This window comes from Myotis myotis, unplaced genomic scaffold (assembly GCF_014108235.1).
Source record: "Myotis myotis isolate mMyoMyo1 unplaced genomic scaffold, mMyoMyo1.p scaffold_m19_p_14, whole genome shotgun sequence".
NCBI lineage: Eukaryota > Metazoa > Chordata > Mammalia > Chiroptera > Vespertilionidae > Myotis > Myotis myotis.
In genome coordinates this window covers 35,470,758-35,614,936 of record NW_023416318.1, presented here as the reverse complement: position 1 = coordinate 35,614,936, position 144,179 = coordinate 35,470,758, and the positions used below count along the sequence as shown (strand labels likewise).

Genomic DNA, 144,179 nt, shown 5'->3' with positions numbered 1-144,179 from the left:
AAATAGGCAAAAACATTTCGACTGTTAGTCCTCTGATATCTTAGAACAATGAATGACCTCATTTTTTCCACAAGTCCTATTACTGAGCCTGGGTGTCTCACCTTTTTAGCCTTCCAAACACTGGCTTATCTTAGGGACCTTATGAAATACTGTGCCTAAGAATAACTTGGTGGTTTTAAAAACAAATAGACTAAGTCCTGCGTAAGCCTCCCGTGGAGGGCATTCCTAATTCCCTCTTGGAAGCTTGAGTTTGGATCAGAGTCAGGGGTCACCTGCTGAGTTTAGTTTTCCTTTCATCCCCTTTTGTCAGGATCGTGCTTCATCTGGGTCTTGGCAAGATGTGAACACCCTGATGAATCTGGCCTGAGACTGTTGCACTCCCTTCTGATGCAGATACCGAAGGCTCCTGACTGGGTGAGGAGAAAGATTAGTACGGCAACCGGAGGGGCCAGTGTTGCTCTTATTTCTCATAGAGCAAATCCAGACCTTGCTGGGCTCAGGGGTTAATGCATCAGCAGCCTCTTAACAGCTGCCCCCTCTCAGTAATTCCTTGTTCTGCTCTTTTTTAAAAAAAAATTCTTTATTGTTCAAAGTATTACACAAGTCTCCTTTTCCCCCCATTGACCTCTCTGCCCCCACATGTTCTACTGTTCTTCAGGACGCTGTCTCTGACTAGTCCTTGCTTATCTCATGGGGGAGAAAATATAAGGATTGGGGAAACTTACTTGGTCATAATTCTGCCACCAGATCAAAGCTTGTGTCTGTTCCCATCTATCAATTTAGTAGATATCTTGGTTCCTGGTGCTTGGCAGGGCCCATGCCCACTCATAGGGCACTTTCCATGAATGGTTCAACTTTAATCTAGAAGATTTACGGGTACATCTTATACCCCTCTTGAGCAGGTCTTACAAATTCCCTCTTGGTTATGCACTTTCTAAGGAAGTGGCACAGAGAGAAAAGAGCACAAGACAGAGTCAGGAAGTGGAGATTCAAGTCCCAACTCTACCTCTTGACCTGAGATATGCCCCTTAAATTCTGAGGTTATTACTTTTCTTGCTCATAAATTGAGATAAGCTCTAAAGGTCTGTCATCTATATATATAAAGAGGCAGGGGCTGTCACATCGGAAACAACCGAATGAACGACCAAACAGGCTGAGTGGGGTGACAAGGCCGGGAGCGGGGTTAGTGAGGGACAATCAAACAACTGAGTATCAGGCTGTGTGGGGCGACCAGGCCGGCAGGGGGGGACAATGAGCGGCAACCAGGCCAGCGGGGGGTCAGTTAGAGGAGACCAGGCCAGCAGGGGGGGCTGTGAGGGGTGACCAGGCAGATGGGGGGTGACCAGGTCGGCAGGGCGGGCATTTAGGGGCGACCAGGCTGGCAGAGAGGGGCAGTGAGGGGTGACCAGGCTGGCAGGGGGGCAGTTTGGGGTGACTAGACCCACAGCGGGGCCAGTGAGGGGTGACCAGGCTGGCAGGGAGGGTAGTTAGGGGCGATCAGGTTAGCAGGCAGAGGCAGTTAGGGGTGATCAGGCTGGCAGGGGGGCCAGTTAGGGGCGTTCAGGCAGGCAGGCAGGTGAGCAGTTAGGAGTCAGTGGTCCTGGATTGTGAGAGGGATGACCCACTGCTGGTTTAGGCCCGATCCTGGGGATCAGGCCTAAACCAGCAGTGGGACATCCCCCAAGGGGTCACAGATTAGAGAGGGTGCAGGCTGGGCTGAGGGGACACCCCCCCCCCATGCATGAATTTTGTGCACCGGTCCTCTAGTAATAAATATAAAATTGATTTGGTAAAAAAATTTAACAATATATAGCATTCTGGTAGTATGCCATACAGTGGAACCTCATTTCTTGAATGTCTCCCATCTGGAACAATTCGCTTCTCAATCTGACAATGCTTTCTGGCTGATACCTGTATGATGAGTTATGAATCTCTCAGGTGACAAACAAAGGAGAGAATGAGTGAATATAATTCAGTTTACCACTGTTAAAAAATCTCAGGTTATTGTGCTGTGAATACTTTCATGGTTTTGTTGTGTGTGTGTGTGTTTTTTTTTTTTTGCTTTTGTTGCTGCTTGTAATTGTAAAATTTTCATTTTTTTACTGTACATTTCCTTTCCTTTTTGTTAAATTTTCATTTACATTTAATGTCCTTTTTGTTTTTAAAGTGTTTATTTATAGATTAAATAGTACAATAGACATGTACTGTATATAAGAAAGGTTAAAACAGGGAATCAGCCTGGCTGGCATAGCTCAGTGGTTGAGCATGGACCTATGAACTAGGAGGTCACGGTTAAATTCCCAGTCAGGACATGCACCCAGGTTGTGAGCTCCGTCCCCAGTGTTGGGGTGCAGGAGGCAGCCAATCAACGATTCTCTCTCATCGTTGATGTTTCTATCTCTCTCTCCCTCTCCCTTCCTCTCTGAAATCAATTAATATATATATTTGAAAACAAACAAACAACCCCCACCCCCCAAACGAATATAGAATCATTTGGGGGTCTGGAACCGATTAATTCAATTTACATGATTTCTAATGAGGAAAAATGATTCGGTTTTTGAACAGTCTTCCGGAATGAATTAAGTTCAAGAAATGAAGTTCCACTGTATATTTATGCATATAAGTGCAGATAGGTTTGAAAAAAAATTGATAAAATAAACTTCTTATGTAACTATTCTCACCTCTGTTAAAGCACGGAAATCAATGATTCTAGTGGCGTTTTGCTACTTGGTATAGTATAAGGAAGAAAAACTCTTCCTGTCTAATAGTCTTCCCGTAGCCACAGTCTCACTTTCTGCAGTTTCAGCTACCTGTGGTCAACCACAGTCCAAAATATTAAATGGAAAATTTCAGAAATAAACAATTTGTGAGTTTTTAAAATTGCACACCATTATGAATAGTGTGATGAAATTTCATGATGTTTTGCCTGGGACATGAATCATCCCTTTGTCCAGTGTTCCCTGCCCATCTGTCACATAGCCATCTTGGTTAGTCACGTGATACCACCCTGGTATCATGGTGCTTGTGTCAAAATCACCCTTATTTAACTTAATGATGGCCACAAGGCACAAGAGTAGTGATCCTGGCAATTCAGATATACCAAAGAGAAGCCACAAAATGCTTCCATTAAGTGAAAAGGTGAGTACAGTATAATAAGAGATTTTGAGAGAGTTACCACATTCACATAACTTTAAGTACAGTGTATTGTTATAATTGTTCCATTTTATTATTAGTTACTGTTGTTAATCTCTTACTGTTCTTCATGTACAAATTAAATTTTCATAGGTATGTGTATATGTAGGAATAAAAGGGTTTGGTACTACATGTGGTTTCAGGCGTCCCCTAGGGGTTTGGAACGTGTCCCCTTTGGATAAGGGGGGGGGGGTAGCCTGTGGGGTTTAGGTTCTGAAGACCACCAGTGGCCATTTTATCACCTATTAGTGATACTGAGACTGAAAACTGAGTGCCCCAACAATAGTGATTTGTCAGGGGTCAGCTATTGTTAAACAACTAGAGGCCTGATGCACGAAATCCGTGCACAGGTGTGGTCCCTAGGCCTGGCTGGTGATTGAAGCGCAAGCATCTGATGTGGAAGGGCAGGTCCCAGATGACCTCTGGGCCCTGGGCAGCACCTGGGCCCCCACGCGCCTCCCTCCACCTGAGTCATTGGGCCCTGCCAGCTCCCTCAGCACCTGGTAACTGGGCAGGGGCCCCACCCCCCCACCACCAGTTGCTGTCCGGTCACTGTCTGTGGGGTTATCAGCAGGGTGATCGGGCCCTGCTCACACCCACCTTGGCCTGGCACCGCCCGCTCACCTATTCCATCATCCTGCCACAGTTCTGCTCCCATCGGGGGCTGGCAGCGCCTCCACTGCCACCCGCTGCCAGTGCTGTGTTGCCAATGCCCGCTATGTTTCATGCTTCCCCCTGGTTGTCAGTGCATGTCATAGTGAGTGGTTGAACTCCTGATGGAGGGGACAATTTGCATATTAGGCTTTTATTATATAGGACTAGAGGCCCGGTGCACAAAAATTTGTGCACTCGGGGGGAGGGGGTCCCTCAGCCCGGCCTGTGCCCTCTCGCAGTCTGGGACCCCTCGGGAGATAACGACCTGCTGGCTTAGGCCTGCTCCTGGGTGGCAGAGGGGAGGCCCAATCCCTAGGTGCAGCCCCTGGTCGGGCTCAGAGCAGCGCCGATTGGGGAGTTGGGACGCCACCCTCTGTCATGCACAGAGCAGGGAGATTGGAAGGTTGTGATGCCGCCCTCAGTCACGCTCAGGGTAGGGCTGATTGGGGGGTTGGGGCACCGTCCCCTGTCACACTCAAGGCAGGGTCGATGGGGAGGTTGCGGCGCCACCCCCTGTCACGCACAGAGCAGGGCCAATCAGGGGGTTGGGGTGCTGCCCCCTGTCACACACAGAGCAGGGCCCATCAGGGTGTTGGGGCGCCGCCCTCTATCACCCACAGAGCAGGGCCGATCAGGGGGTTGGGGTGCCGCCACTCTCACACTCAGGGCAGGGCCAATGGGGAGGTTATGGCTCTACCCCGTCACACACAGAGCAGGGCCTGTGGGGCGAGGGCGGGGGGATTGGGGCGCCGCACCCTGTCACACACAGAGCAGGGCCGATCAGGGGGTTGGGGCGCTGCACCCTGTCAGGCACAGAGCAGGGCTGATCAGGGGGTTGGGGCACCTTCCCCTGTCACGAACAGAGCAGGATGGATGGGGGGAGCACCCCCCTGTCATACACAGAGCCGCAGGGTGATCAGGGGGTTTGGGTGCTGCCCCCTGTCACGCTGATCCTGGTGCCAGGAGGCCTCGTGGCTCTGCTGATCCTGGTGCTGGGAGGCATATTACCCTTTTACTATATAGGATAGAGGCCTGGTGCACGGGTGGGTGCCGGCTGGTTTGCCCTGAAGGGTGTCCTGGATCAGGGTGGGGGTCCCCACTGGGGTGCCTGGCCAGTCTGGGTGAGGGGCTGAGGGCTGTTTTCAGGCTGGGGGTGACTGAAGCTCCCAACTGCTCCTTTTTTTCTTTTTTATTCTTGGCCAGCTTTAGCTTTGAGGCTTGGCTCCAGCTCTTAGGCCTCCGCTGCTGAAAGTAGGTTTCTGGCCTTTGCTTACAATGTTGCAATCCTGCTGGCTGAAGTCCGGCGGTATTTGTTACATAGTTGCTTAGAGTTGCAGCTCAGAGGCCTGCAGCGGCAGTCGGGGAACGTTGGAGTCCTCCATCACTGAAGCAAGCAAGCTTCATGTTAGTTTCAAGCTGCCTGGCTGCAGGCCGCCATCTTGGCTGGCAGTTAATTTGCATATCGCCCTGATTACCCAATGGGAAGGGTAGCGGTCGTACACCAATTACCATGTTTCTCTTTTATTAGATAGGATAGTGGCAATTTACCAAAATCTTTTCTTTCTGAAAATTAGTTACACAAAACTGTTATTTACTTATGAGTTTAAGTTAGAAAAAGAGGTGGAAATGTTGCCTTAAGCCAATGGAGTGTGGACAGAGGCTGGCCAAGATTTTCTTCCATCCATGGCCCCTTGCAGGCTAAGCATCTAGCCTCTGAGGCAAAGCAGGCAGTTATGTTAAATCAGGCAAAATGGAGTGGCAGTTTGCTGAGGCAGGCAAAATGTATTGAAAGCAGAGAACTACTTATTTGTCAGTAGTAATCCCACACCTGAAGGCTGCAATGATGAAGAGTAAGGATTTACTCATAATATGCTTCCCACCTTTAAAAAAAAGTTTTATAAAAAGCACAACACATTTTTAAGCTTTTTACAATTTCCTAATTAGTATTAACTCATTAGTTCAACATGAGTGAGTTTGCATTTCTCAGTCCTATACACATGTAGTTGCATGAGGATCTTTATAAATGTTCTGTAATCTCACCAAAATGTTCAAGATTACCCTCTTCTTTACTTTAATCAGAAAACTGGATTTTGCAAATCAGAACAAGGATATAAAATCGACTTTGTCTCTCATACCAATTTTGTCACCTGGAACAAGGAACTTAATCCACTTGGACCTCAGTTTTGCTGATGCCACTGTTTCAAGTTTACATCTGTAAAAATGTCTACACTACATTGTTAGGTAGAAAAAGTAGAGAATAAATAATTTATTGATGCCTTAGTCAGCTTTGCTATACTACCCACCCCCAAATCTCAGTGGCTTGTAACAATGATTTATTCCTCTTTCATATATTATTAATGGCTACAGTCAGCTGCATTTCAGCTCCTTGTCTCTTCTTATTCTGGGACCCAAGCTGAAGAAGCAGTTTCCTACTCATGGCCGAGGGAAAGAGTAAGACAGGTCACAGAAGCAGGCAGTGACTCTAAAACTTCTGCTCAGTTGTGGTGTACATTACGTCCAATCACAGACTATTGGCTAAACCAGGTAACATGCTGGACATGATGATGGGATGAGGTTATAAGTTCTTCCCACAGGAGGCAATGCATATCATTTGGCAACTGATTGAAAACAGTTGACTACAGGAATTATTTCTTTTATAGGAAAAGGGAATAAATGATGGGGAACAATATGTGATATATCAATATTTTTATCTGTAAATATAGGTATGCATAGACAAATGTCTGGAATGTCATTTATGAAAATATTTTTAGGTTAAGAGAACTGAAAACATACGTTCAAACAAAATCTTGTACATGACTGTTCATATCAGCATTGTTCATGACATCCCCAAAGTGGAAACAACCCAAATATTTATCAACAAATGATGAACGGATTAAAAAATGTAGTATGTCCATACAAGGGAATGTTGTTGGGCATTAAATGGACATAAAAAAGAATGAGCTTTGCCCTAGCGGGTTTGGCTCGATGGATAGAGCGTCAGCCTGTGGACTGAAGGGTCCCAGGTCTGATTCTGGTCAAGGGCACATGCCTGGGTTGCAGGCTCAATCCCCAGTGGGGGTGTGCAGGAGGCAGCCGATCAATGATTCTCTCTCATCATTGATATTTCTATCTCTCTCTCCCTTTTCCTTCCTCTCTGAAGTCAATAAAAATATATTTTAAAAAAACGAGCTTTTTTTTTTCAGTCTATTGAGATCTTGCTTCTAAGTGTATTTTTTTTTTCAGTCTATTGAGATCTTGCTTCGAAGTGTATGCTTTGTTTGGCTCAAATAAACTCTAATAAACTCAAAAAAAGAATGAAGTACTGTTACATGCTATAACATGGATGAACCTTTAAAATATTATGCTATGTGAAACAATTCAGTCACTAAAGACCACATATTGTATGGTTTCATTAAAATGAAATGTCCAGAACAGGAAAATCTACAGAGATGGAAAGTAGGTCAATAGTTGTCAGGACTGGAGGGATAGGAGATGGGATGAAACAAATAGGTACAGGAGTTTCTTTGGCACAACGAAAAAGGTCTGGAACTAGATGCTGATGATGATTGTACAACATTGTGAATATGCTAAAAACCTCTCAATTGCTCACCTTAAAAGGATAAATGTTATGGTGTATGAACCATATCTCAATTTAAAAAATTCACAGAAGTTATTGAGATTGTAGATAACTTTCACTTCTTCATGTACACATTCCTATACTGCTTGAGTTTTTAATAATGAGCAGGTATTATTTTTATAGTCAAAGAAAAAGAACGAAGATATTCTAAATGGGGAAAACACAAATATATCAGTTGCATAAGATAAAGTTCCCTTAAACATTCATTAGGATACAGTTCATGCATCCTAATCTCAAGTAGTTGCAAGTTTAAAATTATAACCACCCTTGATCCAAGCACTTAAAAAGTCATCACCTTCCTCTATAATTAACCTGGAGAGGTACAATAACAATGACAGAAATATCTAAAATCAGGAAAAAAGTAAAAATGGGATTAATAAGGGGCATTTGTAGTCAACATCAATCTACTTTATAGGGGAAAATGGTTTTCCAAAGGGTCAAAGTCAGTAGCACAATGGTCTCCATATTCTTATTTCTTCACATGGAGAAAAATCAAAACCACAGCTTCATTTCTTGGTTCTACCATCAGAAACTTTACAAGCTTAAGTAAGTTACTTTTGGATGAACATGAGAGGTAATATCCTAGTCAGGAAACAATTTGTTAGGACAGAAGTCTGGGGTTAAGGGGTTCCAGAGAAGTGAGATGGAGACCCAGTCCAGAGTGTTCAAGCGGACATCAGAGGGGCTGGAGAGTCTGAGAGTGAGCCACATTCAGTGCAGAGAGTTAGACCAAGCTGAAGGCTGTAGACGCGATGCAAGAATCTTGCTACACTTAACAGGACTTCCTCCCAGATCAGAGAAAGTGCCACTGATCCTCTGCATTCAAGGTTAACTGAGAATTGGTGGCTTGTGTTTCTTCCATAGTCTGTCCTTCTCAGTGTTCAGAGAGGTGAGTAAATAATAATCAAGGAGCCCCAACAAGTCCAGTAGCCCAGCAGGCATGAAATAGATCCTATCAAATAAGCAAAGCCTCTGCCCTCAAGAGACTTATAATAAAATATGGCAGGTGAGAGGAGCCAATGTGTAATCAGCAAAAAACGAGTGCTTGGGAGAGTTGTGTTTATGCGTAGGTGTGTACGTGCACCTGTTTCTAGAAAGGTCATGGCGTAGGTTCTTTACCAATAGCACATTGTAAATGTAATTGGCCCAAACAATGGTGTTAGTCATTTTTTTTTTTATCTGAAAGGTCAAAGGGAACTAAAATAAATAAATAAACCCTGTGACTTAACAGCATTTTGTTAAATTTTCTTTGGCCAGGAGCAGTCATACACTTGACGCAGTGATGTAGCCTATTACTCCTGATTTATTATTTGAAAAAGGGAAGAGCAAAGAAATTGTTCTCCCTTACAACTCTGGCAAGAAAATACAAGGTCTTGCTATGCCCTTCCTAAAGCAACTTCCTGAAGAACAAAAACGAAACCACAAACAGCACTGGGGCTCAGACCATTTTTGCTTGGCATTACCCGTAATGGTATGCTAATTCTAATCTGCAACGCAGATTACATTAGCAAGGGGTAACAAGAAGCAATCAATGTTTATAAAGTATGTTTTCTCTTTAGCCCTACCTGACACTGTGCCTTAGAGGTTGCCTAAACCTCTAGGTCTAACATTAGAGCTGGCAGGCAGGGACTTAATATGATGCCTGATTGCTGAAGATCTGCTAATGAGCACTGATACCAATCCGTATCTTTTTTATATATAAGGTACATGTCTTTGGATTTTGATATCATTCAAGGCTTCCATAGCTGGGAGAGTGAATGCTGCTTTTAGTCAATACCCTGAACTGTGCCTGGCACATAGTAGGCTCTCAATAAATACACATATTTTTAATGATGAATGAATGCATCAACTACTACTAGGACTCATTGTATTAGAGTTCTCCAAAAAAAAACAGAATCAATAGGGTGTGTGTGTGTGTCTGTGTGTGTGTGTGTGTCTGTGTGTGTATAAACACATACATATATACACATTATAAGTGCATTTGTAAATGTGCCGGGGTCCAACCCCAGCAGGTCCAGGGGTCCCCAAAGGTGTGGACGGAGTCAGCAAAGAAGGAATGACACGGAGACAGCGTTCAGTTGATCAGCAGCCTAGCCAGGATCTCTAGCCAAGTTCTGGTCAGGATCTCCAGCGAAGTCCTGGTTAGGATCTCCAGCCAGGCTCTGTGTCCATGTTCTCTTGCTAGGTTCTCCAGGTTCTCCAGCCAGGTTCTCCAGCCAGGTTCAGTCACCAGGTTCTAGTCAGGTTCTCTTGCCAATTTCTGTAGTCAGGTTCAGTCCAGGATCTTTTGCCATGTTCTCTCGCTAGGTTCTGTCTCTAGGTTCTGTTGCCAGTTTCTGTCCAGGATCTTTTGCCATGTTCTCTCCAGCGAAGTTCTTCTGTCTCTAGGTTCTGTGTAGGTTCTGTCTTCTAAGTTCTGTCTTGTTACATCTGTATTTATACCAGTTGATTCCAATCCTATCAATCTCTATTCCAAAGGTTAGGGCGTTTCTTATCTCCATTCCAGGGAGTAAAGATTATGTAGCTTAAGCATGATTGTTCGTAGTTAAAGTGATTACCCGCCTGGCACTTAGTTAAGAGGTTTTATTCCCTCCCTAACTTCAGGGGAAAATCCCTACCTGGGGAAACAACCTTTCTCAGAAAGGTGACCTTGGTTAAAACACATAGTGCCAAGAAGGTGAGCAAACATATCAAGAACAGTATGCCATATTTGCCTGGTCCCTTGAAACAGCAAGGATGGACCGGCTCCCGGCAAATGTGTATACATGTATATATTATACCATTGGTTCTCTTGGCCCTGGAATCCTTAGCCTTCATAATTGTGTGAAGTACAATTCACATTCACAATTCATTTGACTTGGCTTACATAATTGTGGGCACTGAGTCCAGGTGCAGGAGAACCGATGGTATAGGTTCAATCCAAGTCTGAAGGCCCTGAGAAGAAGGAGAGCTGATGGTGTAAATTCTAGTCTGAAGGCAGGAGATCAAAGTCCCAGATCAAGACAGTCAGGCAAAGAGAGAAAATGTGTTCTCACTCAGCCTTTTATTCTATTCAGTTCTTCAAAGGATTGGATGGGGCCCACCCACACTGGGGAGGGCAGTCTTCTTTACTCAGTCTACAGATTCGGATGTGCATCTCATATGGAAACATCCTCATAGACACGCCCAGAAATAATGTTTAACCAATATCTGGGCACCCTGTGGCCCAGTCAAGCTGGTACACACATTTAACCATCACACACATATTTCCCAAATCTCCTGCCTATCCCACCCCCGTAGTAGGACAAGTTGTATGAACCAAGCAGCCCTTTTCTGACTTCTTTTGTAATGAATGACATGCATTTTTGAGACTAAAGTAAACCATGTGGTTTGTGGCCACAGATCAACATTTTCTGGGCAGGGAGCTAATTGGCACAAAAGGAGTGAATCTGTGATTTCTGACAGCATTCAGTGCCTGCCGGATACACTTGATTAGTTGGTGCTGTGCCCCCTTAATCATCAGCCACCCTTTAGTACTTGGATAATCAAACTGACGTCAGAGTGTGGGGGTGCAGGACTAGCACAAGAGGACAGGTAGGGGACAGAGTCTGAGCATGCGGGCTGGATCAGAGTGGAGAGGCCGACTGAGCAGAAGGCCAGGGTTAATTTGTTGCATCTCAGCTAGGAATTTTCAATTAGAATGACCTGAGAAACTTAAAAAACTACCCATGCCCCAGCCTTTCTCCAGACTGATTAAATTAGAATCTCTTGAGGGTGGAAAATGGTGGAGCCAAAATGCAAATATTTTTAAATGCAACTCTGGTGATTCTCAAGTGCAACCTGGATTGAGACCCCTATTCTGGGCTGTCCAATCAGTTCTTTATCAGAACAGAGTAAGATGGAAGCCAAGAGAGTGCTACGTGAAAACCAATTCAGTGGAAAATAGTGGTTCCTGAACATGTCTACATGTAGGAATCACCTGGAGAGCTTCTTTGAGGGCCAGGAAAGGGCCAGTGAGCAGAGTAAGACAACATTTTTCTTTCACTGGGGTAGTAAGAGCATGGGAACTCTGATGTGTTAATGGCTGGCTTGCACATTTTTATCTCTACTGGACTGTGAATTCATCGAGGATCCCTTGTCTCACCCCATGTATATCTTCCATCATGGTCTGGTTTCTGATTCATGGTAAATGTTCAGATATGTGTGAAACTGCTTCTTGGTGACCTAATCTAGGTATAGGGGAGGAACAAAGTTTTTTCCCCCCCTGTAACCTCCTAGGTTCTCTGGCTGGGGCTGTACAAATTGTACTGACAAAAGACAGATTAACAAGAGAAAAAAAAACACAGAAATTTATTGACATTTGCATTGTGCATACACATGGCAGCACTCAGAAATGAGTAACTCAAAGATGTGGTCAAAGCTTGGGCTTATGTAGCATCTTAAATAAAGAACAATACATTTTACCCTTGACAAAACAAGAGTAAGGGACTTTGAGTTTCTAGGTTGGCAAATTGGGGAAGGTAATATATAGAAAAACTGTGGAAGATAAGGGCAAGTTAATAAATTGTATTATGTAGATTCCTTTGGTGCTGTCTCCATACTAAGGGTCTAGAGTTGTCTCCAATGATTAACTTTTTTTTTTTCCTGGAAGAGCAGGGAGCCAGGGACACCATTACAAATTTATATCCTGCTTTTAGACAAATAGGGGAAGGGCAGAGAACTTTTCTTATATCTGTTCTTCTCAATTGTCTTTAGCTCAAAATAACCAATGTGTCAAAGTGGCGTATTTTAGGGTGGCATATACTCTTCACAGATAACCTGGGTTCCAAGTGTTGCTTATGTTGCCAGCACTGTAAAAGGATTTCAAAATGGTCTGGTTACAACATCACCTAGGATTCACACTCTTCTTCCCTGATGCCTCAGAAATACAGCTTCTCAAGGGCCTCAGTTGCTCCTGTAGCCTCTGGTATATAGCTGACATTCTCAACAAGACTCCTTGATGGAAGTGATATTTTGAAAATCCAGAAACCAGCAGGTCTCTTTGGAAGCAATATCTCACTGTTGTCTTCTCATCTATAAAAAATCAGTGCTTGTTTGTGACCCAGAGCTGGGTACAGATCATCTCTCTTATTCATAAACAGTGTATTCAAATTGATTCATCACTCTACACTCCTGCTCCTAAAGACAGATGGCAGCTTATCCTTGTCTTTCCTGCTTTTGAACATTGACATTAATCTGTGGGCTAAACATTAAGGAAAGTGCACTGACTGTCTCCACAGCACATGTGTGACCTTCTCCTGTGGTCCTTCGAAAGCTGGACCTAGGAAAGAAGTTTAATATTCACCAACAATGTATGCTGTAAATATCACACTGTTTGCTTAACTTGTAACATTAATCTTTCTATGGCTTTGGGCATAAAATAATAAGGAAAATACCACAACTTACTGCAGTAAGTCAATAGGCTGATAAGACGGATGCTGTTATGTTTCAAAATTGTGCCAAGTTTATGTTGATAAAGTGACTTTCTTCTGGGAACCTGAAAAACATTGCCTATGGTTCTAATCCTGTGTGACTTTGACTTTGTCTTAGATTTACATAAAATGGGAAATTGGCCCAATGTGGCCTCATTCATCTTCATAACCTCTCTATTGATGGAATTTATAGTGAGGGTAGTGTTATTTTTCTTTCACTAGTGAGGTCTAGGGAGCTTAAGCCTTCAATCAAACTAGCAAATTCTGTGTTGGTTCCAGAACCAAGAGGAAAAGAATGGGTCTCTGGCTATATCTACATTAAAAAAGAAACTTAAAAATTGCTATTGTATGGTGGGAATGAGGACATTTTGTTAATCAAAGGCAGTTGAGTCTTACAGACTGAATCTATTCAGGGTATTAGTTAGAACTGACTTGTCAGTCCCATGGAACAACTGGTAAGTTCAACCTAACCACCACCTTGACAGATTTGAAAAAAAAAAATACAACTTAAAATATTTTTTTTAAATATGTTTTATTGATTTTCTACAGAGAGGAAGGGAGAGGGATAGAGAGTTAGAAATATCGATGAGAGAGAAACATTGATCAGCTGCCTCCTGCACGCCCCCCACTGGGGATGTGCCCGCAACCAAGGTACATGCCCCTGACCGGAATCGAACCCGGGACCCTTGAGTCCACAGGCCAACACTCTATCCATTGAGCAAAACCGGTTCTGGCACAACTTAAAATATTTGATTGATTTACCAAATTGACTGCATGTGGACCAACAGCATGTGAACTGTTATAATTAAGTTAGTTTTTCTAGTAGCCTTTTAAATTTTATAGATTTGATTTATTATGCTCTCTTCGTTATGATTTTCTTTTTTAAATTTTATTTTTATTGTTGACATTATTACAGAAGTCCCCACTTCCCCACTTTTGCCCACCTCCACCCAGCCCCTACCACCCCCTTCTGTCTTTCCCAAATAATACCCTGACTTGCATAGGAGATATCTACTTAGGATATGAATTCAACCTACTTTGAAATTCAGTAACTGCCCAGCTCTGGTTCTGCATTTGCTTTTTGTCCATGACAACCCTGTGACTATAAAATATTTTTTAAATTATTTAAAATATTGTGTCTCCTATGAACTCCCTGTTTCTCTAACAATACCTAGGTCTAAGAATTTAAATTCTCTAGTCTGTTTTTTTTTTCTTTTATTTTAAAAAAATGTTTGTATTGATTTTAGAGAGAGAAGGGAGAGAAAAGAGAAGCATTGACCTGTTGCCTCCTGCATGCCCCCTACTGGGGATCAAGCACACAACCCGGGATCAGGCCCACAACCCAGGCATGTGCCCTGGCCAGGAGTCAAACTTGGGGGCATGTGCCCTGACTAGGAATCAAACCCGTGACCTCTCAGTGCATGGGACGATGCTTAACCAATAGAGCCACACCAGCCAGGGCTGTTTTTCCCCCTCAACCCACACTTCTTGTATTCTTTAGCCCCAGTTAATGGTGTCTGTGGGGAAGCAATTAAAAGGGAAGCCAAAACTTTGGCTTCCGTAGACACTTTATTCTAAATGACAAAAGATAATAATTTAAGTTACAGTTTTGCCACCTTATATGCCAGGGGTTACTAGTGTCTCCTCATTTAATATACCAGCTACTCACTCACTTTGAGCCCAACCTGGTCAGATAGCCAATCCTTAAAAGACAAGGTTCCATGTCTTTGAAGTCTATTGTTTGCCATCACTTATTGTCCAGTTGTTATATTGATCATAATTCCTTAGTTGCAGTCAATGAATTTACTCTGGTTACTTTAAGCAGGAAGGAACTTATCCTATATAATAAAAGTGTAATATGCAAATTGATTGAACAGCGGAATGACTGGTCACTATGAGGCACACTGACCACCAGGGGGAAGACACTCAATGCAGGAGCTGCCCCCTGGTGGTCAGTGCGCTCTGACAGGGGGAGCGCCGCTCAGCCACAAGCTGGGCTGGCTGGTGAGCGAGCGCAGTGGCCTGCCTCTGCAGTAACGCTAAGGATGGGTGCAGGCTGGGCTGAGCAACCCCCCTCCCGAGTGCACTAATGTCATGCACTGGGCCTCTAGTTAGTTAAAGGATAAAGAACTTAAAGAATTAATACAAAGGCTGAAGAAACAGACTCAAGGTGAGTTTCTAAGAATAACCCCACTGTGCACTTCCACATTCCAAAATTACTTTCTAAGACAGCTACAGCATCTGCTGTGATCAGGGAGCCACCACACTACTGGTTCCAGTTCATGCTAGAAATATATGAGTGCCTCATATTCATACATCTGAATCAATCTAAAATGGGTGCTGATTGATGGAATCACAATCACCCTAGCACAAAGAGGACTGAAAAATATAATTAGTTATTTGTTGTCAAGAAGGCAGATCTACAGAGTAGGGAACTATCAAAATGTTAAGAAGGTGTTCAAAATGTTTTTGGAGATCTGGTAAAAAGATTGGAGGAGAAAAGATGAGAGCAATAGCAATTTACTATTGGGATTGGGTGGGAGGGCCACAATTGTGCATATCTTTTTGGTACTTTATATGTGTCTTAGTTTGGGTTCTTCACAGAAACAAAACAATAAGATCTTTTCTCCTCTCTTCCCTTTCCGTTCCTTCCCTTCCCTTCTCTCCTCCCTCCTCCTCCTCCGCCTTCTTCTTCTTCTTCTTCTTCTTATTCTTCTTCTTCTCCTTCTTCTTCTTCTTCTTCTTCTTCTTCTTCTTCTTCTCTCTCTCTCTCTCTCTCTCTCTCTCTCTCTCTCTCTCTCTCTCTCTCCCCCTCTCCTATAAGAAATTGTCTCATGTAATTTTGGATGCCAAGAGGTCTCAAAAATCTATACTCAGCAATCTGGAGATCCAGGAGGGCCAAAGGTATAGTTCAAATCCAAGTCCAAGTCTGAAGGCAGGAGAAGACCAAAGTCCCAGTTCAAGACAGTCAGGCAAAGAGAAAAAATTCTTTCTTATCCAGCCTTTTCTTCTAATCAGGTCTTTAAGGGATTGAGTGAGCCTCACCCACTTAGGGGATGGCAGTCCATAGTCTCTGTCTATGGACTCAAATGCTAACGAATCTCATCCAGAAGCACCCTCACAGAACCTAACTCAAAATGGCATTTAACCAAAAATATCTGTGTACCCCATCACCTAGGCAAATTAACACAAAATTAACACGAAACAATATGTTGCCTAGTTAAATATACATATATCAAATAATATATATTTTTTGGTATGAGATACAAAAAATATTTTGGGGCAACTATGAACAACTGATGTCTACTACAGAATGTAATCCCTTTAGTTAAGATTTTGATTGAGTCTAAGTGCAAATGCCTGTGAAAGGAGTAGTTGTTTAAGTTGCTATCAGTCATTTGTGTCTTGCTTTGCAGGAGAATGAGTAGGTTTTGAGTAGAGTTTGGAGAGAGAGTTTAATCTAGGTATTGAAGGGTGGAGGGGTTGAGAGCACCAATTAGGAATAAAAGAATAAGAGTTTGAGAGCTCTAAGACAGATTTTTGCTTCTTCACATTTTGGTTGGAACAGCTCTCTTAGCACTTGCTTAATATCTTTTTTCTTTTTCTTTTTTCATCTTAAGGGGTATTGAAATGTGCAGGTGCCTAGTAGATTAATTCCAATTTGTTAGGTATCTATCAATATGCCCAGTTTTTGTCTTTTTATATACATGGCAGGATGATGAATTAAAACCTACTCTTCCAACCTCTCTTTTTGGTTCTCTGGGCATTAGTTTACACCAGTGGTCGGCAAACTGCGGCTCGCGAGCCACATGCGGCTCTTTGGCCCCTTGAGTATGGCCACAAAGTTTCAATCGCACTGTATGTGCGCGCCCGCACGTGGTATTTTGTGGAAGAGCCACACTCAAGGGGCCGCAGTTTGCCCACCACTGGTTTACACAGTTTGAAAGCACAGGTTGGGCGATATACTTCATTATCTGCTGGTATTTATTTCAATCTTGGATTGGTGGAGCCAATGAGCAGAAATTGCACAGGGGAACTTTTTTCAAACCTAAAGTTCATGAATAATGCATAACTCTCTGTGACTCATCGAAAGCAATGGTAAACAAAACCCCAACATTTGGCCACCCCCTCCAATCCACAGAAAGTGGTCACACCCCTCACAAACTGTGAACAGTAATATTTGAAGGTAGCAATGGAAATAAGTGGTGCTGGTTTATCTTTAGCATCACCCATCTGCTTATTGGCACACAGTTAAGTCAGAAAAGTGAGCGCAAGCAAAGAGAAAAAGACGTCCCAACTCAACCGTACCTCGAGTCAGTGGAAATGGTAGGACCATTCCCCCACCCCCACCCCTGGGTTCAAATTCTGCCTCTGCTACTTATGAGCTGTATGTCCTTGGGCAAGTGACTTGACTTTTCTTTTTTTTTCATTTTAGTTCCTTGTGTTTCAGCTTTGGTTTCCATTCGGTAAGAAGGGATAGTTAGCAATATGTATCCCTATACACTCGGCGCCCTTAATTATAAGCAACAGCAGCTGATTTTAGCTGATTAAGCAAAAATGATATGAGGTAGCTCACAAAGCAGCGGGAGGGCCAGAGAGACAGGTTTGAGGTTGAGCTTCTGAGGTCGAGGCCTGAAATTATGCTGCAGGAGTGACCCAGTAAGGCGTCTGCTGGCCCTCCTTTCCCCCAGAGTATGGATTGGCTGCCAGGAGCTCACATTCCACTGCAACTCTACCAGCACTGATACGCTGAGCCAGGAACTGATCTTACAACTACTGGTACCTAGCAAAACGGATGCCTCTGTAACCACCCAGTCAGCAAACGGGTCCCAGGCATCTCCTCCTTCTGCCAGTTCATTATTTCTGATTAACCTGTTGCCTGAGGACATCTCTGCGGAAGCACATTTTCTGACTTTACTTTAGGGAGGCAGAACTTATCTGACAGGGAACTCCCCAAACACAGCAAAATGCACAAAAGGTGTGAGGCAACCAGAAAGCATGACAGCGATTATCTCTCCAAGAGTTGTGAAAACTGAGTACCTCAAATGTTTGGGGTGCTTCTGGACTTCAATAATTTTTTATTTCCTTTTCTTCTTCCTTTATCAAAAACATTCATGTGCGCATGGGTTTGCTCAGAGGATGGCTTCTACCTAGGCAGGAATTGAAAGTAAAGTGGATGAGACATTGCTTTCCCTGTTTTATATCTCCTATGTTTTACCAAGTGAAGGCCATAAAGTATAAATGTACCAGAGTCCCTTTCTAGCATATAAATTAACTAAGATTCATTAGTTTATTGGCCATAAAGGTCCTCAAAAAGGGGGGATGGGCAGAGAGAGGTAACTGCAAAGAAGGAACAGGGTTTTGGAAAGGTCTAGACTGTAATACCATGGAAGTGGCCATTCTAGCCGAGTGCCTAGGTTGTGACCAGGGGGCAGCAGGAGTTAATTGGCACAGCCAAAATCATGGTGGGGTGCTCAAAGATAAATGGTGGGAATCCCTCAGGCTAATTTCATTGACTATTACATCTTTTCCTACACTTTGCCCTGCTTAGCATAGTGGCAGATCAGAAAAAGTTCACTATTGATGGGAGTGGGAATGAACAAGTGTATTTCTAGCTAGTTCATTTTATGCTAAAGGTATCCATATCCATAGCCCTGTTGAGAAAGGCGATCCCCGCTGCAATATTAATTTGTGCATGAATTGGCAACAGAAGCAAGTAAAGCTATTGGATGAGGACCAGTTTGACAACAACCTCTCTGCCCCTTTATCCATGTCCGGTGTTTGGACAGTTGGTCTGGTTAATTTTGTCTGCTGGGCTCCTCAACCCAGCTTCTACGAGTTTCAGGAACCCATCCCATTAATCTTGTTCTGGGTTTGTTACTGATGACAAGTTCTAAGAACAGCCTAAGACTAGTCAGAGCCGCAGTGCTGTGTTGAGCGTGTAGGGGAACTATTTCCATTATTCCATTTTCATAGAACTGAATGAAAGAACAGGAACGAGCTCATTAACTCACAAGTCCAGGAGAAGCCTCAGGTCTAGAGAGGCGCTGTGATTTGCTGGAGATCACCTGAAAAGTGTTCAGTGGAAATAGTAACTTTCCAAAAAGGAATTAAAACTTACCAGCGGGCATGGTAATTTCCTCTTACCATCAGGCAGAGTTTGTGCAGAAAACTATTATTAAAAAGCAAATAAATGTCTTTCACATATTTCAGGGTTTAATCTACTGACTGAGCAAAGACCATATTGCTAATATGAAATTTTACATAAATTATAGACAGTTATTTTACTAGTTTAACACAGCACTAGATTTCAGGGAAATACCCTTTGGCTTTGGAGGGACAGCAATGGCTGTTTATGCACAGCAAATTCTTGGGCCCTAAAATATTGCTTTGTACTTCCTGTCTTTCTAGGCTGGCTGTGACTCACAGTGCAAGAATCCTTTAATCATTCTCCAAAGGGCTGGCTAGCTGTATTTTTTCTTGTGTCTTTGCATTTCTCTCTCCATACAGGGCTAGTTCTCAAGGTTTGAAGCTTCCCTTTCTCCCATCCCACGCAGCTGTGGGAGGTGCAGACATGGCGAGTCCCTCTGCCCCGAAACAGTGCAGGTTTCTCTCTGCAGGTCAGGGAGAGCCCCAGCCTCATTCCCAGGCCTCAGCGAAGACAGGGCCTCCGGGGACAGCGAACCAGGGCCAGCCTGCCCCCTGGCTGTGGCTGTGTTTTATTGGCCCATCCTTCGCTTTTCTCCCTTTGATAAAGTCCATCAAGTCCATCGTGGTTCATCTTTACTTGTCAGTTTTTCTTTTCTCACTTAGGATCCGTTTTGAGAGACTTTCCTTTTAGCCAAGAAGGTGTTGTTCTCTGGCAAATCAGGCTTCTCACTGTTGACAAAAGGGGCCGGACGCCCTTTCTTCCTCAGTGCCTCCCCTTCCCAGCAGGAGCCAGCCGCCTTTATGCAGAGGACTTGTTTGGTGCTCAGGAGACACTCACTCACTGACTCAATACAAGCGTACTGAGAAAGGACAACCGCCCAGTTTGCTGGGAGTGTCCAGCTTTTAGAACAAAAAGTGCTGCATCCCGGAACCCCCTCAGTTTTGAAAAGACTCAGATAGCAGGTGGCCCTAACCCTAAGCGGAGCTCTGTCTAGGAGCTGGGTATCTAGCCGACCACCAGCTTCTCAGGGGCTCAGCGCCTTTCTGTGGTTTCAGATTTTTCTTTTTCTTTCTCACAGAGCAAAGCCTATCGGTGATCAGGGTGCGTAGGTAGAAGCAAGAACCCATGGATCTGGTCCCAGTTTGCCCGCTGAAGAAGCAAAGGGCTCAAGGGCAGATCGCGGACCTTCAATTTTCTTCTCTAAAGAGTAAAGCAGTTGGATTTGGTGTTCTTTGACTCTTTTACAACTTGGATTCCATAACTCTATTTCTAAAACAATATAATAAACCACTTCACGCTAACTAGGGTTCCTAGATAAGCGGTAGTAAGTAGCCAGGTCTTGCTGACATTTTCTGATGATGCTAAACTAACATTTACGGGCCCTTATTTTGTGCTAGACACATCCATTATTTTACTTTTTCTTTACAACTCTTGAGGTAGCTGCTTTCTTTATCTCCATTTACAGATGAGGGACTTAAGACCTCATCTTAGAGAGGGAGCGTGAGTAATTTGTCCCAAATCACACAGAAAGTTGTGGATCAAAGATCGGAACCTGGGAGGTCTGACTTCCAAGTCCAAACTTGAACTGGCAAGAGATAAGTCAACAGTTAAAATGAACGGGCTAATTGTTCCCCTTCAAAGGACTGGAAAAGGGAAACTGGCTGTTTGGAACGAGATCTTTGCATTCTGGGCTGCTGAAGGTTATCGTGAAAAACAGCATGGTATTTGGGAAATTAGCGTTCTTAGCTCATGTCTCGCCCCCTCCCTGCTCTTTAGTACAAGCCTAAGGATGGCAGAACCCACTGACAATTAGAGCATCCTTCACCCCCACCCCCAACTTCCCCCTTCCCATTTCCCCCAACTTCCCCTTCCCATTTCCCCCCACCCCCAACTTCCCCTTCCCATTTCCCCCACCCCCAACTTCCCCCTTCCCATTTCCCCCACCCCCAACTCCCCCCTTCCCATTTCCCCCACCCCCAACTCCCCCCTTCCCATTTCCCCCACCCCCAACTTCCCCTTCCCATTTCCCCACCCCCCAACTTCCCCCTTCCCATTTCCCCCACCCCCAACTTCCCCCTTCCCATTTCCCCCCCACCCCAAATCCCCCCTTCCCATTTCCCCCCACCCCAACTTCCCCTTTCCCATTTCCCCCACCCCCCAACTTCCCCCTTCCCATTTCCCCCACCCCCCAACTTCCCCCTTCCCCATTTCCCCCACCCCCCAACTTCCCTTCCCATTTCCCCCACCCCCCAACTTCCCCTTCCCATTTCCCCCACCCCCCAACTCCCCCTTCCCATTTCCCCCACCCCCCAACTTCCCCTTCCCATTTCCCCCACCCCCCAACTTCCCCCTTCCCATTTCCCCCACCCCCAACTTCCCCCTTCCCATTTCCCCCACCCCCCAACTTCCCCCTTCCCATTTCCCCCAACTTCCCCTTCCCATTTCCCCCACCCCCCAACTTCCCCCTTCCCATTTCCCCCACCCCCAACTTCCCCCTTCCCATTTCCCCCACCCCAACTTCCCCCTTCCCATTTCCCCACACCCAACTCCCCCCTTCAATTTCCCCCACCCCCCAACTTCCCTTCCCATTTCCCCCACCCCCCAACTTCCCCCTTCCCATTTCCCCCACCCCCAACTTCCCCCTTCCCATTTCCCCAACCCCCCAACTTCCCCCTTCCCATTTCCCCCACCCCCCAACTTCCCCTTCCCATTTCCCCCACCCCCCAACTTCCCCTTCCCATTTCCCCCACCCCCAACTTCCCCCTTCCCATTTCCCCAACTTCCCCTTCCCATTTCCCCACCCCCCAACTTCCCCCTTCCCATTTCCCCCACCCCCAACTTCCCCCTTCCCATTTCCCCACCCCCAACTTCCCCCTTCCCATTTCCCCCACCCCCAACTCCCCCCTTCCCATTTCCCCCCACCCCCCAAACTTCCCCTTCCATTTCCCCCCCCCCCAACTTCCCCCTTCCCATTTCCCCCACCCCCAACTTCCCCTTCCCATTTCCCCCACCCCCAACTTCCCCCTTCCCATTTCCCCCACCCCCCAACTTCCCCCTTCCCATTTCCCCCACCCCCCAACTTCCCCCTTCCCATTTCCCCCACCCCCAACTTCCCCTTCCCATTTTTGGAAGCTTTAGGATTTCCCACTTCCTACAGCAGTGATCAGCAAACTGTGGCCCCTTGCGTGTGGCTGTTCCACAAAATACCACATTCGGGCGCGCATGTACAGTGCGATGGAAACTTCGTGGCCACACTCAAGGGGCCAAAGAGCCGCATGTGGCTCGCGAGCCAGTTTGCTGACCATTGCCCTTCAGGATCCATGAAGCACTTTGGGCGCTGGTAGCACGGATCAGAGGGTCACCACCAGCTCTCCCTTTGCCTTTGACTGTTGATCTGAAAAATGATGCCATGTCAATGCAGTTTGCCTAAACGTGTGAAAGCGAAGGAGTACAGAGAGATTCTTACTAGGCACATTTCTTCTCTTTCTTTACAAAGGATGATTTGAAATACAAACAAAATAAGGCTGTGGGTCACATCCACAACCGTTGGCAGAGTTTCACTTAATTAAACTACTCTGATTGCTTTATTCCTACAGTTCACTTGCTCCATTCCCTTCCTCTCTGACTCCTTATAAAGCAAATGCTATTTCGGGGGTGGGGGGGAGGGGGGAAATTAAATGCTGTTAGTCTTTAGGACCAACACTAATTAACAACCTTGATTTTACTGTGCTTGCCTACGTGAAAGTATGCAAAAGTAAATTTATATTCTGAGATGGTGCCTGGTTGTACTGAAGCATTAACAGGAATTAACGGTTCCTGGGCACTCACCATCATTTGCTCTAAATTTTCCAGAGTAGTGAAATACCAGTGCCACGGGCAGGAAATGACAGCAAGGGCCAAAAGCTATGGTCATTTGAGCTGCCAGCTGCCAGCATGACCATTCTAAAACCCAGGTCTGATCTACTTTCTCTCCTGCTGCAGAACCTGAGGCAGGTCTCCTGCCTGCTGGGTCAAGTTCAAGTTCCTTATCTGGCATTGAAAATATTTCACAGTCTGGCTTCTTCTCTTTCCAGCCTATCGCCCTACACTCACCACTACATGCCAAATGCTCCGATTTCATACACCACACCCCCAAACCATTATTTTTTCACACCTCTATGATTTTTTCCATAACCAAGTCTTTTTCCTTTTAATGCCTTCCACACCCACCACACAACCCTGACCCCTGGTGAAATCCTCTCAACCTTTAAGTTGAAGCTCAAGCTTGCTTCTTTTAGAAGCTTGTCTGGACTCCCTCTCTCTTCTGTGCTTTTATATTATTTTGAATATTTTTATCAAGGCATTTATCACAATGTGTTGTAATCTTATGGCCGTCTCCTTCTAGGCTAGTGATGGCGAACCTTTTGAGCTTGGCGTGTCAGCATTTTGAAAAACCCTGACTTAACTCTGGTGCCGTGTCACATATAGAAATTTTTTGATATTTGCAACCATAGTAAAACAAAGACTTATATTTTTGATATTTATTTTATATATTTAAAGGCCATTTAACAAAGAAAAATCAACCAAAAAAATGAGTTCGCGTGTCATAGGTTCGCCATCACTGTTCTAGGCTATCTTTTTTTTTTCTTATGATTTTATTTTTACATCTTTGGGTCTTTTTTAATATTAAATTTATTGGGGTGATGTTGGTTAATAAAATTATATAGGTTTCAAGTGTACAGTTCTAGGGTCTGTATATTGCATTGTGTACCCACAACCCTAAGTTCAATTCTTCTGTCACCATATATTTGACCCCTTTGACCCTTCACTACCCACCCAGCCCCTTCACTCTGATAAACACACTTTTGTCTGTGTCTATGAGTTTTTGTTTGTTTTCATTGTTTGTTCATTTGTTGCTTTCAGTTTTATATCCCACATACCAGTGAAATCATATGGTTTTTAACTTTTTCTATCTGACTTATTTTGTTTAGCATGATATTCTCAAGATTTATCCATGTTGTTGACCAGGGGTCCTCAGACTTTTTAAACAGGGGGCCAGTTCACTGTCCCTCAGACCGTTGGAGGGCCGGACTATAGTTTAAAAAAAACAACTATGAACAAATTCCTATGCACACTGCACATATCTTATTTTGAAGTAAAAAAACAAAATGGGAACAAATACAATATTTGTATTTGCATGTGGCCCGCGGGCTGTAGTTTGAGGACCCCTGTTGTTGGCAGTGGCAGTATTTCACCTTTTCTTATCACTGAGTAGTATTCCATTGTATATATTAGCATGTACCACATCTTCTTTATCCAATCATCCATTGATGGCCACTTAGGTAGCTTCCATTTCTTGGCTGTTGTAAATAATGCTGCAATGAACATGGGGTGCATATATCTTTGCAAATAAATGTTTTCAGGTTTTTCAGATAGCTACCCAGAAGAGGGGTTGCTGGGTCATATGGTAACTCTATTCTTCATTTTTTTGGGAGCCTCCATACTGTTTTCCATAGTGGCTGTACCAGTTTACATTCCTACCAGCAGGGAATGAGGGCTCCTTTTTCTCCACAACCTCTCACTTGTTACTGCTTGTCTTGTTGATAATGTCCATTCTAACAGGTGTGAGGTGGTATCTCATTGTAGTTTTGATTGGCATTTCCCTAATAGCTACTGCAGTTGAGTATCTTTTATATCTGCTGGCCATTTGTATGGCTGGACTGTGTCTTATTTATTTGTTATCCCCATTCCAATTCAGAGTCTGGCACAGCCTGTCACATAGGAAGTCCTTAATAGATGCTTATTGAGTGAGTACATCATGGCTCTTATGATCTGTCAATTGATATTTGTTGTGTGTTTACTATGTGCAAAGCATCATGTGGGTGCTATATATGCATTTGTATTGAGAGAGAGGAATAGAGAGAGAGAGGGAGAGGGGGAGAGATCTCAAAGACATGGGTCACAGTCCTTTAACAAACAAAATTCTGTGTGAGACAAAGAATTTAAAAGCAAAGGAGAATCAACATTATGCAGAGATACTGGTACTTGGTTATGAGAGCTTAGAAGAGAGGAATTGTGTTGGGATGGGAAGGAGGCATCCCAGAACAGGTAGCACATGAAAGGATTTAGACAGATGTGGAAACAGTGGAGGCGTGAGGGCATCCAGGCTTAGGAAACCGTCTGAACAAAGCAATGTAGATGAGGATAGCAATTTCCTTGGGGGGAAAAGGAAAGTTCTCACCATAACTGGAGAGGCTGCACACTTTTTAAAAAATTGGAAATAAATCCCATTAATATCAATAAATGCATTTTCCCTGGTTGCCTATATTTGTATCCTCTAAGCAGGAGTGATGGTTAATCATCTCCAAATTGCTCAGGGATAGGAAGCAGAGTGCTCATAAGTCCTTAGCAGCAGGACATGCTGTCGCAAAGAAACTATTTACTACTCACTTTGTGGGCATCATTTCTGATGTGACAGCACAGCAGGTCACAGTGACAGCAGGTGTGAGCTCAGTCTTAGCAGAAACACAAAAATGTTCATCAGTGGAAGCCATTTCCTGTTGCAAACGAAGTTTTAATGAGACTTTCAAAATATCTAGAGACTTTCACCCTGACCGGTTTGGCTCAGTGGATAGAGTGTCGGCCTGCGGACTGAAGGGTCCTAGGTTCAATTCCAGTCAAGGGCATGTACCTTGGTTGCGGGCACATCCCCAGTGGGAGGTGTGTAGGAGGCAGCTGATTGATGTTTCTCTCTCATCAATGTTTCTAGCTCTCTATCTCTCTCCCTTCCTCTCTGTAAAAAATCAATAAAATATATTTTAAAAAAATGTTTAGAGACTTTCAAAATATCTCCAGAAAACACAGTTGGTTAATACTTTATAAGTGTATTATTATTATTTTTGGTTAATCCTCACTGGAGGATATATATATATATATATATATGAAAGTGGATGTGGTGGGAGTGGGGAAGGGGAAGAGAGGAAAGAAAGAAACATTGATGTGAGAGAGCCACATCAATTGGTTGCCTCCCACACTCATCCAGACTGGGCAGGGAACCTGCAACCCAGGTACATGCTCTTGACTGGAATTGAACCTGAAACCCTTAGGTTTGCAGGCTGACACTCTAACCACTGAGCAATGCCACCCAGGGCTACAAGTATATTTTTATTTTTTTTTAAATATATCTTATTCATTTTTTTTTTTTTTTACAGAGAGGAAGGAAGAGGAATAGAGAGCTAGAAACATCAATGAGAGAGAAACATCGATCAGCTGCCTCCTGCACACCTCCTACTGGGGATGTGCCTGTAACCAAGGTACATGACCTTGACCGGAATTGAACCTGGGACCCTTCAGTCTGCAGGCTGACGCTCTAGCCACTGAGCCAAACCGGTTAGGGCTACAAGTATATTTTTTAAATAAAAAGAAACAAACTGAAAATTTATTCACCCCTTTGCATTCTTTTGTGGAAATAAAATACTTAAAATCAGATGCAAATGCTATAAAAGAGCCAACCAGAAACTGTGCATGGTCAGTTTCTAATTTTAGGAGAGAAGGCTTTTAATTTGCGAAGTTTATATAATATGTGGCAGCAATGAGCAGTTTAAAGATAGAAATTATAGTTTATATTGAAAAGTTTTAAACTTTACTCGGGGATCCGCCATTATCAACAATACTTATGAAGTCCCTTATTATTACAATATGGATTTTATAACACGAGGCCTGTTAAAGCAGTGTTATGTAGACGTACTTCCTGCATTCTGGGAGTTACCATGTTGGACGTTGCTGGCTTCATGCATTCAGGGACTTCAGCGTCAGAATAAAGATAATCAACCAACAATGGTCTCTTGCATTTCTTTTTCTCCTTACTCTTTGTAAGTCAACATTCATTTTTCAGTTTTCATAACCCAGGGATGTAAAGAGAGCATGAAAAATGATCCTCACTTTTCAGATGAGGAAACCACAAGGCAGAAATAGTAAACAAATTGTTCACACACACAGCTGGTTATTTCCAGAGAAAGAAACAAAACCCTTGCCTTCTGTCTTCTTGTCTATTGCTACAATATTGTGCTCAAGATTAAATTTACCTCCTGTAGCATGTAGAGATAGGGAGCAAGAATAAATATCTGATTGCCATGGAGATCAATATAGGGAAGAATGACAATTCTATGATAGATGGGAATGACTCGGAGGAAGAATGCCTCACCTTTAGGGCTAAAATTTTGATTTAAAATCTCCAAGTCCTTCATAGCAAACCGATTAGCATCACATAGCCAAGGCAGGAGACAGTAACAACCATAATCATAATGAACATCTGTAGAGTGCTTGATCTGTACCAGATACTGTGTTAAGAGCTTTATACGCATCATGTCCTTTAACAGCAACCCCATGAGGAAGGTGCCAGTACTGTTGTGTTACAGGTGAGGAAATGGAAGGTTAAGTAGTTTGTTACGGTCTTACAACTAATAAGCCACGGAGCTAAGAACTGAACCCAAGCAGCCTGCCTCCAAAACCTGTGTGTTTGTGCTACATTATTCCAACTCCTAGGTGCCAACTGTAATGTCTGTGGGGTGGGGGCATAGGGAGTGTGCAGGAGTGCAGTTGAATCTGACCCTGAAGACTGAGTTCAGTGTTAGATAACATCTGAGAAGGCACAACCCGCAGGGGAAGCTCTCAGTCACAGAAACCTGGAGCCAACCCCCAGTGCTGGGCCTCAACCATCAGTTCTGTAGGCAGGCAAGGGAAGGGCACCAGTATGTCAAGGACCAGACTGGTTCTACGATTTTTCCACCTCTGTTTCCCTCTTGTTATTCAGAAGTTTATTTCTGCTTTTTTTTTGGGGGGGGGGGGAGTTTCATTTCAGGGGTAATTTTCTAGATCTTGGTGTGACTGCCAGAAGAATTAAATTTTCAGCCTCTTGAATCTTTGGCATATTCTCTACCTCTCAAAAGATTCACTGCTTCTGATGAGACAAGAAAAAAATATTTCTTAAACATGGACTGAATGTTCGTGTTCCTCCAAAATGTATATGTTGAAACCCCAATCTCAACATGATGGTATTTGAAGGTGAGGCCTTTGGGAGGTAGTAATTAGGTCCTGGAAGTGGAGCCTTCAGAAGATGAGTGACCCTATTAGAAGAGGCAGCAGAGGTAGCTAGCTCTCTTTCCTGTCATGTGAGGACATGAGAAGTCAGCTGTCTGCAACCTGGACTCCATCCTAGTGGCACCCTAACCTCGGATTTCCAGCCTTCAGCACAGTGAGAAATTTCTGTGGTTGGTAAGCCATCCAGTCTGTAGTATTTTGAGTTAGCAGCCCGAACTGACTCAGACAATGGACTATGGAGAACCTTCCCTTTCCATGCCATGCCTTCTGTTCACCCCCCCCCCCCCCCACGTCCTGCCTCTGTTCTCAGAGCTTGTTGAGAAGCGAAGCTGAGCTGTGCCCCCCGAGAACCCATCATTTACTCTCTAGGGGCCTGACCCATTCCTAGTGAATCTCAAAAGAAATGCTATACAGCGGCCTTTGAAATGAAATGCTTTTCTATTGAACCAGAAAATAATTGCATCCTCCCATTTACTCTTTAGGGTACAAATTGATCTGACTTGATTTGTCAGAGAGCCAGACCTGCAGGCAAGTAGACGCAGGAGAAATCAACCAATCTTTTAAGCCAGCAGTAATTGTTCCTCCTGTCAGCTGGCTAAATGACTTGTATCTGGAGGAGATGCTCCGAATGAATCAGAATGCCCAAGGTGACAGAAACACAGAGCATTCCAAAGTGGGTTCTAGCAGAGTAAGTGTTTCTTCATGTTTTACAAGGGTTTGGTTTCATGTTTTCCACCTTTCTCTCTTATCTTGTCTCCTGGGGCTAGTGTCGTCGGGCAGAAACCAAAGGCGACGCATGTGTGTAATGGCGAGGAAAAATAGCTTGTGTGGGGATGAGGAGAGATGACTATTAGCATTTAATCTGAGGATGTGCTTACGTGTTCCTTGTCATTAATCAACCCAGGTAGTTCCTACAGAATAGGCACGACAGCAGAGGGAGTGAAGTCCCTTTGCTGGTGAGCTGTCCATAATTTTTAAATAATAATAAAAAAGTAAATAATTTAAACATAAAACTTTGAAAAGGAATATAATTGACACTCATGCACCAACCAAAATATTAAGAATTGCCATTTTGCCATATTAGCACTGGTTCCCTCCGTTGCCTTCTCCCTGCTTTCCTTAGAAATAAAATGTTGCAGTATAGCTAAATCTCCGTATTTCTACCCCACTATTTATTCCTTTCTCTTTCTGTCCAGAGAGAACTGCTATCATAGCATTAGAATTTATCTTCCTTATTCGTTAAAATTCCTTTTACTATGTAGACATATATTCAGAAAGAATATGTAGTACTTTTGGTGGGGGGAGGTGGGCTTTTAATTTTAACTCTTGTAGTATACTAGTATTCTACATGTATCCTTTTAAAACTTTATTACATTGGACATTATGTTATGACTTACCCATGTTGATACTAATAGATCTCATTCAGTTATTTTAACGGCATCATCATACTGCTTAGGATGAATAACTGAAAATGTATTTCACTCTACCCTATTGATAAACATGTTTTTCAAGGTTGTAAGTTATGCTGCAACACATATTCTTGTTGAGGTCTCCTTAGGTGCCTGTATGAGGTTTTCCTTTCTGAGTCTACACTTACTAGTAAGAGTAGAATTGTTGAGTTACAGGTAAACTTTCCTTCAATCTTGCTAGCTTTTGTCAAATTATTAAACTGTGCATTTAAAAATAGTTTATAGCATTCCCTTAACGGTTAGACTAAAAAGGAATAAGTTGTAGAAGACCAATAGCAACAAGATGTTATAAAAAATATCTAGTTGAATCAGGCAAATTGTGTCTATTTCCTGTAACCAGGCCCATGATACCCGTGGTTGTATTTCCCTTCTTGAAATAAGAATATAATGCAATCTCTAGACTACTTGAGGTGAAATAGTGCCTGGACCAGCATCTCTAGATTATTCCACTATACACCGACAAAAGGCGGGTAAGCTGGATGCGAGGTCTAACTTATCCCTCTGAGCTCCAAACGTTCATTCCATAGCTTTAGCTTCAAACTTAGTTGAAATATACACCCAAGTTGGGAAAGTAGCTTCATTTTTCAAATAACCTAAAACTCCGTGAGAAAACCAGCTCTTGAAAAACGAAGAATGTGCAAAGCAGCTGGATGCTATCTGAACATGTGGTGTGGGTCATGGGGATCTCTGCCACTAGAAAGAGAAACGGAAAAAGACAGTTCATGGTGTCACCAGTTTGTGCGTTCATGTTTGGACACATTCACGGCGATGCTTTAGACAGATGTCTTTCTGCTTAGGCTGAACCTCTGAAACCTTCCCCCTGGGCCTCCTTTAGTTATCTCAGAGTGTCCTTAAGGTGTTGGCATGTCACACGTGCTCAGAAACAGTTTGGCTCATGTTCTGGGCCTCCTTTGTCGGGGACTTTATCCCTATGTTGGATGACTGAGCCCTCAGTGATAATGGGACCCCATGAAGCACATCCACAGTCTTTTCTTCTTAGGAAGCGCAAGGTGCTTTGTGTGCCTGGCAGTGAGAAGGCTAAAAGGCGAATTCCAATGTAACCCTGATGTTTGGGGGGCTAGCGGTAACCTAATGTACATTCTTGATAACCTATAATTAAGTCACTGCTCCTTTCTTCACAATCTGGTCTTGCAAGACCTGTTACCCAAATGCTCACATTTTACAGAGGCCATAGCCATGAACAATACACAACCCCCAGGGGGGTTATCAGTGCTGGCCAGGCCCTTAGATATGGTCTCAAGGCCCCCACCCCAACATACGGGGCTTTTAGCAAAGCCCATGAAAGGTCCGGAAGTCCCATCCATATTTGGGGGACAAAGAAACCAAAGAGGATAAAAGAAGAGCTTCCACCATATTGGTTTGCTCAGACTTTGGAGGCAACTCCTCTGAGACCGCTGTAATAAAGCTGTGTAACTGCTTTTCTCTAAGCGTTGCTTGGGTTTCTTTGGTCTTCTACAATAGCAGAGCTGGCCAGGGTGAGGAAGGGAACCCTGTTGCCAGCTCTATCCCTGGGCTCCAAAGCAGCTGTGTGCCTAGATTTCCCCAGGGTCTTCCTTCAGCTTCTGGTGTAATTCCTGTTTTCTTTGAGATTCATAATTAGTCCTTTGTGATGGGTTGAGGTCAGGGGCGGGGGGGGGGAACATTACTCCATCCTCACCCATTGTCATCCTGTTTTCCCTTCTCTCCCTCTAGGCACCCCATATCAGGACTGCCCAACTTTGTCCAATCTAACTCCAAAGGCCTCAGACATAACACTTCATGCAGCGGGGAGATGTGACCTAACTCTAGTAGCTGCAAACATATCTAAGTCCGCCCCGCCCTGTATCCCATAGTTCAAGCAAGGCACCCTGTTACAATAGAGTCACTAAGGTGTGAAAGAGGCCCTTCATTGTTTTCCTCACATGGCAAACCAGCAACAAAAGCACACGCAGAAACCAGACTTATTATGAATGGAGTGCGGAGCTGTGATGTATAGAAGAAAAAGCTTGAGAGAGGCTTAATCAATTCCTCCCCTCCCCCGCCCCCTACTAACATTTCTTTTTTTAAAATATATTTTGTATTGATTTCAGAGAGGAAGGGAGAGAGAGAGATAGAAACATCAATGAAAGAAACATCAACGATGAGAGAGAATCATTGATAGGCTGCCTCCTGCACGCTCCCTACTGGAGATTGAGCCCACAACCCGGGCATGTCCCCTGACTGGGAAACGAACCGTGACCTTGGATTCCTAGGTTGATGCTCGACCCCTGAGCCACACCAGCCAGGCACTACTAACATTTCTTAAAACACAGAATCATGTTTGAAGAGTTTTTCGATGTTATGTAATTTGCCATCCTATCTACCTCTGTTATCTACTGTTGTGTAACAAACCACTCAGATTGTAGAGATAAAAAACAACAGAAATTTCTCACAATTATTTGGGTTGGCTGAGTGGTTCCTCTGCTATTTTATTTTTATTTTTAAAAAATATTTATTGAAAGTATTACATATGTCCCCCTCTTCCCCCATTGACCTCTTCTAGCCCTCTACCCACTCTTCCCCAGGCCTTCATCATCTGCTATTTTCATCTGGACTCACGTGTGTGTGTGTGTGTTTGTGTGTGTGTGTGTGTGTGTTGGCAGGGGTGGGGGGTGGGGTGGGGATCCAACATGGCCTCATTCATGGTCTGGTAGTGGTACTGACTGTCAGCAGGGGTGCCTTGTTCATCTCATGCAGCCTCTCATCCTAGTTGGCTAGACTGGGTTCCTTACATGGTGTTCTCAGGGCAGCATTTCAAGAGGGAAGAAGCTGCAAGGTCTCTTGGAACTGGGCTCTGGAACTTATACAACATTTCTGCCACATTTGACTGGTGAAGGCAAGTCACAGAGCCAGCCTAGATTCAAGGTGGAGAAGTGAACTCCACCCCTTGATGGGAGTTGTTGCAAAATACTGTGGCCATATTTTCAATCTACTATACCACTCAGTCCTTGCTACAGCATGTGTGATATTGTTCTACTTGAATAAGGCTGATGAAGGAGTCCTTACTCTTTTTTGAGGCAATCTGCTTTATATTGACCACCATCTCCCCTTAGAGGAATACTCCCTTGGTTCAAAATCAGCATCAAGGTGCCAACTTCCTTATCCAGTACCGGGGAAGTAAAATGTTTAGTGGGATGAGTAAAACATTTACATTTAGGACACATAGATGAAATAACTATTTTGCATGTGTCTAAGTTGTATTTGAGCTAGGTGTGCCTTTTATGGGATGCAACCTCATGCTGAAGGGCTAAACTGGGCCAGTGTGGGGCTGAGGGGAAATAAAACTAATGAACTGATTGGCCTGTTTCTGGCTTAGACTTTAAGGGAGAAGGATAAAGGGGGCATTTGAGGTTTACAAGCTGTTCAGCTTAGTTCATTATAGCAAGGGAGCAGAGAATTTAGCTGGGGAAAGAGCTCTAGACAGAAAGAGTGTATCCAGAGCTGTATATCTCAGGAAATTACGTTGGTATACGTAGCTGGGTGGCATGAAGATCCATGGGAGGTGAGAGGATGTGAACATAGTTTTGGTCTAGTGCCTTCTTACAGTGTTCCCAAGGAGAACCTTGTCCCGCCCTTTAACTATGAATCAGAAACTGAATTTTAAAAAGATCACTGAGTAACTCATATGCTTGTTAAAGTTTGAGAAGTATTGGCCTAGAGAGCCTTCCTGATACTATGGAACCATAGCCCTTGGGAGGCCCCACACAAAGCAGGCCTTTCTTCTAATAAGGACCTGTGTTTGGTACCACCCAAGGCTTTCTGAGAGGAAAGAGGTCCCAGCTTCACTGTCTGTGGGCACCCACAGTCTACAGCCCCCTTTTCAAAGCAGGGGTTCTTAGCCATTTTTAAAAACTGTCTTATCCTATATAATAAAGAGGTAATATGCAAATTGACCATCACTCCAACATACAAGATGGCCACCCCCATGTGGACACAAGATGGCTGGCAGGGGAGGGCAGTTGGGAGGGACCAGGCCTGCAGGGGAGGGCAGTTAGGGGTGACCAGGCTGGCAGGGGAGGGCAATTAGGGGCAATTGGGCCAGCAGGGGAGCAGTTAGGTGTCAATCAGGATGGCAGGGGAGTGGTTAGGGGGTGATCAGGCTGGCAGGCAGAAGTGGTTAGGGGCAATCAGGCAGGCAGGCAGGCAGGTGAGCGGTTGGGAGCCAGCAGTCCTGGATTGTGAGAGGGATGTCCGACTGCCACTGGGATCAGGCCTAAATGGGCAGTTGGCCATCCCTCGAGGGGTCCCAGATTGGATAGGGTGCAGGCTGGGCTGAGGGACACCTCCCCCGCCCCCGCCCATGCACAAATTTCATGCACCAGGCCTCTAGTTGAGATATAATTCGCATACCATGCAATTTACCCATGTGAAATTCAGTGTTTATTTTTGAGTATATTCACAGATATGGGTAACCATCAGAGCCAATTTTAGAACATTTGTACCACCTCAAGAAGAAACCTTGTATCCTTTAGCTATCACCCTCGTCCTCTTATTTGTACCCCCTATCCATCCCTGACATAAGTAACCACGAATCTACTTTCTATCTCTATAGATGTACCTATTCTCACCTTCATATAAATGGAAGCAGATAATGTTTCTTAATTATTTTTTGGATCATAGACAACCATTGAAACTCTAATGGAAGCCATGAACCTTCTCTCTAGAACATACATGCACAAGTATATTTACCCAGCATTTTATATAATTTCATGAATCCTCTAAAACCTTGATGTAGGAAACCAAGAGTAAGAACTCATGCTATGTGGCCAGTCAAAATGGGTAGTTGTTGCAGGCAAGTCCTAATCTGGTTTGAGTGCCATTGGCAGAAGGGATGGGACCGTGCAGGAATAGGTCACCCGGGGTCATCACCATCCTCAGGCAGAAAGTGACTAACGCAACAAGCAAAGGACCGGCACCAAGTGTTTACCAAGCTGAAGAAACGTTGTTTATAACACATACTTTGCCAAGGAGGGGGTGATGGTGAACAGATGTGTCATTTGCAATTACTCCTAAAGATGTTAATTATGGAAATGGAATCTCTGATTAGGGTTCTAAAAAAAGAACCCTATATATTATGGGGTGTTGGATGTGCACAATCAAGCATGTTTGCTTGACTGTTCCTCCAGGTAATCACGGTGAGTGCCAGACTCATCACCTGGGACTCTTGTTTTCAATGTGCCACCTTGAGAGCCAGAGCAGGTGGGGAACCTTAGAGCTGGAGTCCTTGAACAAAGGCAGAAACTGGGGCTCAGAGAAGTTATTGTCACTTGTCACAGCAGAGTGAGGAGAAGAGCTCATGTCTTTCATATTATTGATTCACTTTCCCTTGCCTTCTTGCATCAAAGAGGGCATAGTCAACTATCAATTTTGTAGTCAGGGTCTACTTTAACTTTACATGGAGTAAGGATCCCTAACCCACCCAGGGTGTGCATGTGAGTCTGTGTGTGGGGAAAGGAAAAGCAGGTAACTAGAATCACACAGGGGCTATGTTCTAAGTCATGCTGTTCAAGTAACCACTAGTCATCTGTGGCTATTTAAATAAAATAAATAAAAAAATGAAATCAAATGAAAACTTTAGTGGCAGTAGTCACATTTCAAATACTCAGTAGCTACTTAAAGCTAGTACCCACTATATTGGATGATGCAGAATATTTCCATGACTGCGGAAAGTCCTATGAAACAGAGCTTTTTGGAGTCCAGAGCCAAATGTTCCGAGTCTGAATCCCAGTTCTGCAACTTAGAGTAAAAGCTTGAGTGCATTATTTAATGTTTCCAAACCTCAGTTCCTTCATCTGTCAAATGGACAGAAGCACAGTATCGGGTTTACTGTGAAGATTATGAGCATAAACAAGATAACGGGTATCAGATGCTTAGTGAAAGGAGCCTACATTATTAAGCACTAAATAAATACTATTATTATCATGAAGCATCTCAGCATCCGGCTTTCAACGGTGTGGTCTCTTTTTATTGGGATGATGCAACTTGTTCCCTGGAGGAGTGAGGACTTGCTTGCCTGGAACTCCAGGAAGCCTAAGTCTTGGTTGGTTTATAGTGGAAGCAGGTCAGGAACATGGAGATGGAGGTTGAAAGAGGTTGGGGTGGGGGTGGGGGTGGGGGGTAGGGGGATGATCAAGGTTCTGGGAATCAGGAGAAGACAAAACGGTATGAGTTGTGAGAAGTGATGGAAGGCAGCGAAGACCACCCCTCTTCACTAATCTGTCACGGGCTGGCCTGGCAAGTGCTGTGTGTGGCAGAGACATCCATCTGTGAGGCTGTTTAAGGACTCTTCACCTGCTCATGTCCATTGCACTAACTGCTTGCCTGCTTGTCCACAAGAGGGAGGCAAGGGAAGGAGTGAAAGGAAGCCTACACGTCCAGCTGGTTCTCTGCTGGCAGCTCTAGTCAAAGGTTTGCCATGGAGGAAGCTGAAATTCCTGATTAAAATAAGGCTTCCTTTCATGCAAAAGCTCACAGGTCCCAGCTGTGTTTTCCTCGAACCCATTACCCCAATAGAAAGGATGCTTCCCAAAGGCGCTGTGTTATTCAGAAACTCATACCTCATGGCCTCTCAGGAGGGCTAGGACAATTTTCACACCTGGCTAGAGGCCGTGCCAACCTTCTAGCAACCGCCCCCAAAAAGGGTTTACAAAAATAGGACACAGAAGGTCTGAGTGAAGTGGAAAGACGTGGCAGTTATCCAGGTAATTCAGCCACATGGCCTGCCACTCCACAATATCGATTGTGCTGCCAGGGCTCATAAAGCATTGTGTTAGGCACTGGGAGAAAGTATTAAAAAATAATTCTCTTTGCCCTTAGGGAATTTTCATGTAATTTAGGAGCTAGGGAGCCAAGGGGAAGAAAGGGCTTAGGGAGGCAGAGAGGGAAGAACACCACAATAGAAAATGCAAATGTATTTTGTTCCTTGGTCTGCCATTAATAGTAGCATGACTATGGGCCCTGGCCGGCGGGCTCAGTGGTTAGAGCATTGGCCCTCAGACGGAAGCATCTTGGGTTTAATTCCCGCTCAAGGGCACAGACCTGGGTTGCAGGTTCCATCCCTGGCCCTTGTCAGATTACGTTCAGGAGGCAACCAATTGGTGTGTCTCTTTCACATGTTTGTTTCCCTCCCGCCCTCCTTCCCTCCCTCCCTCCCTCCCTCCCTCCCTCCCTCCCTCCCTCCCTCCCTCCCTCCCTCCCTTCCATTGTCTCTAAAAATCAATGGGAAACTAGCTAAGGGGTGAGTATTAACAACAAACAAATAAATAATAGCATGACTTTGGGCCAGTTATTGCAGTTGTCTGGGCTTCTTCATTTTCATCATGAGAGAATTTAAGCTGATGGACTGGATGATTTATAAGTTCTCCATTCTAGAAGTCAGATGTGGGGATGTGAGTATCTATGCCATGGGGGAAGATTCTTCCACTAATGATGTCAAATTTATCAAATAGAAGTGTAGGATGCTCAGTTTCATTTGGATTTCAAATAAGCAATGAATAATTTTTTAGTGCATATCCCATGCAATATTTTGGGCATACGTATACTACAAGATTATTTGTTGTTTACCTGAAATTCAACTCTTAACTGGGCATTCTGTACATCATTTGTCAACCTCTGCCTACTACCAAACACGTCTGTCCCTCTCCATGTGGGGAAGATGTTTCTGCCTCTCTTCATCCTCTTACTGGGACCTTCTGATCAGTCTGATTGGTCAGAATGAGCAACTGTTCCTTTGCCACGTTTGACTGACAGGGATGACTGGCTTCCACTTTGGCTTTCACTACCTGGACCCAAGAGCTAAGAGCTCTCTTCCTTTCCCTCTCCCCTGAGAAAGCCCCTGAGCAGGGCTGCTCATGGGACAGAGGCTAGGAACTCTCCCTTTGTCCTACTGCCCACTTCAGACCTCATCCATTCTGATGGCTGTGTGAGTGGGCTTGTAGTCGGTTCCGAGTGACCATTCATCAGAGGCATGTCTGAGCGCTCAGGCCTCAAGGTATAGATTTGTGATGGGAGCAGAAGCCACATTTATCCTTAAACTTAATCTTTTCCCCTCCAATCTAGCTTTTACCAGTGAACTCTGCATCTGGGGACTTATTGGACACTCACTGGCCTACTAACAAGTTGACACTTTTGTTCCCATTGGGCCAATGCATTTCTGTGTTTTCCTGTTTGACCTAGAAGGGAGGAGCTTTGAGTCTTAGGTCCCCAGCCTCTTACATCATTGTCATTTCTATGAATCAGACTTATTGGCCCATCTATATTCAGCCTCATTGATTGCAAAAAAAAATAGTAAGCAACATGTGATGTCATTAGGCTGGAGTAGGAGGAAAGGATCAGATATAGGTCATCCTAAGACATGTTTTGTTCTCATATAGAAATGATCTGGCAACTTTATGTTGTGAGTAACTGCTTGCTGTATGAAAGAAGATGGGGAGGGCTCTAGTCTGGTTATTCAGCTCTGACATTTCTCATTACAGACTTTTACAATGAGATGGTTATTGAAAGATACCTCTTGAGATCCTTTGGCAGTGGATGTTGTCATCATAGTCATTGAGATTTTCATAGCTCAGGGTCTTGTTTCTTACCTAGACCTTTGCCACACACAAAGGTCCTTGTAACTCCTTGACTCCTATACTTGGCTTTCCTAAACACAGATCTGATGATGTCACTATGCTGTTTCGAAGCTGCTCTTTCCTACAGAAGCAAGTCCAAACTCCTTAGCCTGGTACCCAAATCCTTGCCAGACTGATATGACACTCTGCATTTCAGCTCTTCTCCTGCTACCACCCTCCCTGCTCCCCAGCGCTCTAAGTTGTAGCCAAAATTAATTGTTAGTGGTCTCCTAAACATTCTCCTTCACATCTCCAAACCTTTGTATATATTGGTCCTGCTTCTAATGCCCGTCCTCTTTCCTCTCTAGGGAACGTTTTCTTGTGAGAATTAATTCAAGTGTCAGCTCTCCAAAACCTGCTTGAGTTCCCTGGCTGAATGACTGTTCCCTGCCTCTGTGCTCTCAGACTCTACCATATTGCATTGTGGCCACTGGGCCAGGTACCTATTCCTCCCCCTTGTCTAGGAACTCCATGAGGGCAAACATCTTATATTATTCACTGTTGTATCTCATCTTCAGTGTCACATGCTTCTCCTATTTCCTCTATTACAGTATAGAAATGACACATCGGGCATTTAAGAAATGATTTTTGTATGCATGAGGACAATAGAATGGGGCCGAGATAACTGATATTTAAGTTGATTTAATTGTGTGATGTGGGTGAACTTTCAGATGAAATAAATCTTCCGGGTGGAAGTGACTGCATTGAAATGTTAGTATAGGAACATACTGCAGCCCATAAAAACCCAGTATGTGGATACTGTCATTCAAATGAGGGATATGAAATCTTTATCTCAAGCCACAAATCAGAATAAAGTCACAGCATGAGACACTTGTAATAGGCTAACATTAGCATTAGTATTAGCACTTAGTAATTTTTTTCTTCTTTTGGATAGAGGTTGTCTATTTGGATACCAAACCAAATCTCAACATATGCGTTATGCATTATGACTTATGAAAGGGATGTTTTTCCCCCTTTGTTGGGTAAGATTCAATGCATCAGCAAAATATCTCTGTTGACAAGTACTCTGTGAGAGGCTGTGAGACTGATCACAGGGATAAAAGGTATTTATTTGGTACTTTGCCTAAATGAAATCTGGAGTGACACCTCTTCTAAACACTTTATTTTCTTCAATATACACTGAGCTGAAATTGAGCTCTCAGAGTCTAAAGATCTTAAGGGAAAAAACCACAAAGCTTGAAGCAATCTACAGAGCGCTGGAGTTAGTGCCACGGTTCCAGTCCCAGCTCTGTCACTAACCATATTTGTGACTATGGGGATGTCACACAACCTCCCAGGGCCTCAGTTTTCCCACTGTTGTGTACCAAGGGAGTTCTACTAATGATCCCTGAAGATGTTTCTCTGCTATATCATTTGGATCCTGTGTGCCCCTCTGCAGGGACAAATTGACTGTGAACTTATTGTAGCTTAAGCTTCATGAATCCTTGCTTGTACGGCTCTTTCCAAAAACCCTAGGAGGAGGCCCATCAATATCTTTTATTTTTACTTTGTAAAATATGTTTGTATTGATTTCAGAGTAGAAGGGAGAGGGAGATAGAAACATCAATGATGAGAATCATTGATCGGCTGCCTCCTGCACGCCCCCTACTGGGGATTGAGCCTGCAACCCCGGGCATGTGCCCTGACTAAAAATGTGCCCTGACCTCCTGGTTCATAGGTTGACGCTCAACCACTGAGCCACACTGACCAGGCAATATCTTTTATAGGTTCATATATTTTTGGAAAGATTGAAAGTAAGATTTTTTTTTAAAAAAAAAAAATCTGTTTTTATTGATTTAGTGAGAGAGGAAGGGAGAGGGAGAGGGAGGGAGGGAGGGAGGGAGGGAGGGAGAGAGAGAGAGAGAGAGAGAGAGAGAGAGAGAGAGAGACATCGATGATGAAAGAGAAAAACATCCATCAATCGGCTGCCTCCTGCAAGGCCCCCTACTGGGGATCGAACCTGCAATCCACCTGGGCATGTGCCTTAACTGGAAAATGGAACCAGTGACCTCTTGGTGTACAGGGTGATGCTCAACCAATTGAGCCAGCTGGGCCAAAGTAAGACCAAAAATTTTGACCAAAATTGTTAAGACAGCTGTCTCTTTCTATTCCCCCTTTCCCTTCATTACATTCCCCAAGTGTGGGGTGGCCTTAACGTAACTGCAGGCATTTTTGGGATCCAGATAAAAGGAAATTGAGTTGGGGATATGTTGACTTTGAGTTTAATGACATATCTTTATGTAGTTGATAAGGCCCCAAATAAAAGACTTTTAAACAGGCTATCAGAATTATTGCTTTTGCCTGCTGTGGATTCAGCACTAAACTGTCCGGATATTGTCCAGCAGGGGCTAATGCTGCTGTGTCACAAGTGAACACAGCAAAGGGGTTAACCAATAGTAAGAGGGATTAGCAGAAGCTTCATTTTCAGAAGTGCTGGCTGTCCTCGGGTGGGCACAGCAGGTGAGGACTCCAGCCATTCGCACCAATCTTCTGGCCTCCGTGTTTAAAAGCTCTCAGCTCTGGAAGCCTGCAGGTATGAATGTCAAGCTTTCACCCACAGACTTGAGCTTTCTCATCAGAGCCTCTGCCTGTCACCTTGGGGAAGAAACGCTGCAATAGTTGGCTTCACGTTTCTTAAGTTAGAGAAATAATCTGGCTTTTGGAAAATGATCTGATAGCACTTTCTGGAAATTGTGGGAGGTAGGCACACCCTGAGTGCACTAAGCACCATGCAGACACCAGCTCTTTCATTTTTTACTTGGTGTTTACTCACTTCCCCGCTATGTTCCCTGCACTCGCCAGAAAGCATAGATTCTTAGCTTCGTATAGATCAGATTGTATAAAGTTGGGCCTTATGAGGATCTGCCTTTATCTCTGGCCATACACTCCCTACATACCAGGGAACCCACTTAATCACTTCTGAAATATGCCTCATTTGCCGGCGTAAGGCAGCCCATCACCAAAGATAAGGATGGCAAATTTATTTCCGTGCATATTCCAGCTCTGATTAATTGCTGATGTATGCCTGAGAGATCTCTATGGCAAAGGATTTTGAGGCCTCAGAGGGGCTCAATAGGAAAGGGTGCTGTGATTCATTAGAGATGTCTGCAATGAGCATAGAAGGGAAGAATGAGGTAAATGGACGTCATAGTTGCCTTCCCTATCCTAGGATTTAACCGCATGTTCCATCAGAAGATAGGTAAGACAGTCTTGCCTAAGGTAGTTAGTGATTATCTTAATTTCAAAACTGTCTGACTGGCAGTATCTCATATCTGTTGTTCTTATGTATTCAAATAATATTCAGCACATATATGTTCCCTGACTAATGACAAGAAAACAAAGGAAAAATAATGAATACTTATTGAGCATCTACTAATTGCCAGTTTCTTTTATTAGGAGTTTTATTAAATATATCTCAAATATATTCAAGTCCTATAAATTCAGAATATTATTCCCCATTGTTAAAATAATAAAAAAGTTAAGACTCAGATAAATAAAATATTTGCCTAAACCATAATAGAAAATTTCAAATCCAAAAGTGATATTCATTCTGATATACTTGGGCAGTGGTTCTGAATCTTAGAAACATATTAGAATCTCTTGGGAGGGTCTTAAAGACATTTGAAAAATACTGATCACTGAATCTTGTCCCACATCAATTACATTTAGGATCTCTGGGGCGGGGGAGGCTCAGGCATAGTAGTGGTTTCAAAAATTCCCCGGCGATTTTGATCTGCAGCCAGGCGCAAGAACCACTGGGTCAAGGGAGCAGGGAGCAGGATAGTTAACATTTATAGAATGCCACTCTGAGCTTAGCTTTTTCTTTTTTTACCCCTCCCCATAGTCTTTCTAATTTAATTCTCATACAATTCCTTTAAAAAAAGCATTATTAGGCCCATTTCCTATGAGGAAAACAGAGGCCCAGAAAAGGCAAGGAAATTGCTGAAACTCTTGCAGTGGAACTAGAATTTGAATGCAAACCTGTTTGCTTCCAAAGCACTTGTTCTTCCAGGGCACCATGCTCCTTCCATTTGGTTTCGGAACCCAGGCCTCACCCCTTCACTTTTCTGTTAAGTAAATCTGGATGCCACCTTGTTCCCCCCAGATCTGACCCTCATCTGTCATTCCCTTACAGGACTTCAGTGGGAAGGGCCATTCATAGTCTTCGCATTTGGTTTCATGGCACTCCCGGTGCTTCTGATATCGCCTCCTGGCGGGGACACCTGACTCTTCAAGGATGCCTGCCCTACATCTCTGCCTTGGGGCTGCTGCCTGGTCTGATGATGCTCTCCACTCTGAACACTGGGAAGATGGGTTGAGGCATAGGGAGGTTTAGGGACCTGTGTTATTTGAGGCCTAAGTGCAATAGGAAGTAGCCAGTTGGCTAAAATTAAGGTCCTGTAAAATTTGAATAGCCACCCTGGTCTGCTTTATTTTATTTTATTTTTCTAAAATCTATTTTATTGATTTTTTACAGAGAGGAAAGGAGAGGGATAGAGAGTTAGAAACATCGATGAGAGAAACATCAATCAGCTGCCTGCTGTACACCCCCAACTGGGGATGTGCCCGCAACCAAGGTACATGCCTTTGACCGGAATCGAACCTGGAACCCTTCAGTCCAAGGGCCAATGCTCTGAGCCAAACTGGTTAGGGCCACCCTGGTCAGCTCTAATTCTCTTCTCAAAGACGCACCTCCAACAGTGCAGTCTCTGCTCCACCACTCCTGCTGCCAGAATAGGAGTCAGTGATCTCTTGGAGGAAGTTTTCCTCCGAGCAAATGGCTGTGTCTCCACGCAGGGCACAGGCATTCCTTGAAAGGCTTCCTCTTGGAAACAGGCAAGGTCCCAGCCCGCCTTCCTTTCAGAGATGAAAATATCACAGTTTGCAGTGGTTGAAGGCGTCCTGGAAATAAAAATCCTTAGCCCCGAGATACAGGAATGGGCGTGTGTGCTTTATTTATTATTTACTGAGAAACCTGTCCGAACACTGCATTTTCAGAACTGGTAGGAAACACTGATGAAAATATAAGCACCTGAGGCATAAAAGAGCCTTTGGAATGAGGACAGACTTTCATGGGCGCCTGCCTTGGTGTCTGTGGGCGAGGCAGTTTGCATGCACTACTGTCTCATCCTCATAAATCAATTTTTAAACTTGGTTTAGGCTCTAGAAAACAGTGAATTTGGGGATTTCAAATGAGCCTCTCAGTCCAGATGTGTCCATAATAGAAACCACTGGGCAGGAGGGCATAATTAACCATCTCTCCTTCCCTGGGACCGCAGAATAGCATTCATTTGCCAACTGGGCTTGGTGTGAATCGGCTAGAATGTCTGAGTAGATTTCCAGCTGCTGCTCCTGTAGCTCTGGCTTCCAGCAGAATTTGCATTCCAAATAAAACGAGGCCTGAAATAGATGTGTGGTACATGTTCAAAGCTATTTTTAATCAATGATCACTTGATTCGCTGTGAAAGATTACCAGCAGGTCACAATCCATTTCGGATTTTGCTATGTCCTGCAGAACTGATGTAAACGCACAGATTTCAGCCCCCCTTTGCTCCCCACACCCCGCCCCCCATTCCCCGGCCAGGTCCTTGTGCTTCGTCAGCTCTGTGGATAAAAGGGAGGAGGGCAGTTGAGTGGACAGGAGCAACACAGATGTGCTCATAGTCACAAGTACCAGAGCTGAAGGGTCACTTACTTGGGCTAAGTCCCTGTTTACGTTTGCCCGGGTTCCACAGAGAAACTTGAGCAATCTGAAGCTTGAGGATTCCGTCCATTGAATATTCATCCTGAAAGTCACCATGTTACTGTCCAGCAAGCCAATCAATTTCAATTCATGGGAGAACTCAGAGCGGAATGTTTAGTTCTCCTTTGCTGTCTCCCATCTAGCTGTGGGGATGCTGTGCGCAGTGCATGTTTCTTTATAGATAGCATCTTCCTGGAAGCCTGAGATTTCTGCAAGGATTGCTGCCAATATCATCCACTGGTTGTTGTTGTTGTTTTAAATAATAGCACCTTACCTTTATTTAGCATGCTTTCTGTTTGCAAGCAAATCTATAATCTCATTTGCAAAAGGCATTTACACAGTATGAATACTTAAATGCTTACAATTACATATTAACTTTGTTTAGCAGAATATGCTAATATTACTTCTCCCTTTTCTTTTTCTATAAGGTGTTTTCCTTCCTTTTTTTGGTTAATTCTCAATTAATGACCTCTCATTAGTGAAGATGATGATATTGTTTATATAACTCTGTCTTTGGGGGAAAGAAAAACTTTTAGTTAGTAATTTTTCCAGCCCCATAAATAGTTTAGACACTGGTAACAAAAGCCAGCATAGAACAACACCAACTATTGTTTTTAACTTTTTATTTTGAGATAAGCTTAGACTTACAGAAGAGTTACGAAAATAGTACAGAGACCTTCCATATGCCTTCCACTCAATTTCCTCTAATGTCTTACGTAACCACAATACAGTTATGAAAATTACACAGAACGATTACGCATACTGCAGACTTCATTCAGATTCCATCAGTTTTCCCCCCACTGCTGTCCCTTGTCTGGCCCAGGAGCCAGCCATGATCTCCTTGAGTTTAGTCCTCCCCAGTGTCACAGCACCTCAGCCTTTCCTTGTCTCCCATGACCTGGATGCTGTTGAAGAGTCTGATCAGGTATTTTATAGAATGCCCCTCTATTTGGGTTTTCCTGATGTTTTCTCATAATTAGATGTGACTATACATTTTTGGGAAGGATGCCATATACCCTTCTCAATGCATCATCTGGGTGGATACATGATTCAATATATTTTATTACTTGTGATGGTAACCTTGGTCACTTGGTTAAGGTGTGTCTGCCAGGTTTCTCCACCATACAGTTACTGTTTTCCTGTTGCAATTAATAAACTTTGTAGACAGTATTTTGAGACCATGAAAATATCCTATTTTTCTTCAAGTTTCCGTGAATTTGCACATTCATGTTGCAATTACTGTAGTGTTCTGGTGATTTTCTGTTTTCCTCATGCCTCTGTATTTATCAATTGGAATTCATCTGTAAGGAAGAGTTGTCCCTTCTTTGTTTACTTATTTGTTTATTTATATCAGAAGGACTTGTGGATATTTGTTTTATTCTTTGGATTATAACCCCATGCCATCATTATTTATTTGATATACAAGTCAATCCAACTTTGGCTACTAGGAACTCTTTTATTTTTTTAAAAAATATATTTTATTGATTTTCTACAGAGAGGAAGGGAGTTAGAAACATCGATGAGAGAGAAACATTGATCAGCTGCCTCCTACACACCCCCCACTGGGGATGTGCCCGCAACCAAGGTACATGCCCTTGACCGGAATTGAACCTGGGACCCCTCAGTCCACAGGTCGACGCTCCATCCACAGAGCCAAACCGGTTAGGGCAACTGGGAACTCTTTTAGATTGGCTCCTGTGTGCTTCTGACATACCCACATATTGTTTTTGAGCACTTCCTTATTTCTGGCACTAAAAGATGCTTCAGCCAACTATGTGGTGTGTTTTTTATTATTATTAGACTTTATTTATTTTTATTTAAATTTTTTGTTATTCTTCACCCGAGGATACTTTCCCATTGATTTGTAGAGAGAATGGAGGGGAGGGGGAGAGACAGAGAGAGAGAAACATCAATGTGAGAGAGACACATCAATTTGTTGCCTCCTGCATGCACACTGACCAGCGCTGGGGGTTGAGCCTGCAACCGAGGTACGTGCCCTTGACTGGAATCGAACCTGGGACCCTTCAGTTTGTGGGCCGACACTCTATTCACTGAGCCAAACTGGCTGTACTTTATTTTTAGAACAGTTTTAGGCTTACAAAAAGAGTGAGCAAAAAGTACCGAGAGTTCCCATATAACCCCCTCAGTTTCCCCTATTGTTAACATCTTGCATTCATATGGCTTATTTGATACAATTGATAAGCCAATATTGACATGTTATTATTAAAGTCCATAGTTTAAATTAGGGTTCACTCTTTCTGTTGTACAACTCTGTGGGTTTTGACAAATGAATAATGTCATGTATCCACAATTACAGTAGCATACAGAAAAATTTCATTGCCCTAAAAAATCTCCTATGCTATTCACCCTCCTTCCCCCCACACAAACTGCTGGTAACCACTGATCTTTTCACTGCCCTATAGAGTTGCCTTTTCCAGAATGTCATATAGTTGGAATCATACAATATGCTGCTTTTTTAGACTGGCTTCTTCCATTTTGCAACAAGCATTTAATGTTCTTCCATATGTTTTTATGGCCTTCATAACTCATTTCTTTCTTTCTCTTTTTTTTTTTGGCAATTAAGAAGTTTTATTTCATGAAATATATGGATTCCCACATGTCATACAACATTTACAAAAACTGCCCATATACTAGACTATAAAACAAGTCTCAATAAATTCAAGAATTGATCATCTACAGACCACATACACATACAACACAGTCAAAGAGTAAATCAATAACAAAGGGTAGCCAAAGGATAGCTAAAAGAAAGACAGGCTGGAAAGAGAAGGATTTGGAAAAATGAAATATCAAATGGCAGTGTTTCTGAGAAGCTGTATCTAAACAAGCTCAATATCGAGAGTGTACTTGTGGGATGGTCTTTATGTCTTGCCTGGTTCTTGGCCAGGAGTTCCCTTGAACTAGGCCAGTGGTCGGCAAACTCATTAGTCAACAGAGCCAAATATCAACAGTACAATGATTGAAATTTCTTTTGAGAGCCAAATTTTTTAAACTTAAACTAAATAAGTAGGTACATTGTTATTAACTTAATTAGGGTGCTCCTAAACTGGCCTTTACTAAAAACATCCTCAATCTGATTGAGGTACGTTCACTGAGGTTGACCCCTTCCAACTCTCCCATCCACACTTGTCTTGTATACTTGTTTCGTCTATCTCCTTTCCGAAAACCGACTTCTGCACATGGGCCACGAAGTTTCAATCGCATTGTCCGTGCACGCCCGCACATAGTATTTTGTGGAAGAGCCACACTCAAGGGGCCAAAGAGCTGCATGTGGCTCGCGAGCCGCGGTTTGCTGACCACTGAACTAGGCTAATTTTGGTCCTCTCTATGAACTTCTGAGAATTTCTTGTAACTTGGGCAAATTACCGAAGGGTGACTCTTTCTTTGGAATCAGTACATCTCAGCACTTTCTTTTTCTTTCTTCTTGTCCTAAAATCCACATCCTTTTAGCTTCCAGAAAGTAGCGATCGCCATTGGGCCTGCCAAGCTTGTTCTGGTCAGGACTGAATCTGGGTGGTCCTTAGGATGCTAGAACTGTCCTGAATTTAATGTTATGGCAGGAAACAGGGAGCCCCTTGCGTAGCCTGGTCTGGGTGTTAGTGACTTATACTTCTCTACTGTGGAGCTGGCTCACATGGTTGTGTTAGGGAACCAGAAATGGGCCCCTGAACTAAATTACACGTATGGATTGTGAACTGTATGGATGTAGGGGTGGGATGCCAATGGCCATGTTTCCTGTCATGTGAACACAGTCCATCTATGGCGAGAGGGAATGAGGCCAACATAAATAAAATGAAACAAACAAAACAGAAACAAGCAGGTCTGAGAGATGGAGGGAGAGTACAGAATGAGAAAATGAGAGTGGATCCAGGTGAATTGTTTGAGATATTTCATCCAGCTGTTATTGAATTCTCACTTTTGGACTTTCCAGTCATATAATTCAATAAATTTCCTTCATTTTTTTTCTTAAGATAGATTGGGTTGGTTTTCTATCCTTTACAACTGAAAAAAAGAAAAAAAGAAGCCTAGAATTGATGCTAGGAGCAGGCCATTGCTAGAGACAGACTCTACAATGAGGGTTTGGTTGAGGCTAAGCATGGAGGGGATGGAGACACCCCCATACCAAGGGCAGGAAAGTTGACAATCTTTGTTATGCTGTTCTGAGATGTATGACTGAAGGGTCACCTGTTGTTTCTTTTGACTCAGACCATGCACCTGCTGAGATTGGAGTATTAGAGAAATCATCAAAATTTTAGGATGTTTTCTGCTTCTTGATGTGTTTCAGGAGAAGAAAAAGTTTCAAGAATAAATTGGTCCCACTGAAAGCATGAAGGGAATAATATATAACTTAGTTAAGAGCTATCTTTTCCCCATTTGGATGTGAGCAGTAATTTAAGACTCTGTGGGTCAGAGAATCATATACCTCATGGAACTACAAAAACCAATATTGCTGCCCCAAGCTGAAATTAGTATTGGCACGGGTTGAGAGATGGAAGACACAGTAGGGGATATGATTTGGACTCAGAAAAAATATAAGAAATCTTTAAACCTTATCCTTTAAGCCCCTTCCCAAATTATCCTGCTTAGGATTTGCTGGTGTTGAGGATAACACTTCATTCTCTAGTAAATAGTCAACCAACGTGAGTTCAGCTAGGATACAGCACTGATTATTAGTTCTGCCTCAATACCTCAGCCTGAGTCATTTAGGAGGCATTTAGCTGAAGGCTATGACCTGCTGCTAAGGGACAGCAATGCAAAAGAGTCTGGTCTATAATCAAGGACACTGCTTTTCACTTCCAGATGTAGGCACAATCGGTAGATGACTAGGGGTTTCAAAGTATTAAATTGAGAAATGACAATCCAAAGGAACTAGTGATTGCCAGGTTTCTAAGGCAATCTCCAGATCCTTGTAACAACATCAAGTGTAAGAGGGATGCTAAGGGGCAGGGCCTCTAGAAAAATGTATGCACTGCATTTATTTTAAGCACAGCCTTGAAAAATGATGAATTAGGTCCATCTGTGCACAGGGAAAAGCTTGGGGCAGTCAGATTGGTTCTACTGCCAAGATGTACATCCGTGCTATGTTATTCTTTGGGGTATGCTGTATGTTATGGCATATGTGATGCCACCTTTTCTGAATTTAGTTTTAATTGAAGATATGTATCCTGTCTTCCTCCTCTACTGTGTAATGGAAGTATAGGTGATTATTACATTAATCATTTAATCTGCAGGTTTTTGGATCAAGAGGAGACATATGTGGATGTCAGAAATGTGTGCATCATCCAGAGATCCCAGACATGAAGATGGGTTGGTAACTGGATGTGATTCTGAGTTGTCTATCTTTGAAGTAAGTGTGATTTTAGTTATACGTTAGTTGGATAAACATTAGGTGGAGGCACTTATGGAATTATAAATGCAGAAATGCATATGAATATGTGCTTAATAGGCATGGAGGAAATGTAGTTGATATTTGCTCTTATTGTCTGTGCCTACCTCTTTTTCTGTGAAGGACCTGCTTCTCTCCCATTTCATTAGGTTCTTGTGAGACTGTTAATCACAGTGTAGCCTCTGGCTACAGGAGCAGCAAGTGACCCAGGCCTTCAAAATAATGGACCAATCTCTCATCCAGGGTGACTAGACATGGTCTGAGTACAAACAACCAAAGTATTTTTATAAAATTAAAAATCTCATGGATGTAGAGTCTATCTTTCATTTGCTAAGACAATGTGGGCCTGCAATTGTCTCCTTGGCCATGATTCCTGGGATAGGGAAAGAGTGTCTTTACTGTGGGATAAAATGAGGTCAATATTGAAACAAAGAAGAGTTAAGATGAAGCAGAAGATGGTGGGGTTGATGGTGGGGAGAAAGAGAGAGAGAAAGAATGACTTTATTTGAGCCCCTGGGTCCCGCTGTACCTAAAGTTACCTTGGAAGTTTTGCGAGCCAATAGATTCATTTATTTACCCCTTAAGCTAGGTTGAACTAGGCTTCCTCTCACTTGCAAGTAAAAGAGTCATAAAAACTGGGTATAAAATTTTGGATTGCAATGTTCTCCACAAAATTCTGTTTAATTTTCTTCCAACATCTAATAATACAAAGAAGAAGTCTAAGACCAGTATGATATTTCCCTCTTTAAATGCAATTTACTATTCCTGTCTGGATTCTTGAAGAATATTTTCTTCACATTTATATTAAAACCTCTTCCAAGAATGCACTTAGTTGTGGATTTGATACATATATGTATATTCCTCTGAAACATTGTGGGCTCCTTAAATCTGTATATTTAAGACATTTTTCCAATTTGTGACTTCCAATTATGTCATTGATTATAATTTCTATTCCACCTGCTTTAGTTTCTTTTACCTATAATTCATAAATTGAATCTTTATAAGTTGCAGGGGACGGGGGGCAGTGGGAAATAATATTTTGATAGCCTTAAAAAGCAGCAGCTAGTCAAAAAAGGTCAGTTATCTGGTTCTGGGTTGGGACAGATCTTGTATTCTTATTCCAAGGAACCAGACAATTTGGGAGAAATATACCTCTGTTTGTAACTTTTTCCAGGTGGGCAGTCTTTCTATTCAGGCAGCATAACACAAGGGCTTACCAATTGCAGTCTTCAGCACAGTTCCATTAGTATCATGGCTAATGAAAATGTCTTACTTTTCAGAGTGGGATATTTTAATCCTCCATATTCATGGCTATTTTTAAAGAAATTTTAGGGAGACTGTGTCAGATGCCATTTAAAGTTAGAAGTCTTTTCTCTTGACCTATGAACTAGCTTCTATGATGCACTTTGCATTTTCAATATTCAATTAATTAACTCAATTTACAAACTAGCATTATTGAACACATTTTATGGTTCAGACCCTGTGATTTGCCTGGCTATAAACTTGGATAAGACATTATTCTAATTCTTAAGTATCTAGCAATGTAGGGCGTAGGTAGATGTGAAAAATAACCAAGGATAAATGACTGGTAAGCCTACGATATACCCAGTGCTTGATGAGCAATTTGGGAAAGGGAGGTGACAGACTTCTGGATGGAGCTTTGTAGAATCATTAGGAGTTGACCAAATAAATGGAAAGGTGGCATTGCTATGTGATTCTGTTATTGGCATTTGACCTTTTAACGGGATGTGACGGGGCTCTGCCTACATATTAATCTTTATTTTCAAAATTTTACTATACTGCTTTTAAATCTTACAAGTGTTTTCTTACAACTGGTAAATCTGCGTGCTACACACAATGTATGGGATTGGATGGGCAGTTTTGCTCTCTCCTTGTCAGTTTAATTTCTCTTTCTCTCTACCCACTGGGTTTGGGGGTGGTATGTTCTTATGCATTTTAATTGCTTATCTGTTACAAAGTATACTTATGTACTTTTGAAGAGGAAATAATGATTTATATAAGCATAGACAGTGAGAGTTTAAAGGGGTCATCTGGTCTAACCTCCTCATCTCCCCTCTTCCATTTAAAGTCACACAACTTAAGTAGGACTAGAGCTGGAATAATAATGATGATGATAAAGATTGAATAATACTGACAATTTTCACAAACATCATTGCATTTAATGTTCACAAAGATCTTCTGAGTCTCAAAGTATTATTATACCTTGCTTATGAGTGAGGAAATAAAATTATAGCAATGCAAAGATATTTGTTTAGAAATACAGGGTGGGGTAAAAGTAGGTTTATAGTTCCTATGGAAAATAATACAATAATTAATAAACAATAATACAAGAATAAACTGTGTTTCACATATTCACAGCTGTAAACCTACTTTTCCAAACCCTGCATTCTATTAAATCTCTAGACTTCCAGTCAATATTTTCTCAATTACTCAATGAAACCTCACTGGTTTTTGTTTGTTTCATTGAATTATAATTAAAAATACTTTCCCAAGCTAAGATCTGGGATTTTTCTTTTTAAAGAATTAAGATAAAAGGCACACATGGTATCTAGCACTCATCTATGATTTTTCTATATTTCTTATAGTCTGTATTACAAGTAATATTTCCTATGCTCCTTGATCTTAAACTGCTTTGTATTGTTGTCTAGTCTGTGTATACATGATTGGTGTTGTCTGAGCAAAAAGCTTTTACCCTGCTCAAAACCTAGTAAATTTCTTTTGCACCCCTCTTTGTGACTTCTCTTAAGTTCATCAAACTGTCAGCTCTTTCCCGCCTTTCCATGGCAGACTGCCAGATCCATGCCTTTAACTGTTCTTGTCAGCTGTTGCAGCAGAATTTTTGCAAAAATCTTGTAAACAGTGTGTTGCAATGTCAGTGGCCTCTGCCTCTAATGCCGTCCTTCTCTTCCTTTTAAAGAAATGCTCAGGCCCACCCCGCATGGCTCAGTGGTTGAGCATCTTCCTGTGAACCAGGAGGTCACAGTTCAATTCCCAGTCAGGGCACATGCCCAGGTTGCAGGCTCAGTTCCCAGTGTGTGGCGTGCAGGAGGCAGCCAATCAATAATTCTCTCCCATCATTGATGTTTCTATCTCTCTCTCCCTTCTTCTCTGAAATCAATACAAATATGCTTTTAAAGGAGAAATGCTCAGTCCCTTGTTTTAGGGGGTGGACCATTTCACCTTTCTTCTATGTGCAGCCAGGCTTTTCTTGTGCATTTAGTTGAAGCTGACCCTGAACTTTCCACAGACAAAGGCACGTCTCCTCATGCTCCCTAAATCTCTTGCTTTCTTAGTTTCCATTAGGATCCCTAAAGGGAGTGGTTTAATGTTGACATGGATCATGGACCTCAGAGTCAAAGTCCTATCTTTGAATCCCGGTCGTGCCACTTTTTGGGTGGGTCATTTTGGGTAAAATTCTCTAGCCTCCTCTGTAAAATGGGATCACACTGCCTATCCAGTGGTCGGCAAACTCATTAGTCAACAGAGCCAAATATCAACAGTACAACGATTGAAATTTCTTTTGAGAGCCAGATTTTTTAAACTTAAACTATATAGGTAGGTACATTGTTATTAACTTAATTAGGGTACTCCTAAGGCTTAGGAAGAGCCACATTCAAGGGGCCAAAGAGCCACATGTGGCTCACGAGCCGCAGTTTGCTGACCATGGGCCTATACCTGCCTGGCAGAAGAGGGAAGATGAAATTAGATGAGAAAGTAATTAGAATAGCACCAGATATAGGTAGTTACTAAAAAAAAAAAAAAAAAAAGTTGATTTCCACTTTTATTATTCCGGTCAATTTTCTTTCTTTGGTTGATCTTTCTCTTTGTTGCCATATTAAACATCTAGTCACATGTCACAAATTCACCAGTGCCTTCTCTCTTTTGAAACAGTTTAAGTTAGCTGTGTTGTTTGTTTTTGTCTATACTAAGAGTTTTGGTATATACTACTCTTTGACTTCTTTAGGTTAGAGTAAATAGTCCCTCGGGTCATTCTGTTGACCTATTTAGTTACTTCATATTCTCATATAGTCTCACATATTCTAACTCCATATGTAACCTGATAAATCACTTCCAAAGAAGTTAATTTTAGTTAAGATAGTGGAAAAATTGGTATTATCACTTTGCAGAGATATGTTCTGGTAGTTCTATTGGCTCATTTCCCATTTTTTCTCAAGCTCTTAGAAAATACATCCACATAAATAATTCTCTCATTCTGTATTATTCATATTAACTTCATAGACTTTGATTGATTGTTTCCAATCCTATCCCCTTTAGTTGAAGGTTAGTCAAGATCCTTTTCCAATTCTAATGCTTCTTTTTATATTCAGGAAATTTGCCACTTAAAAAATATTTATTAATAACATCCACCATAAACAAATGCAAGGGACACAAAGGTATATAAAAGATTGTCTATCATTTAAGGAACTCAAATAAATAAGTTGTTCCTTTCTTATTCCTTTAAAATATATTTAACTCCTTATATTTTTATGATCATTAAACTTGGCTTCTTACATAAATGAACATATAGTCCTACGTTCTTGGAATAATTCTTACCATCAGGATTTTCACCTGCAGTAAGTTGGGAAAAAATTTTAGATGGTTTCCAAGAGAAGTGGTTTGTGGTTTGGGTATAATTTGCTTAATACTTACACATGCCCATTTTGAAAGTAGTTGTTTCAACTTAAAACACTGCGGCTATAAATGAGAGTGGACTACTTGCTTCATGCTTAGCTGCCATAATTGGTATAGAGAGCGCCTATTCCAGAAGCATACAGCCAGCAGGGAGTGAATAGTTAAATGGAACAGAGAGGGGGTGGGGGAAATGTCTCAAGAAATCTTTGAATACACTAATAGCCTTCACCTGGAATGTTCCCCTCTTCTACAAGAGCTTTTGCAGTTAGAGTGCAGTGGGACCAGTCTTCACAATGCGAGTGGATGGTTTCTCCATGACTGCCCCATGCTCAGCCATTTCCCTACTGGCCTTTGGAGTATGGAAAGGTCATTCAATTAGATTCAGCAGTGTTTTAAGAAGTTCAAGGCTGCTTACTTAGATGTTAGTATGTATGTCTATTGTCCATAGATAGAGAATCTATCCTATGAGCAAAGTTTGCTATCTCATCCCAACTACTGATTCAAAACTAAGAGTTTATAAGGAATCTTAGGGAGGATAGGGCCGAACATGAGCACATCCATTCCCAACACGGGAAGATGTAATCCACCCTGCCTTGTCTTTGGGGGACAACACATTTGAGTCTTAGAGAAGCAAGAGTAGATATAATTGATGTTGACAGAAAAGCTGTACAAACAAATCATGATTGATTAGGTAGTCCCCTACAGCTGAAGAGAATAAAACGGGGGCCCATGGAGTGTTGCTTTGCATCTGTGGTCTCCTACCCTCTCACACCCAAGACTCTCAGGCACCATAGGGAGGGAACCGTGTTTGCCATGAAGCATTATCTTTTCTCTTCCCATTAACTCTCCTGTTAGAGCTGCAGTGCTGGCAGTGGTCCTGAGCCCGGCTTTGGAAAGTGGGCTGGTTAGCAGGAGCATTTTCCCCGCAGGCAGATTCGGTTGCCTTGGTGAAGTCCCCATGAATCTGAAGAGTGGCTCATCTGTTTCCAGCTGGGGATCACTGGTGCTCACCCAGGCGTGGTCCCAGGAAACCAGAGGGTGGGGGGAACTGGTGGACTGACTGGTACCGGCAGAGCTGTGAACCCTTAAGAAAAAGCAAATAAGATAGATAATTTTATTCATTACAATTCCAGGAGAACATATTATTGGGGGGAAAAGGCATTCAGAAAGGGGTTTTCAGTGTCAGGGGCCTGGGGTAGAAATGGCAAGATGAGAGGGAGGAGGATAAAGGGAAAGTGAGACAGAGGGTAAAGGGACTGAAGGTAAGTGGGATAAGAGATTCTTAACAATTGCCTTGGGTGCAGAGAGCTGTTTAAAAAAGACTTTAAGGCCCAGCTGTCCTGTCTCATTGGTTGAGCACTGACCTTTGAACCAGGAGGTCACAATTAGGGCTGGGGAGGGACGAGGGAGGTTGGCCAGCCGGGGAGGGACTGTGGGAGGATTCCAGGTTTGATTCCTGGTCAGGGCACATGCTCGGATTGCAGGCTCAGTCCCCAGTGTGGGGCCTGCAGGAGGAAGCCAATCAATGATTCTCTCTCATCATTGATGTTTCTATCTCTCTCCCCCTCTCCCTTCCTCTCTGAAATCAATAATCTATCATATATAATGAAAACCTAATATGCTAAGTGTCAGGTCGTCCGTTCAACCAATCAAAGCATAATATCCTAATGATATGCTAAGGCTGCTCAACCGCTTGCTATGATGTGCACTGACCACCAGGGACAGATGCTCCAACTGGTAGGTTAGCTTGCTGCTGGGGTCTGGCCAATCGGGACTGAGCAACACAGGCTGGACATGCCCTGGAGCCCTCCTGCAGTCCCTCCCTGGCTGGCCAACCTCCCATGCCCCTCCCCGGCCCCAATTATGCACTGGTGAGGCACCTCATCCTGGCCTGCACTCTCTCGCAATCCGGGACTCCTCAGGGGATGTCGGAGAGCCAGTTTCGGCTGATCCTACACGCTAGTCCGAGGGACCCCACTGGTTCATAAATTCGTGCACCAGGCTTCTAGTATCCTATATAATAAAGAGGTAATATGCAAATTGACCATCACACACTCACACAAGATGGCCACCCCCATGTAGTCACAAGATGGCCACCACAAGATGGCCGGCAGGGGAGGACAGTTGTGTGTGATCAGGCCAGCAGGGGAGGGCAGTTAGGGGCAACTGGGCTGGCAGGGGAGGGCAGTTGGGGACAATCAGCTGGCAGGGGAGCAGTTAGGCATTGATCAGGCTGGCGGGGCAGTGGTTAGGGGGTGATCAGGCTGACAAGCAGAAGAGGTTAGGGGCAATCAGGCAGGCAGGCAGGCGAGCAGTTGGGAGCCAGCAGTGCCAGATTGTGAGAGGGATGTCCAACTGCCAGTTTAGGCCCGATCCCACATGGATCGGGCCTAAATTGGCAGTTGGACATCCCCCGAGGGGTCCCAGATTGGAGAGGGTGCAGACTGGGCTGAGGGACAACCCCCCCCACCCCCACCCCCACCCCCGTGCAGAATTTCATGCACCGGGCCTCTAGTATATATATAAAAGCCTAAGCAACTGTTATGACCGAATGACTGAAACAACCGGACAACCAGTTGGTAGCTATGATGCACACTGACCCAGACCTTACTGCTGGGGCCCTGACAGCCCCGACTGTGGTTCACCCATACCCCGGACCCAGACAGGAGGGAGAAGGGAGCCCAATTCCTCATGGGAAGGCCATTGGTTAGCTTGCTACTGGAGCCCTGACAGCCTTGAATCTAACTTACCTGCACCCCGGACCCAGACAGAAGGGAGGAGGGAGCCTGATTCCTTGTGGAATCGACTGTGGGTTAGCTGGCTCTGGGGCCAACCTCCCGTGGTTCCTCCCCTGGCCAGCTGGCACCCACATCGGCCCCAATCGCCGGCCTGGCCAAGGGACCCCACCCATGTACAAATTCATGCACCAGGCCTCTTTTTTCTTATTTTTGAAGACTTTATGCCTTTACAATTTGCTGTGTAAAACTTCTTGCCCTGCTACTTTAAATAAGAAATTCACAATAAAGATCTATATTCTGCTCTTTCCAGTGTGGGAGTCAGTAGCCATATGTGGCTGTTGAGCCCTTAAAGTGTGGCTTGTTCAAATTGAGATGTGTGGTAAGTTATCATACACACTGGATTGCAAAGACTTGGTATGCAAAGGAGAATGTAAAATAACTCACCGATGATTGTTTAAATTGAATACTCGTTGAAACAATAATATTTTAAATATATTGGGTTAAAGTATATTAAAATTAATTTTACCTGTTCCTTTTTATTTAAAAAAAAGTGTGGTTACCAGAAAACTTAAAATTGTCGGTGTGGCTCACATTATGTTTCTATTGAACAGCACTGATCTGTACCATTCTTCAGAGCTTCTGGAGTTAGGTTTCTGTCTACTGTGGATTGATATGGGGGTGCCACAGGGTTGTGCAAGCAGACACGGACACCCATGTCTATTGATGGCCAAAATGGAAGGGAGGGTCAGACTTGATATATCTCATGCCCCCAAAGGAGCACTTGCCAGCAGCCTTTGGTAAGTATGCGTGTGTGCTGAGACCTGCAGACATTCAGAAAGATTCAGAACCAGAGAAACATCTGGGAGAAATGGTGCCTGGCTTAAATATCTCAAAAGGAGACCAAGGCTTCCTATAAGAAACCTCAGAGGGCAAGGATTGGAAACGAACAGTGGGGATCCGAGGGAGACTGCGGCCTTCTGTTGGGCGTAACCAACCGGGTTATTATGCCTCCGTAAGAATGCCTGGGAGGGAGGAGCGAGAGGCAAAGAAGGCCAAAAGGAGGAGAAAGGAGAGGAAGAAGGAAACACAGAACTAAATTGAGAAAAACAGCTTGGCAAGGCTAGACACGGTTCACGTGGTTTCTAATCGGTCTTGTGAGTTTGAAACAGCCTGCGACACAACCACTCCATGGAAAGAAATCCTCTGCAAAAGCAACACAAGCTAAAGGAAAGCTCAGCTTTCGTGAGTGTCCAGGAGCAGCAGTCTTGAGTTTGCTTGTTTTGAAGCTGCCCTCATCTTGGTTAAGAAGGGATTGAGGAGAAAGGGACATTTGCATACGTGATGAGATAAAGTGGCTCAGGAGGTCCTCAAGGTCTGGGCATTGCCTTTCTCCCTCTTCATGGAAGGTCAGGGTGTCTGGTCTGAAGGCATCCCTGGCTACATCCCTGGAATGGTATTATCATATAGAATTGTAAGTAACTTAACTATCCAGAGCATAATTGGGCCCTTGCACTAGCCAGAATAGCATCCTTCATGTCACTTTAAGGCAAGAAAAGACACACATTCTAAAGTTAATAGAAACACGTAAGACCCAGAGCGGAGTTCTGAGCAAATTCAGTGCAGTTTCCTATCCTGTAACTCCTGTGTCTATGGAACTGGGCAACGAAACGGATGTTCTAAAAAATGACCCGAGGCAGCGCAAGGGTGTGAAGTGCCTCACAAATCATCAAAGAAAGATTAGATTATGCCCTGTCCTTCCCAAAGCCAAAAAGCGAACTACTCGTATCTTCTAGAATTACTGGTAGTTGCTCCGGGAGCTAAAACTAAAAACATGGCAGTTTAACCCCACATCCACGTAACCAAAAGGCCCCGCTCTTAAAGTTTTTCAGTTAAGTGAGGGTTCTTTTGCTCGTATGTGTTAGATATCCTCTGAGGAGAAAGTTAACTCACACCAGCGGCATTGGTCTACCTGGGACTAATTAGAAATACAAGTTCTCAGGTTCCACCCCAAACCTTCTGAAAGGAATTGCATTTTAGCGATATCTCCAGGAGATTCATAGGCACAGTGACGTCTGAAGCACTGGCCTAGGGGAGTGACAACCTCTTGGAAAGGGAGGAACACCTTTTCCCTGAACAAGACCTCTGGGCACCACAACAATTTCTTCCATATGTGTTTTATGTTCTAGGCACGGGGTGGGGATCGTGGGGCCTGCGGGTTGTACTAGTATAAGGCCCTCAGGCTGGATGTTCGCACCCCTGCAAGTACTTTACATTAACATCTCATTTAATAGTCCCGTCGAGGCAGAATAGAAATTAATCCCATTTTACAAATATGGAAACTGAGATACAAAACCATTAAGCAATTTGTCCAAACCCACAAACACTAAGTAGTTAAACTAGGATTCACATCTAGTGCCCTTTGTTACAGGACATTATTTAGCCTTTCATACTGAGGTGTTGAGCCATTTACAAGGTGAGTAGATATAAAGTTCTGTGGATCTTACCACCATGAGTTTTCTTTATCTTCTCTAGAAGGCCTGGAATTTCCTGAGAAATACAGGCTATTAACTGGTTCCTCACATCAATCAGCCAAAATCAAGTTGTAATTAATACAGCCAGAAAGTCCCCCTTTTTGGTAGTGATTATGGGTGGGGTAATTCCAAATAATGGATTGTGTACTAGGCAATGTCCAAATGTGTCTACTATAATTTTTTTTTATATTTTATTGATTTTTTACAGGGAGGAAGAGAGTTAGAAACATCGATGAGAGAGAAACATCGATCAGCTGCCTCCTGCACACCCCTTACTGGGGATGTGCCCGCAACCCAGGTACATGCCCTTGACCGGAATCGAACCTGGGACCCTTCAGTCCGCAGGCTGACGCTCTATCCACTGAGCCAAACTGGTTGCGGCTCTATAATTTTTAATATAAAAATGAGATCATCCCTCCTGTAACTATTTCCCCCCACTTAATATTTTGCCAATATACTTCCCTGTCTATAAACACTACTGTACCTCATCAGTGTAGTACCCATTGTATGCATCTGCCTGTTTGCTCAACCATTTATTATTGCTGGTTATTCTTTCCTCCGGGTATTAGACAATATGGTCAATGTTGTTATAAACAGCCTTGCCATAAATCTGTGTGCCCAGTCTTAATCATTTTTTTAGGATAGATTCTTAAAAAGCAAAATTGTTAGGTTAAGAAGTTTGAACATTTTAAAGCTTTAGAAATACATTCCTTCTGGAAAAGCTGTACCTGTTCATACTCCTACCAGCAATGTAGAGTGCTTGTCTTCCCACACCCGCCCCAGAACTGGGAGTTATTCTTTTTTATCTTTGTCCATTTGATAGGAAAAACCCAAGCTTATTGTCCTTTTAATTTCTATTCTTTTACTGAGGTAGAACAATTTTTCATGTTCATTGGCCTTCTGTATTTCTTCTTGTGCAACATACTTCTTTTTAAAAACTCAACTGTACTTTACACAGGAAAAATATTTCAGCAGTTGTCTACTTGATCCTTACTTTAGTTGCAACTTGTGACTTACTTTATTTGATTACCCCCACATAAAGATAAACCCCCATTACATTGTCTCCCTTAGGATAATATTATTTGAGTCTTTTGTCTGTTTTTTAAAATCTTTATTGTTGGAAGTATTACTAGTACATATGTCCCCCCCCCCCCCATTGACTCCTTATAGCCTGCCCCCTTCCCCTTCCCCAGGCCTTTACCACACTATTGTCTATGTCCATGGGTTATGCATACTAATATATGAATACAATTGTTTTGGTTAATTTCTTCCCACCCACTCATCTATCCCTACCTTCCCTCTGAGATTCGTCAATCTGTTCCATGCTTCTGTGTTATTTGAGTCTTAAAACAACACATAAGAATAAGCCTTTAGTTTGGTATACATCACTGTCCCATCAAACCTTTATAGGGATATTCTAGAAGTGGGGAACTGATCTTCCAAGTGATGTGATAAAATGCCTGGACACCTATGTACGTTGGATTGGTGGGGTTGGGGCGAGGAGAGAATGTGAGAGGTGTCAAGTTTATACACTCCCAAGGCAGTTGAAGTTCTTAAAGGAAGAGAGTTTTTCTTACCACCCTGGTCTCAGGGAAAGGGAGAGAAATCTGCATGGGAAGTTGACTGCTTCTTTTTAATCCTTGCTTTACATTTAGCATTGAGAGGATGGACCTCTATCTGCTATTAAAGTTGAAGTGTGGGTAATTTTGAGCCTCCTCACAATTATTTCCTGAAATTTTTAAATGATTCCGGATAGAAGACTCCCCAGATATCAGATTGAGGAGAGTTTAGGCTCACAGGGAATCACAGGCAAAAGCTTTTTGAGGAATGCACATGATACAGCCTGGCTGCACAGCGCAGATGTCCTCTGTGTAGGCAGTAGCCTCTGTGATTTGATTCAGTGGGGTTTCCCAAGCTCCTCTATGATAAAGACCATCTGATGCATTTACTAAAAATAGACATTCCCAGGCTCCACTTCATCTAAGACCCACTAATTTAGACTCTTTAGGGGAGGGTCTGATGATTCTACACCAGGGAAGTTGGGAAAATACCAATTTAAAAGGTCTGTGGGGAGACCTCTTGTAGGAGTCAGCTTTTAGGATGTCCATGCAGCCTATAAGATCCTCACCAACACAACTCCCACCCCTAGGTAGGACCCTAGCATTGATATGTGAACTATGTCACCTCTAAGTCCCTGGCCATGCTAGGAGCCAGGCTGTACCAGTCAGATGATCTCTCCACAAACTAAAAAACAAAACAAAAAACAAAAACCACACTTTACTAGACCCTTTAGTTTGAAGATCAATTGGCATTAGTAGGTCTTCTATTTTTAAAATGAAAATTCTTCTGGAAAGATTAAGGCTATCAAACATTTATAACAATATAAATTACTTCAACCAGATTGGTGCAAACTGAGGGGATAGGAGTGTTATTTGTAGGGAAAATTTGGTCAGTGGACTGAGTCACAGTAATGGTTTTAGAGACCAATCGGGGAGCGTGAAGATTGGATATTATTTCTGTGTGGTGTGTACACGTTTTCTCCTTGTGATAGTGAGTGTGCAAGTATTTTCTGTTTCAGCTGATCTGTCCACCGTCTGTGACATAGCGTGGATGTCAACATGGCATTTAGGATCTGCCGGATTGTTTTTGTTGCTGTAAATACTACCTGGTTAGGATTCTGGAATCAAGGTTTAAAAGCATGGATGGGTTATTTGAAGATAACTCCATGGTCTCAGTTGATAGACACAGTGTTCATTCACCTAGTTAATTCATTGCACATTGTATGTTCAGGCCTTGTTCATCACACAAGGACAAGACAAATTCCTCCACAGAGATTTGGCAACAGTTCCCTAACTCTTAGGGCGGCATGCACATCTCATCTGGGTATCTTGATCCTTTGTCCCTTTTTGTTCATGATTAAAGGGCTAATGGACTCTTCCAGGAGGTTGTCTCAGTGTTCCGGTATTATCACAATTTCTAGACTTCCCTACAGAGTCAAAAAGTTGCTAAAAGCTTACCTCTGGTTCCTGAAATTTCTCTTAAGCTTCCTGGACAGTTAGTCCTTTTTTACTTTACTATCTTTTTTTCTCCTCACTCTTCTCTTTATTATTTCACTAGAGGCCCCTTGCAAGAAATTCATGCAAGAGTAGGCCTTCCTTCCCCCGGCTGCCGGCGCCAGCTTCCCTCTGACACCCAGAACCTGGGCTTTCCTTGCAGCCTCAGCTTCGTCCGGAAGATCGTCTGGAAGGACTCCGGAAGGATGTCTGGTCTAATTAGTATATTATGCTTTTATTATTATAGATATGTGGAGCATGTGAGAGGGGAGATTTTATTATCTCCCAGGAAGGCTTGCTGTTGAACAGGGAAATACCCGACTTCCCAGGAAAAGGTTCTTCACATTGCTCTTCTTTAAAGAAAGCCTGAAAAACTTGGAAGGAGTTGAAACCACTGAACTTTGAAGATGTTGGCAAACCTTTTAGGATCTGATACATCTCTGCCTTTCACCTTTTGTTGCCATGTCAAGGATTCATTTCACCATTTTAAGGGCTTCCCTTCCTTTGCCAGGGAGATAATTTTGAATTTCACTCTAAAATCCCCAGAAAGCTAAAAGTATGAGCTTACTCTAGGTTGTTTGATACAATTACCATTTTGTTGGATGGTCTGTGTGATACATTTAGAAAAGGCATGTCTGAGGGCCGGTCTTGGAAGTCCACTCCTAGATCCCTGGCTGAGCTCACAGGGAAAACACACTCTAAGGAGGACATGACTAATCTCTTGGAGCCAAAAGGACCCCAAGGCTGCATTTGGCCTGAGAATGGCTGGCCGTGGGCCCCTGACATTGAGTGGTTCTTCTGCTGTGGCTTGGGAAGGCATGTGAAAATGAAACTTAGAAAATCTGTGCTTTATGATACCTTCTTGATGTGGGGTGAACGTGCGCAGAGATTTGCATGTATAATGAATTCCTGTTTAGTAACCCTAGGGAGATTTTCAGGATATTTTGCAGATGTGAACTCCCAATTCTCACTACATCTATGCATTTATTTTTCTAATAGATGGCTGGGAAAACATAAAGAGAGGCAATGACTTGTCTGAGATCACCAAGTTAGTGCAGTAGGCAGAGCTGACAGACTGCTTAACCCTGCCCCATCCCTTGCCCAGCCAGCCTACCCCCACACTTTGTCTTCCATGACAACGGCCATTCATCGTTCCTGAGGATAACGGAAATTCAAACGCAGATGAAGGAAAAAGAAATAGTTTCAATCCAGTGTTCTCTTAACATTTAATTCCAAACCTATGCTGTTGGATTAATAGCGTCATGATTAAATCCAGTCTAAAGACAAAAAGGATATGTACAGCATAGTAACACCAATGCATATTTGGGGAGAAAACTACCGACTCAAGTGCAATATACATTTATTTCAACTACATGAGCTATAGCGGCTGCTATTTGTTTCTTTCTGTTCACTCAGGGATTAAATTGAGTTTAAGCAGCTTGGAACAGTTTGATGACTCCTTCTTCAGCCACAGAAGGTGCCAGGTGTCCTGCCTTCAGAACCTGACAGCCTATCTGTGAGGATAACAATTCACAACTGAGGTCCTTTGGCTCTTTTTAGGCCAACCTACAGGCTGATTTATGCTAGACTTGGCAGTGACTTGAGAATCAGAATGATGCAGAGCTAAGAACATGAGCTTTGGAGTCAAATGGTCTCAGGTCCCAAAGCTGCCACTTCACAATGGTGTGATTGGGAACTTCCTGAGCAGTCTCTTTCAGGTGAGGATTAAACAGCATATGACATGTGGATAATAATAATGATAGTAGTAATGATGATAATTATTAAAGCAGCTACCATGAAGTGAGTGCCTATTACACACCAACCACTGTGCCAAGTGATTTGACTTAATCTTTGCAACAGGAGGAAGGAGGTGCTACTAATTGATGTATACCTAATCAACGTCAGTTGCTTTCTTCCTTGACTGAGCAAGGATTTACTGAGTGCAGGTTACATGCAGATACTAGGTGCTGGTGATTCACCGTCAGATAGGCCATAATCCTAGGGGGATGAGAGAAAGGACAAAGGAAATACAAGGACAATGGCTATCTGGGGCATGATGGCAGCAAATGGAGAGGAGACTATAAAACAGACGGGGAGTCAGGAAATGCTGAATCCCTGTGTAGCCAGGCTGTGTAGCCAGAGAGATTGCTGACTCCTAGAGGTCATGGGCTCTGAGTTCAAGTCCAGTGCCCTCTACTAACCCCTGCTTCCTGGAAGGGTATCGTCCTAAGACAAGGCTCTGTGAAGCTTCTTCCCAAGGAAAGGATTACTTTAAGAAGAAAAAAACAGAACATGCTGATGGTGAAAGTTTTCAAATTCATAAAAAAACTGAAAATAGAACAATAGACCCCTTTGCCAATCTCCCAGAGCTGACAGTTATCCACATTTTGCCACATAAGCTATGTGAAAAGGACACTGTCATTGGGGCGACGCATACACTGGATCCTCTCCCCTCCCTCTGTCATAGAGACACTCCCCGATTGTAACAGGGGTGTGAGTGTAGATCCTGTGATCCAACCTCCGGCACTGCTAGAGTAAAGCAGCCCATACATATGCTGGAGGAGCATCTCCTTTGAACCAAAAGAAAGCGTTCTTCATACTGTAATCAGATTTGCATTCTACATATATGGTGCCTTTTTTTTTTCATCATTCGTAATGCCTGGTTTGGTGAACAATGCCTGAAGTCATCATGTGGTCAGTGTAGTATGTACATCTTTAACAAATGTGTTGGACACAATGGGCATCTTAGTTAAGATGCTGGACCTCATAAGGTAACTGTTGTCACCCACATCTATTGCTTGACAACCATCTGGTGAATGCTAGATCTGATCGTGATATAGACTTTGTCTTTTTTCTTCTTCTCCTTTTTCTCCTTCAGTCTCCATCCCAGGAGAGGAGTCTGTGTCAGATAGCATGCCTTGAGTGGCGATTCTGAAGGCAGGGGGGTAAAAATAGTGCTTAGACTACTAAACCATGGAATTTATTTGTGATGCTTTTTTTTTGGATTACAAAAGAATTGATTGAGCTTACGAAACAAGAGTAAGTCATTTCTGGAAGGGAAATCCTTTTTAGCATTCAGTAAAGAGACCTACTGAAGTGTACTAAGGTTAGATAGAATAGGGCTGCTTTTGTTTAAAAAAAAAAAAAAAAAAAAAGAAGTAACAGGAGGAAGCATTTTGGATTGTCAGACAGGAGACAAGTCCCAGGCTATACTTTTGATGAGGTAGGCATTTGGCAAGGCACTTTACTTATACCTCTGAATCTTGGTTTACTTATAAAATATGCAAGATCTTTTAGTCTCTGATATTTTGTGATTTTTTTAAGAGGCTTTAATGCAATGCAGTGGTTAAAAGCAGAGTCTTTTAAAATCAGATAAAGCTGGGTGTTAGGCCTGTGTCAGCTGCTTGTTAGCTGTGTGATCTTGCAAAACTCGGACTTCCTTTTCTCCAATTTTGTCATCTGTAAAGCTAGTACAACAGTAATAGCTGCAGCCCAAACTTCTTATAAGATTAGCATAATGACTGGCACATTTATACTCTCAATAAACGGGATCTATTATAAGTATGTCTTCTTGTTACCCTTAATACCATATTCCACCTAACCAAATAGAGATACAGGCAGAAAAACAAAGCGTTTGACAAAATTTTATAGAAAAATGAAGCAAAATACTTATCCTCAGGTAACATTATTTTCAAAAGTACTTTGCTCTGATGTCATGCTAACATACATGAGGAAATGATGCATTAATAGCTCAGTGCCAAGACTATGGTTTATTTCTAATTTCATTCAGCATTCACTGAATGTCTTCTAGGTTCTGGACATTCTCCTGGCCTCAAAGATAACAAGGCAAATATGACATCTTTCTTGCTATTACAGGGCTTATAGTAGAAAGGGCAGAAGTGGACTTAAATGATATTGTCACATGACCGTGTTCACCAGGTCTTTCTTTCCTTGTGCTTTGTGGAAATCTACCCAAATTTGGAACTCAGAGGCTGGTGCCAGTTTTTAAGGTTGCCCCAAAGTCAGATTTCTCTATGATCGCCTTTGGTTCAGATGTGTCACTGCTTATATTGTCAGTCCACACAACTTCAGATCTCCTGTGTTGAAGTTTAAAATTGGTAGAATTCTTCTCTTTCAAAAAAGAATTAATTTGAAATAATATTTGGAACAAACCTGGGGAATGTGCAGATGTCTGTACAGTTTTTTGAAACAAGCATGCAAACAAACAAAAGGAGAGGGAGCCATTGGGTTTCACTTTTAAAAATAAAATGTAGTTAAGTCCACTTCCGCCCTCTCTACTATAAGCCCTGTAATAGCAAGAAAGATGTCATATTTGCCTTGTTATCTTTGAGGCCAGGAGAATGTCCAGAACCTGAGCACTCACTATGTGTAAAAATTCCTTAATCCTCACAACAGCCATAGTAAGTGGATTCTAGGATAATTTTCCTGGCGAGAAAAACCAAGGGACAGATAGGTTGAGTAATTTGCCAGTCAAACAACCAGTACATGGCTAAGTTGGGATTTAATCTCTTGCAATCTGACCAGAATCAGGCTCATATCCAGTAGTTTCTGAATGGCATGAGATACTTGTAGGCTCTTGCCGGGTAGTTCAGTTGATTAGAACATCATCCCGATACACCAAAGTTGCAGGTTCAATCCCCGGTCAAGGCACATACAAGAAGCAACCAATGAATGAATAAATAAGTTGAAGACAAATTATTGCTTCTCTCTTCTCTCTCTCTTTTTCACTTTCCCTTCCTCTCTCTCTCTCTCTTTAAAATCAATTAAAAAGAGATACTTGTAATAATTTTCTATTGTTTTATTAAATATTGAACTCAAGAAAATTAAATCACGGCAGACTGCAAATATAATTCAAACTTTTATTAAATGTCAGAATATTGGATCTTTGGAAGCATTTCACTGCTGGGCAATTATCCAGGTTTGAAGCATATATTTTCGTATTTGCTGCTATGATTATTGCATTGAGTTATAGTGACAAATCAGATTACACAGTGAGAAGAATCTCATTACTGACACTCACTCTGAGGAGGACACCTTTTGATCTTGGTTTGTGAGTTCAGATGTTGCCTTATAACCAGCAGGCCTTCTCCAAGCCTGAATATTTCTTTTGAACTACCTGCTCTGTTGAGAGAGCTGTCATTTCACTTGGAACTGGTGAGTTCTGAAGGGAAATTTATCCTTTTTTCCTTCACCGAGGTGCATGCCCACTGTAAATAAATGCTCTTGGTTTGTGAGTAAACCTGGAGATCCTATCTTAACAATTTTCTGTTTTGTTTGGAAAACCTACAATTGCTAACTATTCCACCATTTTTTCTTCTGGTCCTGGACTTAGGCTCAGGCAGAGGTCAGAGCTATCAGGGTCGACCAATTGGGGCGCCCACCAGGTGGGAACGTCGTAGCAAGGCCTTGACAAAGGTTGCCCAGGGTTGCAGGGAGTTCGGGAAATAAAAGCTCTTTTACTGTTGGTCTTACTATATTACAAAGAGTAATCTTTAAGTCTCTGTCTCCTCCAAGACATCCACATCACTTACTTCTTGTACCTATCTTTCTTCTTCTGATGTTGTCCCCCCTGACTCCTTTAAGCTGGATTTTAAATGGTACCAATTCCAACCTCGTGTTCACTTCAGTTCCAAAATCAATTCTGGCAGGAAGTGTATCAGCCTTGCTTTCAAATTAGTTCACATCTCCAGCCGGGATGTCCAGGGACAGGCCACAAAGGCTAGGCTCTGGTGTTGGCTCTGAATTCTTCCTCACCGCCCAGTACCAAGCAGCAACCTCCTGCCTGACCTCACTGCTGAGCCTGCCCTAGGAATCTCTTGCTACTGTGTTCCTCCCTTTGGGCTGAAGTTCCACATGGCCACAAACTCTGACCTGTGCCTGATTTCATTATGGCCTTGGATGATTATGCCTCAAGAATGACTCTCACTGCCGAGAGCCAAGGGCCAAGTGTAAGCTGGGAAGGTTGGGCTGAATGCTCTGCTGCCAATGGGGGAAGTTACAGGAGTGAGTTCTGAAGACAGGCTTGAGGGACCACGATGCTCACAATTCTAGAAAAGTAGTTGAAGCATCACCAAATGAGGGAGAAGAAATGCCATCAGCCTAGAGGTGAAGGGGTGGGTTGCTATACAAAAGAACAGGTGCCCGAGGTGCCCAGATTGAACCTGGGACTGAAATGAATGGCTTGCGAGCACAGAGGGCAGTGAGAGATCTGGCTAGAGGTGGGGTCGGGTGGGGTGGAGATGAGTGGGAAGAGTGAATCTTGCAGCTCTTTGACCCTTTACATGTGGGCAAGTGTGCACCTGTCAGACTGGACTCAGGATCATCACGTTTGCAGCTGGCCCTCCTTGTACTCTGGCTCATGATGCCCATTCCTGCCCGCCCTTTGCTGCCAAGGTCTCAGCGAGCCTCTTGCCTGCCAGAGTCTGGGCTCTGTCCCATTTTCAGTTTAATAGAATTGATGTTACCCAGTGCTCCCAGGACACATGGCATTGCTGTGTTTGGCTCTGGCCCTGATTACAACAGAAGGGAAAAAGAAAAGAGGACTGCCAACAAGGCCATTTCCTTCGACTTTAAGTCCCACTGAGCCTCCTGCTTCTTATGAGTGACAAGCCTGAAAAGATTCTGAGTAGGATCTTTGAATTAAAATATTTTATTTTATGTAGTCTATCAGAGAACATAGGTAGCAGAGGGATGAGATAATCTTTAATTGAATTCAGCAAGTGTTTATTAAATGTCTAGTATTTATCTGTATTACGTACATCTATAACCCTATTATAGAAGTCACAGAAGCAAAAATAATATAAAATGTGGCTCCAAACTTCAAAGGTATACCCAAAAGTCATTATAGCTTACAATCATCTGATGCATATGAAATGTAACTCATATTTCAATATGGTTCAAAGATGTTGGTATACTATGACTCCAAGGGAAGTCCTGCCTGACTTTATATATATATTAGGGATTTTTTTTCTTTCTTTATTGATTACGGTATTACATATGTGTCCTTATCCCCCCCATTGTGCGTCCCCCCACTCATGCCTTCACCCCCCTAGTGTCTGTGTGAGAACCTTTGTTTTAGTCTTACTTTCCAGTATCAGTCTTTACAAAAACTCTAACTTTATGCTCTAAAGTTCAATGAGTCCTTACACACACACACACACACACACACACACACACACACACACACACACTCTTCTAACAAGTCGGATCGGCCATAAAACTGGCCAATGAATAGCTACTGACTAGCTGGATGATCAGCCCATACATTGTTTGGCAAATTGGATCAAGTCACAGAAAAGTAGTCTCAGATAAAGCGAATGATTTAACATAATTTACTTTCTCATAGTGAGAGGCTCTATTTAACTTTCACACCCCTGTGTCTGATGTCTTTTCAGGAAATATTGTAGTCTACTTTTCAAAACTTCCCTGCTGGTGAAAGACATGCCTTTATTTTTTAATACATTCTTAATTTCCGATCTATTGGAGTAAACCAGGCCTGTGGGAAAGAAATGCATCGCATGAATACACTTTGTGAAGGTAAACACACAGAGGCATTCTGCTTTCTGTTAATTAATGACAGCCGTGCCAAGCTTTTATAGGAAACCAATTTTACTTTGAACACCAGGGAGATCTTTGAACATAAGGAACATTTCAATTTAGAAAAACTATAGCACAGCCAAAAGTCCAAATGTAACAGGTGAATTACAGTTGGTCTAGAAAACTGGATGCATCGGAATCGGTCCATGAATGTTCAGCAAATACAAATGGACTCCTGAAAATATTTTCTTGAAGCTGAAGACTACTCTAAAAGTTGGGAATTGTTCCAGCATTTTCCCAGGCATTAGAGTTCAGATAAATAGGCTTGGACTGTGGGAGCTGAGAGGCTGGAGTTGGAGCAGCCCACGGGGTAGAAGTGTGCTGTGGGCGGATGAGTGATCGATATTCTCTGCCTCCAAATAGACTGAGTTTGACATTTTTGCAGAATGGGAGTTTTGTCTTCCTCTTATTTTTATTCATTAGAGAGTTATTTATGAATGCGCTCTAACTGTGACATGACCTCCATGGTATATTTAAAGCAACTTAGGCTAGTGTTGTCAAAAGTTTCATTGTACACACAGATGCCACAAGTCAGCAGGAATGCGGAGTTGGGCAGGGTGAGAGGCAAATGATGTGAAGGTTGAGTCATTCTGCAGAGCCTGCTAGATAACCCCTGTTATGCAATGCGTTCTATTCTAGTGCCCTTACGGACTCTGCACCATCCAGACTGCATCTGCCTTGGGCTTGTGCGTAATTGTCTGCCTGGAGGTGCAGTGGGTGGGAAAAGACTGATAAAAGTCAGGCAGGACAGTTTCTTAAAATGAAAACAAATGTCTAGGTTCTCTGAGCCCTCCCAAAGGTGTCTACCCTCTGACTTCCAGGAATCAATTCTACAGAAATACCCAAACACGTGTCCACTAATACATAACAATGAAGTTAATTATCGCACCACATATAAGAATGATAAATTGGAAACAACTCTAAATGGGAGGGGGCCATAATGATGATTAATTCATGAAATGGAATATTATATAAATGGAAAAACAGCCAGACAGTTCTCTATAGATAAAGTTGTCCATCATAGATTGCTGAGGCAGAAACGTTAAATTACGTATATGAAATGTGATCCCATTCCTCTGTGTTAAAAACTGTATATGTAGCCCGGCTGGCATTGCTTAGTGGTTGAGCATTGACCTATAAACCAGGAGGTGATGGTTCAATTACTGGTCAGGGCACATGCCTGGGTTGTGGGCTCGATCCTCAGTGTGAGGTGTGCAGGAGGCAGCCAATCGATGATTCTCTCTCATCATTGATGTTTCTATCTCTCCCTCCCTCTCCCTTCCTCTCTGAAATCAATAAAATATATTTTTAAAAAACTGTGTATGTAACAGTGCTACCTTTGGGGTTTGGAGTTGGGGAAGCTGAGGGAAGGATCCGGCTTCCCATGTTTATGTTACTGGAAAGTTTACAATTAATATGTATTACTTCTGTAACTAAATATATATTTGCAAAAGGAGATAAAATAATTTAAATGCTTTCCATTCAAGATTCCCACAGTAATTCCGGGATTACACAGTAGCCAAAGGAATACTCCTTACAAACAGAGGTTCTCTAGTAGCTCTAGGCTACTGGATGAAACTTTTTTCCAAGTGTATTTCTAGGATATGTGTTCTGTCTCCTGAAAGAAAGTAGGACTATGAGTCTGCACTGTTTATTGGGGGCTCCTTTATTCTAGTGGCTTCATGATACTATTAATCATATACATTATTCATTTTCTATTTTGTAGTTTACAAAGCACTTTTTGCTTGAATCTTGAATAATACAACAAAGCTGTGAAGGGAACTATTATCCTCATTTTCAGGAAAAGTAATTGAGGTTTAGGGAAATTAGTCGATGTGCTCTAAATCACACAGCTCGTTGGGGCAGAACTGCAGTAGAAGGCAAACAGGGATTCCATCCCCAATTAGCCATTAATTCTAGATACATTACTGTTTTTCTAGGTCTCAGCATCCTCAACTATAAAACTGGGATGGGGGAAGTTTTCTAAGGATAAAAGTATGCAATTATTTAAATGAAACCTTTTAGGCACTTTCTATCCCCCACTGAACTTTGGGACAATTCCATGGACGTGTTTAAAAATACTTATGTTGTCACTAAAAAAAAAATGCTTATGTTGTAAAGACAGGGCAGACATTCTTTCTTTTAACACATTTATGTGTAAGGTAAAAGTCTGTATGTTTGTGGAGTGATTTAAAGGACAAATTATTGCAGATTGGTTGAAAGGAACCCAAGGTGATATGGTCACATCATTCCTGCTGTGGCACAGACAGGAACCTGGGAAGCTCCCCGACATTGTCCATCTGGACTAACTCAGGTGGTCATGGCCCACCAGAGGTGGATTGTGGTTCTTCTTTCTTGGCCTTGGTAGTTTCAGCTTGCTTATATGAAGATTCCATTTTAATTAGAGAGATGGCTTTACGCAGATCTAGTTGGTACATGGTAGCTCTACAACGTTTGCCAAACAGCTGAATTTGCAGTGTGAATATTTGGCAATGGGTAAATTGAGTTTTAAAAAAAAGCTTTTCTTATGACATCACATAGGCTTTCTTAGTACCATCTCCCAAACAACTAAATCCTAATCTTTAATCAACACAATTTTCTTGAACCTACACCCGCAGAGCTGTGTTTCAAGATGTTTAAGAGGTTTTGTTTTTATTCAGGTATGCTAAGGCCCATAGATCAAGACATGACTGTCATGGAAAAGATAGTTTGTTACTCACAGTTCCCAAGGGGAGGGCCTATGCCATGCCTTGGGGTGGATGTGGAGCATATAGCGCAGCACCAGGATCAGCCAGAAGGCAGAGGGAGCAAAGGGAAAGCTTGGGCAAGAGTCCTTGTTGTGGTTTCCAGGAAAGAAACAGGTGAGGCAGAGATACAAGTTTAGGATCAGCTAGTTTGAATAATACCAGTGGGTTCTGGGGAATAAGGGCTGTCTATTGGGTGATACATAGCCCTTAAAGCAGAGTGATAGTGGCTCAGGATGTGAAAGCTCAATAAAGGACCAGATTGGACTGGGATATGGATTGGTTGGTTTGCATATGAAAGGTGTGCTCCCTGGGGAGTTCTGTACCATCTCTAGGAATTGATTAGCCATGGGAAGGGCAGTCAGCCCCTCCAGAGTCAAAGGCCCTAGATGTCAAAGCATCAGAATAAAAAGACATGCTTAATACTGGCTGATATAAATGCAGTTAGACTTAAAAGAAAGCAAAGAATTGGCAAGCAGGAGAGTTCATAAAAATTGGATTGCCCTAAACCGGTTTGGCTCAGTGGATAGAGCGTCGGCCTGTGGACTGAAGGGTCCCAGGTTCGATTCCAGTCAAGGGCATGAACCTTGGTTGCAGGCACATCCCCAGTAGGGAGTGTGCAGGAGGCAGCTGATGGATGTTTCTCTCTCATTGATGTTTCTAATGCTCTATCCCTCTCCCTTCCTCTCTGTAAAAAGTCAATAAAATATATATTTTTAAAAATTGGATATATAACCTATTAGTCTGTATAATATTATGTGAACTAACGTATTACACTTACACTGCAGATCACTGGTTTGGCATTAATAAGTATGGGGACATTTATGTGTCTTTTTTTCCCTCCAAAATCACTAGATTATCATTTGAAACAGTTTATTTTTTTGGTTTTCCTGAAATTAAGCTATACAATTCCCAGGTGGCAGTGCGTTCCTAATGGTGGGATTTCCTAGCCCCTCCCATTATATATATATGACATATGTTTACATGTATAAACATATGTAACTCACTTGTCAAGTTGAGAAGCAGTATATATTTACAAATGTGTATAACTGAGTGCAAGTTGATATAAACACACAAGTTTCATTGCCTACCTTTCTTTAAGGGACAGAAAGGTACCATGGAATTTCAACAAAAACGCATCTTACAGTTGAAAAAGATATATCACATTATTGCCCCTCCAACCCCACCCCATGCCTGCCCCTTCCCTTGTTTAGTTAGAGAGAAAAGGTCCCTGAAAAATGTACAGATAAGCACACGTCTTTCATTTTTTTCAGGAGTGATTTATGTTGATATCATTGGGATCAATAGATTTGTTTGCTATACCTTATGGTACCCTTAAGCTAGTCTCCATCAAAAATTAGACAATTGAAAATTGGTTTTGTTTTTACAATGAATGATGATTGCCATTGACTCTGTTCTCTTCTATAGGCAAGTGCCTGGGTGGGGGCATCCTCCTGAACACCAGTGAGGCAGGGCAAGCCAGAGGCTGCCACCAATGCTTTGTTCCTGGGCTGGACTCTGCCAAGCACTAGGACATTGAACTGCTTCTTGGCCTGTGTGCCAAGGATTTCCTTCCATGAAGGATGGGCAAGACAAGGCTTATATACAAAAACATTTTTTAATATCTGCACCCATTTGCTTGTTCAACTTGAGAAGTAATCGGTCTCCAGGCCAGAAGCTCTCTCTGCTGGAAGATTCTGAATTAAACCTTTATTTATTTATAATATATTTTTATTGATTTCAGAGAGGAAGGGAGAGGGAGAGATAGATAGAAACATCAATGATAACAGAGAATCATTAATCAGCTGCCTCCTGCATGTGCCCCCTCATGACTTCCTGGTTCATAGGTCAATGCTCAACCATCTGAGCCACATATGCTGGCCCAAGTTAACCTTTAGATGTAACTGATTTCTTTCTCTCATGACCATATGCAATTCATCCCAAACCCTACTCAGATCTCCTCTCGGAATGGTGTTAGATACATGTAGCTCAACTTCTAAAAACGAATGTACTTTTTTCTTATCAGAACATCATTAACAAGGGGAATAAGACCCAATGCTGGGGCAACAGAGACTGGGGCAGGTGTAACTCAGCTTTAATTGAACCTCTATGTTCTATGCTTAAACCTCAGTGGTATTCTTGACACCTTTCACTTTTATGATGCTAAGAATATAAACATTCTTCAGTTTCTCCTTTTTGTGTGTGTGCGTGTTTTGGCTGTTTCTCTATAAAGCATTCATGACCTCTCCACATTCCCCTAAATGTATTAACTTAGGTCCTTTTATTTCTACTAGTTAACCTGGATGTCTTTTCTTCCTCCTGTACAATAAATTCCTCCTCTGATCAATACACTCACTCAGTATGTACCTGCCTTAAGTAACTCTCAGAGAACTTGGTGTTGGTTTTTTGTTGTTGTTGTTTTTTGTCAAAGTCCATCTTCAGAGTTTAAAGGCGATCTCTAGGGCCATGATAACTTGGGTTCAGGTTAGTAGGGCGACAGCCACATATGCTTCATTCTGTTAACTGCCAGGTGGAAAGTCATTCTGATTGAATTCAAAGTGAAGATGAAAGAAAAAAACACAATCTTCTCAGCTCATTGTTACAGGAAACAGCTCATGGTTCTGCACACATCTGAAGAACGCACCGAAGGCACCTTTCCTGTGACTGTAACAGACACAATCACTGCACTCAGGCTTCTCTGTGGCATCCTGGAGCATCCACCACAAGCATTTCTATTCCTGGATGGCAGATAGAGTAGCACCTTGGGCGAGGGAAGAGCGCTCGGCTGAACTAAATGCCTGAAAAAAGAGAAAGCCTGGAGATCAGGAGGATTGGCTCAGACATTCACTCTCCAGCTGTTAGGAATTTTAATTGTCCTATCTTTATGAACTCAGTAGACCCTTGGAGCATGATTAAAGAGGGAGGAGGGGAAGTAGTGGTGAGCTGTCTGGGAAAGGAAGCAGTTTAACCACTGTATTTGTTTCTGATTGCCGCTATAACAAATTACCACCACCTTAGGGACTTTCAAGACAATTTATTATCTTATAGTTCTGTAGGTCAGAAGTTCAAAATTAGTCTCACTGGGCTAAAGGCAAGATACTGGCAGGGTTGAATTCCTTTCTAAAAGCTCTAGGGGAGAATCTGTTTCCTTGCCTTTTCCAGTTTCTAGAGGCTTCTGTATTCCTCAGCTTACTTCCTCTACTTTCAAAGCCAGCAACAATGCATCTCTACCCGTTTTCCCATTGTACACCTCTCTCTGACTATAGCCAGGGAGGAGGTTCTCTATTTGATTTCTTTGTATGTAGAATCTAATGAACAAAATAATCTGATGAACAAAATAGAACCAGAGGCATGGATACATGGGACAGACTGACAGAGGTGGGGAGGTGGGGATGGGAGGGACTGAATAAAAGAACATATTAGCCAAAGAATATATATGCCTAGCCCATGGACACAGACAACAGTGTGGTGATGCCCAGAGGGAGGTGGGGATGGGGTCTGGGTGGAGGTAGGTAAAGGGTGTGGGATGAGAAACATCTGTAATAGTGTCAACAATAAAATAATACAAAACAAACAAACAAATAAATAAATTCTTGGGATTAGATTGGCCCTACCTGGATAATCCAATATAATCTCCTCATTTCAAAATTGTTAATCACATTTGCATAGTTCCTTTTGCCATCCTATATGATAAAATGCTAATATGCAAATCGACCAAACAGAGAAACGACTGGTCTCTATAATGTGCACTAACCACCAGGAAGTAGATGCTCAACCCAGGAGTTGCCCCCTGGTGGTCAGTGCGCTCCCACAGGGGGAGCACCACTCAGCCAGAAGCCGGGCTCACCACTAGCAAGCTCAGTGGCAGTGGTGGGAGCCTCTCCCGCCTCCACTGCAGCACTAAGGACTGTGAGAGGGCTGAGGGACACCCGCTCCTGCCCCTCCCCCCATGCACGAATGTCATGCACCAGGCCTCTAGTATAAGATAGCATTTCCACCAGTTGAGAGATGAGGGGAATTATTCTATCCTACCACTAGCACAAAGTTGATGTCCTTACTGAGATAGCAAATAGAAGCTTCTACATTTAGACCTATCTTTTTTGTTTCCCTCATATCTAATGAGATATCCATAGATTTTTTTTTAAATTATCTATTTGACAGCAAATCAGTCTGTGAAAATGAAATTTGATTAAAGGCAAATAATAACATTAATGATACCATACTTTCTCTTTATTCAAATTATTTAATTTCAGTTTTAGGGATAACTTTGGTCTTTCCTTCTCTGTGTCTCTTCTTCAAACATACATGACCTTTCTCTTAAAAATATTTTTTTTTTTATCTTCCTGACCTCTCTAGGTATAGAATGAGTCCTCTCCTTTCTTTGACTGCCAAAGTTCTCAATAAATTAATCAACATGTATTACCTTTTATCCCCCTCACCTTCTGGTCATCCCTTAAACACTAGAAGTTTGATGTGTCCTAATCTCTCTATTGGCACTGACCTGCTGAAGGTCCCAGGGGTCATGTCACTAAGACCCCGTCTCTCAATTCTGCTGTCAGTTGGATGTTCCTACAATTCTCAATACATTGACCAGGCCCATCTTGAAACTCCCCATTGCTGCCTTGTGTGGCTCTCCTGATTCACTCTCAAAATGCTGCCAGACCGTGGTTCCCCATCCTTCTCCTAGCCCTTGCCTCCACACATGGCCTCTGCTCTTCTCTTCTACACTAACTTTCACAGACTTCTCTACATAGCTGCCTCTATGTGGATATCTACCAAATCTACTTTTCTAACTATCTGGTGTTAGCTTAAATTTCCAAATTTGTTCTCTCTTCTGTTTTATTTACATACTTGCTTATATGAAGGTTATTTATTTATTTATTTTTGTCAACAAACCCGCCATCGTCTTAGTTGTCTTGTCTGAATCTCCAGCATTTGAGTCTGACTCTTTTTTCCCCCTTTAGTTGACCTATTCACTATTTTCATTCAAACTGTTTCTGGCAGCTTTTCCTTTCCTTGCAATGCTGCCATCATGACTCTCATCATCCAGGCCTGGTTGATCTCAAGTTCTCCTCCCCAATTACCTTATCACCACTGCTAGATTAATTCCCAATCTCTCTTCTTCTGTTATGTCATTCTTCTTTTCTTCATTGCCTAAGACCCAGTAATGTTTAAACTCTCTGCAGTCTGAATCTAATCAATATTTCCAAATTTACCCTAAACTTTTCAATTTCTCCAAACTCTCTGTGCTCACTGTCTTGTGAACATGCCTTGTTCATTACTATCTCTGGGTTCACATGGTTTTCCATTCCTGAAATACTTTCTTTCTCTCTACCAATTTACTTTCATAAATCTTTCAAAGCTTGAGTTCCAATTTCCCCAATCAATACTTTTTTGGCCATCTCTACTTATAAAATTTCTCCTTCCTTTGAACACATTAACATTTGCTGCACACATTATAGACTAGCAGAGAATTTCTAGAAGGTCTAGTCATCCACCCACCCATCTTCCTGCAACTGTCACGATGTCCTCAATTCTTTCCACTGCTACTACAGAGAAACTCTGCCTAAGACAACTTCTCCACTAGTCTACCAGATCCCTTCCTTCTTGCCCATTCACCAAAGACCTCCACCTTGCTGAATTCAATGCTTAATTCTCATTTCTTACTTTGTTTGACCAATCAGAAACTTTGAGACCTTGATGACTCTCTCCTATTTGAAACCCTTTCTTCACTTGGCTTCCAGGACTCCCATCTCTCTGGCCACTCACCCTCAACTTCTTTTGCTGGTTCCTACTCATCTCCTAGATCTCAACTAGTAGCAGTTCCATGTCTCAGTCCTTGGCCCTCTTCTCTTTTCTATAATCAGTTACTCCCTGGGTGACATCATCCAGTCTCAGGGTTTAGAGTACCATTTATATGTAGATTCTGTTGGCATTCAAATTTATGCCTTTAGCCTGATCTTCTACCCTGCTCACTCAGCATCTCCACTTAGATATACAATAGGCACCTCAAATCTAGTGCACCCCTACTGAGCTTCTGTACTTTATAGAGTCTTCCCCATGTCCACGGAAGATACTCTATCCAGTCCCCTTTTTTTCCTCTCTCACCATGCATTGTACATATCAGAAAATCTTGTTGGCTCTACTTTCAATATATATCCAGAATCCAAACCACTGTTGTCACTCCACTATTATCATCTGATCTCTGCCATCTCTGTATAAATGATGCAAATAACAGTAAGAGTGTAGGCCCTGGAGTCACATCTTGTAGGCTTCAATCCCCCATCTGACACTTCCTAAGGGTATAACCTTGGGCAAGTTATTTATCCTCTCTATGCTTCAGTTTCATCATTTGTAAAATAATAACAATAATAATAATAATAATACCACTATGGTTGTTACAAGTGTTAAATGAGAAAAACATAAAGTGCTTAATAGAGTGCCTGGCAAAAGTATGTGATCAGCAGTAGAGTGCCTGGCAAAAGTACTCAGCAAATGTGATCAGCAAATGTTAGCCACATGCTATTAGTCTATAAAGCTATAAAAACTCCATGACAATAGGTGGAAAGTAGTAGACAAGAAGATCAGAGTAATGTGAAATGGCCATTCTCCTAAGCATAAGCCATCCAAATCTTTCAATACCCAAACCCACACTGAACCAGGTATGGAATTATCTTTCCAACCCATTCTGATCTGTGCCTACTGCTTAGTTATGTTGCTTATTTTTCACAGCTTTTACTTATAGATTTAGAGAATAATACAGTTGACCCTTGAAGAACCCAAGAGTTAGGGGCACCAACCCCTGAGCAGTCAAAAATTCACATATAACTTTTGACTCCCCCAAAAGTTAACTACAGTTATCCCTTGATATGGTTCTAGTACTCCTGTAGATACCAAAATCCGCAGGTGCTCAAGTCCCTTATATAAAATGGCATAGAACAATGCATATAGTTTGACCCTCTTTATCCATAGACTCTTAACTATGGATTGAAAATACTATTTTCAAACTGTGATTGGTTGAACCTGCAGGTGCAAGAACCAGGGATAAGGAAGGCCATCTGTATATTTATTGAAAAAAAATCCCCATTGTTTTCCAACTTGTGCTGTTCAAGGGTCAACTGTAGTGTAGCTCACATTTCTTGATCATGTATTATTTGCTATTGTCACCTCTTTTTCCTTTGTCTTAGGAGTAATTTCTATAGCTTCTCTTCTCTAAACTTCCTTTCAAGTCCCAGGAACCTCAGACAATCTTCTTCCTGATTCTGGCTATCTTCTGAGCTGACCTCCCACTTTCAGGATTCCATATTGAGTTTGCTGTCATTGTTACAAATATATTATTTAAACGAGTGCTCTATAAACCTGGTTAACAATACTGGTGTGAGAGCTGTTTTAAGTTCTTACTTTATTGACACAAAGAAACTGGGTTTCTTGGCAAAAGTGGTTGATCTGGAATAGAAAAGGGTAAACTGCTGGGTGAGAATGGAAAAAGCAAGTAATTAAAATTATACCCTGCCCTGGCTGGTTTGGCTCAGTGGATAGAGTGTTAGCCCGTGGACTAAAGGGTTTTGGGTTCAATTCCTGGTCAAGGGCACATACCTAGGTTGCAGGTTCAATCCCTGGCCCTGGTCAGGGCACAAATGGGAGGCAACCAGTCAATGTTTCTCTCTCTCTCCCCTCCCTCCTCCCTTACACACCCTCTGAAAATCAATGGAAAAAATATCCTTACTCCTAAGGTGCGAAATTTAAAAAAAAAAAAAAAGCATAAAACCATGCCCACAAAATGTAGGACAAAAAAGAGTCAGACAGCTTCCAGAAAAGGAAATTGAGAAACTAAATAATTTCCCTAAATATCCAGAAAGTAACCTCTTGAAATTAGGATAAAACTTCAATGTTTAAAACTTTGGGGATTTATTTTGGCTAAATCCAAGGATCCTTAGGAGAAAATCCCTTTTTGTTGTACTTTTGTTTCAGCAGGATTCATAAGGGCATATGGTGATCTGGTTGGAAAACACTAAGAGACATCTCCCCCACTGCCAGCCCCTTCTCTGACTTGCCACTCAAATGATCTAAGGCTCTTGATCACATACAGATTGCAGACACCAGATAAATTAGGCAGATGAAACTCATACATCAAAGCCACCTACTTGGATTCCTTTTTGGCCATTGGTGCATTTCCTGTCTCTCTCTCTCTTTTAATTAGCCTCATAAATCTGACCCTGACAAGGTCCTACCTCTCCATACCAAAAGAGGAGGTGAGATGGTAATTTGTCCTCAAGCTTTCATTTACTTCTCCACTTGAGTGACTATCAATGCCCTGTGGCACCCATTCATTACAGGGGCTCAGGTGCAGCTGTGGGGATGTGTGTGCCAAGTCCTGCCAAACTGGATACTCCTTCCAAAAGAGCAGGATGGGGTCTCCAAGCACTGTGCACATCAGATGATCACACTCCACGGGGCCTGCTGAAACCCTGGCATGCTGAGAGCTGTAAACAACATAACACATTGTTATGTATTCTTCAGAGTATTTGACTTGCAATGGCTATTCACATACTGATGAATGATTACCTGGACTCAAGTAATTTTTCAAGAGGTTTATCCAAATCAAGCATTGAAGATAAAAACAGAGTTGTCCAGGTTGGGGGCCTGGCTGTGATGGGGGACCTGTGTTGAATTCATCATTTTTAGGGACATCTGACTCAATCTTTGTCTCCTGGTCTTGACAATGGGAATCTGGAATGTTGACCTAGCTCATGTGGGCCAAGTTTGAATTTCTCATTATTCCTGGAGAGCTGCCTTCTATGTTCTAGTAGCTGCATCTTGGCTGAGTCTTGGGTCATTCCTGAGTCTTTCCCTTTCTCCCTGCCCTTGTAAGAAGGAAGCTATCTCTTTTTCTTCTCTCAGGTGGATGCTATCTGCAGTTGGCTTGGTGCCTCCTTGTCCTCTCAGGGCTTCCCCAACCCCTTGCACTGGGAGGGGAAGGTCGGGCACTCCCTATATTCCCCTAACATGATTTGCATCCCCCAAAATGCAGTAACTATGAGCAGGCATTCTCTGCAGAGGCTTTTCTATCTAGTCCATTTAAAGTCCTTGAGAAATGGAGATACCTCATCGCACTCTGACAGCTTATTTCGGCTATTCACAAAGCAGTATTAAACCTCTTTTATGGGCTCATAACAGCCTATTGAGAGAGCGTAATGGTTTCTCATACTTTAGAATGCCCACCATTCCACCAATACTATAGACAATTTATGTTTTTGGGGGCCTTATGGTAGGCCTCCATGCTTTTCATTAGGGCATAATTCTTGGGAGAATAATGTTCTATACTGCACCTGAGATCATGGCTGGCACATGTGAGCAGTCACCAGATATTGTTGGTGATGACAAATGACAGCAATGACAACAGCTGCCATTTATATATGGAGCACTTATATGTCAGCCTTTATGGTCACTCTGTGCTAAGTGCTCTATATTGATTCTCACAGAAACTTTAAGAAGGATATTATTACTCTTATCCCCATTTCACAGACAAGAAAACAGAGGCTTGGAGAGGCTAAGTAAATCCCTCCCCCCACACTAAAATTTGAACTAAACTCTCTATGACTCCACATCCCAGACTTTACAGTGTCTTGTCGCTGTCATTATTGTATATCCTTAGACTCCCCTGTCTTGGCTTTGGGTACATGCATTTTCTTGGTTTTCTTCCTACCTTTCTTCCCAATCTCCTCTTGCGATAGAGCTCTAAGTGCCTCAGAGCCAGCCTTGACCTGAACCTCTTCGTTTTCTAGCTACACTTTCCCCTAAGCCAGTGGTCGGCAAACTCATTAGTCAACAGAGCCAAATATCAACAGTACAATGATTGAAATTTCTTTTGAGAGCCAAATTTTTTAAACTTAAACTCTATAGGTAGGTACATTGTTATTAACTTAATCAGGGTACTCCTAAGGCTTAGGAAGAGCCACACTCAAGGGGCCAAAAAGCCGCATGTAGCTCGAGAGCCGAGAGCCGCAGTTTGCCGACCACGGCCCTAAGCAATCTCATCTAGTCCCATGAATTTAAATATCAAGATACATATAACACCTTTACGCTGACATCTCTAAAATCTAATCTTCATTCCAGACTGCTTCCCTCACTCTCAGTTTCATAATTCCAATTGAGATTTCTAAATGGCATCTCAAACTTAAATTCAAAACAGATTTTCTTTTTTACTTCTCCTCCAAGCATGTTCCACTTCTCAGTGCATGATACCACCATGCAAGCACTCAAACCTGAGGTGTAGGCATGGTTCTTCATTTCTCCTTTCCCTTATGTGGAGTCACAGTAATTCTTATTTCGATCTCTACACCTCTCTGTTTCTGATGAAGGCTCTTTAGTCTAAACAATTAATACCCCTGTCTGGACTATTACAGTAGCCTCCTGACTGGTGTTCCTGCTTTCTACCCCTAGTCCCAATCCATTTTTCACATACTCTTCTGAGTGACATTTAAAACATGACTCAACTCATTCCCTTCCCCTGCTTAAAATTCTTCAAAGATTTTCTTTTGACTAAAGTCCAACTCTATCAGATGGCCTTCAAGACCTTGTATGATCTGGCCATTGGCTGACTCTGCAACGGAATCTCATACCACTTGCTGCCTCGCTCACTGCTCTCTGCCTATGGTGGTCTCTTTTCAGTTCCCAGTGGCACAGAGCTCCATGCCTCAGGACCTTTGTATTGGAGGTTTTCTCTGCCTGGAGTAGAACTCCCTGGCCCATGAGTGCTCAAATGTTAGTTGAACAATTGAGAATAGTAGATTGCCTCTCCTTATATGAATAATATAAATAATAAGCACATTAAAATGTTATTATCAACTTATTTAGCCATTTGTATTTATGATATTTAAATTATATGGGCTTGACATAATTAAGCAATGAGTTTTCTAAAGCATGTTTATATGTTTACATGAATGGAGTAGGGACAGGAAGGGAGCAGGAGTGGGAATGGGAGGAAACGTTAATTAGCCTGTGATAATCATGAATCATTAATCCTGTGAGACAGATGTTAATATCCATGTTTTAAGAACCAAGGTGATTAGAAGAGGTTAGGTAAGTAACTGACTAAGGGTGAGCAGGTCGGCAGCAGTGGGTCTGGAATTTACAGGTGGTCTGACTCCAGCAAACACGTGTGGTCCCCAGGTCCTGGAGCCTTGGAGCAGACACAGCTGAGAGCTGAGGTTTGAGGGTGAGAAAAAGGACACATACCTGGAAACACTGGCTTTTTTGTTCACATGGGAAGCATCACTGGCTGCGGTGAGTTGGAGAGACTGGACATCTTAGTTATATCCAATTCTGTCTTGGTTGTCAAACATGGCCTCCATGAGCTGAATCAGGCCGCACCTTCAAGACACGGTATCCATACACACAGATAAGGTGGGAATACAGTTAGGTATGACAATTAATAAGCCACCATCTGCTAAACATCACACTCTGAGTGGGACTTAACATGGTTATGGGTTTCTTTGAACATTTTTTTTTTCACCATATGTGCTTAAAGTCTCTAAAAAGGAAACAGCTTAATCCAGGAATGTGAAAAAGAATGGTGACATTCTGTAGTGTGTCAGTGAAATGAGAAACTTATCAGGCACTGTCTATTTCGGGGGGGGGGGGGGGGGGAGTTGTGGTATTTTACGGTTCCAGGCTTCCAGTTAGTGACAAAATGGCACTGCCAAGATGACTTAGCACAAGTGTGGGGTGGAGAAGGGCACTGCGGTAGGTGCTACTTCTAAAAGTTACTTTTGGCTTTGTCCTGGACTAATTTTGACACAAGTACAGAAAATAGCCCTTTTCCTCCAAAGCCTAACTGAAATAACATCTAATCGGCTTGCCTTACACATATTCTTCCTGATGGATAGTATCTCTCTGTTGCATTGTGTTTGCACCTCTGTGCTAGCACTCATCCCAGGCCATCTCTCTTTTAGCCACTTGCATTTCTATCTTCTTCCTTCTCCACTAACCCACAGCTCCTGAGGGCACAAACCATGTTTTTTTCATCTTTGCATACGTCAGTGGGACTTAGCACAATCACTTACACTGGAGGTACTCAATATGCTTTGTTGAATTAAAAAATAAAATTATTTTAGGAAAAACAATTTAGAATCATGACTGCAACACAACATGCCTCAATTATTTACAGATATGACACACTGTAGATCAGGAACATAATGGGCTATATCCTTACATTAAATGCTAAAACAATTTTACCAAGAAAAAAAAAATCTCCACTCATTATGAAAGCCGGTGTGTGGTTTAGGTTAAGTTGCATTGAGTAAATTTTGTGGAATCCAAATGTTTGAAATAAAGAGTGATGTTGCTTTTGGTCTTGGCCCTGGGGCAAAGGGTGAAAGCCTTTTAGAATATTCATGGTTAGCTTAGCATAGGTATGTCAATAAATCATGGCCATAGCTCTCTGATAATCAGGTCTCCCTCTCTCTCTCTCTCTCTCTCTCTCTCTCTCTCTCTCTCTCTCTCTCTCTCTCTCGACATTTTTATAGAGAAATTATTTTAAAACTTCCTGACTGTAAAGAGAAATACAATGAATGTCATAAAGCACCTATATATTATGATAAGTGTGTTTAGAGCAGGCAAAGTATTTTGTTTTCTAAATATTTAAACATAGCCAACACATCAGTTGGGATGTTAAAATGCCATGGGAATACTGACAGCAACAAAGAAGGACTTTAGAGCAAGATAGCAGATAATTCTCTCTAACCTAGAAAGGAGAGTGGAAGATGAGGGATTACATAATCAAAGTCACATCTGAAGAAGATGCATTTGGCAACAGTATACAGGATAACTGCAGGCAGGGTTGCTCCTGGAAGGGTGGGGACCAGGAGGAAGCTGTAATAAGAATGCAGATATGAGGTGAGAGGGGCATAATGACAGCAAGTAGTAGATACGTAGAGGAAAATTTGGCTATAAAAGACTTGTGAAAGAAAAAATCCCCACGATTTTGTGAATGTGATAGATATTTCTAAAATAGTGAGCCTGAGTGACTTGAAGGATTTGTCAATATAGGAAGTAGGGAGGGGTAGCTGAACCATAGGGAAATATGAGTTTACTTTTGGACATGTTGAGTTCAATCGTACAGTGAGACACCCAGATGGAAAGTCTCTGGCTCTATCCTGTCATTTTAGGACATTGTTGTTCTCAGAGGGATGCATGGGGGATATCAGATCTGCAGACAGCAAAGAGATATTTAGGGCAAGTGAAGAACAAACTAAGTTTGAAAACGTTGAGGTCACAGCACAGCCACGGCTGAGACATGCTACAGTGGTCTGGCTGGATATTTGATGTCACAGCATGCTGCCTCCCTGCCAGGCTAAATGCCCTCATACATTGACTGTATTCTGGGCTAGACTTCTGTTTCTACTCGTCTATAAGTACTTAGCTTGTAGTCAGGCATTAGAACATGACAACTTTAGAATTTTTTAAATGTAGGAAAATAATCCTTATTTTACGGTGGCCCGAAATATTGAAGCCTCCAAATTTGCAAGGTAGACATGTAAATCAGAGAGTTAATATTCTGACTGTAATGACAAGATGCCTGATCTAATCCTCCTGGTAAAGTTTAATTCATCCTTCAAGAACTAACTCAAAGGTTACTGTCTCTAAGCAGTTTCTTGACTCCCCAACAGTTAATTTTTTTCCTTGTCCATAGTCCCACAGCTCTTGGTTCTTATCTCTACTAGAGCACATAGAACAGTCTATGTCTATGGGTTGCCACTAGACTGGTTGCATCTTGAAGATGGGAACTATTTATCTGTGTATTTCCCACTTCCCTAACAGAGTGGGGTTAGTGGGTGGCATTTCATTGTTGGAAATACCCAAAAGAGAAATTTTAAGGACACGGATGGAGCCATGTGCAGCTGCCGTAGCAAAGCCTGTGTACGCATCATATGTCACATCCCTGCTGATGGCGTTAATGCTGCACCAGCAGAGGCAGTGCGCTCATTACATGCTGCTGGCCCATATTTGTAATGTGTGACATTTTTTAATGAAATACTGTCAAGGGTAATTCATCATATAGTAACTTTTGGATTATATGCTGAGACGGGTCTTACACATAGACACATTGCACTTGGAGGATAATGCTGTTTTCAAAGGAGGGTATGATCCTAAGGGTCTGGCTAGGAAAATGCGGCTGAATATTAGGCTCTTTTAAGTTCATCAGATGTGCCTGAAAAAGAGGTTTCCTTTTGTCTACTCCAGTTCAGGACGGTCATTGTGTAAAGAGAATCAGGTGACTCTGAAATGGGGCAGACTATTTCTTTCCTGCAGAACATCAGTGTTTGAAAGGGAGTGAAGGCTTGCTACAGGTTTGTAATCACTTTATCTCAAGAGGCATTTTAAAAAAATAAAAGGACTCATGACAACTTGAGTGAATTTCAGATGTCAACCGTTGAAGGTGTTCTCTCTGCGTATCCACACAGATCTAGGATTTTACGCCTATTACAGAGAATAAATAAAAGGAAGTTTCTAAGTCTCATCATTTTTGTGTAAGTCCAGATAAGACGCCTTTGATGAGCTTAGCATTTCCTTTTAAGGGAGAGCTTATAGGTGAGAGGAACACTAAAATTATAATTCTTTGTCTTCCTTAATTAGACTGGAGCTTACCATAGATCTTGCTGAAGCTGTGAGAAAATCCAAGCAATAATTCACATTGTCAGGCCAGCAGAAATGGGCACGGGGGTCCAATATGACTGAAAGATTTGCTTAAGTGATCTGTCGGTTAACTGAATAGCTCAGAAGGGGTACAAGTCTTCATTGGAAATATACCCTCTGAAGATAGTACAAAGAGCAATGAAAAAAATCTGAGCAAGATTCTTATACCACCTTTACAAATGTCATTCCAGAGGAACTGTGTAAATCACATTAATGCCAATTGATGTGGGGGCACTAATTAATAAGTCCCATTAAATGGTGGAGTAATGACATTTAGCATCTAATGACTGCCTCATAATCTTTTGATCATTAATATTTCATAGCATAAGAACACAAGAACTGGCATCCCTGGGTTCATGCAGCATGGCTCTCCAATCTCTGACATGGCCCCAAGAGGACTAAGTGGCACAAGGACTAAGGGTATTGCACCTCTGATGTAAGGATGCACAACACAAGCAATTAACTCTTTCAGTTCCGTGGGTCCTAACATTTCCTCATGTGAGAAAACTATGCATCTGCCTGCCATTCTCAGAATTAACATCTGTGACTACTGGGTGCCCTGAAGAACAGCAGGGAGCTGACATGTGGACTTTGGGGTGTAGCATTGCTCTGTTGCTGACCCTCCCAGCTCATGCAAGACACTGCACAGGAGAAAAAGGCATTACTTTGATTTATTACCAGGGCTTTCCTTATTCAAAGGCAATGATCACCTCACAGAGCAGGTGCCATAGCAAGGGTTTATTGATCCGATGCCCTCCTAGAAATTCCAGGAGGATGCCACTCTGGCAAGAGATGGAGATGGTTAAGGAAAAGGAAGCCCTTCTCGGAGCAGGCTGCAGTGAAGTGGAAGAAACTCTCTGGCCATGGGTCTACCGCTCCAGGGACACCCGGGGGCTCTTTTCTTTCACAAGAGGGGCTGGAGCAGAGAGAACTCAGAGCTTGCAGTGGGCAGGTGAGAGGGAAGGAGGAAGGCGACAGAGCTGCCAGGGGCGGGAGAAAGGGTCTTCAGCTCCAGATCAAGATCCCAAAGAGTTAAATGCTGCCAAGCAGCGCGACCTGGGTGGGATTTGCTTCTGGGTATAAAACAGGACGCTGATCGAAATCAAGTGGGACAAGTGACAAGGCTGAGTCTGATGTTGGTGGATGTCTTTTCACGTCGTTGGAGGGCAGAGGACCGGAGGCAGGCAGTGGGCTCAGCCAGTCCAGGGCAGGGACCAAAAGGGACGCGGAGCCGGTGAAAAGAGGGACACATGGGAGGAGAGAAGAGGGAAAGAGTTGAAGAAAAGTAAGGGGAAAGTGGGAACCAGGGTAGGGGGGGGGGGCGGGGGGGGGAGGGGAGAGAGAAGAGAGAGGGCGGCGAGGAGGCATTAAGAAGGGAAGGGGGGTCGCTGGAGAGAAGGGCCGACAGTTCGATCTGGAGGAGGGGAGAGGGGCGAGGGGCGTGAGCGCGGGGTGGGCGCAGAGAGAGAGCAGAGGGGCTGGAGGAGGAGGGTGAGAAAGTGCGATCGGCAAGGCGCGGGGAGAGGGGTGGGGGCGAAGATTCTGGGCGGGGAAGGGGACAGGAGGGTGGTGGGGAGGAGAGATAAGAAGGGGAAGAGGGAGAGCGCGGGGCCAGCAGCCGGGTGGGCGGGGAGGCCGCGGGAGGGAGCGCGGAGGAGAGCCGAGGCCAAGTGCATTGTGTCTGGCGGCGGCGCGCGAGCCCACCGGCGGCGGCGGGGCTGCGGCGGGGCGGGGAGCCATGGAGCCGCGGGCGCTCGTCACGGCGCTCAGCCTCGGCCTCAGCCTCTGCTCCCTGGGGCTGCTGGTCACGGCCATCTTCACCGACCACTGGTACGAGACGGACCCCCGGCGCCACAAGGAGAGCTGCGAGCGCAGCCGCGCCGGCGCCGACCCCCCGGACCAGAAGAACCGCCTGATGCCGCTGTCGCACCTGCCGCTCCGGGACGCGCCCCCGCTCGGGCGCCGGCTGCTCCCCGGCCGCCCCGGGCACGCGGACCCCGAGTCCTGGCGCTCGCTGCTGGGGCTCGGGGGGCCGGACGCCGAGTGCGGCCGGCCGCTCTTCGCCACCTACTCCGGCCTCTGGAGGAAGTGCTACTTCCTGGGCATCGACCGGGACATCGACACCCTCATCCTCAAAGGTGAGCGGCGGGCGCGCCTCGCTCCCCGGGCGCCCACCCGCGCGCGCGCGTGCTGTGCAGCCGCGCCTCCCGGGGTCACCTCCCCACCGCGTCCCGGTGCCCGGGCTCCCTCCGGCACATTCTGTCCTCCTCCCCAGCCGCCTCCACTCTAGATCCTTTCCCCCTTCTTCCCCGTTCTCCTTCCTTCTCCCACTCCCGCACTTGATTCCTCCAGAACTCTCTTCTTTCCTCCCCATCCTGTTCTTCCTTTTCCCCTTCCCTCGGGTCCGTGCTTTAGCGCCCCCCCCCCCCCCCCCCGCCTTTCTCTGCCGCTTTCCTCCTTTGCCCTCTGAGTTCCCTCTGCTTTCCCTCTCCTCCGCCTCCCTGTCTTGTGCACCTGCCGCACTTGGAACGCGTGTCCATTTTCTTGAAGCGGCTCCCCACTGGGCTCCCAGCAGGCTCCTTCCCTCAAGTTGTGCTTTCCTTTTTGAAATAACGGTTGGAAGAAAAGTGGTGCAAACCTGGGGAGGCGGGGAGAGGGGCTTTTTCCATACGGAGCTGATGCTGGTGGCAGAAGGAACTGATGTGGTAGCTGCCAGGCTAGTGGGGAGCTCAGGAGGCCCGAGGAACCGGCCCCCAAACCTCCTAAACTGCCGGGTTCTTAGGGATTAGACCTCAACGATAGCCTCAAGGCGTTGGTGGAACTCAGCCGAACACAGATCGGACATCTACTAGTGCTTTGTTCCACCTCGGTGAGGACGCTGCACACCATCCTCAGTGTCCACTCTAGACACACCTGGGTGAGGAGAAGAGAGAACCTGCCCAAACCCTTGCAAGTAGAGCTTTCCGGATTCGCGCGTGGAATCTCTGCATGATCACTCTCTGTTACTTTTGTGCCAGCTTGTAAGGCTGCTTCGGTCGTTGTTTTGTCATTTGGCACTGAGTTGTAGAGCATCAGTTTGCTCTTCTGAAATCTATGCATCACCTGGGTCCTATGTATGGAATCACATAGTTTAAAAAAATAATCTCGTTTATTCAATGTGACAATCCTATTGGGGAAGCTCATTTCTAATTTTCAGAGCTCCGGCCTTAATACAACATTTTTGGAGATGCAATAAATAAATAAATAAACCTTTCTCTTGGACTAGCAAAAAAAAAAAAAAAAAAAAAAAGAAAGAAAAGAAAAAGTCTAAAATCAGTACATGTTTATATTTAGTAGCCATTCAGGAAAACAAATGAACAGACTTGTGTTGAATTCCACTTTGGAATGGAATTGCTTAGAAAGGAGGAGGTTAATAATATTTTGGCCTTCAGAACCTTGTTAGTTGGCATATTCTTCATTTCTCAAATGTGTTGACTTCCAGCTTCCCATGGCTCGCTCAGCTGGGGTCTGCCATCTGAAACCTGTCTGTTCATGGAGGGACTCCAGAGCTTTGGGGGACCAGACACAGGAGCCTTCCCTTGGAGAGTGCACCTTTTTCTTTCCTCTCCTAACTTGCATCTAAATCTGATTTCTCCTCATGACGATGCTGCATAATTAATTCTGATAGTAGCACAGCACATGAACAAACTGTAAACGCTGGATTTGGAGGCTCAGTTATGGAATGCTCATTTAGGCAAGGCAATTTAGAAAGATAAGCGGTGTAGTCTGTCTTTGGAAATGACAGAGCTGCATTTCCTTGCACTCTTTCTATGCCTAGAGTATCTGGTTGCAAGTAGATTGCATATAGAGTAATGCCTGTACCGTCAGGCAGAGGCCAACCCAACTGCAGCAGAGGGACCCCTCCAGGACACTGCACATTTCCGCCTCTGCAGGTGCCCTGGCTCGCTGAGGTGCTTAGCTCCTGGGTAGTCCAGAATCAATAATCCTAGAGACAGAGGGACTTTAGAGGTCATTGAATTCTACCTCCCATCCATTGTTCAAACTCCCTTCTTCAGCCATCTTTCTGACAAATAGTTGTCTAGCCTAGTGCTTTCATAAGACAGAATTTATGTACTTTAAAGAATTTTATTGTTCTTGGTATGATTGTTTTAGGTTAAAACAATCTCGGGTTTACAGTATTGCTGGGGTGTAGCTAATCCTTTATGCAGAACCCTAAAAAGTCCTAGTTTGTAATCGAAGACATGGGCCCAATTGCTGACTCTGCTGTTAAATTGCAGGATAGCCTCCAACAGGTGGCCTGGCCTCCTTGGTCTTCAGTTTCTCGTCTATAGTATTAGGAAGGCTGTCTATTCTTTAGGTCACTTTCTAGTTCTGAAAGCTATCACTGATGTAATAATAACAATGTAAATTTAGCTTCCTGGGAAATTAATGAGCTGACATTATTAAGACATGAGGAGTTTGGAGAAAATGACAAGACATCAGTACATTATAGAATCGTAATTTGTTGTTTGGGAGATGGCCAGAAATGCCTCAAGGACTTTGAACATTGCTACTAACCTACCTTAGGCTACCTAAGTCTAAGACTTAGGTAACCTAAATCTTAGACTTACTAGTAGGTAACCTAAGTCTTCTGGATCTCAGGCTCATCTGTGAAGTGAATGGGTAAAATGAGCGGCTTTAACATTATATGAATATTTTGAGAAAGGAAAATGTTGCTGACATTTTCCTTTCTCAAACAGATGATTTTGGCACCTGTATTAGGTAAACAGTATTACCTTTGTTTTGACATCTGACATTAGTGGCTGTGGTATGAATTTCTTTAAATGAGTCATATATAATTAGAAATTGACATCACATCCAATTAAAAAGTTGGATAAGTAGGGTCTCAAGTTCCATTCTTATTTTCTTCTCTGAAGTACCTTGTTTATGAGTTCTAATATTTAAACATTTTAATAATAAGAATTCAAAAGAAATAGACTCAGATGGCAGAGTGGGGAGGGGTGGGAAAGGGCTTCAAGAACCACCTGGAATATTTAGTGAGCTTTTGAGATAAAAGGAGATCAGCCTTTCCTCATTTGGACTCAGAGGGCAATGCCAGGAGGTGAGTGAACATTGCAGAGGAAAATGCTGAGTTGATACTTTGGAAAACATTCTCACAATTGGAATTGGTTGCATTTCCTGTTACTGGAGGCAAGTATTTTTGAGAGATGTATAGTAGAGTAGATACAAATAGTCAATATGGACAGTGAGAGGTTAGTTTAGAAAGGAAATGTGGAGCCTCTATAGCAGCGGTTCTCAACCTGTGGGTCGCGACCCCTTTGGGGGTCACACGACCCTTTCACAGGGTTCGCCTAAATACATCCTGCATATCAGATATTTACATTATGATTCATAACAGTAGCAACATTACAGTTGTGAAGTAGCAACGAAAATAATTTTATGGTTGGGGGTCACCACAACATGAGGAACTGTATTTAAGGGCCGCGGCATTAGGAAGGTTGAGAACCACGGCTCTATAGTCTTAATCCACCTACGAGAAATCACATGAGCCAGAAAAGCATTGATCTTAATGGGACAAATACAGTAGTTGGGAAAAGTCATCAAATCCTGATTGTTAGCCTTTCATTATGATTCCTGTTCACCTCTAGCCCAGAGTGACCCTCGAAGGTCTAGATTGGGCCTTCACCCAGGACCTTCAATAAGAATAGAGGTGAAGTTATTGATAAACCCATAAAGAACCAAGACTAGAACCCTATGTTATTCTACCAGGCTGACTTTTGGTGCTAAGGAAGTTTTGCTGGTCAAAGTAAGGACTGTCTCTGATAAGTACGCAAATGAAGTTATCCTCTACTCAGCAAGAAAAGGGTAGAAAAGTTGAGGGAGCCTAGTGGTAGGAACTTGAGAGAATGGACTTTGGAGCCACAGGCCCCTCAGTGCTTCTGGGGCTGTCAGGGGTTTGAAAGAAGCCTTTACATATAAAAGCTCAGAAAGGCAGACAAGTAGGAAGGTGGTATGGGTTGTATAAGGAGCCTAGGATATGAGAAGAGGTGACCTAAAATTAGGTTCTTTATTCCACATCACTTCCCTATCCTGGAGGTCGGGTTAACATTAAATTATGGCCTTCCCTTTATGAAATTCCTTGAGTCTTTGTTAATCTATAAACTGGGACTGATAATACTTATTTTATTTCATTCATTCACTCACTCAATTTAGTTACTCAACAAATATATATTGAGTGTCAGGAATTGTTCTAGGCATAAAAGATACAGGAGTGAACAAAATGGATAAAAATCCCTGCCCTCATAGAGTTTATGTCAGGTAGTGGAGTTATTATACTGTAACTACTCTTAGTAGGTTATTGGATGAGCACTTTGGGAAGGATGCTAGCACTGGTAGGCAAATGACAGAAAATACAGTGCAAAATGATGGAGTGCTTTGAGGGACGCTCAGTCATTCTGTTCCAAGTGCAATTCTTATGTTTAAACTACTGGATAAACAGTAAAATAAGAGGACAGATGGAAAGAGACTCAAATGGAAACATTATATAATGCTTCTTTCAGTTACTGAAAACACTGACTTTAATAAATAAACATCGATGAGACTAGTGAGTAAAGAAATTAATTTTGAATAGGAATTTGTCATTGAAATTATATCAAAAGTTCCAACTGTTCTTGCTAGCCTTAATATTAGACTTTAAAAATTTTTTAATTAAAATTTTTCATTAAAACAATTAACATTACTTTTCAAATATATGTACCTTATTTATGTAATTCAAATTATAATATTACATATTGCCTGCAATAAACAAGAGGAAAATTAATGCTGTAGTATTTTGTTTTTATGAAGTTTAAAATGAAAGCATTCCAGAAATGTGAAAATTGTAATTCTGTATGCCTCATGTTAGCTTGTATAAATCATTTGGGATTGAATTCTTGAAACTTGAAATAAAACATGTCCTTGTAGTTTCCGAAGCATTTTTCCTCTAATGAGATAAACAGAGATGTCAAAGACAGTGGGACATGAATACTTTGTCATTTTGCTCTCTGCAAGAAAAGGAAAGGGAAATTCGTAGGAATTCACTGGGTCTGCTCTTCACTCTGCTAATGATTTATCTGTTTCTCCTGTTGCTTATTTTCCATGAAATTAATAGTCTGTACAGGACCCACCAAGTTCTACCTGACATGGAAATAGATTGATGATTTTCTTCAACTCATCTGTAGACCAAAGTCTCATTTGTGTTGGAATAATTATCTTCTAAGAGCAGATCTATCTGAGAGGCGAGGCACTGTTTCTCCTTTCTGATCCCCTCATTCATGTACTGTTCTCTAACCTTCCCCTGGACCAGAAGATGCTGCTGACAACGGTGCTGGGAATACCATTCAGACTTCCTTTTTATTTCTTTACTTCTTAAGGCAAGTGGTCTCTGAAATTATTATTATTTTTAATCTATATAGTTAATTGATTTCAGAGAGGAAGGGAGAGGGAGAGAGAGATAGAAACATCAACGATGAGAGAGAATCACTGATCGGCTGCCTCCCACACACCGCCTATTGGGGATCGAGCCTGCAACCCAGGCATATTCCCTGACTGGGAATCGAACCGTGACCTCCTGGTTCATAGGTAGATACTCAACCACTGAGCCATACCAGAAGGGCTCTCTGAAATAATTTTGAATATCATTTCTTATGTTTAATTTATATTTATTCATTTTTAAATCATGTGTATAGACTGTGCTAACAGAGACATCATTAAACAGAAACAAAAGCAAATTTTGAAGGGATGTGGTCATAAATAGGTATAAGTGGCAGTTCAACTGTCTCACCCCCATTCCAAAGGATTGCTGTGTACTCTCGGGCAGGCACACGCTTTGGAGATGGCTTCTCTCACTGCTTATTAGAAGAGCCAAGTTCTCATCTGAGCAGAGGAAGGAGTGATTGTTCCCATCATGGCTGAAATTTATAGTGGGTCCCCCAGTGCAATGTCACATCATACACATTTATCTTCACAGGGGAGAGAAGAAGATGCATTTTATTTCTGTATCCTTTCTGACGTTAGACACAGGATTAAATGAACCCTTTTCATTTAAACAACTGCCAGCTCATAGTACAAATGATTAGATTTGTAGCTTTGTCCCGCAGTGTTTTGAGGCTCACTGTACCCATGTGTGATACTCTGTGTTTCAACACATTCTATTGTTACCACTCCTGAAGGTTATGTTGAACAGAAATTAAATTCTTACTTGCCATTCTGTGCTCAGAAGACAATACTTGCTCCCATTCTTTCCATCTGAATGCAAGAATTGTCTTTTAAAAGTAATTCATAAACACAAAAGTGAGTGGTGCTTTAAGTGGTTTGTGATCTCAATTGCCAGAATAAATGACAGTTGTATCCTGCATGGATAACACTCAACCATGGCCTTGAGGGGAAAAGAAGAAGAGTTTTTGCTATGTCATAGAAAGTTCACATCCAATTATACCCAAGTTGCTATGTGTTTTTTTTTCCCCTAGCTACTGATTTTTCTTCTTCAAAGCTCAAAAAAGAGCCCTCAAACTCCATCAGGCAGACTGCTCATAATTGCAAGTGTTCTTGATTGCCATAGAAGATACGCTTTTGTTGGGGGAGCATCTGGATGTTACATTCCATTGAAGGAATGACCCAGACTCCCAATGTCTGTGCAAAGTGGGAGACCGTGAGGAGTGGGAATGTTGAACGAATTTAGGCTGGTCATAGGGTTTTCACACTAGTGACCAAGAGTCTTTGAGTGCACCTGCAGTATACCCCAGATTACTGATCTGTGACCTCTGCCAAGAAAGCCTTGCTTGACGTCAGATGGACTGTCTCCTTATTTCATGAGCTCGTCTTTCTGTGCCCACCTATGTTTCAGAGACAATCCACTCTCCTTTTTTAATACTCAATTGTGTGAACATCTGGGGCTCTTTTTCTTGTATTTTTTGCTGGTTAAAAAGAATAAAAATAATCAGATTTGGCCATCCTCCTCAATTCCCACCCTCTTGCAAAAACAACTGGTGAAATGGAAGGAAATAGTTGAAGACAACCAAACTGGAGGATTGGCAAATATACCTATGTTGGAGTAAATCATTAGCTCACTGTTGTGGAGGAAATTCAGATGAAATCATTTTAACCATGTAGACGTGCTTTAAGCTAAAAAAAAAATTTGTTTTCCTACAGTTATTATTTTTTAAAACCATCACACCATTGATATACAGCTTTGCACAACTGGTTGTAAAGATTGTTATCAAAATAAAGAGATTTGTAAATAGAAAATGGTCTTTATCTTCAAAACCTGGTAAAATTCGTGACAGTTCATTTTTCACCCCCCGCTCTTTTATAGTGTTTCCCTGTGGTTAAAAGTGATTGCAGTGATTAATCTGTTTTACAGCGAGTTTTAACTAAAAGGAAGTAACTGAACTTGGAGCATGAGCGAGCCAGCATGAAGCTGACAGCCTTTGTTTGCTGCAGAGTACTGGGAAACTGCATGCTGCACTCCATCTTTCTTGTGACTCAGCCAGATAAGCTGATTGCAGACCAAACAATAATGTCATGGGGACACCCATCAGGGAATTCATTAGCAAGTGAAAAAAGGGGAACACTGCAAACCAGATTTTAGTTCCCATTATTTGAATTACTGACAACACACTGAATTATTTTCTATAACTTGCAGGATGTCCCCCAGTGTTTAGACTTCTTATTATTTTGTTCATTGGTATAAAAATCAATCAATTCATTCCTCCTCCAAGGACCTAAAGGATGTAATATGTTCCCTTTGGGTTCTCCAAGTTATTTGACACTATGCAGGTAGACAGGGAAGAGATTCCAGAAATACACGTGTATCGGTAATTCCAGAAGGCTTAACTGTCCCTTTAGAACAGGTCGCTCAACTACAAATTAACTCTGATGCTTCCATCTGCCTTGCCAATAAGCATTGATTTGCAGACTAGGGTGCATAACATCTGAACCGGTAGGGTAAAGGGAACTGGGGGGAAGGAGAGGCTATACTTGATTTGGATCTCTTTGGGCTGCATTTTAAAGAATTTTTGTTTGGTATAGGGCAGTGGTTGGCAAACTGTGGCTTGCGAGCCACATGCGGCTCTTTGGCCCCTTGAGTGTGGCTCTTCCACAAAATACCACGTGCGGGTGAGCACGTACAATGCGATTGAAACTTTGTGGCCCATGCGCAGAAGTCGGTATTTTGTGGAAGAGCCACACTCAAGGGGCCAAAGAGCCGCATGTGGCTCACGAGCCGCAGTTTGCCGACCACTGGAGGGGATGCAAGCCTTTGTTTCACTCAGCAATCAGCCAACCAGTGTTACTGCTGGGTGTTGGAAAAGAAATGTTTTTGAAAATAAAAGGCTGTGTAGTGAAAAACGTGAGTGCTCTGTCCTTCCCCTGACCATACACAGAGCAGTGAGGAAGGGGGTCTGAGTAGGTGGCAGAGGGCTGTTGGTCAATTTGAGTTTGAATGCCATTTCTTAACTTCTCACAATTTTAAAAGCTGCTTACAGTAATGGGTACAGTTCTCATGGAATTTTAAGTATGTGCATCCTGTTAAAAGGTACTCAATAAAATTATCCTGAAAAACAACAGATCATTTTCCATGTGATTGAAAAATTATGGAGCAGATCATCAGAGTGACAATTTGACATAGAAGATAAACTGTCGGGGGGAAGAAACAAAAAATATAATGGCCAATGGGAATAATTGAATCTAGGCCAATTGAAGTGCAGTATTTGTTTTATGGCATTGGTATTTAAATATCACTTATCTCAGGTGATTTAATCCTTAGCATCTAACATATTCTAGGAAAAACTTTTGTTTGGTGTTCAGAGAGTCAGGGTAGGCCTGACCAGGTAACTCAGGTAGTTAGAGCATTGTCCAAATATGCCAAGGATGTGGGTTTGATCCCTGGTCAGGGCACATATAAGAAACAACCAATGAATGCATAAATAAGTGGAACAACAAATCAATGTGCCCCGCCCCTACCCTCTAAAAAATATATATATAGACAGCAGGGGTATTGATTGAAGGAATCTAAAACTAACATGTACTAGCAAATAAAAGCTAAGCTGAACTAAAGAGTGACAGGAAAAACAATAACTACTCACATGAACATTTCTGGAAAAAAAACATTTCTTTTTGTTCAGGTGTTTGAAATAAACCAAAAGACACAAGGAAACTGTTTACTATTCAGCAATAAAAGATAAAATACAGCCAGAAGATGTCCACCAAAGAAGCACCGAAGTCATGCTATATTTCTTTCCTCTATTTTCTCAAGGATTACCTTTTCTTCCTGAAACTTAAATTGGTAGGAGGAAAATGGGTAAGCATATATAAAATCAAAGATATATGCAGTGATCCCTACCTGATTTTAATTTATAAAACAGAGTCTATCATTTGGACAGGGGTGGCCCTTGAATCTTGCACAGAAGGAGCTGAGAGACAGCAGTCTGATTGGCAGTGTGGATGGGACTTTATCCAGGCTGTGTCTTTTTTAGGGGTAGGGGTTGTAAGGGGGGTTGATGGGTATTGTGAGTATGGGTGCTTCACAGCCCAAAGTCATCCTCAGGTACCATTGATTTGGGAAATTGGAAGCTATACAAATAACTTATTACCTATTAGACTTCTGATCCCAACATAACTGATTTGGGGGCGGGGGATAGGAGAAATCATAAAAGGTCACAATTCTGTATGCCCTCCAAACATGACAGAGTTATTGAACTAACTGTGTGTGAGAGGCATTAAACAGAGTAGTTCAGTCATATTTTGATTATGCCATGAGGGAAATTGCTTCTTACTAATAGGCTCCAGATTTTAATCTTGGAAATTTGTGACATGGGTGTTCTTTAAGAGCATGTTTTTATTTCTAAATTATCACAGAGTCCTTGTTTTAGCGCTCTTCTAGTTCTGTTTGCAGGTATTCTGTATATGTAGTTTTCTGGAGTTGTTATTATTTCTGGAAAAGTCAGGTACAGCAGCATTTCTGATTAGGTATGAAACATTATAATTTGGGTTGTGGGTCTAACTTTTTAAATGCAATTAATAGAGTGCTTGACAAACACTTATCCACTCATGTGGGTGAGTTTATCAGTGAAGGATCTTTTAATGCCAAATAACAGAAAACCCAAATAAAAATGGGCTTACAAGGAAAATGTATTATCTCTCATAGCAAGAAGTCTGGAGGAAGCCTGCTCTCAGGCTGATTAAAGATGCAATGCTGTTGGGCTTCAGTAGTCCTAACATGGGTGATTTGCCTTCAGGCTTGTCTCTTCCTGTTCATAGCAGTGCCATGAGCCACTGCCTCACGCAGCAACAGTGCAAAGGCTAGGAAGCCAGCGAGGCCATGCCCCCTTTTTTGTGAACCTGTTTTATAGCGAATCTAATTTCCCAGAAGTCTCCCAGCAAACATCCCATTGGTCAGAATTATGTCACATGACCACTCCTAAACCAATTCCTGATGAGTGGAATGGAATCATCATAATTCCCTCATACCCATCAAGCTTCCCTCCTAGTGCTGGGGAAGGGCCCTGCCTCCCCAGGAAGCACTTGGCTGGCTGCCTGACACCTGAACAAAGTCTGGTTTCTGTTGGCTAAGGAAGGGAAACATGCCTGTTGTGTACAGAACCCTGGTGCTGCCTCCACAGGGAAGCCCTCATGGCAGTCCTGTCCTTCCTGTGTGAGTCCACAGGTAAAACAGAACTGAGAGGAGAACCCAGATTTCCTGCCACCTATTCCAGATTTACTATGTTCTCTCTCCACATCCTGCCCTGATACAGGGGAGAAAAAACATATTTTCCCTCCATACTCCCAGGTTCCCTGGCTGGAACCCTAGACTTTATAGACTGACCAAAAGCAGATTAACAAGAGGAAAACAGGACACGTGTATAGGGGAGCGGTCAGAGATGAGTACCTCAAAGAGGTGGTTAAAGTGTGGGCTTTTGTAGCATCTTAACAAAAGACCAATACATTTTTAGAGAAGTGACAAGGCAAAGGAAAAGGACTTTGAGTGCCTAGGGCTGGCCAGTTTGGGAAGGTAAATCTATGGGGGAACTAATAGTATAGGTAAGGGTGAATTTTAGCAATGTTTTTATGTGGATTCCTCTGGTACTCTCTCTGGGCTGATAAGGGTCTAGAGTTGTCTCCAATGATTAACTTCTATCTTTACTGTAGAGAGAGGAGGTGGGGCACCTTTTCAAATTTATGTCCTGCTTTTAGCCAAGTAGGAGTGGGGCAGAGAGCTTTTGTACCTACTTCTTCTCAGTCGCTTTCAGCTCACAATAACACTTATGTCAAATTGGCCTATTTTGGGGTGGCATATTCTGCTACCCTTCGTGGGTACATGGACGTTCCCTGAAAGTCCTGTGCTTTGCTTTTGTGACTCTGTAATCTCTAGTGACCAGAGGCTGCATGGCTGTTTCTAAGGAGGCTTATTTATAACTGTACTTTTAAATTTAAATGGAATGTAAACTGTTCTAAATTGTGCATTTTAAAGGATATCAATGTACTCTACGATTTGGTAGTGCAGCTACTGTAAATTTAATACACCCTGGTTTGGTGAGCTCACATCCAGTGCGCCCTGGTTTGGTGAGCTCACTTCCCAGCTGCACATCCAGTGTCCCCCAACCTTCAGGGGCAGGGCAGTGCACTCCAGGGACAGCTTCGTGGAAATGATTATTCTAAACATGTCCCCCCCACCCCCCCCCCCAGCCTCAAGCCAGCTTATAAAATCTGTTTACCCCACAATAAGACTTGTTTTAGTTTTTTTGTAGGAAAACAACAGTGACAATACCATATTCATTCCCATCCCTTCACTGGTAACTGAGTGACCATCATTATGACTTCCAAGTGCACCTATAACTGTAACAACTTTGAGATAGAGCATTAGCAAATCACTCTTTGCTATTGCCTGATGTGTGGACAGAGGCACATATTCAAAATCTGAGAAACTAACCAATTCTGGTTGGAAGGAAAGCCACGTCACTTGTGTCTGTGTTGGGCTTGAACAATACTTGAAATTTCTATAAAGAACTGTTTGCTTTCGAAATTACAAACCTGGAAGGCCACCTGAGAAAGTGGTTGTTTAGCAGTGTCTGATTCTGTGTTTGGAGCAGTGGGATGGAGGGGGAAGGCATTAAGATGAAGCCCAGACAGCTCAGCAGGAATGCTCATGTTAGACCAGTCCAGGGCGCCTCACTTTCCCTGATGGGACCTCCATTTGAAACTGAGAGGCCTATTTATTAAAGCTTGATGCCTCTTTAGAGCAGGGCTATCAAAGCAAGAAAACAATCTGAACGGCTGCAGATGGGCTGAGCAAGCAGGACGTTAGCACAGAAGCCTCAGAAGATGGTGTAGAGCCACAAGGTATGTGGGTGGACATATATTTGGGCCACCAGATTGCATGCCAATTCGAAGGTTCAAATAGAAAAAAAACACACCAAGAAGAAAACAAGAGAGCAGGCAGGAAAGAAAGGAAAGCAGGAAGGAGCAAACGAGCAACTATTTGGTGGATATTTGGGGCACCATTTCTAATGGGATCTTATTTCTTTAACATCTATTCAGTACATTTATATTTCTAAAATACAATCAAATCTTTCCTTCCATTATAAATCTATCTGATGGTTTCCTCAGTAAGTTAAACAGAGGATTACCAAGTGATCGAGCAATTCCATCCCTAGGAATATACCTAAAAGAATTGAAAACAGAAACTCAAACAATATCTACATAAATGTTCATAGCAGCACTGTTCACATTTGCCAAAAGGTGGATACAACCCAAATGTCCAGCAACAGATGAATGGATAAACCGAGTGTGGTATATCTATAGAATGGAACATTATTCACCCATGAAAAGGAATGGTGTGCTGACACAGGCTACAACATGCATGCACCTTGAAAACATTATAGTAAGTGAAAGAAGCCAGACACAAAAGGCAATGTGTTATAAGATTCCATTTATAGGAATATCCAGAATAGACCAATCCATAGAGGCAGAAAACAAGGCGGGAGGAATGGGAAGTGACTGCTTAATGGGTACAAGGTTTTCTTTTGGGTTGATAAAAAATGTTCCGAAAATAGATAGTGGGAATGGCTGCACAGTGCACTAAATAAATTTGGATCGTACACTTTAAAATGGCTAAAAGGGTAAAAATAAAAAAATAAATCTGTAATGATTTTCCACTGCCTACAGCTACAAGTGTAAATTTCTCAACAGGTCATAAAATAGCCTTCACTGTGTGGCTATAGCTACCTTCCTGGTTATATACACCAGTCACTTTTCCATGACATCTAGGATCAGGCTACACCAGCCCATTTGCCATTCCCTCAGAGCATATGCCCTTCACTCTCTATGCCTGGAATTACCCTCCCCCCTCCCCCGGCCCTTGTCCATCTGGGCACTCTTCCTTGAAAGCTTAGTTCTATTGTTATTTTCTCTCTAAATTTCCTTGACTCTCTCCTTAGCCCCTCATTCCCTGCAGAATTAATTGCTTTATTAGCTGGGATCCCAGTGTGCCTTATATATACTTCTATTACAGTATTTTCTACATTGTACTGTGGTTTGTTTTCTTGTCCATTTTCCTCCTTTAAGGCCAGGGACAGATGCCAGTATCAGACACATGGCTATCTTTCTATAGATTGGCTGCTGAAAAAATTACATTGGATTGATTCAAATCACAGTCATACCTGGTCCATTTTCTTCTCACTCACTTCAGTTTTTGGTTCAATTCCAGAGCAAGGAGAAGATAGAATTATTCTGTTTTCAAAGAGTAGGCCATTAATAATTAATTCAAAAAAGATAAAGTGCTTGGCATTTGAAAAAAAAAGTAGCAATAATAGTAGAAATAAAAAAAACACAGTTGGGTATACTTTTAGTTTTGAAGTATTAAAAAAAATTGGTGTAAAATTAACAGAGTGCTTCTTAATGGGGGATTTTCCTCATACAATGTTCTGAATCCTTAACTAAAGGATTACATTCTTACTGAGGTTTTCTTGTCTTCCTGCTTATCTCCATAGGAAGTCCCTGCCTTAAAGGAACTGCTCCTTTGTCTCTGTTCTCTCACAAGCCCTAGTGGGGTGGTTTTTCAAATATTGGTAATTCAATACATAGGTGGTGTTTTGTCAGGTTCATGCTAAGTATTTTCATGTGCAGTTTTGGCATATTAAATAGTCTCTATTTTCAATAAAATTGTTGCACTTCCAATGGCAACCTTTGGCCAGAGAGCAGCATCGCTGGGAGGAATGCCGGAAGCCTCCGGTAGCTGCCTTCCTCGGGCTCTTCCCTGAGCTGTTCTGCGGGGTCAGCCTTGTTTCTGGGGAGCCTCTCCTACGCTGAGAAGGCCTGGAGAGTCCCGTGGGGAGCCAGAGTGCTCTTCAGCCTCTTCCAACAGAGCCAGCTCTCCAAGAGACCGTGACTTTGCTGGCCTTCTGAAGTGACCTCCCTCCCAGCACGTTTATTTTGCAGTTTATTGAAGTGACAGAAATCAGCAGACTTGGGGCATCTTCATCCCTCCGCTATTAACTAGCTCTGTGACCTTGGGCATGTCCCCTCCCCTCTCCAGATCTTCGTTTTCTCATTTGTAAATATAGAGGTTGGATCCGAGTAACCTGTTGGGTCTCTGGCAGCATTAACCAGCTGTAATTATAGGATGCCCAGAAAACAGCAGCTTAATTAACTCTGCAAAATGTAAGGAGAGAAAAAGGTCAGTTCTCGGTCGGAGCAGGTAAGCATTAGCACAGTCCAAGTTTGAGAGTCCTTTCCTGTTTTCAAATTGTTCACCCCCATGCCTTTCCTTTGCCCTTTCAAATGTGACATGATTTCTTATTGCTAATTTTCTTTTTCATTTCCTGAGGGTGTCCAAGGAGAAAGCAGGACTCTCTACATTATTCCAGCAATTCTCTTCTGTGGGAGCAAGGTTTGCCATTTAGTTGGAAGGACTCAACTGTATAATTTTTTTTTCTTCTTAGATGATTTCATAGGGAATCAGTAATAGTAAGTTATGTCTGGTTTTAGGAACTGGAGTTTGAGTTTATAATAGAGAGCAAAAAGGAGTATCCTTTAGAAAATTGCATAGTATAATTTACATTTTGCCTTACTTGCTCATTTTAAATTTCTTTGAAGAAGTTTTGAAAAGATCTTGATGAAAGAAAGAAATCATACACTTTTTTTGTTACTACAGGAAAAAAAATTCTAGGTTTACTTCTTTCCTTCATCAGAGTATTTAATACGCACAATCTACGTGAGGTAAATGTGAAGTCTACAATTATGTGTTAGGCTTCATTTTGTTCAAAAGTTTCGGAGATGTGCCTTCTGAAGGTAATAATCCATTAGAAGTTATATTTGATCACTTTCCATTTAATTCGTATTGTGAATCTGGATTATTCATCTTAGTTTCTTCTTTGTTTCCTTAAATGGTATTTTAGGTGGCTTGCCCCATAGTGTAATTGGCATAATCGTTAATTTTATTGAAAGCCCTATTTAAAAATTTTGAACATGCTATATCTTTCTTGACCCCAAATTTCCTCCTTTATGCAGAGGGAAGGATTTAACCCAGGTAGCCTCTTCAGTCATCGCTGGTGATGATTATCATGTTAGGTCTTTTGCTCAACTTCTGATTCTTGAGAGGACCAGCTGTTTTCACTTTAATCCCTCCACACAAAGCAGAGATTCAGTAGACAAGTCAGTCATCTGCATCATCCCCATCAGGGCTGGGCTGGTTCTTACTGAGAGAGCAAGAGTGTGACTCTCAGAAGATAGACTGAATAGGGTCAAGGTTTTGAGTCTTTGCCTGTCATAAGCATTTTGGTCATTTGGAAAACTTATTTAGAAAACTATCGAAGAGAAGGAAATAAACACGTTTAAAGAAGATTAACTAACCTACACTGAAAAATGATGGGAAAGATGGGGAGAGGCAACTCCATGGAGAATGAGAGGAGAACATCACATAATGGTCTTAACTTTGGTCTCTCGATATGGAATATTTCTTACAAAGTTTCTTCATTCTCGAGGGATTTTGTTTGTTTGCTTCCTTTTACAAACAGTAATAATAGGGACGGGCCTCACAAAATCCATGGGAGATTATGAACTAGGGAAGTGAAATTGTTCTGGAGTGGCCATATGACCAGGAGTGCAATACTCATGGAATATAAGAAGAGCACCTTAAATGTACACAGCACATTCTTCCGCACAACTCAACCCAGTTTTTACAAAGAGGAAAAGGAGCCCTGCTCCCTGACTAAGCCTGTGTGATGGAGAAGAATAACAAGGAAACTGCTAGTAATTACCATTTTTATACAGAGGGTCATGTGTCCATGTGGTAGGGTGGGGGGACATGAGGCAACCTGGGCACCAGGAGCTACAGGCCTGGTCCTGGCTCTTCGTGCTTGGCAAATCATTTAAACCTCTCTAGATCTCAGTTTCTCATTGTAAAAGTGGAAGGTCCGACTTCATGATTTCTAAGAATTTTCCAAATGATTACAGTGATGATTTATGTAGAGCATCAGGAAGTAAAGGGTGAGTTTTCCAGATAGCTAAAACCTACCTTTCTCTGTGTCAAAACTTGTCATTGCCTGAGGCCTTTGGGGTGTTCTTCTGTGTTGCAATAAGTTGTATCAAGGAATATGGCACTTCCGATTTACCGAATGATGTCAAGTTTGTGACCATCTTTACTAAAGGAAAAAATGAGAGAGCAGGGTTAAGAATGACTTTGCCTAAGGGACTACAAGGAGGCTCAGAAGTAGAGAGGGGTCACCAGGAGGGCAGATGGGTGTGTCTGTGAGAGTGCCCGGGTGATTGACAGGCACAGCCAGGTCTCATTTGCAGGGCATCCCACTCAGTCATCCTGTTCATGGCCTTGGCAGACTGTCCCATAACAGCCTATTACTCCCTCCTTTAGAAAAAGCAAATATGGGGGATTGGCTGTAGCCCGGTTGAATTAGAACCCATGGACGCTGAACTTCTAGTTAATTGTTATCCTATTGATCCTCAGGGCCACTTGCAGTAGATTAAGAACATGTAAATTGGTTATTCATTTTCTGTGTATTTACATGTAAATGCCACTTTATTGACTTGCAAAATACAGTATTGTCCATTTCAGCATAAATTTGGACACTGACTAATTTGCACTTGTTTAATCTGCAAGCTTGGCAATTTGGGGAAGCCTCCTACCTCCTCCTTTCTTCCTCCCCATAGTCTCACCTCACCCATGCAACAAAGCCAAGAGTGGTATTTTAGGCTATAAAAATACCACTAGATTCCTCTCTAAGCTTTTCTGAAGTTTTAAAATAAGTAAATAAAAATAAGTATTACATAGTCCAGTCTCCCAGGGGGGCCATCTTTGCTGTGTTTTCTGGGTACACATGGAAGAAAAGCCTTGTGCTCTCCTGGGACCACAGCTTCCTTGTCCAGGAGGGAGACAGAGCTCATCCGGACAGGAGGGAGCCAGGAGGGTCTAATATCTGTGACTGCGGCCTCATCTGGGATTGTGTTTATGCAGCTCTTGAGGGTGGTGGCAAGATGTGGGGAAATGGCCAGGAAGTAAAGAAGCAGGGCTGTGTGTACTACGGCTTTTGGCATGGGAATGAAGTGTGCCACGACTTTCCTCTCTTTGCACACGATCACCATGGGTGAGGATGGGCAGGCACAGGTGGAAGCAACTTCTGCTTTCTTCCCTTCTCATGCTGGCCGCTCTTCGCGCCTATAAAAATGCTGTCATAATTGAGCTGGGGATTCTGGAATTACAGTCCCCAGTGTAGCAGTGTAGCCTGCGGCCTTATTTATCCAAGGCTGTGGATTGACTTCTTTTTTATTGATCTAGGCCGATAATCAGGCAGTCTGTTGGGCTGTCTCTAATTATTTTGGCTCTCTTAATTATGGGATTGTACATGATCTGTTCTGTTCAAATAATTTCTCAGCAAAAAGAATTGACCTAGCTGAGGAGTGCATGCATCCGCCCAGTTCCTATCTGCTCTGCCTTAGCCCTTCGTGTCATGTTAAATGAATCATTTTGCTTCCCTGTTTTTCATTTTCCTCTCTGTGAACACAGAGAGGATGATATTTATCTTGTGGCTTAAGATTTAGGGTCACTAAATATCAGGCACTAGCAAAATGTGAAATTGTTGCTATCAGTTCGATAGGGCCATTCATGCTGACTTCATGTAGTTCAAATCTTTATTTTTTCTAATTATGAACTTCCATAAACACATGCTCATTGTAGAAAAATGCAGAAAACTGCAGAGAAGAAAACAAAAATCATCTAAAACCCTGCAAATTAGTTATATAACTCCGTTAAAAGTTTGATTTATTTTCATCCAGTCTTTATGCAAATATATACACAAACACTTATTTGAGACAATACGATATATGCTGCTTTGAATCTAGGATTGCTCCAAAAAAATTTTCCGTTTTAATCATGTAACCACTTGCATAATATTTTAACTGTGGATGCATAGCCTTCTAGTTAACAAATCTTTCCTGCTTCCATATCTCCTCATAGGCCTTTTTTTTGCCCAACTGACAGAACATCTATCTGAAATGAAACTTGATCTTATCACTTCTCTGCTAAACCCTTCTGTGGCTCCTGATAACTTCCTGGATGAGGCCTTGTAGTGTAGGGGAAGGGGCTCTTCCTGCCTGGTCTCTGCCTGTCTTCCCTCTTAGAGCTTTAGTTCTTGCCACTTTCCCTCTAATACTTTATGTACCTGCACCAGCCATACCAAACCTCCTGCCCGCCAGTCCCTGTAAACACTCCTACACCTTCCCTTTTGCTGTTCTGTCTGGAATGCCCTTCCTTTCCCCAACACCTCCCACCTCCTGCTCCAGACCTGGCTAATGACTCAAATTTCAAATTCAGAGGCCTTCCCTGACCTCCCCTCACTGGGAACCCTGCTCTCAGGGATTGCTGTTCAGGAGGTGGTGGTCTGCTTGGATCCCCATCACTTAAATGACTTCCAGCCCTCTCCAATCTGTTCTCCATGCTGGGGCAAGAACGAAGTGTCTTATATGTGTGTGTGTGTGTGTGTGTGTGTGTTTCTAAAAATCAATTTTGATCATGTCTTCTCCTTGCTAACAATCTGTGGTGACCTCCATTGAGGCTCACAAGAGAGACTAAGTCTCACCCTACCTTCAGGCCCTCTGTGGTCTAGCCCTCATTTCCCTCTCTAGCACACATCTTCCCTGACACCCCCTCATTCTCTGTCCCCCAGTTCTGCAGGCCTTCCTCTTCAAAGCCCTGTACCTGCCCTTCCTCCTGCCCCTCAAGGATAATCCTGTACATCCGAGGGACCTCTGCCTTCTTGCATTGACTCCTGTTCTGTGGTCTGCTTCCCATGAGAGCTGTAATTTTACATCTAATATTGCTATTATTTCAATAATGCCACTATCCTTCACTAGACTACGCTCTCTGAGGGCAGAGAGTTCCTTTTTCATTCGACTTGTAGGTGGGACTGGATGGGGGGAAAATCACAAGATCCTATAACTGCGGTTAGACAAGCGCTTCAACCAATCAGGCTGGAGAAGACCGGTTAGTTCAAGTGCGGTGATACAGGAAGCCTGACTAAAGGTGATCACGCATAAAGAGTGCCTGGTCTCTCATGGTCCCCGGAGTATCATTTGAAATTAATATCGCCAGCCCCATTTTACAGATTAACTAAGAGAGAGTTTCATAAAGGTAGCAGTGGTCGGGCCACAGTTTAATGTTAAACCAACCTCCAGGATAGGGAGGTGATGTGGAATGAACAACAAGCTGGTCCAGACTGTTTGTTAGGAGGTGGTGGGCCTCCTGGTGCGGGGCTTGTAGAGTCCCACATGTTCATTTTTGTGTCTCGGGATGTATTTTGGCAGCTGGTTGGCTCATTGCATGGCCTTAAACCAGCCAGGCAGCCACGTGGTGCAGCCAGAAGCAGAGAGCACTGCGGAGGCTGACTTCATCTCTGCACATTTGTGCTCTTGCTAATTAATGGCGCTTCCTGAGACCTTTGGCGTTGCTCTGCACCAGTGGGGACAGCTGCTGGCCGGAGTGCCAGGGTCCTCAGAGGGCACTGTGCTCAGTCCCCAGCGGTCACCAGGTGCTCAGACGTCAGAAACCCTGGGAACTTGAGCTCTGCAAGGAAATGGAGGTGCCCTTTGCCTTCCAGTCCAGGGCTTTTTAAGTTACTCCCAGAGTTGGCCCAGGACTGTGGGATGCCCTGGAACATCAGATATCTAGCCCCAGGCTTTGAAAACCAAACAAAGCAAAACAAAAGTCGCTGGTGAAAGAGAATAATCCATAAAGGATGTTGCCAGAGAGCTTAAAAGAATTTCTTCAGAAGTTTCTTAAATTAGATTTTTTCTTTTAATTACCTAGTTATCCTTCGGAAACTTGGAACAGTCCCATTTCTTATCAACATATTCCTTGTCAATTATGCACAGGCTCAGGCTTATGGTGCCGAGGGTGATGCTTAAGTACAAGGCAGCTGGAAGTTTTTCCCCTTGGGCTGAGGGGAGTGATAAGAATGCTAATGGGCTATGCTGGGCTGAGCTGGTGGCACAGAGCCTGGGGGCCGGGTGGGGAGCAGATGGGGGGCACCTGAGGGGCCGCTGGGGCAGGGCTGCTACCCCACAAGATGAATGGGTGCTGGGTGAATCTTAAATTTTTGTGATTTTGTCTGCCCTCAGTTCTTTGCCCTGTATCCCCAAATAGCTGATTTACTACTAAGTGATGCTGAGTAAAACTGCTTATTGGCACTTTCTCTTCTTTCTGCTCAGTTGCCTATATCATTTGTGCTGCTTGATATAAAATTAGGGCTGGAAAATATTTTGTGGGCACTTTCTGATGAGATATGGGCTGAAATGTGGTGGTGGTGGTGGTGGTGGTGTGTGTGTTATAACATGCAATGAGCGGTAGACAGTATAGCTCTGAACTATATGCATGTTATATCGTGCTCTCTTTGTCCTCCAGCAAGGATGTGATAAGCACAGGAGGTAAACAGAAAGAGGATTACAGCTCCCCTTCATGCTGTCATTGGAACCGGACCAGGGGTACATTTGTATTTCAGGCTCCAGCACCTGATGGTTATTTTGACTGTTTGAACGATGTGGTTAGGTTAGTACGAAGAATGGGGACTTCAGTTCAGAGTATGCAGTTGGGTGGGTGGGTGGGGGAGGTTCTTTCCCCACGCATGGTGAGATCTCCACCAGAGATGGCAGCTCCACTTGGTCAATGGTGAGGTTTCCCCTTCCTGTCCTCACTTCAGGGTTAACCACTTACCCATCCCACCCCTCCCCCAGCCTGCCATCTGGGGCTCATGTGTGTCCAAGGGCTCTGGGGTTACAGAGAGGTGGAATCTCTTCCCCTTGTGTCCCTCTCCCCGCTCCATTCTTCCACCTTCTTCTCTTTCCAGAGCCTTTCCTCTGCCCCTTGTGGTTTTCCTTGGCCTCAGTCAGGGATTTAGGCACCTGAAAACCTGTTCAGCCAGCAGGAAAGGAAATCTGCTTTCCTGGAGTCTGTTTCTGCTTCCTGGTGGGTGGAGGGCAGTGTGAGCACTGGAAATCCACAGACTGATATGATAGAAGCAATGCCACATGTCAATCCACGCCTGCCTGCTCTGTCCTTGTCCATTTAAAGGGACTAATTAGGCATGATCAGATACAGTCATAGTGATTCTCATCTGACAAAGTCTGATAAGATAGCTGCGAATTGGTTTTTGGAGGCAGATGCAAGTTCAGTGCCAGCTCAGTCACTTGTTAGCCGTGAAAGCTCAGGCAGATTATTTGACCTCTCTGAGCCTGTTTCCTCCTCTGCAAAACAGAGGTAATGACAGAACCTGTCTCAGGGGGAAATGGGAGTAAAGCTTTCGGTACAGAGTCCGGCATGTGGCACACCCTCAGTGGATTATCATTACTATTCAGATCAGCGCTCGCCTACCGGTGGTCCTCGGACCACTGGTGGTCCCTGAGGTCCGAAAGGTTGGTGCCCGCTGATTTAATAACTTTTTAAAAATATATATATATTATTGATTTTTACAGAGAAGAAGGGAGAAGGATAGAGAGAAACATCGATCAGCTGCCTCCTGCACACTCCCTACTGGGGATGTGTCCGCAACCAAGGTACATGCCCTTGATCGGAATCGAACATGGGACCCTTCAGTCTGCAGGTCAGTGCTCTATCCACTGAGCCAAACCCGTTAGGGCGGCGCCCACTGATTTAGAACACTCAAGAGGTCTGTACCTTGTTTTCCTTCTATGTAAAAAGGGAAGAATGTCTGCCTTTTGTAACTCACAGAATGTGTGAGAAGGCACTTTGAATACAACCTACGAGGCTATGTAATAAATTAAAGTGTGATTATCCTTTTCCTAGAACTACACTAATGCAATTCTGGTGGTCTCCAAAGTGTGCTTATCTGCTGCAGATTTCTGTCATGATTTAGCGATGCCCGTGGATCAGTTGGAGGACGCAGAGCACATGGGAAATAGTGATAAAGGCTGCCAAAGACAGAGGGCCCTGCCCCGGAATCTTTTGCAGCTGCTACAAATGGCTTTGGGATCTGGCTTCCTCCTGCCATAAGGTTCTTGCCATGGGAAGGTGGTGAGTGCCGTCCTCTGCTCTTGTTGGAGTGAATTCTTGGTCAGCCATCCAATTTGGCAGTTTTACTTCTTGTCTCTGGAACCTGTCAGACCACCTAATCATGAGAGAATAAGCTGAAGAAGCTAAAGAAAATGAAATTCGGACTTGTCAGTTTTGCTTGATGATGGCTTAGCCTTTATCATGACTTAGAAAAAGTAGAGAATATTGTTTAAAATCCGTTTATATTTTTTTAAATGGATTTCCATAACCTGTCAAAGCCCAGGGGTACGACTCTATCAATTATGGAGCCAACTACCACACAGGCTCTCTCCTTAGATCCTGCAGACTGCCTTAAAGGGCTCCCAGTTTCCATTTATCTTGATATGTATCTGTGACACGTCCCCTCATAAATCCAGCAGCCCATCTGGTGAAGGGGACATGAGAACATTGTTCACAGGAGCAAATGTGTTTACGTTTTTTTCCCAGTCTGAGCAGAGCCATTGCCCTTGCCTCTATTTTCATGCATTAGCTCTACCAAACATTGCTTTCCCAATCTCTCTATACAGGAGTAATTAGTCAATTCAACTTGATCCAGGGCTCATTCTCATAAAGGGAACAAACTTCTGAAAGGGAAGCTCAATTAGAAGGATTCTATCAAGATAACCTGGAAGGGGCTAACAGTGCATTGTTTTTAAGGATAATTGGCCCGGGACACTGCCAGCCCATTCTGAAAGGGGCAGCCTTTCTCCACTAAGTTGCTCTTTTTGAGTGTTTGGGAAATTGCTAACTCCCTCAGTGTTTATAGGTCATCAAGGCGCAGGTGGGACATCCCTCTCCATCTCTCTCCCTCCCTTCTTCCCATTTCAGAGTTAGTTTTTGTTTTGTTTTGTTTTTGTGGTGTCATAGTCTAGATGTGGAAAATATGTCCTCTGTCTAAAAGGCACTTGCTAAATAAATGTTTGTTGAACAAATGAATAAATGAATGCGTGAAAGAGAATAAATGATTGATTTTTGATGGCAAAGAGTAGTGGTTGAGACCTGGCAACTTACTTCCTCCCAAATGCTGGAGATGAGGATGAAATTACAAGTACAGTTGACCCATGAACAACTCAGATTTGAACCGCTCGGGTCCACTTATATGTGGGTCCCCCCCCCCCCATATGTACATTTGGCCCTGCGACCCATGGGTTTCCCATCTGCAAATTCAACCAGCCTTAGATCGAAAACAATATTTTCACATTCTCAAACGTGGGTTCCCAACTGCAGGTGGAAAATCCTATTTTCCCTTGGGTCCGAGGTTGTTTGACTCAGGGATTTTAAAGGCCCATGGAGAGTCAACAGTTAAAAGAGGATTTTCAAATGGGAGGGGATCAGAGCCCTAACCCCCACCCCCCCACCCCCCCACAACATTGTTCAAAGGTCGACTGTACATTCGATCCTCATGACAACTCTGTGAGCTTGTATTACCCTTATTTTACAAATGTGGAAATGCAGGCTCAGAGTGGTTGAGTTTAGTGCTCTAAGTGTTTCAAAGCCAATATTGTAGTTTATACCTTTGCCTGCTGCTTCTTATACACACATATTACATGCAGGAGAAAAAAAAAACATATCGCCAAGTTTCTTCTAGTGTTGGAGGGTATACAGGCTTAATTTTTTTATTCAAAAAACAGCCTATATTCACTGATGGTCACATTCATTGAAAAAGTCATGCTGGAGAGAGAGGACAGCTTAGATTTGTTTCCCACGCTGACTAGATGCCTCCCTGAATCCAGGAGATTTGAACATCAGGTGTGTATTAACAGCAGCTTTAGACCCGTGTACGATTAAGACAGCTTTTGTTCAGACTGTATCGATCTCTCTGAGGTCAGCATGTTGTGACCAGACCTAGAGTAACCAACAGCCACTGTGGGTCTGTCCCTGTAACTTGGTATCCCCTATGGGAGGGAAATACCACAATGTGTTGTGGTTGAGCATCCACCGAGTCGATGACTGTATTCGATTTCACGTGGGTTGGGGCTGAGGGAACAAGGTATGGGGTGGGGTGTCTGTCTGTTCCTGCCTGTGTCTGCCTCCCACAGAAGGAATGACATTATCCAATGCCATAATTATATCCCCTTCCCCACATTGGCAACCTTGAGATGGAGAAAAAGAATAGGAATTGTCTCCACACTGTGGTTCTCCCATCTCCAGCTAGAGAGGGAAGGTAAAAGGAAGGAGAAAAAAATAATGGGGAGGGAGGAAGAAGCAGAGAGCAATCTGCAGAGCTGAAATCCCCCACATAAAATCACATCCTCTCCAGTGAAGAATACCCATCCCATCAGCTACGTCACCAACTGTATGTGCCGTGATGGTTCTGAGAAGCGGAGAATCTCTGGTTTTAAATTTTTTATTATGTTTTAGTAGATACAAAAAAAGTACATTAAAGGAAATGTGTAAAACTTAATTCAGGGAAACCAGTAGTCATCCAGAGAAGAGAGAGTGAATGTAGATACTAAAGCTCCACATTACTAAGAAGCTGGTTCTGCGTTAGTAATACGAGACAATTATTGACAATTCTTGAACAAGATAATATATTGTGGAGAATCTAAATAAAGAATAACTTTCACGCCGGGACCGGTTTGGCTCAGTGGATAGAGCGTCGGCCTGCGGACTGAGGGGTCCCGGGTTCGATTCCGGTCAGGGGCATGTACCTGGGTTGCGGGCATATCCCCAGTGGGAGATGTGCAGAAGGCAGCTGATCGATGTTTCTCTCTCATCGATGTTTCTGACTCTCTATCTCTCTCCCTTTCTCTCTGTAAAAAATCAATAAAATATATTTTAAAAAAAAAAAAAAAAAAAAAAAAAAAAAGAATAACTTTCACATTTTTCAGGTACTTCTATACCAAACATTCTTGCTTCTCATTGCTTTTACTTGAACACCTTCTCCTGGAAATCTCTCCTTTTGTACAATAGCCACCAGCCACATGAGACTACTGGGCACCTGAAATGTGACTTATCCAAGAGATGCACTATAATTGGAAAACACACACTCAATTTCGAAGGCCTCGTATGAAAAAGGGACATAGAATATCTCAACAATTTTCAAAATATTGATTGCATGTCAAATGAAAATATATGAAACTTAATCTCACTTGGCTTTTTTTAGTGTGACATTTAGAATATCTAAATGTGACTTGCACTGTATTTCTACTGGACAGCGCCATCCTAGAGTTACTCATTTTGTACCTCTCCCCTTTCATTTTTGGAAACTTGATGATGGGTTTGCCCTTAGGGGTCTTCACCTTCAGGACTCATTTCAGTCACTTGAGGCTTAAAAGACAGCACTAAGGCAAATACACTGACTGCACTTGGTTTGTTTAAGTGTGGGCTGTTCATACCCATGAAAGGAGATGATGAGGAAAACATTTTGTTTTGCCTGCTTAGCACTGGATTCCTCTGAAATCAAATCTTTCTGACCAGAGCATGGCAGCTACTTTGCCCTGTGACCCCCACGACTAATCTTTCCTTTTAAACTGGGGGGTTTACAGACAGAGCTGGTGGGAAAAGCGTACTTTACTCTTCTGCCCATGGGTCAGTTCTGGAGTTCCTAGTAGCCTTTGAAATGTTTAGGAAACTGTTCACTGACCCTTCCATCTGCCGAAGAACCCGGAGCCTCGGTTACCCTGCTGTTGTCAGCAACTGTTGTTGACATGTCTCTGAACTATCACGAACCCAGGAAAAGGTCATGGTCTCAACTCTTAAGGAATCTGGGAACTCCAAAGGGAGGCCGACTTTCTGATCTATGAGGAAATGACCCACCCTGAGTGCCCAAGCCAGAAGGTGTGGCTCAGCCTCTAACAGCAAACTCAAGCCAGAGAAGGGAGAAGCCGCATGGGCTGCTGTGTTTGGGGAAGGCTTTTTGAAAGTAGACAGTGGGCTTGGAGGGACAGTGGGTTTTGGATTGTTCTAAGGTGTGGGTGTAGGTAGAGGAAGAAATGGGCACCACCTGGCCAGGGCAGGGGTCTGGGAGGTGTGGGGTAGCCCCTGGGGATCAGTCACAAGTAAGTGTAAGTAAAGGGGGGTGCAGGGCAGGGACAGATGCTAGGTACCTGCAGCCTGGGTTTGATTCAGGGGAAAGCCAATGGTGTGTTCTTGAACAGGGGTGAGGCAGAGCTGGACGATGCAAACCCAGGCTTACTGCTCCCCGGGGCCAGCAGAGAAGTCCTCATCTTCTCTTTGCCTAAGTGTGGAAACTGGCACATTGGCAGGACATTAAACTATTCAATGAACCATTATGTCGCACTTACTTGGTGGCACTTTATTTTTTAAAAAAATACATAATTCTAAAATAAATACATAATCACATATGGCGAGAAAACTATTTCCCACTTGTAGTAACCAATTTAAAGAAACATGGGAAGTTAATGATACTGGACAAGGCGGGTGGATATTGTAAAGCCTAACGGTGCTCCCGCTGCACATAGCAGACGAGTGACGGAGGCTCCGGAGACCCCAAGTCTGCACACAGCAGGTTTATGAAGCAGAGGCACTGCAGGGTGGCCGGAGGGCGGGGAGAACAGTGGCAAGGAGGCCAGTTAGCCAACTTCCAGGAGTGAGGATGGAGAGGAAACAGGAGAGGGAGGCATTGGTTGGGCCATTGTTCAGGCGGCGGTTGCATGTGTCTGCCTGGGTTCATCTGTGATGCCCATTTCAGGTACAGACGCCTAGTGTGTGGCAATGGCTCTGTACAGTGAACATGGGCAGGTCCCACGAGCTAACTCCTGACTGAAAGCTGACACTTATTTGACGGTGGACCACACCCTATATACTAAGTCCTTGCATTACCTCTTTCATTCCTCACAATAACCCTGTATTCCCGCTCTTTTACAGATGAGGGCACTGAGGCTCCGAGAGGTGAAATGTGCCCAAAGCCACACAGGTGGGACTCAAACCCAAGTGTGTCTGACGGCAAGGCCTTTCGCTAGCACATATACCGCCTCCTTCTTGATGGGCACTAACGACGTTTTAGGGCATGCCCCGTTTCTCACATTTCTCCCTCACTTAACCTAGAATATGGGTTCCTATGACTAAGCTTGGAATTGGATTCATATCTCTAAGCACCAGAAACAACAGAAATTCTCCAGCCCATAAACCCCGTTCCTAACCCCTGTGCAGCATATTAATAGATCTGATTCTATGGTTAATGTCGTCATTAAAGTGGCTCTCCTTGGCCCTTTAAGAAGCTCATTAATCACTAAATCTAGACCACAACTCGTTCTTTTCCACCCTCCGCATGCTGCTTCCCCCCATTGTGTGATGCCATCTGGTGCTATGAGATCATGCTTTTTGTGTTCCTTTTCAGAGAGCCAGATTCATTGCTCTCTACTCCCGGAAAGCCAGTTAATTCCAACTGCACGCATGGCTTTGAAAAAATTTGAATCTAATGCCTCCTTGTGGATTTTCACAGTATCACTCTTGACCGTAACATCACATGGAACTTCTGTCTTTACCACCATCCATGTACACGTGTATGCTCGTCTTTTTATCAAAAGGACCTAATTTGTCTTGGGTAAGCCATCAAGAAACTACAGGTCTTTTCCTGTGTGATTGGTGTCAAGCTTCATGTGTCAGTTGTGCGTGTGTGCTGGAGGAGGCCAGACCTTAATCATACGCTTTCCTCTTGTAATCTGTTAGACTTTCAGCTATGACAGTGGAACAAGCTTTTCAGAACAAGGAACTAAAACAGCGAATGGCAGGCCTCTGGCGCTGCTGATCTGTCCTTCACTCCCACTTTCTCTTCTAATTCTGCCCGAAGTCTCTAATCGTCTCCAAGGGAGGGGAGCATTGGAGCTGTAGAAGATTTTCTTGCAAACTCAGCTGAGGAGCCCTGGGCTCGCCACCAGACTCCCAGTCTTAGGGGTCTTTGAGGACTGCTTGTTACTTCTGTCCAGGGCAGACCTTGCCACTCTCCCCACCTCCTTTCTCTTCTCACTTCAGGGGATCCTGGCAGTTTAAATTTAGCCTGGGAGCCTGGTGGGGAAGGAACGGGAATGGTAACGTGATGATATGTGCACTGCTTACCTCATTCCTGGCACCGGCTGGACACCCCTGGGGGAGTGGAGGCTGCTCCCTTCGTTTCTGCTACTCTCCCTGCCCACTGGGATCGTGCCTGTTCCCAGCAAGGGTCAGAGGAGAAGATGGGCCCTGAGGATATTTGCAATGATGTAAAAGGGACCCACTCATTTCCTTCCCTAGTACAGGAGTTGTTCCAGAGCCAGCCCCACTGAGTTTAGAACAATTTCTCCCCAGTCCACACCCCATCGCCAGCATTAAGTATTATACTTACTGAAATTCCACTGATTATTTTGTATTTATAAGGATTTTTTTTTTTTTTAAAACAGCTGCCAGGATTAAAGGATGAACATTCATTCACATCTCTTTTAAGGTTAATCTAATTGGATTGCATTTATCCCAATGACTGATCAAGATGATTTACAATGGAAAAAGGAAGTTCTGTTGTGTTTTAATTTGAAGGGAGGGTAGATACTTTTATAGGATTCAGAAGACTTTAGGGGGGAAAATAGGCCCATATTATTTTATGCAGTGAAAGTATGGGTTGGAAGGGAGGATAGTAGAAGGTTCTAGATAAAGTAATGGATACGCTTGCCCATTTCAAAATATTGTGCCTCAGGCAGGGAATTTTTCAATATCACCCTTTCTCCCAGGACCCAGAGCTCAGGTCAGTGAAATTCATGTGTAGGAATTACATCAGGTGGCCTGGGGTTAAATAGGCTCTTGTGGTTGCCTGGAGACCTAATCACCACCTCCACCGCCTCACAGAAGGTTGTCTTTATGGAAAAATGTCTTCTGGTTTCCAAAAAACACACTTCCTAATGAACTCTTCGATGCAACCCATTTGAGAGTCAGAGGTTGGACCAGATTCAGACCTATGCAGTTTATCTGTGTTAACTTACTATTTCATGCTGATTTCTCCCAACCATCTGTATACTTTTAGGCCATTTCCCCTGGAGGAGTTTTGCATTTAGTCAACACAAACTCAGTGTTGAAATGCAATAAACGGAGTTTAGATCTTTATCCAATTGAATACATTCAAAAGTGAAACGTGGATTTTTTTTTTCAAAGGTAGCACACTGTAAAAAAAAATAAAAAGAAACATGATTTTTAAAAATTATTTCATGTTTTAGGTTTTTACTGCTCTGACTGGCCTCTATTAATGGAAATAATCCAGACATTCCTACGCCCTCCCCCATCCCACTCAGTTTGGAAGACGTTATCCGGCCTCGGGCCTCCTGAACTCTATTATAGATGCAACCAGTAAATCACATCTCTTGTTTGCCTCAAGGTATTGCGCAGCGGTGCACGGCGATCAAGTACCACTTTTCTCAGCCAATCCGCTTACGAAACATTCCTTTCAATTTAACGAAGACAATACAGCAAGATGAATGGCATCTGCTTCGTGAGTATTTCTGGGAAAGGGCCAGAGAGGAAATGGTGTCTTTCTGAACAACAAGTATTCGTAGGGTTGGACTGAAAGATGCTGTGTGGATCCTACATGGGCCTCGGGGCCCAACTCAACTTGGTCAGAGACTCAGGGAGTCATTTCCCTGTGCCGTGGTCACAACTCGTTGACACATCAAATGTGTGAAAACCAGGCACAAGGCTTCGTAAGACAGTGCGGCCTGCGTGGTGCCCGGGTGGCTTCCCGAGTCCTTTCCTTCCCGAGTCATCAGGTATAAGGACCTGCAGGTAGAAGGCCACTTGTCTTGGTAAACCAAGGCGGTTACACCTTAGGTCCTATTTTTGTTTTGCTTATACGCTGTGCATTGTAGCTACTGTGTCTATCTTAGACCTTGGTGTTTCTGCTGCACCATTTTTATGAGCGTATGTCATCATCTTCTCAGAGGGTGCCTGTTACCTCTACATTTCAATGGCAGATGCTACCGCTTTTCACTGTTAGGGAAATGTGGAACTCTAGAAAGGATCATGCAATGTGATGCTTCAGAGGGCGGATGTTTACCTGAAAACTGTTGATTTATGCTGCCTGGTGATAGTTAACCTGGGAAAGCAAAAACCAACATATCTAACAGTGGGATGTGCCCCTCATCCGGGCTCCATATGTGCACAGGTGTGCAGACCTGTTGCCTGGCCCCAAGGGCTGCAGATCTATCTTTGGGACCTATTCTTTTAAGAAGCTAACAATTTTAAAAACTGGCTTTGTTATTTTTTTTTTAAAAAAAAGCAGAGGGAAGGAAGGAAGAAAACAGAAAGAAGCAAAGCTAGCAGGACAATCCGAGTGCTGCTTTAGGGTAGCAACCAGAGTGGAAAGGGGTCCAGGTACATGTAGACAGTCCGTCCCTTGGTTTTGCCCAGAAGGTGGGGGAGGGGCTGTGTTCCTGGCCCAGTGATCTCAATTGTGTTTTTGTGAGAGACCAAACCTGACAGTTGTGGATACAGTGGGAATAGTCCCTCCTTAACCTGGGGCAGTGGGTGCTTGGGTTGCAGGGCCTGTGTTTAAGGGGGGGAGGGTGGCTATGAGCAGATGTCTCCTATGCGCACTTTGGGCCCTATTTCAGTCACCACAATGGCCTTCCCTTTCTCCAGTCCTTTTTGAAAACAGGCAGGAATCGATATAAATGAAAAAGAAAACAGCTGGCACGCGTGGTGCTCGGGTGAAACCGTATTTCACTGTAACTCGCTTTTTAGGCTCTTTCTCCAAAGTCAGATTAATCACAGCCATGGCCATGGTGGTAACCTGCATTCCTGTCGCCCTTGTAAAGATAATGAAGATATTTTGCACACCTGCCTTGCTCTCAGTGTACTAAGTGACTTGCTAACTGTTATCCAAGTTGACCCTGGCGCTGTCCTCTGGCCCGTTCTCTAGTTGGTATGGACTTCTCCACAGCCTCTCAGAGGGTAACGCCGAGCCCTCTCCGAGCCCTCGGGGTGTTACACCCCATCTGTCCTCTTATGAAATAGGAAGGAAGTGCCCTAAACCTTGATCTTGTAGGCCCTAAGCCTGTCTGTGCAACTTACTAATTTTCATAACATATACAAAGCTCTTCTTTCTCTAATTTTCAAGGACTCTTCCTTCTGCTTATTATGTTGATGTCTGTTTGTGTTTTGAGATTAGATTTGAGAAGAATCACGGCCGGCTTCCTGGGCATGGCCGTGGCCGTCCTGCTCTGCGGCTGCATCGTGGCCACGGTCAGCTTCTTCTGGGAGGAGAGCCTGACCCAGCACGTGGCCGGCCTCCTGTTCCTCATGACAGGTACGTGAGCCCCTCAGACGCCTCTCCCGGCCAAGGTGAGGGCTGCCCTGGAAGCAGCTGGCTTCCCTTTGTTATCTCTTCATTTGTTCTGTTTTCACTTGTGAGACAAGTGGCCAGAAGAAGGTTCGTTTGGCATTGGTGGGTCATACGGAATTTAAAGAAACAACAGTGTTCAAAAGGCACCCCGGTTTCTTCATTGTGGCCCATTAGAAGGTTGGATGGAAATATCTTGGGTTTTAACTCCATATCAGTCAGCTCTGATTTTTCTATCCCGTTTTTGCATACTGCACCCCAGCCCTGGCCGGACTCAGCAAACAGGGAGCCCTGAGAAGAGAGAGCGTCATAGAGCGGCACAGCCCATCCCCCAGGCTCAAAGTCAACTCCAGTGACATACATCCCTTAGTGATGGGGTCATCGGCGTCATGTTTCACATAAATCCGTCATTCATTGCATCCCACGCATGGTCTTTAGGACTCACTACGTACCACACACTGCTCTAGGTGCTAGAGGCACACAGTGAACTAGGCAGACAAAATCCTTCTCCATTGTTGTGGTGGGGAGACAGGAACTATTTGTGAGAGTGATGAAAGCTAGGAGGAAAGTAAACAGGGTGGAAGCGGGGAACCCGGAAGGCCTTGCCGAGGCAGCGATTTCTGAGCTGAATTGTGAGGAGCACCCTTGGTCAGGAGGGTGCTGCCGCTGAGGAGAGCGGGGTGGGCGGGTGTATTTTGTGCTACGGAAAGCACACTGGTGTCGCTGGGGGCAGGGAAAGAAAGGGGAGGATCGCATGAAAAGCAGGCGGTGGCTTGGAATTTAATTTACCGGCGATGGAAGACACCAGAAGGTTTTAGGCAGAGGAGTGGCTTGATCTTAAAGCAGGAGATTGGATCCGGTGGGGTGGAGGGTGGAGGGTATCAAATGACTGTGGCCTTTTTGATAAGCAAGGGAGGACATTTTTGTCTAAAAAGGAGTCAGGATGTAAGTTGATGGCGAACACTGAGTGTAGGGAAGAAATCTTTCCTTCTGTTCCTTATCCTCTATAATAAAGAGCTAATATGCTAATTAGACCAAACAGCAGAACCACCATCCCGACGACTGTCCAGACGCTGTTCCAGACGAAGCTGGGGCTGCGAGGGCCAAGGCAGCCAGGGCTGAGAGGGCCAAGGCAGCCGGGGCTGTGAGGGCCAAGCCCCTTGCACAAATTTCATGCATTGGGCCTCTAGTTATAGAATAAGTGGGCTAGGACAGCAAAGATGCACAAAAAAATTAGTGTATGCATGATTCATGAATGCCAAATTAACAGTTTCACAAAGGATGCTCAGTCTTAGAACCAGTATTACTCTAGATAAGTGGCCATCTATAATAATAAAAGCATAATATGCAAATCGACTGAACAGCCAAACAGTGGAACGACCGTCCGGATGTCCTTCCAGATGACCTTCCATACAAAGCTGGGGCTGTAGCCACAGGATTGAGGCAGCTGCTGCGGCTGTGAGGGAGGGATTAAGGCAGCCACCCCTACTGCAAAGGCCTACTCTTACACAAATTTCGTGCATCGGGCCTCTAGTTTCAAATAAGCTTATTTCTGTTAACCTGGAGTTCTGTTATTCAAGTGACCACAACTGGGTTTTCTAGCACTTCTCAGGGTAGTGGTCACCCACCCAAGCCTTGTTAACTGGAGGCAGCAGCGCCCCTCTGTGGCTGACACTGGTTTCTTTCTGTCCGTCCTCCAGGGCTGACAGGTAGGTGGCACTTTGCTTTCTGGTGTGCTCTACCAATCAGCCTAGGAACCTCCCACCTACCCCTTTTCCCGCCCTGTCAGTAATGGGGGTCATCATTCAACATCCTGACAGAGCATTCAGAAGTCACTTGGCCCCTGAGTAGCTGTGAGCAGAAGACCAACTTAGGTTTTCCCGATTTTGTTGAATACGCAGCAGAGCACAGGAGGCTAAAATTCTAGTTCCTGCGGTTTTGGAGGAGGATTTGAACCCTCAAGACTAGTCATCGGGTGCCTGCCTGAGGGATTCATTTAAAATCCAAATTATAGAATAAGATTCAGGGGCCCGTGCTACCCAGAGAATTCCTTTATGCCTCTGCTGCGGCTCACTGGTCGTAAAAAAATCTTCCCCATTTTCTTCCTTCCCTTTATTAGTTGAGCCCCCATTTTCCTGACTCTAGCCCCCATATACATGAAATAAATGCAAATTACCTCCCCCCTCTCCCCAACCCTGGGAAGGCCCACATCACATACCCTGGTCAGGAAAATGAGAGATGCCTGAGTAGTAGTCCAGGCATACCTCGTTTTATTGTCTGTCACTTTATTATACTTCATGGATGTTGCTTTTCTTATAAATTGAAGGCAAGACCCTCCACTAGCAAAGATGATTCACTTTATTGTGGCACTCACTTCATTGTGATGCTCACTTTATTGCGGTGGTCTGGAACTAACCTGCAATATCTCAGAGGTATGCTTGCAGTTTTTAAAGGACACTTTTAATATGGATGATACAGGGATAATTTAGCATATAAAACAACTATTAGCAATAAGATAAATCACAGGGACATAAAAGCCAGGCCTAGTGGATTTTCCTTGGGAGACTGAGGGGCTGGTTTGGTATTACATGAAAGAAAGGCAGGAGTTCAGTATTGGGTTGACTCAGAGGAGAGCTAGGAGCCAAGTTTCCTGAGCCGGCTCCCCCTGTCCCTGCTCCGCCCTTATTTCTGATCCACATGTGGACTGTAACTTGGGGCCAGACTAGCTCAGGGATCCTCTGGCTTTGTTATGGAAAGCCCCTGTGCAATTGTTAAATAAAAACAAAACAACAGCCACAATAATAAAAAGCCATAACAACCAAAACAACAACAACAAACGTATAAACTTGAAGTTTGATTGCCATTCCTGAAGGACAGAGAGACACAACACAACACAACATTGTTTTCCTCCTTGTGCTTTGGGTTGCCCAAACAACATTTTTGGAATAAAGGGAAAATTCACTTATAGATCCCATCCCCTCAAAAATTAGATTGTTTAATTATTTTTCTTGCTCATGAGTTTGCCTCATTAGAGAGAGAGGGAGAGGGAGGGAGGGAGGGAGGGAGGGGGAGAGAGAGAGAGACAGAGAGAGAGAGAGAGAGAGAGAGAGAGAGAGAGAGAGAGAGAAACGTTTGTGACCATCATCACATGGAAAGTATTTAGTCCTCTGGGGCTACCACTTAACATCATACCCTCACCATTCCCCATGTCGCTACATCGTCCTCTACTCAGTGTTTAATAGCTGCATGTTCTTCCATGGAGTGGCTATGCTGTATTGTAGTCATCTGCTTCTTTACTGTGGGATTCCTGGAGGTTTGTTTTATTTTTCTACTACAAATGCCTCTTTGTTATCTTTGTGAACACCCAGATAACTATGTGAATCCACTGCAGAAGATACATTAGTCACAGCAGGACAGGAGAGCCCTAAGGGTTAAAAGAAAAAATTGATTTTAATTAAGCAGAAGTGTCTTCAGCAGCCCTTGTCAGAATCACCCCCACAGATTTTTGATGCTAAACTTAGCCCCTTCTAATGTGCTGGCGTCTTCATTTTCCACCTGAACTTATTAGCCAAGCCTTCAATGAAGAACATCAGCCATGTGACAGTTTGAGATCTTTCTCCTTCTGCCTATTGCATACAGACAGTCCTTGATTCCCCACAAATGGAACAGCAGTGCTGCCAGCTGTCAGCTCTCCCCGGGGAGCCAGTTCTCCCCCTTCCTCTTTCCTGGGGCCTCTCAGCGGGTGCTGCAGAAGGACCAGGGCCAGGCCTCACTCTCCCAAGGGCTTCAAATGTAGCCCTTTGACTTCATGTCCTGTGAGGCGACACACGTGGTCACAGAGGCATCGAGGATGGAGGGAATAAGACACACGCCTTCTAGCTGTAAATCGCTGCCCATTATTAGAACACACTGCTTCCAGGGCGCTGGGAAGCAATATTTCCCTAAACATTAAAGGATGCCTTCCATTCGGTAGCCATAGTCAAATTAGTTGTTATAAATATTTTAAAGGCTTCATTTGTTCAATGCAAACATTTCTTAATTTTTCAATTACAGTTATATTCCAGATTATTTTGTATTGGCTTCAGGTGTACGATATAGTGCTTAGAGTAGTAGACAGCCATATGCTTTACAAAGTGTTTCCCCCAATACGTCCAGTATCCACCTGGCACCACACATAGTTATTACAATATTAGTGACTATATTTCCTATGTTGTACTTTATATCCCCAAGACTATTTTGTTATTACCAGTTTGTACTTCTTAATACCTTCACCTTTTTCACCCATTTCCCAACCCTCCTCCCTTTTGGCAACATCAGGTTGTTCTCTGTATCTATGAGTGTTTCCATGTCAATGCCAACATTTTTAAATACAATTTTTTAAAAATACGTTTTTATTGATTTTTAGAAAGAGAGGAAGGGAGAGGGATAGAGAGAAACATCATCGATAGGGTGCCTCCTGCACACTCTCTACTGGGGATCAAGCCCCAAATCCCATCATGTGTCCTGACTGGGAATCACCGGTGACCTCTTGGTTCATGGGTTGATGCTCAACCATTGAGCCACACTGGCCAGGCTCAGTTCAATTTTTGTGTCTTGTTGTTGGGTCCTTATTATCTTCTAGTGTACTGGTCCTCCCTTGATGGGGGTCTCATTGCCCCACTGGGTCTATTTTATGCCCTGAGTGACCACAGTAACAGCAGATAAAGGGGAGACAGAGCCCAGGCTGCCCCAGCAAAGCTCAGGAACAATTAAAACCCCCATTAAGCTATTCATTGCTTTGCTTCAATGTATTGAAATAATAATTTTCAAAGACTAATTCATTCAAATCAAAAAAAGACTTGACTGCAGTGGCTGTATTGAATTATCTAGGTTATCCATTGATTATAACTTAAAACTATAAGTTTTCAATGCCTTATCTGAAACCCTTGGGGCCAGGTAGTTTCTGGAATTCCGGATGTTAAAGTTTTCCTTTAGAAAGGTAACATGGTGCATATGTTATCTAACACCTTCAGCAAGGTCTATAATCAAATACATTAACATGTCGGCAGCAAAACATATCCTGAGCTGGATCCATGTGGACTATAAATAGCCTTATGTCCCATCAGGTCAGGCTTTGCCTCTAAATGAGATTACTGCAATCTTTCAGGAAAAGAGTGGGTGTTTGGGGGATTTAATAGTTGCAGATTGTGGATTTTTTATTTACTTTTGTGGTTTTTTTGTAAAGTTTTGTCTCTATTACTCCTGCCCAGTCATTCAATCTGTGGGAAAAATAGCATGAGGCATTTTTTTTTTTTCTTTCTGGAAATTGCAAAGAGACCAGGATGATGGGCAGGTCATTCTTTGAAGAAAGGGTGGGGGGAGGGCAGGGAGGAGGGCAGGGGAGTGAATGTTTATGCCTTTGGGCATTGCAGTTATGTTATTTATCAAGCAGGCTAACAAGGGTGAAGTAACTTCTACTTCTTTCAGCCTTTTAAGCACATCAAAGGAGGATGGTCCAAAGAATGGGCCCAGTTACCCTAATTACATCTTACCAGCTGGCCACAGGCACCATGAAAATGTTAGGGAAGGAAATTAGGTTGATGCTCTGGGATGGCCGCATACATTTTCTCTGTCTCAACCCGAAAATATCCCTTCCAGCCCTATAATTTTGTGATATCATGGTATTTTCTAATTAAGAATATTGGCAGAAACCCTTTTAATATTTTATAAGAAAAGTAGCTGCATGCAGGGCTTTTCAGAACCAGTAATTATTCACCCTTTTGAAGATGCTCTTGGCAATAGCCAGGACTGAGCTTGGGACTCTCTCCCTGGGCGCCACCAGCTGGGCTGAACGGTATCGGGGTAGCCACAGGTCACTCCCAGCTGGTCAGGGGAGAAAGAAAAGGGAAGGGAAAACCTACGAGAAGAATGGAGGAAAGGCAACTTCTCTCCTCATGGATTTTAGGAAGGACCATTAGATTTGGAACTTTTGAATGCAGGGATGGTACCTTATCTTCTCATGCCCCTGTCCCATTAACTAGATTGCTACTGACAAAAAGGCGGCATTATTTAAAACTACAGCCGATGCACGAAATTCATGCAAGGGGCTCAGCCCTTGCAGCCCCAGCTTCGTCCAGAAGGTCATCCGGAAGGATGTCCGGAAGGTCCTTCGGCTGTCTGGTCTAATTAGCATATTATGCTTTTATTATTATAGATATGGAACCAAAATGGAATTACACAGTATAAAAACTGACCTAGAACTAACAATCCAGGAACAACAAAGATGTTTTCATCATTTAAACAACACTTTTTCTTGGTGTCTTTTAAGTTAGATGGTTTTATTTTTACTTTTTAAAATGCCTAGAATGGGTCAGGCCTCTTTTTACAAAAGCTTTGGAAACTTTGAAAACAATGCTTTGTCTAGTCTCAGTACCTTTCCTTGTAATATTCAGAAACAGTCTTGCCCATCCCACAAATGCTATATTTGGGGACTTCTTAGAGATGTGAGCCTCTAAAAAGGACAAACTCTTAGATACACTCTTTTGTTAATCTTGGCTTTCTTCTCACTCAGAACAACTTCAAGGACACCTTGGAAAGATTAAAAAATGTCACTAAAGACCAGCCTGGGGGGGCATTTGTGGGAAGGGGGAAGGCCAGACGGAGGCATATTTGTGGGCTCACGGTAACCCTTTCTACCACTGTCAGCTGAGTGAGTAAAGGCCTCAGAAAATAAAGCAGGCTTTCATCAAGGTTTGAGGAGTGCCCTATTCCACAAAGAACTTAAATGGAACAGAAATGCATATAACATTTTATGATAAAATAAATACAACTAAGTCACAAAAATAAGATGAGCAATCAGGTTTGCAAGGCACAATGGATCCAAGGGTGAGCTTAGTAGCAAAAAAGCATGCCATGAAGTCCCCAACTTTGGCTTGTGGTGGGCCCCTGATTTAGTTTTAGGGAGTGTCAGCTTTCTGGCAACTCAGTCCAAGAATTTATTAGTGTCACATTCACAGTGTCCATGAAGTAAGCACAAACCAAGTGCCAGGGAGAGCACAGCCACTCCGGACACTGAGGGCAGTGAAAACCAGCCTCCGTTAAATCTGCAGGTTAGATGGTTTCTGATCATCCCTTTCTCTTCAGTATGAACTGGAGGTGTTAATGCTAAACTTCATTTCACCAAACACAATTTTATGGAGTTGGCAGGGGAGAGGTGCTAAAAAAAATCAACCTTTAGTGCAAAATCAAAGGGAGTAAATACAGAAAGAAAAATCCATGACAATCTATTTTTTATGTAGGTGCACATTACCAGATACTAGATTCGCTAGGACGTTTTGGGAACTGCGCCACATTTTGGAATAACTGAATTACAGAAATTTGACACTGTAAGGGACTTCAGGAACCAGCTCCCTCCCCTAACCCCTCCTTTTTTTCCTAGATGAAGAAAGGAAGGCTAAGCCAGGCTAGGTAATTTCAAGGTTGCACAGTGATTAGCAGTAGGTCTGCAGACCAGAAAATGCATTTCCTGCATCTCATCCTATTGCATTTGGACATCAAAGGATGCTTAAAAGTCTAAGTTTGGACTCGAGCTTTCAGAGGTCATTAAAACCATGTTACTTGTAAAAAAGACTTTTTAAAAAAAATCCTCATGCAAGGATATATATTTTTTATTGATTGTGTGTGTGTGTGAGAGAGAGAGAGGAAGGGAGAGCGAGAGAGAAAGGCAGAGAGAGAGAGAGAGAGAAAGAGAGAGAGAGAAAGAAACATAGATGTGAGAGAGACATCCATTGGTTGCCTCCCTTATGAGCCCTGACCAGGGATCAAACCTGCAACCTAGGTATGTGCCCTGAACAGTCACCTGAGCCACCCAGCCAGGGCAAAAAGCTTTGTTTTAAGCATTCAGCTGGGTGCAGACAGTTAAATGCAGAATGGAGTTGCTTTTCCTGCGAACAGGTCATTTTTCTATTATTATCTTGTACCTATTGAAGATCAGACTTTTTCTAACTGCCTTATTGTTCTATTCCCAGAATTGGTTAGAAGGACCTTGTTATATATAAACACTGTCTCTGTGTTGGTGCCAGGGAGAACATTCTTGTAGATGTAAGGGCATTTGCTCTTCACAAGATTTGAAAAGAGCAGAGGAGTATTCTTTTTTGCCTGGTTCATTCCTTTATGAAAGAATTATTTCTATGATGATCTTTCTTTGGAGAACTCAAAGTGACATGTTTGCCTTTATATTCCGGAGCAAGGACTCGGAAGACAAGATCTTATCCTTTGTAGAAAAGCAATCACTTTAGAGTTTAAAAACAGAATTAGGCCGGGTAGAAAATATCAAATTATCTCAGATCACGCATCCTTTTAATTGAAAACATTTCTTTTCTAAATGAACATTTGGAAAAGGATTCAGGCGATGTGCTCTTACATGATTTGAGTGGAGGCAGAATTGCAGCACTTAAAAAAATTGCATTCAGGTGATCTTTATTTCTTCCCTCTTGCTGCCGGCTCTGAGCTTATTTTTCTGGTAGTGTTTCTGATCCTCAAAGCTCTGTTTAAAAGGGGGCGTTATCTTATTCCCAAATCTGTGTCTCTGTTTCCTATGGAGAGGCTGCATAGATCCCTAAAGCCACCCAAACAATTTCCCAGCAAATAGATGTGACCTCCACTGTACACAGGATAAACCAAAGAATGAAGGAGAGCCGCGCAAGACTTGGACCAAGGTGGCATTCCCATAGGTCAGAGGGGACCAGATTTGGTTTTTACTGCCCATCTTCAGCTCAGCAACAGTCCCATTCTGATCCCCTCCCCACCCAAAGGAGCATCCTTGGGGGTCCATTGTGGTGAATAGGAGCATCACTTGATCACAGGCTCCTAAAAAGCCTGTGTTTGGGGGATTTTTATCAGAGCCCCGATTTTAGTGGAAGGACAATGATACATGTGTTGGTATAAAAAAGTAAAATCTCAGGTCTGTCCATTTATATCACCCAAATCGCCTACATTCGGAATGGTTGAGGTATATGACCTGCTTACTCAGCAATTTTTACATCATTTCCAATTTCCTGGATTTAATTATATTGTTTAAAAGTTTTTATTCATTCATTTAAAAAAAAAAACACCAAAAAAAAAAAAATCCCCACATGATCTGTTGAGGCCCTAGTATGTACCAGGCTCTGTAACTTAAGAAATGGTTTAGCACTTGTAAAAATTAATTTAAAATCTTATTTACAGGCAACATGACAAGCACTATTGCTGGTGGTAATTCAAAGAGAAAGCAGGCTTGTAGGATGATTGCAACTATATAAAAATGTGGCAAACCTAGATATGGAACAAGGGAAATGAAAACTTTTACATTAGGTTCGAGTGGTTATAGAAGAGTTTTAAAAATAATTACAATTTTTATTAACTTTTAAAGGAAACAAATATAAATTTAAATATACATACCATTCAAGCAAGGTAATTCTGAATAATTCAAATTATTAGAATTCTCCCCTGTGTTCTTCATTCCTGTATCTCCCATGCTTAGCCTACAGTCTGGCACATAAAGGGTTTGCCAATCTTTGTTGAATGAAGTAATTCAAGTCAAAAAAAATTATAGATCCTTCCTTAATTTGGAGTGATCGCCTCATCGGTTGGTCTGATTTTCACAAAGGCCGGTCTGGCATTTGCCTTGCATGTCGCCGGCAACACTGTAACTGATCCTTCGTTCTCTTTGTATTATTTATAGGAATATTTTGCACCATTTCCCTCTGCACTTACGCTGCCAGCATCTCCTACGACTTGCACCGCCTCCCGAAGCTCATTTACAGCCTGCCCGATGATGTGGAGCACGGCTACAGCTGGTCTATCTTTTGCGCCTGGTGCAGTTTAGGCTTCATTGTGGCAGCTGGAGGTCTCTGCATCGCTTACCCATTTATTAGCCGGACCAAGATTGCACAGCTAAAGTCTGGCAGGGACTCCACGGTATGACTGTCCACACTCAAGTTCACTGCTCGGTGGCCCGTCCACAGTGCAGACGACTCCTGAGGGGAACGGAGTGGAGTTCGCATCAGGATCCCAAGCACAAAGCGGTCTTTTACATTCCAGCCTGCTGCCTGCCAGCCGTTTCTGGATGACCGATATAAAGTCATGCAAAACCTCCCCACCTTCCTAAGGACAAGACTACTGTGGGTTCAAGTGCTTTAATGACTACGTATGCTTTGACTGTGAGGAATAGGGAGCCAGTGCCATGGAACACTTCTAGGTTTTAGACACAGAGGAGGTGGCAGTGGGAGAATGTGTCTGATTGCCACTTATTGCTGAAAGTTTGTATATAACAATTACCTGAGAGTCATTTCTATTTGCAAAGGGATTCGTAACAAAGCAAGTATCATTTTTTTGTCCTCGGACCATGCTTGTTAAATTTTCATACAGCATCTTCAGAACTTGTCCTGATGGTGTCTCATTGTGTCAGCACCAAATGTCTGTGGATGTTCCTTGTCACAGGAGGATTCTTCTTCTGTTGCCTTATTTATTTTTTAATTGAAGTCTCTTCTCGGTCTTTGTACTGGAATCAAATCCATAAGGAAAACAGATCAGCTGTGTAAGAGCTATTCCGTGACACTATGCAGTATTGTTTGAAGTCCTATCTGTTGTCCGCCCGCGGTCTCTTCACGTTAACTGATTTCTGCATTAAATGACTGCCCCCTTGTTAATCTGGGCGTGTTTTCCAGTCTTTCAGCCGCGGCAGCACGCTTCCCAGCCAAACAGACAGAGGCGAACCTTGTTTTAATAAGACTCACTAAGCCTTTCTAATCACTCCATTTCCATTAGGTTGGCCATTGTGATTTATCTTTTGTATGTAGCAACCACGCACTTGTTATGGAAAAAAGATGTCATTAAAAATATTTTTTAAATATGTTTTTTATTGAGTTCAGAGAGGAAGGGAGAGGGAGAGGGAGGGAGAAACATCAATGATGAGAATCATCGATTGTCTGCCTCCTGCAAGCCCCCTACTGGGGATGGAGCCCAAAACCTGGGCATGTGCCCTGACCAAGAACTGAACTGTGATTTCCTGGTTCATAGGTCGACACTCAACCCATTGAGTCACACCAGCTGGGCTGAATTTTTTTTATAAAACCTTACCATAGTATTTTAAATCATGCCTACCCCCCCCCCGCCCCCCTTACTCTCTCTCTCCCTCTCTCTTCCTTTACCATCTGCCTGGTATTTGGCCAGTATGGAGGCTACAAGGTCTCTCTGCCTTTCTCCCTGGACCACCTAGGCCATTAGATTTCAATCTTGGCCGCTCATCAGCGTCATCTATTCCTTCACCTGCACCTACTCTGGACCCCACCCCAGACCAATTGACTCAGAATGTCTGCAGCTGGGCTTGAGTATGATTGAAAAACATCGCAGGTAATTCTGACGTGCAGGTGGGATTGAGAGCCACTGTTCTGTGCCAGCCGCTGACATTTATTTATCTCTTACGCAGTGCTAGTAACCGGGCTTTGTTTTTTCCAGGCGTAACTTCATGTAATCCTCTCCATCTCTAAGGTAGGTACTCTTATTCCATTTTCCTAGTAAGGACGCTGAGGATCAGACTCAGAACACGCGCTCCATTTTTTTCCTCAGTCCTCCCCCTACGTGTGGATGTAGGACAAACAGTTTAAGTCCTTCCATTGTGTTTCCTTATCTTTAACTGGAAGGGTGGGCACTAGCTCACGTCTAAGCTTTTCCTCTTAACTCCCACATTATCCTCCATGCTATACACAATGGGTAATAAAAATGCTCTTTAAAATAGGAGAAAATGCCATATCCAGAAGTAAGACACTCTGAGTTTTTAATTTCAGAAAAGATACATGTTTTTCCTTTTTTAAAAATAAACTGATTGGGTGCTCATAAAAGGCTAACGATCTACCCTCCTCCCCTGACAAGTAAAGCCTGGTTTTCCAGCGGCAGTGTTTGGAAGAGGTTAGATGACCCCAGCGACGGCACGCGGGTTCGCCGAGGCCTGTGGGTATGGTCCCTGGCCATCTTGCAGGCCTGCTTAATAAACCCGTCCCTGGGTGAGATCAGAGAGACACAGCACGGAGCAATATTTTTATTTATGGCTTCTATGGGAAATTCTCAAAGCAGGAGAGCTGCTTCTTTGAAGCCTTCTTTACAGATCCCCATAGAAGATGTCGAGACTCTTGAACATTTATATTCCAACCACCGAGGCAGTGTCTGAGTGACTGACTTTTGAAGTGTCTGAGGAGCTTCCTAGGGGCTGGGGGTGAGGATGGAAGAAAGCCTCGGAGGGACAGGAGGTTGAAGGGTTCACGCACCAGAAAGACGTGCCCAGAAGCGGGGAGAGTTCAGTTAGGACTCAAACGTGCGCTGGCAAGAACAGAGCCTCCCGCCTTCCAGCCAGAGCGAGCTCCGAGCAAGGGGCGGCGTGCCCACGGTTTCTGCCTCTCTATTCACTGTCAGGAAGTGTGACCAAATGTTGCCAAAGTCTAGCGTTTGGCCCCCCAGTCCTTGGGCTTCTCTTAGGGCTATTTTCTTAATTAGCTTTCGAATGAAGACGATTGAAATGGCCGCTGCGGTCCTGCGTGGGGCAGAATAATTTATTGAGACGATTTGTTTTTCTCCTCTGTTCTCTCTGTCCCACTGCTAGTTGCATGCCTGTAGCCAGACTGCGTTTCGTTGCCTAGCGGTTTTGTGTGTGTGTGTGTGTGTGTGTTTTTGCCGGATAGAAAGCAGAGGCAGCTGAGTTCATTGAAGTGAGGATACAGTGGGTCCGGGAGGGTGGCCAGGCCAGAGGACTGACTGTGGGCTAGCAGAGCTCAAGGGCATCCCAGAGACTGGAAAGAGAAAAGGGTGGCAACCCCTTGACTAGGTGGGCCTCACGCCCTGTGACCTGATGGTATCATCAGGTTAGATGCTAGGAGAACTTTTGACAAGTCAGAAAAGGGAAACTGAGACAGATGGTTAGACAAATGGGGCCAAACAAGTCAAACAATTGACAGCCAGTTAGTAAATCACAAGATCTTATCTTCCCTAAACCAAGAACACTTGAGAGCAAATAATTTGCACTTCTCCTCCCTAATCAGAGTGTAAATAGCTTAAATCACCCAGTCAGGGACATAGATAACACAGACCTAATTAGTGCCATTTGTAGCAGCCAAACCCATGGACTTTTAAAGACAGGGGGGAAATAATAAACAACAAAAAAATTAGAACCAAACAAATTCAAGATACAGGCAAAGCTGACCAGAAAACGACCCTGGTCCCTCTATGCACCCATTTTGGTACATCGACATATTATTTAAAAACACACCTGGAAAACTGATGAATAATCTGCTAAAACTCTGCCCTGAGACTCCTCCTAGGGTTCCTGACCAAAAAAGAAAGATAAAAGCCCTTAAAACAAAGGATGCCAGTGTGGGCTTTCTCTGGAGCATGCCCACACCTTTTCTTTCTCCTAAACTCTAAGGGTCCCCATGAGACTTGCAACCAGGGGAGCAATGGGCAGTGGTAGCTTGTCCGGGCTAACCCCCTGAACCTGTCTTCCAGGCCCTCTTCTCTGACGTTTCTAGAGAGCCAAAGCAGCCCCACCTAGGCTCTCTCGTGTTGCTTCTTCTATCTCAGGCCCTTCCTTTGTTTCCCCTCCCCCACTTTAATAAAGGTGCTCTCCAAATCACCTGGACTCGTGTTGTAAATCTTTCGTGCACACAGTCAAGAACCTACACATCACAGGCCAGCCCGAGGCATACCCGCTCTGGGCCTGGTCCCTTTCTGGGGACGTCAGGACCTCAGAGAGAATGGCTGTGTGGGGTGTCCAGGGATGCTGGGCTTTTGGTACAAGGGCTCTCATGCCCCAACCGTGAGCAGTGAGTTGGGAGGACCAAGCCTTGAAATAAACGATTTCTCAGTGATAGCCAGTCTGACCCTCAGAAGGCCCAGCTGTGTGTGTGTGTCCTTAATGATAATTGAGGGCAAATTCCCCCAGTGCTGCAAGATAGAGCTTTGACTAGAAAGTAGATTTACAGAACTCCTGGGATTGTAAACTAAGAATCATGTCCACCTGCCATATACAGACAACATTTACCAAAAAAAAAAAAGGGGGGGGGCTTTCCTATAGGCCCATAGGCCCCTCCTTTATCAATGTCATTCTTGGTTTGTTTGCAATGTTAGAACCATTGCCGCCTACTCTGAGGGAACCCTACGACCTCCTTCTTTGGAGCACATGGACCTTTGATAGTCCAGAGTCCAGGATGTGGGAAACCTACATAGAATGTCATTTCTTCATAAAAGTTACTGTATCTTTCAACAAATATTTACTGAATGCCTACTATGTGCCAGGCACTTGGGAAATATCCAAGAAGCAAAACAGATAAGGGTTCTTGCCCTAGTGAAGTTTATTCTAATATCAAATGCACTAAAGTACAAGTGAAAAATGAGATCTTTCAATCCCTAAATGTTTTCATAAATCCAGTATTCAAGTAAATTGACATAGTGAAATGTTTCTTTTGAATGACATTTTTAGTGGCTGTACATTTTATTTCATATATCCTCAGCAACATAAGAAGTACATGAACTTTTTTTTTTTTACTCTTTTAAAGACTTCCCATTTGAAACTTAAGCCTGAGAACGACAAAGGTATACTGCACAGGTAAGCCTCAGTTACCTGAGCTAAAGGTGAAGAGGAACATGGGATCCTGGAGGCTCAGGAGGTCACAAGGTAAAGATCAACAACCCCATGGAGGCCAGTGCATGCGGATGCTAATGCTGTCTGACCACTGCCTCCAGGGCGTTGCTCAGGCTGTCTCCGCTGCTAGGGTGGCCCACTTCTCCTCTGCCTGGCTCATGCTGACTTTCCCTTGTGCCTCAGCTTCAGCACAACTTCAGCTTCAGCTCCTGGAAGCCTGCCTTAAACATGCTGCACTATATCCTAATCACCTGTTCACCCCTAACTGGGTCAAAGTCCCTTGTAAGGTGGAAACTCTCTTGTTCAGATATTGTCTCCAGAGCTCAGCTCTGGAAATCAGTAGGTGCTCAGACATCTTTGTGGAACAAGTGCATGAATTCAGAGTCACAGAGATAAACTCTCCTCTTCCCTGGGCAGAGCTCACTCCCTTAGCACCGATTTTAGGGAGCCCATAAAAAAATATACAGTAGTAAAATAGGCTAAATGGAATGAGAATATAGCTCGGTAAGCAAGTAAGCTTCGTTGGAATAATTAAAGGGGCTATTAACCCAAACTAACCCAGATATAACTTGAAATGTGTTATGAACTAAGCACTATGGAACATTTATTTGATGGCTCAAACAGCATTAAGTTAGTAACCCCGGTGTGGTTTTACACCTCAATTGAAAAGCTTTCCCATTTATGTTCGGGTCTGTTTTAAATCTCTAATTGGAATTCTGAAAGGACTGCTTCAAAAATGACTGCCTTTAAATGCAAAAAGCTCTTCTGACCAAGAACTCATTTAAATTGAATTATTTGAATTTCTCCGGGCCCCTGTCCTTTGACCAGAAAGAGAGGAACTTCTCCTTGCTGCAGGGCAATCACCAATGCTCAAAGATGTTCAGGGCACCCCATTGCATACCGGGAACATGGCTAGCCAATATATTTCCTCTCTATATACAACCTATATTTTGCCAGCCTTCAAAGCAAGATTTCTAATTGTTCTGGAAACTATTGGAATATGTCTTCTTGAAGCTTCCGAGAGGAAAAAAAAATTTCTTGGCTATAAAATAAGATAATTTTCTGTCTTTATTGCTTAGTTTCCCCCCATTAGCATGTAAGTTTTGTAAAATACTCCCTGCTATGTGTAAGGCCTTGGGCTACTCATGGGTTGCCCTCGCCGCTCTCCTAGGGTCTCTCTACAGAAACTCAGAGGAGACCATGGGCCTGGAGTGGACAGAGCAGGGGCAGTGGAACAGGTGAGGTTGTCAAGATAGGTCGAGCCTTGCTGACTGCTGTAAGAAAACTGGGTTTTATTCTGGCAATGGAAAGCAGTGAAAGTGTTTAAAGAAGGACCATGATGTGATCTGCTTTCCACTTTAAGAAAGTCCATGTTGCCTGACTGGTGTGGCTCAGTGGTTGAGAGTTGACCCATGAATCAGGAGGTCACAGTTTAATTTATGGTCAGGGCACATGCCTGCGTTATGGGCTCTATTCCAAGTAGGGAACATGTAGTAGGCAGCTGATCTATGAATCTCTCTCATCATTGATGTTTCTCTCTCTCTCCTCCTCCTTTCCTCTCTCTGAAATTAAAAAATCCTATATAATAAAAGGGTAATATACAAATTGACCGAACGGCAGAATGACCGATCGCTGTGAGGCGCACTGACCACCAGGGGGCAGATGCTCAATGCAGGAGCTTCCCCCAGCCCACAGGCTCCAATTGCCAGATTGGGGCCTGCTGGTCAACCTCTCGGTCCTTTCCTCTGGCCGCCAGACTCCAATCGCCCAATGGTGAATGGGGAACCGGGGTTGGGTGGTGGCAGACGCAGGCAGCGCCAGGCCAAAGCCCCTGCCCCGCCTGTTGCCCCACGCACAGAGGGCAACTGGCAGCGGGGGGCGGGGCTGGCGAATGGGCAGGAATGGCCAACCTCTCGGTCCCTCCCCCCAGCCAGCAGGCTCCAGTCGCCTGATGGGGAATGGGGAGCCCGAGGTGGGTGGTGGCGGGGGACAGGGCCAGCTGCTGGCAGTTGGGGAAGATGGCCCTGATCACAGGCCAGGCCTAGGGACTATACCTGTGCATGAATTTCATGTGGTGGGTCTGTAGTATATATATATATATATATATATATATATATATATATATATGTGTGTGTGTGTGTGTGTGTGTGTGTGTGTGTGTGTGTGTGTGTTTAAAAAAGAATGTCAGTGTTGCACTGGATAGAGAATGGATTGGAAGAAGACAAGAATGGAGGTGAACAAGCTAGGTAGGAAGAGGGTGTTATAGAAATCCAGGCAACACAACTGGACCGAGAAGGTAGAGAGGAAGTGGAGAGAAGTGCTGGATATATTTTCTAGATGGAATTGGCAAGACCTGCTGGAAAATTAGAGGGAGAGATGGGGAGAAGGGTAGGGACATGATTAAAAATGACAACTAAGCAATTTTTAGAGTTAGGTTATTTACTAAGGCAATTATGGCTCTTGTATAAAAGAGGGAATAAGATAACTTGAAGAAAAAAAAAAAGGAAAAAAATACTAAGTTTCATGGTAAATCCAGTGTCTCATAGGATGACATTTATCCTTACTGAATGGAGCTCAGGGTTGAAAAGACATAGTTGAGAATATGGTCCAATGACCCCAATACTCCTTCTCTCTAACTTTTCCAACTGCCAGCCTCACCCTCTTTGGTTTCTAGTTGTTTCCCAGAAGCTGCCTCTACCAGGGTTGGCAAATAGGATTCAGCTTGCATGTGAATTTGGTCAGTTACTGGTGACTGGGAAGATTTCAGCCCAGGCCTAGGGGGAAAGAATGTAGTAATTATGAGTGAATGGGAAAGGCGGATGCCACACGCTGCCCAGCGCCAGCTTAAATCCACCTGATAGACTATTGCCTGCTTTCGTTAAGCCCCAATCATGTCTTAGGGCTGGTGGTGCCAACACTCACAAGATGCACAGACCACTTGCCTTATGATCTACTTCACTTGCATGGCCAAGACTCTGATGATGCCACCGCGGTGAGCGTGGGCTGAGAGGGGGCAGGAACTTTACCCTCAGGCTCTTTAGGAAATGTTCTATCTGTGGAGTGACATCCTCTGGGAATTCTGGAAAGTGCATTGAAGCCTTGCTATAAGGGTTCATGGGGGCCTTGTTAAATCTTGTCCCAGACAAGGAGGGCTGGGACTCATGCTCCCAGAACACAATGGGGCCCTCATACTCACAACCAGATGTCAAACTCAGGATCTTTAGTCCTTGAATCATAAAATACCTTTTATTTTTATCCCAAGGCTTTGCCTGTCAGTCATGTTGACTGTGATGATAGCACAAATACTTGCTTTAGAAACTTGGCTAGGACTAAACTGAACTTCACTCAGCTGTGTGGCTTCAGTGGGCCTCAAACGCATCCCTCACATGTAATTCACATCACATCTTATTACACTGATTAAAGCTGTTAAACATAAGAATGCAAAAGGAATCCAGAGAACAGCATTAATTGTTAAGGACTTTTCATTCTCCCTAAGCCTTAGTTTTCCATGTTAGTTCTAGACTCTATTGGGTGATCAAAACAAACACACAACACGCATCTCCCTTTTAAAGCACTTGATTCTAAGAGGATGGTGCTAGATCCCATTCCTGTCCATTCCTAGGTCTCCTTCATTCTTGTAAAGGTTAGATACAAAGACATGGAAAAGAAAGCCCTCATTCTCAAGTCCTCTCCGGTTCTGTTCCTTGGCATTGATGAGAAGCCAAAGGGACTGACTCCGCGTTTCCCCTGTGACTCTCCTAAGCCATGCTCTTTACACGCACCCCTACTTTATGGATGGAGAACTAAGGCTCAGAGAGGTTAAATCACCTTCCCTCAGCACTAAGTGGCAGAGCCAAGGCTTGGATTCTGGCCTGTTCACTCCAATCGCTCCACTTTCTCAGGTAAAAGATATGGATCAATTACCCGAGACCCAGGAAAAATACCAGCAGTGCATTTTAAAACAATATCTGAGCTTATTTCTCAAAATTTTATACATCTAGATAGTTTCACATTCCTCTTCATTTTTCATGGTTCCCCCTTAGAAGTTACTGCTTTGCAGCTTTTAATCAAGCTGCTATGTTTCTAAACCAGAGCACACACCGCCCTTTGGAATTCTGTAAAGAATGCCAGACCTATTTTTATAAGCACAGAACCTCTCCTTATGTGGCTGACCTTCAGGAGACCCTGTATTCTGCAGTCGCCTAAAGGTATGACAGCAATTTTAATTAACTTCTTGGCACTCCCCCTCCAGAGCATTTTAAGAAATTCCCATGTCACCAGGGCTGCTGAAAGATTAATATTTAAGTGGGTAGGTCTTCCTTACTCTGCCCTGTGAAAGCATTCCCTTTGGCTTTTAAAAAATTATTAAATGAAAGCTATTATTCAAAAAAGGAGGCTAGATCACTTTGTGGTTAGAGAGAGAATGAGAACTCAGAGACTCGGGCATGTTAGTCCTGGTTTGTGACTATCTTCCTGCGTGGCCCGCAAGTCAATCATCTCTTCCTAATCTCTGGAGACGATCATGGGCTGATGTGCCTTCCTGGGGCGTTGGTGATCACCCTACATTTAAAAAGCCCACAAAATACTTTGAACACCTCTATATAAACTTTCTATTTTTTTCCTCCAAATTGCACATGAACTAATTTTTTTTTTAAAAAAAATGCAGTATGTAAATTACACACACATTGTAATAAAGCCATCTGATGTTGAATCGATGCAAGGCATCAAGGAGACTACTTCGTTTTATATTTTCTCGTTGAGAGGTGGGTTGCGAATGCAGTGACTTAAGAACAAAACAAAACCTCAAGACAGGAAGGTATCTGAAGGTTCTGACTGTCAGTCCTGTCAACAAGGGAGTACACTGAGACAGCATTAGGCAGGGCCTCTCAGCCTGTCTCTAGAAGGTGTCTAACTCCCCAGCCGATGCGCCAACCGGGGTTTGAGGTCCACATAAATGAATAAGTATCTGCACTCCTGCAAACATGTCAATGAAGCATCAGCCCTGCTTTATGTGCCTCCACTGTGACTACAGTAAATCACTCTCATGCCAACATGTCTCTCACATAAAATGGACTCGGGAATTGAAACTAAACCAACTGTGAAAAGTAAACCGGGGGAGATAAAACACGTGATTAATGCAGTATTGATTTAAAGAATGGTCCAGTTCTTAAACAAAGAATTTTCCAAATGAAGTAACAGCTTAAAGGGTGTTCACAGGAGTGGAGAATGGTTTTTAAGAGAATTGAAGTGAAAGTGAGGGAAGGAAGAGGGTGAGCTGGATTGAGGCTGCTCAGGGGCAGAGAGCCACCTGGAGCCACATGGGACCACGTGGAGCGGGACTCATGGACTCCCTCACACAAACTTGTCAAAAAACCCCACAGAAAAACAGTTACTGCAGGAAGCCAGAGGAGTGAAGAATGAAATGGGTTAAGCTGAAATTGAGTACAATTTCATTAGTTTTTAAAGCAATCAGCCTGTGGGTCTGTGATACGCCTACACAATCACAAAGGGTGTCACAGAAAATGTCAAGCTTTTACCTAGTAACGACTGAGCAGCTGGTTCTCTGCTGCATGATTCCATAGGTTCCAGTGTCACAAAGGAAAAAGAAATCTTCCTTTGGGGATTAACAGTTGAAAATGTTTTATTTTTTCCTTTGTGACACTGGAATGAATAAATTTGATCAAAACGAGAGGGAACTCAGTCTAGCATCCTGGGACTTTCTGTCTCTGTTCATTTGGTTGGCAGGAGACCATGAGAAGTAATCTGCATGTGGTCACTTGTTTATCTGATCAAAGTGAGTGCCTAGTATATGCCAGAGACTGACTTCAATGCAGGGGACCTTCAGTGAGCAAACCAAGAAAGCCATTCCCCTTAAGGGCTATCATTGTAATGCAAAGAGACAGACAATAAGCAAACATTTGTGCTGGTGATAGGTGCTAGTGGGAGAAATGGAGACCACTAGAATAGCATGTGAAGGGTGAGGGGATGGTTCATTTAGATAGGGAGGCCAGGGATGGCCTTGCTAATATGGGGACCTTTGAGCAGAGAGCCTGAGCAATGCAGGTATGTGGAAAAATGTCCAGGGGAGAGGGGACAGCAAGGACAAAGGCCTGAGATGAGTCTGAACTCTGTATCTTCCATGGTCAGCAAGGGGGCAGCACAAAAGGATGTGTCAGAGATGAAATTAGAGGGGGATCAAGAGCCAGATTAAGACTTTGAGTTTTATTCTGAGTAGAATGGAAAGTGATTGGAGGGTTTTGAGCAGGAAAGTGATATGACTTACGGAAAAACAATAACTAAAAATCCTCTGGCCCAGTGAATTAATTTTTCCCAGTTCCTATGTTAATACCCAGTGTAGGGTTTTGGCTGGTGATGTGGGCTATGAAAGAATTCACAACTGAGAGAAGAGATAGATACGGAGAGGAAGTTTATTTTACTTTCCCCAAAGGGAGAAGGCCTGTGCATTGCTAATCAATACAAGGGCAAGAAAACAAAGGGCAGCTTCCCCTTTTAAGCCCTGGTTGTTGCTAAGCAACAAGGAAAAGATGGGAACCCTGGGCTGAAGTTGAGCAGACATCAGGGGGGTTGTCTTGAAAAGTTAGTTTGCTTTGTAGGAAACAGTCCAGGAAGATCTCCTAGGGAGGCGTCTTATCAGTGTTTTTCCCAAGCTCGTAAAACATGCTTAGAGCAAAAGTTATGAAGAGTTCAAAAGCCGCTTGTTTGAAGGGGAGAGGGAAAGGAACTTTTTACTAACTAGAGAGACTCCTTGGTGTGAATTATCCTGGAGTTGTTAAGACAGCAGGGGGAAGGGGTATGCAAGAATGTAGCCTTGAAAGTAGTTTAACTTGTCTTGCTGTTTGAACAGAGGGGCTGTTTGAGTCAGAGAAGCTAACGATCTTGGGGTTTAATTACCAGGTGCTTGTGGAAGGCCTCAGCAAAGAAAGAAAGGCCCTTTTTTCCTGTCCTAACACCCAGAGTCCAGGACTGGGCATTTGGGGCCCCTTGACAGAATACATGGTTAATATGCATGCTCTTCCAAGCTGAACTCAATCTCAAACAGTATAGACATCTCAAGGGTAGGAGTCACAAAAGGGCAGCCAGAGGGATGGCCATTAAAAGGTAGAGATAAAGTGTAAGAGACAGGGGGGCAGGCAGAAAGGGGACCCAGAGTAATTGCTCTCATTTGTCACACCCTTGAGAAGGCAGTTCCTGCTGAAGGAACTTGATGAAAACTGACAATATTAAATGACTGGCACTCAGGTGGCAAAACTATACTTCCGACCTCCTGGTTCTCTTGAATGAGCCTGATTTAAAGCTAAGCTCTTCAAGTACCTAGGTAAGTTTTCAGTTGTTTCTTTAAACTCCCAACAAGTCCCTTACTTTTTACTCTTAAATATTTTTCCTGGGCTCTGCTCATCTTTCTCTGTCAAGTTTTGTTTTTTTTGTTTTGTTTTGTTTTTTTTTTTTTTTTTTGAGTGGGGTTTCATCCCTCCATTTCCAGAAGTTAGAAATAATCCTCTCGCGCACAAACTTGCACTTCTGACTGGCACCTTCCCATGCCCACTTTCCTCTTCCTAGAAAGCCAACACAGCAGCGTTTCCACCAAGACCTGTTCACCAAGGAGCATCCCTAGTAAATGCTTGACAGCTGAATGAATGAAGGAGTAAATGAATGAGTGAAAGAATGAGAGAATTGAAAAGGCCAGAAAGGGTAAGGGAAAGTGGTGTTTGCATAATAAGCATAAAAATACTTACCTGCGATTTTTCAATTACCAGGATATCTTTATGAAGACCTTGTATCTCACCAAAGGCTTTCTCTCACAGCTCCTTGAACAATCATATTTCTCTGGTGTCTAAGTGAGGGGCTCCTCTTGCAAATCAATGTATTTTGAATCCTTGATGAGACTTAGCATTCTTATGGAGAAAGTAGCTATCTCCTTGACAGCTCTCTCTAGCGTGACTTTCTTCCGAGTGTCCCTTTGATTCACTGTCCTCAGATAGACAGGCATTGGTTCTCTTCTAACAGGAGCTGGTTTCCATTAGTTTGAAAAATACTAATTGTTCTTATGTGTCACACACCCCTGGTGCCAAAGGAAAAAAATATTATAAAATACTCCAACTAGAAGATAACCTTAAATTTTGGAACATTGTCCCAAAGTTTTTTAGTCTCATGCACTTGATATTAAAGATATTCCAGCCGAAACTGAAACCATGACTTAA

The 144,179-nt window shown here is 43.3% G+C and overlaps 1 protein-coding gene and 1 long non-coding RNA gene across 2 annotated transcripts; one reads left to right on the top strand and one right to left on the bottom strand.

Annotated features, from left to right (window-relative positions):
- Nucleotides 1-74,606: 74,606 nt before the first annotated feature.
- On the bottom strand, nucleotides 74,607-90,057 carry LOC118669071. The gene is made up of 3 exons (XR_004971869.1): nucleotides 89,977-90,057; nucleotides 84,004-84,138; nucleotides 74,607-75,563 (listed from the first exon to the last, which is right to left on the bottom strand). It is a non-coding gene; the product is annotated as an uncharacterized LOC118669071 (long non-coding RNA).
- TMEM178A (transmembrane protein 178A) lies at nucleotides 89,075-131,980 on the top strand. Its single transcript, XM_036334769.1, has 4 exons — nucleotides 89,075-89,600; nucleotides 119,355-119,468; nucleotides 121,143-121,280; nucleotides 131,014-131,980. The coding sequence occupies exons 1-4, from the start codon at nucleotides 89,201-89,203 to the stop codon at nucleotides 131,253-131,255; spliced, it is 894 nt and encodes a 297-aa protein (XP_036190662.1). The 5' UTR covers nucleotides 89,075-89,200; the 3' UTR covers nucleotides 131,256-131,980.
- Nucleotides 131,981-144,179: the final 12,199 nt, after the last annotated feature.

Coding starts and splice junctions, on each gene's coding strand:
- TMEM178A (XM_036334769.1), top strand. CDS start 89,201: ATGGAGCCGCGGGCGCTCGTCACGGCGCTCAGCCTCGGCCTCAGCCTC. Junction 89,601..119,354: donor CGACACCCTCATCCTCAAAG/GTGAGCGGCGGG, acceptor GTTTGCCTCAAG/GTATTGCGCAGCGGTGCACG. Junction 121,281..131,013: donor CCTCCTGTTCCTCATGACAG/GTACGTGAGCCC, acceptor TATTATTTATAG/GAATATTTTGCACCATTTCC.